Here is a 143,731-nt window from a genome sequence, read left to right as displayed (position 1 = left end):
TCGTCTCTCACTAATAAACATTTTTGTTATGTTTAAAATTATTTTCAAAAGTTTCAGATTGAAATTTATTGAAAAAGTTGTTACTAAAACTGGACAATTGAAAATATATGAACTAAGGTGAGATAAGTGGGAGTAAAAAGACATAAAAGACTAATTGACAACTTGGATTGTTTGAGAGAGTAGAATTAACTGGTAAAAAAATTATACACTGTGAGTTTAGGAGATAAATATGAATGAATTGATATCACAACTGAACCGATATCCCAATTCAATGAGAGAGATCATGAGGACACGAAAATAAGATTAAGAAATACTTAATTAAGAGTTACTACTTATACCAACAATGTGCAATTTTCTTTTTGGTGACTCGATCATAGAAACTTCAAATTTAAGCGTGTTTAGCTTAGAACAATTCTGCATGTTTAGCTTAAAACAATTATATGTTGGATAATCTTCTAGAATATATATGAGTGGGGACAAAACATCGTGTTGATTTATATATAAGTGACGCTAAAAGAATTTGTGTTGGTCTGTCGATACCAACTTTCATTCTAATAAATTTTTAAGACAAAAAAAATATATGTTGGTAGATAGCTGGGGAAACATCATAAGTGGAATTTGGAATCTTGGTCTAGAAAGAAAAGAAGTCCCATTTCCAACCTATTTGATAATTACTAACTAAACTAAATTTTCTTTTTATCTCTAACTAACAACGCCTCGAAAATGATAATTTAAACCAACGTCTTTATTTTGATAATTTTTTTAAAAAAGCAGAAAATAAAAATCCACGTCAGCAGGAAGTGGATGAGCCAAAAAAAACCAACCAAGAGAAAGCAAGCTGAATACTACCACTGGTACAGAGTCTCTCACACAACGACCCTTCTTCTTCTTTCCTCCCCTCTCTCTCTCTATCCTCAATTCAATTCAACCATTCCCATTTCTCTAACTCCTTCTCTTTCTCTCTCTCTGTTCCACTCTTCCATGGAGGTTTTCTTCCCTTCCAACCCTCAATCCCTCACCTTCAATCCATGTCTTCCTCTCAATTCTCCTTCCTCCTTCTCCTACTCTCGCCTCCGCTTCGTCCGCCGTCAATTCCTTGGCTCTTCTCACAATCTCCGCCCTCCCGATGCCCTGCGCTCTCGTCGAAGGTGCCGGAACCTTGGCCTCTTTGTTCAATCTCCCAGGTGCATTCTCCGAGCTACCTTCAGTTCCAATCCGGTTCTCATCGTTGTTGCTGTCGTTACTTTCTCTGCTGTCTCCTTCATTTACATGAATTTAAATAGAAGGAAGAAGAATGCGGTTGAGGTATGGTGGAATTATCCGTTTAGAACTTACTCTGTTATTTGGTAAATGCTGCATTAGGAAAATGAATGGATACTGTTAAGTTTTAAGAGAGTGATTCTTGTTTAATTTTTTATTCAACAGTCGCATTGCTTTTTCTTTTTTTTTTTTGTAAATTTTTTTAAAGCTAGGATAGGTATAATTAGGATAATTGAGTTGATTGTGAGATACATTGATGTAATAGCTGCACTCCTGGTTGTGCAGTTGAAAATTTAAAGAGGATTATTTCGAACTCGAAGCAGCATTTCGATTGGAAGCTAATTTCTATTGTTGTTTGATGAAGTTAACAGCACATTGCTGTTCCTAATATTTGTTAATTGAGTTATATCTTTATTATTGAATCCTTAATTTCACTTTTGGAAGTTGCTTTTACTTGTGTCATGGATTTTTTTTATAATATTTAGTTAATTAGTTTTGGAGCACATCAAAGTTTCGAAGTGTCTTGCATAAAATATGGATGTAAATCGTCGTCTGTGATTTTCATGGACTCAACAATTTAGTTCGTTTGATTGATTTATCTGTTATTGTATTGTGGAGATAACATGTTCTCTGGATCTTGTACAAATCACAGCGTTCCCGATCTCCAAAGCTTGCATTATCCCAACTAGGTAGAGGCATCAACTGGTCTGTTGATGGTCATATGATGGGCTTTAGGGATCACCATGGCGACTTTTTGGAGCAGAACATTGCCGTAAAGGATAGAACTGAGGAGAAGAGTTATTCTGGGGAAGAAGAGACTGTTCTACAGCTTCAAAAATCTGGCCTGTCACATGAGGCCAGCGTCACTGAGACATTGCCGCCTTCTGTTTCTGAGGTTACTACTTCTAAGGATAGTGATTCTCTGTTTTCAGATGAAAGTGAAGCAACAGATCCTTCTCTTCTTTCTGCTATATTTGAATCTGGTGTCTTGCAGCCTCTTATTTTCGCCAATGACATGACTGACTTACGACTGAATGGATCTCATGTCAAATCCCACTCTGAATTGCCTGTTGTGGTTGATACAACTGAGCTTCCACCTGTAACTGGTCCTTTATATAGTGTGTATGATCAAGTTACTCAACATTTAAAAGAAGATGGTGAGCTTCTAAAAGAGGAAAAATTCAATAGTTCCAACTTTCAAATTGAAGAACCGGCTAGAGAAGATATTTACATGTTCTATGAAGATACAAAGTCAAGTAATCAAACAGAAACTTCTTCTCGTACTTCTCATCTATACAACCAAAAATTTTCTTCATTGATGGTTAATGGTGTCTCCAGAGTGGCAGAATTAGTGTTAGAGGATTCTCTTCCAGTTGCAGGTAGTTGATTTAATAGGATCATGATGGTTCTTACCTTGTTTCTTTGAATAGGCAGCAAATATGATTTTCTTTTTTGTATGCCAACATTATTTCCTTAAAAATCTTTGCATCTCCCTATTCCATATTCCAATTCATTAGCAAATGTTTTTACAACTCAGGGTATGTTCAAAGAGAAGTACCTGATGTTAGATATAAGGAAGGTTCTTCAGGAAACAGAAAAAAATCTGGTGGCAACAATATTTCAAGACATGGGGAAAGAAAAGAACCCAGTCTGCATAAAGGAAAAGTTGTGAATGGGTTACCCCATCCAAACGGGAAGCATGTTCATTACAAAAATCTTGATGTAGATCAATATAAATCATATAATCAATGTCTGAAAGGTGGAAGGTAAGTTTGTTTCTCATTTTCATGTATTGTGCAGTCAATATTTCTCCTCGGCTGTATCATGTCATGTGGTTGATGATTTATGTTAAAGTTATTTTTAAATGAATGAAAATTGGAAAAATAAAAAAATCTCCAGGACACTCCTCACTCACCAATCATAGTAGAAGTCTGAATTGATTTGTGTTAAACTATATCTGAAACTCTTTGTAACTTATTCCTTATTTGTGGTTTCTCAGGCTGCACGACTGCATCAGAATACTTCAAGATATGGAAAAAGAAGGGATATTGGATATGAATAAGGTAAAATGTGACCATTTTTATCATCTATTTCTTATGACTTATCTGAATTACAACTAATTTGTCGAGTTTTTCGGCTGTAGATTTATCATGGGAAGTTTTTCAATATTTGCAAGAGTAAAAAGGCTGTTCAGGAAGCTTTTCAGTACACCGCACTTATTCAAAACCCCACATTGAGTACATTCAATATGCTCATGTCTGTATGTGCAAGTTCTCAAGATTCTGAAAGTAAGTTAATGTATTATTTACTATCTTTTAACTCCTTCAGTGTGGAAACAATCTCAGTCTTTTACTATTTACAACCATCATTCTTTTAGGGTGCATAATTTATGCATTGTAAATTTAGGAGCTTTCCAAGTTGTGCGGCTTGTCCAGGAGGCTGGAATGAAAGCAGATTGCAAACTGTACACTACTTTAATCTCAACATGTGGCAAAAGTGGAAAAGTGGATGCAATGTTTGAAGTATGGTTTCTTTCATTTTGGTTACCTGTTCTTAGGTCTCACTAATGCTTAGACTATCTCACTGGGGGGTTTTCTTAATGGACTTTCAATACACCTTTCTTACATGTAATGAAGCTTCTATTGATTTATTGATATCTCATCTTGAACTATTGAATTTGGTAAAATTATTTTACCTCCTGTCATTTATATTTAACTTAATTCTACTTGGAAAGAAAACATGCCGAGTTTTCCAGTACTTTTAACTACAAAAGTTGAAGCATCAGTTGTCTTTCCTGTCAGTCTGAAATTATGATAGCAGTGAATTTGAATCTCACACATTTTTTAATTGGTCCATCTGACATTTAACTACTTCCTCTAGTACCTAACAAGAATGTATTATTTATTTTTTACTTTTCCTTCTTAAAAACTTCGGAACATGCTTTGAAATTGTTCCTCCATTTTAATTTGTCGAAAACTTGTATGAAAGGTTTTTATTTTTCAAGATGAGTTTCCTGTTATCATTGCATTGTCTGAGCTTTTTGCTTCTAGGTATTCCACCGAATGGTTAATGCTGGTGTGGAACCTAACGTTCACACATATGGGGCACTTATTGATGGTTGTGCAAGAGCAGCTCAAGTCGCAAAGGCATTTGGCGTGTATGGGATAATGAGGTCAAAGGTATGACCACAGATCTTAACGTTCCTTTTTTCTCATTTTATCTGGGCCTATTTGTTACTTTATTTGTATATATGGACGTGCAAACAAGGGCATGCTACATATTCTGTCTAAACGCTGAATATTCAACTTGTATTCTAACAAAAATAAGAATTCTTGCTGATAAGATATTCTGTGCAGTAGAACGTGAAGCCAGACAGAGTTGTATTCAATGCACTTATCACTGCATGTGGTCAGTCAGGCGCAGTGGATCGTGCTTTTGACGTGCTTGCAGAAATGGGGGCTGAGTTACATCCTATAGAGCCGGATCATATTACAATTGGTGCTTTGATGAAGGCATGTGCAAATGCTGGTCAGGTATGTTTTTATTAAATCTAAGGGGGTGTTTGGGCCAATGAGTTGTGGTAGTAGGAGTAGTGAACTCCACTACTTGATTGACCCAAAGAGTTTGTGCCTTGTGAGTCCCACTACTAAAAACATCGATTTTATACCTTATCAACTATTTACACTATTAGCTTTAGAAGTTCACAATTCCCCATCCTTTACCCAAACACCCCCTAAAGGTTTCTTGCTACCATTCAATTCTCCTCTCTCTCTCTCCAGTTAGGTTGTCGGTGTTGGTTTTAAGAGCAGAAAAATCATGCATTTCCTATAGGTTGATCGAGCAAGAGAAGTGTACAAGATGATCCATGATTATAAGATTAAGGGCACACCAGAGGTTTACACCATTGCTGTTAATTGTTGCAGTCAATCTTGTGATTGGGACTTTGCATCCAATATATATCAAGATATGACCAGGAAAGGAGTGCAACCTGATGAGGTATGTTATATTGATGGAGTTATGCACATCTTGCTTGGATCATGATTCATGGATGATTCAGAATCGAGAAAATAAGTTAGGGTTTGGGTATTTCTTTCTTTTTGAATGTTTATTAAGAGTGGTTCCGGATTATTACAAAACTTGATTCGACTATAACATGTGGGTAATTTAGTTGGAAGAAAGAATTTTTTTCAAGTTTTTGGACAGTCTTCTGTGTGTGCTGTTCAGCTGCCTTTTGTTTCATCCATGGGGGTGCTAATTCTCATATTTAATATCTCATGCAGATTTTTCTCAGTGCATTAATAGATGTTGCAGGCCATGCTGGTAAGCTGGATGCTGCCTTTGAAGTCTTAGGAGAAGCCAAGACACTAGGGATACGTGTTGGCATTGTGTCATATAGTTCTTTGATGGGTGCCTGTAGCAATGTGCGTAAAAATGCGAACTTTTTATTTTTTGTTCATTATTGACAAGCATGCTGGAAACTTTTAGATTCATCTCAAAAGGTCTGACTTTATGCATTTCACTTGAGTTCTATTTTCTGCTTGCATTTGTTCTCTCTCTCTCTCTCTCTCTCTCTCTCTCTCTCTCTCCCTCTCCTGGAATTGCTTAGTTCTTTGTTTTGTTGTTAGATAGTCTATTATTTTCATTTCTTTCAATTATTTATCTATTATTTTTTAAATTTCTTTGAAGTATTATATATTACGAGCTCTATCTTGACTTCAAAAACTTCATTTTTAGGTTCTTATAATAAATTTTTCCACGTCTGATACTGATTAGTGATATGATTCATATAAATGTTCAGAGTGTATTTTGACGGAGTATGACTCATCATCTTTAACTGTTTTTTTGAGGTTAGATTAGAAGAATAGAGAATACTCATAATCTTTATAAAATACGCGAGTTACTGATCTAGTTATCAATTGACTTTGAAATAGAACTCCATGATTATCTAATATGTTATAAGAGTCCATGAAACTGAAACAAGCAATGACGGACCTGGGTTTAGAGAAATAGAGAACTGAGATCCTATCCAAAAATGGTGAGCACAAAGAGGCAGGCAATGGGGCGTGTTGGAGATTTCATATTAGAGAAATAGAGAAACTCACCATCTTTATAAGATACATGGAGTTACTTTTTTCATTGCCGATTAGTTTTGAGATGGAAGTTCATGTTTATTTAAAATTTCTATCTATGGAGGCATCTATGCTGTCTTGGTCCAACATATTTTTACTTGAGGATCTTACATTTTACTATGGAGTAAAAAAAAATTGAGTACGAATTTTTTTTTGTTACCAAATTATCTGTGACAATAAAAAAACACTTTCCGATCATTGTTTCAGGCTAAAAACTGGCAGAAGGCCTTGGCACTGTATGAGGATCTCAAGTCTATGAAATTGAGGCTAACTGTATCAACTGTAAACGCACTAATAACTGCACTGTGTATGTCCCTTTTTTGCTACCTTCTATGCTCAATATTCTGATTGAAGTTATTCCACCAACATTTCTCACAAATTGAGAAATATCCACTTTAACTAATTACAACTAACATTTGCCGTATACTTTTAGAATAATGTGCGTTGCTTCTATAAGATAACATTAGAATGTCACCTACAGCTGATGGGGAACAACTACAAATGGCTATGGATATTCTAACTGAAATGAAGGAATTAGGACTCTCCCCAAACAATATTACATACTCCATACTTACGGCAGCGAGTGACAGGTAAATACAATTGGCCAAGTTTTGTATCAACGACATTAATTTAATCCTTATTCTCACTAGCATCTTTTTCTCAACTGTTTATAGGAATAATGATTTAGAAATTGCCCTGATGCTTCTCTCTCAAGCCAAAGAGGATGGGATTGTGCCAACCTTAACCATGTATAGGTGCATAATTGGTAAGTTTATCGAATTCAATTGTCTACACATGTTTTTTTATCATAAGAAACTACACGTCTTTTTTGTTTTACAATTTCCTAGTTGTTATATATTGTCTGCTGACCCACTGTTTACAAATAACAATGTATTTTTCTTTCAGATGGATTTTTCTGGTTTGAAAAAAGAAAAAAAAAAAGGAATTGAAAGAACACACATCTTTCAACTTATCATGAATTTTAACTTCTTTTGTCTCTGATTCTGGCGCTCTACATTTCTTGGTTTCAAGAATATTTTCTGGCTTATATCTTCCAAAAATTTACTTTGAATTGGTTATTTCTTTGCGTTTTTAACTTATCTTTAGTCTGATATTTTCAAAGGCATGTCTGTACTTAATAGAAACGTTCCTTTTCCTCTTGATAGATTACTATTATCCTGAGTTAATTGGTTAGCCTTTTTATACTTTTGACTAATCTGTAGTCTGATCTTTTCAAAGGCATGTGCTTACGAAGAATTGCAGATCCATCCTCCCTTGATAGACCACTCATGTCACTGGACTCTACACTGCCTCAAGTCGATAGTAAGTGGTATGAGTCGTCGACTTTTGAAATTTCTATTTATTAAGTTTTTTTTAGTATGCTGAAAATATTATGTTGGCTTCTTATTTAATCATTAGTACTTGAATATTAACAATCATCAACCACCACCTATGATACTATAGTGTAACTTCTGAGATTATTCACTATTCAAAATATCTTTCCTCAGGACAGCACAGGCCTTAAAGGTGTACCGGGAAATAATTGAAGCCGGAATTGTTCCTAGCATTGACGTTTTATCTCAAGTTTTGGGGTGCTTGCAGATTCCTCATGATCCCGCTTTAAAAAGTAGACTCATAGAAAACATAGGAGTAAGTGCTGACTCATCAAGATCTTCAAGTCTCTGCTCCTTGATAGATGGCTTTGGTGAATATGACCCTCGTGCATTTTCACTGTTTGAGGTCTGTGCAAAAATGAGGCTGTTCCCATATCTTAATGAAAATTTTCAAATTCTTAAATCGTTTGAAAGATCTGATTTTCTTTCTATATTTACCCCAACAAAATGTAGGAAGCTGCTTCACTTGGAGTAGCTCCATTTGTATCCTTAAAAGGAAATCCTATTGTTGTAGATGCCAAGGAGTTGCAGATTCATACAGCTGAGGTAAGAATTTTTTCTTCATCTTGAAAAATTGGAGCTAACAGACTAACAGTTATTATTTAATTGAGAGATAATCGTACTTCATGTACTGTACAAAGTAGATGAAATTACTACCAAAGTGCATGTGTTCTGAAATTACTAAACCTTTTGGAATTGTTACTGGCTAGATATAATTATACTTAGCTGTATTTAACTTTGTGTTAGGACTTAGGAATCACAACTAGTTTTCGAGTAGTAAGAAGTAACATTTTAACTTTGAAATTTTAAAATAGTTCCGTTTATAAACAAAAGACTTATAGATCGTGTAATTGACTTTGAGTAATTGTCAGTTACGAAGTAGATTGTATGGTATCCCTTACTACTGTATGATACGATATCGGCGAAATGGCCCAAAGGCAGGAAAAAGATCCTTGCCCTTCCTTCTCTCTCTCTCTCCCTCCCTTCCTCCCTCCCACTGAATCAGCATTTCCAGCACTTACTTCCCCGCACCTAACCATCTACGATGACTTTTTTGCCCCTTCTTTGGTATTGCAATAGAACGAGGGTGGTCTAGCATATATTTTCCACTGTCATTCCAAATTAATTCTTTTAACATAGGAACCAAACATAAATTAACACAAAGTGTAGGATATAAAAATATGACCTGTCATTAATGATTTATTGCTTGGTAGCATAGTCAATTTTCCATTCTTTTGCTTGCTTTACTTTGTGTGGATTCAAGTTGGTCTTTTTCTGTTTGCAAAAAATAAATTATTTTGTGCCTAACAAAGTAAGGTTTCTAACTAGGTATGCTCTATTGATGATATTGATGATCCACGGAGTTTTATCTTTCCATTTACTTCCTATAGTCACAATCAACACGAACTTTTGAGTAGAATATGTTCAACAGGTGTCACACCTAGTCTCATATGTGACTGAAATTTTTATTCAAATCTTGCCAGGTTTACCTCTTGACAGTTTTGAAAGGTCTCAAACATCGTCTTGCCGCTGGTAAATGGCATATACATTTTTAGTCTTTTATCTTTTAATTACTGATGCTCACAATTATTGTTTAAAACTAGAACTCATTCATATTGTTTTCAACCTCTTGATCAGACTTACAAAATTAAATGAATTTTAACTACTTTGATTCTTCCTAGTATTACTGGCCATCAAATGAAAAAAAATTCATGACGTTGAGGCTAAATTTTAAGACATTCTTCAAGGATTCCCTTCCTCTCTCCAAGAATATTCTTTTAGGGAAAATATCAATTTAATCTTGAACTTTGAGATTTGTATTAATTTAAACCTCAAACTAATAATTGTATCAATTTAAACGTTGAACTTTTATAAGTGTATCAATTTAAACCCTCAATTATGTCTTTTAGGGAAAATATCAATTTAATCTTGAACTTTGAGATTTGTATTAATTTAAATCTCAAACTAATAATTGTATCAATTTAAATGTTGAACTTTTATAAGTGTATCAATTTAAACGCTCAATTATGTATTATTTGGATACACTTATGAAAGTTAAGGGTATGAATTGATATATTCGTGAAAGTTTATGGTTTAAATTGATACAACTATTAGTTTAAAATTTAAATTGATACAAACCTAAAGTTCAGTGTTTAAATTAATTCGATTATTAGTTTAGAGTCTGAATTGATACAACTCCATAGTTCTGGGTATAAAATGATATTTGCCATTTTTTTGGACTTGTCCAACTTCTCTTATATAACTATTTTAATTCTCATCTCTACAACTACATTTTTTGGGACCACGATGATTTATTCTGTTGAAATCAGTCGATCCCTATTCACTAAATGAGATCTTGTCAAATGGAAATTTATTAGGATCATTATTATTAGTATAATGGAAAAGAAGATTCTTAGCACTTCTTGGTGATGAGGGAGTCAAATAATTTTGTATTCTGATTAAATTTCTCTTGTTCAGGTTCAAGGTTACCGAACATAATGATCTTACTGTCGAATGAGACAACGGAAATTCTCTTTTCAAAGGGGGAGAGAACCATTAATCTTTCGGGAAGGTGAAACGATTGAAACTTATGAAATCATACTTGGTTTCTTTGCTTCCTTATTTTGCACTGTGATAGCATTTTTCCACACGTTGAAATGATCATATTATTGATCTATTTATTTTCCCTCCAAGTTGATGTCTTGGCCTTCATGTTTTGTGGACAGCTTCTCTTGTTTTTCTGAATTTTAGCCTAATTGATGTTTTTCTAAAAACTTTCGATGTAATTGTTTACCATCTGTATGGTCTACGGTCAATCTTGGCTTATATTCGTCTAAAGGAAAGATATTCTTTAGTTTTTACTTATTTTTATGGATATGACGAGAACGTTAAGGGGTATCAACCTAGTTGAGATGTTTGGGAGTGTCTCCTGATCCTCATCTTTCTTTCTTATTGCTTATTGTATAATCCTCTTGTGTAATAGTGTCTTTGTTTCCTCTTCAAAAAAAGAAAAAGAAAAAGAAAGAAATCTAAATACTTTTAAGGGGTACTCTATACATTATTGAAGAGGAATTGGGAGAGTTCCATAGTTCCATTTTGATGCTATGCTGTGTTTAGTTTCTTCCTCATTTTCAATTTTTTTTCTTTTTACTTGGCCTATTTGTAATTTGGAGCATTAGCCTCTTTTCATTTCTTTATTGAAAAGTTTCGTATTCTTTCCAAAAAGAAAAAGGAAAAAATTAACCCAAATGCAATGGTTTTACAGGGTTGGACAAGCAGTTGCGGCATTGTTGAGAAGACTTGGGCTTCCTTACCAGGGGAATGAATCAAGTGGAAAAATCAGAATCAATGGTTTGGCCTTGAGAAGATGGTTACAACCGAAACTTTCCGATTCTCTAAGTGGAAAACCAGGAGAGTTCGGCACGTTTCAGTCACGTCTAAGAAAAGGAATAAGCCACCAGCAGCGTGATATTCGCATTGGGAACCTATCTTTGGATTAAAGAGGTATGCAAAAACATTAAGACAATTTAGGAATGTCTCATGCATTTTGCTACCATAAGCAGATGACTGATCAACACTGTTGAAACCATTGACCTTCCACACCACTTTCATCCAACACGCTGCGTTTTTAGAATTTCCTCGTAAATGTTAGAATAAGTAGGCTATTGGTTCTCTCAATGGCAATGCCAGTTGAGGGGGGGACGTATGGTATGATGCGGTATAGAGCTTTCGGTTTCGTGGCAAATTCATGGGAAAAGAGGAACAATTTGCAGAGCTGTCGTGAATCGATCCTTTACTAGAAATTATTTCTAGTCAAGAAATTCATGATCACCAAACTTGGTCTTCCTATATGTGAATTGATCTTCCCCCTGCTGCCCTTTACTGAGGTAATAATTTATGTTATATAATACGAAATGGTTGTCAAATTTTGTAATGCAACAACATATGACGACTTTATAAATTCATCTTTTTTTCCTTCTATTTTTGGAATGAGATGTAAAAATGTAAACTATTACCAAAAATTTATTGATCCATGAGTTTGTTCACTCAAACTGCTGAATCCAGAGAAGATATCCGGGTACGTTCCTTGCATATTTTACATAATTATTTATTAGTTCGATGAGTAAATCTAAACCTATTATCTACTCATCAACGGATCGGTCAAATTGGATGAACATTGTTTATTTTCTTGTTGCTGTCAAATTATATTCTCTTGGATTAAGTTTAGATAATTTACAATGTCTTGTTCTTTCTTTTAATGAGTTTAGGTTCAGCACACTAGAAGTTTGAATTGAGTTTGAGTTTGAGTTTGGGTTTGGGTTTGGGTTTGGGTTTGGGTTTGTGTAGAGAGTTGAAAACCCTAAATTTATATAGCATGTGGTTGAATGGATGAAATGAATGAATTCACAAACCTAAATTTATGTAGTTTGTGTTTAGTCAATTAGTATCCAATTTATTTATAAATAAATAAATATTTTGGTATGGTTTGGAAGTGATTCTAAAATGTTTGGTTAAAATCACTCTCATTTTAAAAGTTACTTGTTTTTAATAATGTTTTTTCTTTCAAAATTATTTTAGTAAGAAAAGAAACTCAGAAAATGATTGAAATGAAGATATAGAAGTAATATATAGACTTAGTTTTCAAAAGCAAAAAATCAAGTAATATATAGACTTAGTTTTCAAAAGCAAAAAAATCAAATAATTATCATATGAGTTGTAAATTACCTTCTATTCCATGAAGGATAGATTTTAGGTTAATGATTTTAAACCGCTACATCACGCCAATGAGATAGTATATTCGTACATACAAATATATGTACACACATTCTTATGTTGTCTAGATTTTTCTTTTCATGACATCCAATTTATTCTTATGCTCCAACTATGTTTAGAAAAACATATATTTGCAAGTTAGCTTTTTAATTACATCGAAATAGATATGAGTAATTCTCAAATAGTTAAAATCGTTTTTGACATTTTTAAAATAACCCAAAATCATAAACATTCAAAATCAATTTTGATATAAAAATTGTCAAATTAAATGTTAAAGTTTAATTTTAAGTGATAATTTTGGATATGCCAAAAGTGATTTTAATAATTTCAAAATCACTTCTAAACATACCTAAAATACATCGTATAGTATAAACTAACGTAGAAACAAAGTTTGAGATCAAATTAGATCAAGGATCACAAGCTAATATATAAACAATACAATAATGAAACATTTATGAAAAGGATTTTTCCCATCACATTCTAACATTTATAGAGATTCTAAATATCTTACTAGGATTTCCTCATGTTCTGTATTGCCTCATCTATAATGAATTAATCCATCCCAACAACATGGACAAAAATATTAGCCCTCAGTTGTCAAGATGAATTAAAATATGAAAAAAGAAAAGAAAAGAAGAAGAAGAAGATATCTACTTAGCTTCATTATGGAAAGAGTTAGGAATGATGTAGAAATCCAGCTGCTCCATTTTGGCCTAATGATTTCAAAATCTCAACTTTCTTGATGCAATATTTCAGTTCTTGTTGGATGGTTAACCTCGAAGGTGATAACACAATGTCTTTCCAAACTGATCCAGATTCACAAGCAGGACTTGGTTTTTTATAAAGTTCATGTATGGAACTTGCATCTTCATTTAAACTACCAACAGTTCTTAGACACTTTATTTCCTCCGGATCAACCAATAATGTCTTGTCTTTGTCTTTCCATCCAATGAACTTCACATGGAGAAAAAGAATTTAAGTCAATAAACACAATATCACATGAACACAACAAGAAGGTTATCAATTTATGCCCATCAACTTTATAGAATGTATCAGTTTAAGCCTTGAATTTTTGTAAGTGTATCGATTTGCAACATTCATTATGTTCGTTTGGGAAAAACTCATGTGAAACTTATTACATCGACTAAACTCTTGAACTTTCCTAAATGAATCAATTTAGACTTTTGGTTATAATTTCCTTTTAGTATCGTCCATGCATTCGTCCATTTTGTAAAATCGGGATTTAAAGAAGTCTACATGTGTTTGGGAATTCATGCCAGAAGAATTTTAAAAAATCCAAAGTAATCATAAGGGTCTAAATTGATTATCTTATGAAAAATTTAGATATGATTAATTCTCAAATCTAGAGAGTATAAATCCATAAATTTATGAGTTTAAATTAATATAATAATTCTTAATTCACAGTGAGTTTAGAGGTGTTAATTGATATTTATATAAAAAAAAAAAACCAAACTTACAACCTGTTTTTTTGATATATTGGAATATTTTGCAAGCACTTGAAAAGTTTATACTCTTGGTTATGAGAAACAATGTTACCTTTGGTGGGCCTTCCAAAGCATTGGTGCAATATAGCCTTGCATTATCAACATATTGGCAATATGTCAAGAACGCATTTGCAAATCTTTTGTGGGATTTCAGTTGAGATTTTACTCTTACAGCTCTTCTACACATGAGAGCTCTCCTGTTTAAAGTCAGACAATGCCACTTTAGACAATAATTTTTATCTCAGGAAGAGAACAGAAGGGAAAAGAAAAACTCATCTACAAGTTCTGATATTGAATGCTCAAAAGTTTTATCCGTACCTTATGCCTCTTATGACAGCTAAATAAGCATCACAAACAACTCCAACAAGTTCAATCCTGTATGGTTTTCTTCTCTTGCCCCCAACTTGGTCTGGTTCTTGATCTTCTATTCGTTCCCAATAGTTTTCAGTTACCGTGCCATCGTCGCCAACCTTATAGCCAGCTCCCATTCGATAACGTCGACGATGGACATTCCGAGCCATCGTAATGGTTTGAACTACGAATGGTACCCACGACAATGTTCCATCCATGATTACGTCTCGTCCTTCATTCAATGCTGTCACTAGAAGCGATGAAGCTGCATCTGTGGATGATTGGTGCACCTGTTTGAAACACCAAAAGGTGTAAACAAGTGCAGCAAGGATCACAAGTGAAGTGTAAGAATATCTGCTCATAGCAGATTTCAAGATCTAATCCCATGGCCTAAAAAACAAGAGGTTCATAAAAATACCTTTTGCCTTCATAATGAAAATAATGGAAAAGAAATATCAGTAGGCTTTTTTTGTTCTTTTATTTGTTATTATTATCTTTTATACCTCTCGAGCGTTCATGTCATCTTTCATGCATGCATTTCATCTAATCTTACGAAACAGCCTGCTTGATCCTACAACTCTTAGGAGTGAAAAAACTTGTAGAATATTAAATCTTAGGTAATAGCATGGATTAAACCCTTTTCTACTTAAATCTTTTATTAAACCCAACAGACTACATAGTTGCATAATCGAACTCCACATCATAGTGAGGTAAGACAAACACTCAGCCACTGCACTAGGTGGTGTTTGATTCTTCATGTTAGTTATATATTGGAGACCACGGAACTATTTGAAATGATTTTCAAGTACTCAAAAAAGTAATTTCAAACAGGTCTTACGAATACTTAGTCTTAACGAAGTCACAAAAAACCATTATCATACAAACTTAAAGCCACAGACAACATGCATGGTAAGAAGTTTTTATAGATAATCTCAAAGCATGGAATGATTTTGAAGGAAGACTTTTAAAGCTGAAATGATACCAGTTCAGCAGTTTGGAGCATGTCATGATGGTGACCAGTCGAGTTAAGAGCTCTATAAATGACATCTGATTCTTTAAAAGCATCTGCTTCAATTACAACTGCATTAGGTCCTGCTCCCACCCAGAATGGCCTAAACACATTTTATCCAAAAGAATGAATCAGATCAATCTCTTGTGCTAATTATATTTTGCTTTCACCTGTTAGGACACCACCTAGCAAGGAAATACTCAAGAACAACGTAGAAGATTTAGGAAGATTGAAATTTGGAAATATATAAAACATGCTGTAATATTATAAGAAAAGTAATAAGATAGCCTAGCCTTTCGAGAGAGGGCTAGTCTCTCCCAAATTCCCCAAAGAAAATGCCACGAAATTCCTCACACTTTCCTCCCAACCCCACTCTCTCTATTTATAACTGAAGCTCTAGCAAATTTACTAGCTATTTACTAATCCACCCCTTATATAATAATCATACTAATATTCTACTAATAATCCTCCTATATCTCTAAGTAGGGCTTTGAGTCTTTGACATCACCATCATCCTATATGTGATTTATATATTCTTAATATATTTGTTATTTTACTTACTCTTTGAGAATGTCCTTAAGCACAGTACTCTTCCCCGCCCCCATACCGCCCCCCATGAACAAGAGCATCGGACTTCTATCAGCATGAGCCATTGGAACCATCACCTCTGTGCATTGAGAGTCGTCCGTGGATGCGAGTCCCATTGCTTTCATCTCCTCAACCAAAGTTGTAAAGACTCTTGCAACTTTCAGGTTCTTTGTTACCCTCTCAAACCTCTGTTCCCTAACAACATCACAAAAATGATATGGATTTAAGTGTAGGATGTTCTTGGATGAGTTAAAAAATCAAGTTTTGTTTGATAATCAATTGGTTGTTAAAAAATGTGACATCTCTAATGATTTTCATCTTTCCTGAACAAACTTTGAGATGAGCCAAATTTTAAAAATAAAAACATACTTTAGAAAAACTGTTTTCTTCTAGTTTTCAGACCTTGACTAGAATACTTTGAAAGCAATAACAAACCAAAGAAACCTGTTTTCTTCTAGTTTTCAGACCTTGACTAGAATACTTTGAAAGCAATAACAAACCAAAGAAACCATACTGTGTTTATAAGCTCGGAGTCTTACAGCTAGAGATTCTATGCATGGTAGTGATACAATCTCGAGAAATAATTGGACACCTTATTTCAAATTCTACAATTAATGTCACTTTGATCCTACTTTGATATATTAAATTACTATTCAACTCAAAAAACTTATGGTTTACGTCAGATACTTCAACCATAATCAAGGCTGATCAAGAGATGCCCACCTGGTTGCAGCCATAACAATGCTTCTAAGCTTCTTTTTTGGCTCCTGGTGGTCAGAACTCAAAATCTAAACAAAGACAAAAAGAGATACAATACACAAATTATACAAACAAGAAACTTCATTTGGACAAGTTCAATGTAACATCGGATCAAACACCTTCCAGTCTAAACTAAACTTTACCTGACTAATCATAATATCTGTTTGGTTCCAATGGAAAGCAAAATAACTGAGAATGCATCTCTCAAACTCTTCCACCAGTTTGACAAAAAGTGAATCTGCATGGAGCTCACTTGAGAAAAATGAATAGATATCATCTTCACATTCTTCTGATTTAGCTATGTACTCCGAAGCCAACTTGCAAAGGTGTGGGCACTCATGTATATCTTTAAATCCCATTTGCCTTGCTGATGATTGAGAATACAAAGTACACAAATTGTTAAAACTGAAAAAACCATAGAGATTATTGATAGAATGTTAAATCCCTGATTGACAAAAAAAAAAAAAAAAGAAAAACATAAACTTGTGAATGTAAATTTAATATTAAAATTGCGTACAAGGCTCAAAATCAATATTAAGTGAGGATGAAGTAAGAACCACCACCACCCTCATACAAAATTTTATCAATTAAAAGCTTCTAAATTTTATTCCGAGCTCAACAATATTATAAGGTGGTAAATTTAATATACTAATCAAGCTAGAGTTAACTCAATTAAACTTGATATGATTGTAATGGTCTTTAATTTGCAAACAAAGCTTATAGTAATTTATATCTCCTCTAGGTTTGTTTCCTTTGTAATCTATTTTCAAGAAATATTTTTAAAATAAAGTAAGCTTTCAAAACTTTAAAAAAAATAAAAGGCAAGAAAAAGAATTTTAAATTGGAAAAGTGCTAAACTTAAAATATATATATACAAATTTAGCAAAATTTCACTCGGTGATATAATTTATCAGTGTCTATCAATATCTACATGATAGACGATAATGATAATAATTTATCACTATCGATCAATATCTATCTCCAGTATTTTACAATATTTATAAATATGTTGGTTCATTTTAATATATTGAAAAACAACTTAAATTTTAGAACTTCTTTTTATTTTCAAATTCAATTGAGGATTAAAATGACCTTATTTTTTTTATCACTGGTTTTGTTAACGAAAATAGGAAGATAGTTTCTGCAATGTAATACAATTTAAAAAAACACAAGATTAAGCCCAATTTCAAAACAATAGACCTTTTGAGAATCGTTTCGTTTTTTGCTTTTGTTTTTTAAAATTAAGTTTGTTATTTCTACTAGAATTCTTAACCAACTTAAAGAAAAACAACTTTCTAATTTTTTTAATTTTAATTTTAAATTTTACTTTGATTTTTTAAATCACCACCAGTTAAAGTATAGATGGAGGATAAGTATTAGTGTAAGCTCCTCAACAAAGAAAAAACCAAAATGGTTAGTTGGCTCTATTTTACATTCATTTGATTTAGAACTTTATAGATAATGATCATAGGGAGTAATTAGAATCATTAGAATAATGTAAGATTATGAAAAGAACGTAAAGTATATAATCTTTACCTACATAATGGGGAAAGCTCTCAAGCTTTTCAACGCGGCCCGTATCCGAAACTTTCAAACGAGGGATGATCCTTTGAACTCGTAGCTTCCGAATCCGATAATGCATTGCTGCAACAATGATCAATCCAATCGAAGAAGCCCAAACAATCTGCCCTAAACTGGGTTTGCTGCCACTTTCTGAACAAAACCAAACCAAATCAAATCGAGTCCAGACCTGAAAAATGGGGGAAAAAAGAGGTAAATCCATCAATTTTGTCATTTTTTTTTACCTTTCTGCATCATTTTGAATTCAAAGAATTGGCTGCAGTTTCAAATTTGTTCTTTCTAATTCTAAAATAAGAGTACATTCTGTTTAATTCCTTTGAAATGTTCTTGCGGTTGCATGTTAGCTCTGTGTTAAATTGATAGTGAGATTATAGCTGTAGGATCAGTTAATTTGGGTTTAATGGGAGAACTTTTCTCTCTTTTTCTTCAGTTTGAGATTTTCAAATGGGTGGAACTGCCATTTGCTATTTTGGGACATTTTTTGGTAGCATTTGAAGAAAATAAAAGAGTAGGAAATGTTTTGTGATCCAAAATTGTTTATTTATAGTCAACATTGGTTTTGTGGTGTATGTTGTTTTATCCTTATCAACCACTTGTTTGTATGTGGTTATATGATTACTGGTAAACTTTTTGCTGTTTTTATTATCAATTTTCTAGGTTCTTTTCATTTAATTCAATAAAAAGTTGTTTCTAATGGAAGGAATATATATTAATTACCATTGAACTAAGATTTACTTTATAAATACAAGTTGAATAGGTTAGTTCAGCAGTTTCTACTTTGAAGATGAGAAAGTGCATGAAATTTGAAACTAGATTCTCATCTTGACTTGATAGTTGATATGATAGCTTTCTTCATAGTAATCTCTTGAATAAGGAATTTTATATATAGAAAAAGTGACGTCCTATATAGTACATGTGGAGTTTACATTTTGAATACCAAAATGGGTTTTTTGACTTGAGTTATTTTCTTAAGAAAATTTATATATGACTACGGAGTGAAGAAATTTTGAAGGGAAAAATGAGAATGAGATATAAATTTATTTTTGGTCCATCTAGTTTTAGAAAATAACAATTTAATGAACTTTAGTTTGCGACTATTTAGTCTTTATATGTTAAATTTTGTAAAAAATAGTCCATCAACTCTAATATTATGCAACAATTTAATTCATCGTCTTTATATTACTTTTTAACTTAAAAATTTGTAATGATTCAATGTCTATTGTGAAAAATATTACAAAAAAGTTTAATGGAATCTTTTAACCAGTAAATAGATTAGGGACCAAATGTTTTCCAACTACAAAAGTTAAGTTGTTAGAAAATAAAAAATGACACTTATATTGGAAATTTTCAGGTTAAGAATTAGACTACTACAATTGTGAAAGTTCATAGACTTAGTTTATTACAAATCAAATATTATAGGCCAAATTATTACAAATTAAAATATCATAGCAAGGTTTTCTCACTCTTTGGAGAGGAATGTTTCATAACTCTTAAGCGGGTCGAGGTGGAACACTCACAAGCTTATTTGCTTTGGATAACACAGTCAAGGCGATTCTTCTGATCTCTGGATGGAAAGAAATCAGCTTATTTTCCATGATTCACCAAGTTCTAATGCTCCCTTTGATGCAACTTGTTTAAAGGCTTCTTTTTGGTGTTCTTTCTCCAAATCTTTTGACGGGTTTTCAATTCAAGACATTTCTTGTTGCTGGGATACATTTATAGTCTTCTCAAGTTGCTGTTTTTTTCTTTTATGTTTTCTTTGTTATGTTCGTGTCATGTTTTGGGGTTTTTTATGCTTCTAAGTCCGCTGTTATTTATTTATTTTTTTCTTATAGTTCATTAATCTCTTTTTTTCCGTCAATGGAAAGTCTTGTATCTTTTTCACCAAAAGATTACAAGGTAATTATCCTATTTCAGTAACACGAATTAATTTTGTTTCTTAGAGCCCGGTTTAGTAAGTAGAAACCATGCATGACATATGAGAGCGTAACTCTTTAAATTAGGTATTTCATGAATAACATATTCTGACCTAACTTTATGACAAAATATTTCTAAGTCAAATTAAGTATAATGTGTCACAAATTATACCATTCTTTACCTAAACCTGCTTTTCTGTTCAACATATTTAAATGAAACATGGTTGAATATATAATCATTAAAATCAACATTAACAATGACATTCATGTTAACAAAATAACAGCAAACAAATTAACAATAATGTACTTTATTTGTAACTCAATTAGTTTAAAATACTTTTTATGAACTTTACTTCTTTGTTTTGCCTTCCGATATTACTCCTTTGTTATGGGTTTTAGCTTGGTTGGATATGATGAAGGTGCTATGGGGTGTCAACCTAATTAAGATGTTCAGGTTGCACCTGATCCATGGTTACATGGTCATTGTATACTTTTCTTGTACTATGAGCTTTTGTCTCATTATTATTATTTTAGTATTAATAAAGAGGCTGTCTTCTTAAAAAAAAAAACCTTTTATGAACAACTTTTACTTGGTTCTTGACTCGAACTTAAATAAGTTAGTTGACTTATGGTAAATTACAAGTTTAATCTTTAAATTTGCAATTCAAGCACGTTTTGTTGATTATTTCATCTAAGATCTTTATTATAATTAGAATGCTTTTTTCATTGTAATTCAATCTTGTTTTCATGGGTATTGTAACTTTGGACATTAGTCGTTGTTTCCTTTTTAGGCAAATATGGTCCATGAAAATTGGTTAGTTAGTCTAAAGAAAGGTTACAAATTATCTAATAAATCTCCAAAAATTTTCGATTTCTTATCTAATAAGTTCATGAACTTTCATTTTTATTTCCAAGTGAATAGATCATGGATCTATTTGACATTGACAAACGATTTGATGCAGAATTGAAAAATTAAGCCTCCTTTGATCAACATTTGATTTTTAAAAATCAACCTTATAAATATTACTTTCTTATGAATCCTCAGGACTCGAGCAGTGAAAGAAAAACAAAGTAATTGATAAAAATTGAAATTCATGAGCTGAAGAGAAACGTTTTTGTAAGAGAAGAATATAACTATCATTGCTCAAACAACTGAGTAACTGTACAGTATTATCCTACTCTACTTCCTAAAGTTAGAGATGACAAAACTGTGATTAATAACATTTTCTTTTTGTTCTTTCTATTTTCATGATGTGTGCAGCCTAGCAGTGAGATTTATGAAAGCATCCTCTCGGCATGGAATCGTCAAGCCACCCCTTGGGTGGCAAAATCCAAATTCTTCTTCTGATCTATTGAGTAGATCTACAAAAGAAGGATGCTTCAAGTATGATATAGGGACAACAAATCTCTTCCTTTGAATCTCACCCACATAAACTGCAATATGGCCTTTGGGAACATCAAATTGATTTCTGGCTGACATAGCTTGCATTTTCAAAATCTGCTTGGCGTTGAGAAGAATCGATGGCAGACGGATTCCCATATCGAAAATTTACTTGAAACAAGAGAAGAGTGAGTGAGTTTGAGCGGTGTTTTGCTTGATATGGATCTTGATTTAGAAAATAGAGTACTCGTTGGATGAGAATGGCTTCATTCTTATGTGTATTTATAGCAGATATGAAGAAACTACTTCTTCAAAGGCTCACATGGGTTTGCTCTATCCATTAAAATTTCATTTGCTTTCTAACTGGTCCCACTTTCTCTAATAAAGAGAGGCCAAGAAAATTTCACCAAATGTGTCAAATGAGTAGGAACATACCATGTGATACTCTCCAAATCTCATGAAGTACTCCATCAGTGGACCTAACAAATCTGCGAATCAGATGAAATATGGTGATATGATATGATCTAATGCATCGGTTTGTGTGAAGTCGCTTCCCTTACCTAGAAGCTGGGTCCAATGATGAAGCAATTTCCTCTTGCTAGGAGGTCCGATCACAAGGATATGTCGGCTTGTTTTTACAATCCATCTGTTTTGATGTGTTATTCCACTGGAACAAGCACAGTTGTGGGCAACATATCCAACACACATGGGGCCAAGAGAAAGGATGAGTGGGAATGGAAAATTCTTGTGAGCTGACAAAGTCATGGTAAGTGGGTCTTCTAAGTTGTCTAGGGGAGCCCGCTTTTAAATGCCCATTAGCAGTGCTCAGTCAACATTTTTCCAAACGATTCTATAAATACAGATCGTAGATGACTTTCAAATACCTGAAATTTCGCAATTCTACATCCAATTACATCGACACCGACCAAGGTCAAAGTTGAGATCCGTTTATGGCTTTTAGACTGTTGCATATAGACTTGACAATGGGGATTCGTTTACCATCATTTCTGATTTCTTGTGCACAATGAACTGTCAAGATGCTAGTGGGTTTTAACATGAAGCATCGGATGTTCCTAGAGGTTATTTTGTAGTATATCTGGGAAATATTCAAGCGAAGCTGTTTGTAGTTCCTATTTCATTCCTAAAACTTTTTCTAACAACTACTTAACCAGAGTAGAAGAAGGTTTCAGTTTCCATCATTAACAAGAATGTCTTACAATTCCTTGCAAGGACCGCTTCATTGATCCCGCTTCTCGATTAAAACACTCAAAGCATGAACATGACAAAATAACTGTTAATAAATTCTTGACATATTCTTTCTTCTAAGTTCCTAACTTGTTTTCTTTCTATTTCCTGCTTGAATGTTGTGTATACATACAATTTCAAACCTTAAGGAATTCAGATGAGTTTTTTTGTTATTATTTACTTGCCAAAGCATCATCAATATCATTTCCTGTTTCCTTTGCATATTCTTTGATACTCGTCTGTTCATTGCTATCAAAATTGCAGGTGGAGTTATCAACCATATTCTGTTCATTGAACAAAATGCAGGTGGAGTTTACAATAACTGAATCTTGGATTGAGTGGTACTACAAACGGAGAATGAGTTCATACCCTTTGTCACAGTCATTATGAGACCTTCAAGAAAATTGCTCCAACTGCTGATAAGTTATATGCGACAATTGCTGCTTTCTTTCGTTCGTTTGTTTTTCCAGATGAATAAGCTGAAATTATCAGCGACCATGAGTCCATGACCATAATTGTACATTTCTTCCATCTCTCTCAACACGAGCATCAGAACTTATTTATGAACTGGCTTTCTTGACCTATGCCGCTTTTTTTTTTCCTTCTTGATAATTTCTTGGACACAGAGCTTTATGTCTAAATATCTCAACATCGATCCTATTGTGCATGTAGATTTTTATGTTTCTGTTATTAAATGTCATTGTAGAAAAAGAAATACATTTATCTATAGCTGTTGCTTCAAGACAAATCATTTCTAGTATTTCTCGGGTTTATGAAGAATAAAATATTTATCTTCCACAATAGGATAACATGTTAACTTATAAATGTAACACTCCAACCATAAGAATAAATGACCTCAATAGTATTAATAATCTTAAGAAAAAGGTTTTGAAGCAAAAGATATGCTCGGAATTTTTTGAAACATCCTTTGGAGCCTCATTTGTCTGGACTAGAGTAATAATCTAGATTCCTTCAGTACAAATCCCCTCCCCTTATTTGTAATATAATACTAAAAACAAAGTTCAAAGAAGCATTTGACATCCATCTAACAAGGAATCATATCTTTCACATTGCATTTGACATGCTACCTCCTCTTTTTCATTGCAGCTTTTGCAAAGAAGGGAAATCTTTTTTGTTGTAGGAACGATGAGCATCACAACCCAACTCAGAAGTTCTTGGTCAGATTTTGTTATAAGTGAATTATTTTGAAGGTTTGTGATAAAGCACTGGCAGGAATAAAAATGTTAACTGGTGATATAGCACCCAGAGAAAAAGAAGTAATCAGCAAAAAAACAAAATTCATGAGCTGAAGAGGAAAACTTTTCATATGAGAAGAATGTAATTTCCATTGCTCAAACAACGAAGTTACTGTACAGTATTATCCTACTACTTCCTAAAATTATAGGCGACAAAACTGTGATCAAGAACATTTCTTTTCTTTTTTGTTCTCTTTCATGACGTGTGCAGCCTGGCAGTGAGATTTATGAAAGCATCCTCTCGGCATGGAATCGTCAAGCCGCCCATTGGGTGGCAAAATCCAAATTCTTCTTCTGATCTATTGAGCAGATCTACAAAAGAAGGATTCTTCAAGTATGATATAGGGACGACAAATCTCTTCCTTTGAATCTCTCCCACGTAAACTGCAATATGGCCTTTGGGAACATCAGATTGATTTCTGGCTGACATAGCTTGCATTTTCAAAATCTGCTTGGCGTTGAGAAGAATCGATTGTAGACGAATTCCCATATCGAAAATTTACTCGAAACAAGAGAAAAGTGATTGAGTTTGAGCGGTGTCTTGCTTGATATGGAACTTGATTTAGAAAATAGAGTACTCGTTGGATGAGAATGGCTTCGTTCTTATGTGTATTTATAGCAGATATGAAGGAACTACTTCTTGAAAGGCTCACATGGGTTTGCTCTATCCATTGAAATTTCATTTGCTTCCTAACTGGTCCCACTTTTTCTAGTGAAGAGAGGCCAAGAAAACCAAATGTGTCAAATGAGTAGGAACATACCATGTGATACTCTCCAAATCTCATGAAGTGCTCCACCAGTGGACCTAACTAATCTGCGAATCAGATGAAATATGGTGATATGATATGATCTAATGCATTGGTTCGTGTGAAGTCGCTTTCCTTACCTAGAAGCTGGGTCCAATGATGAAGCAATTTCCTCTTGCTAGGAGGTCCGATCACAAGGATATGTCGGCTTGTTTTTACAATCCATCTGTTTTGATCTATTATTCCACAGGAACAAGCATAGTTATGAGCATACATATCCAACACACAAGGGGCCAAGAGAAAGGATGAGTGGGAATGGAAAATTCTTGTGAGCTGACAAAGTCATGGTAAGTGGGTCTTCTAAGTTGTCTAGGGAGCCCGCTTTTAAAAGCACATTAGCAGTGCTCAGTCAACATTTTTCCTCACAATTCTATAAATATAGATCGTAGATGAGTTTCTAATACCTGAAATTTCGCAATTCTACATCCAACTACATCGACACCGACCTAGATCAAAGTTGAGATCCGTTTGTTGCTTTTCGACTGTTGCATATGGACTTGAGAATGGGGATTCGTTTACCATCATTCTTGATTTCTTGTGCAAAATAGATTGTCAAGATGCTAATGGGTTTTAACATGAAGCATCAGATGTTCCTAGAGGTTATTTTGTAGTATATCTGGGAAATCTTCAAGCGAAGCTGTTTGTAGTTCCCATTTCATTCCTAGACCTTTTTCTAACAATTACTCAACCAGAGTAGAAGAAGGTTTCAGTTTCCATCATTAACAAGAATGTCTTACAATTCCTTGCAAGGACTGCTTCATTGATCCCGCTTCTCGATTAAAACACTCAAAGGATGAACATGACAAAATAACCGTTAATGAATTCTTGACATATTCTTTCTTCTATGTTCCTATCTTGTTTTCTTTCTATTTCCTGCTTGAATGTTGTGTATACATACAATTTCAAGCCTTAAGGAATTCAGATGAGTTTCTTTGTTAGTAAATTTCTTTCCAAAGCATCATACAATAGATTTTCGGTATCATTTCCTGTTTCCTTTGCATGTTCTTTGATACTCGTCTGTTCATTGCTATCAAAATTGCAGAAGTGGATATTTGTTGTACATATTTTAAAAATGAACTGATAGACTACCTTCACAATATAAAAAGGTCAAAATTCAAATAAGACAACCATATTCTGTTCATTGAACAAAATGCAGGTGGAGTTTACAAGAACTGAATCTTGGATTGAGTGATTCTACAATTGGAGAATGAGTTCATACTATTTGTTCATAGTCATGAGACCTTCCAGAAAATTGCTCCAACTGCTGATAAGTTATATGGGACAATTGCTGCTTGCTGCTTTTCGCTCGTTCTTTGTTTTTCAGATGAATAAGCTGAAATCATCAGCGACCATGAGTCCATGACCATAATTGTACGTTTCTTCCATCTCTCTCAACACAAGCATCAGAACTTCTTTATGAACTCTCTTTCTTGACCTATGCCGCTTGTTTTTTCCTTGATAATTTCTTGGGTACAGAGTTTTATGTCTAAATATCTCAACACTGATCCTATTGTGCATGTAGATTTTTATGTTTCTGTTATTAAATGCCATTGTAGAAAAAGAAATACATTTATCTATAGCTGTTGCTTCAAGACAAATCATTCCTAGTATTTCTCGGGTTTATGAAGAATAAAATATTTATCCTCCACAATAGGATAACATGTTAACTTATAAATGTAACACTCCAACCATAAGAATAAATGACCTCAATAGTATTAATAATCTTAAGAAAAAGGTTTTGAAGCAAATGATATGCTCGGAATTTTTTGAAACATCCTTTGGAGCCTCATTTGTCTGGACTAGAGAAATAATCTAGATTCCTTCAGTACAAATCCCCTTCCCTCATTTGTAATATAATACTAAAAACAAAGTTCAAAGAAGCATTTGACATCCATCTAACAAGAAATCATATCTTTCACATTGCATTTGACATGCTACCTCCTCTTTTTCATTGCAGCTTTTGCAAAGAAGGGAAATCTTTTTTGTTGTAGGAACGATGAGCATCACAACCCAACTCAGAAGTTCTTGGTCAGATTTTGTTATAAGTGAATTATTTTGAAGGTTTGTGATAAAGTACTGGCAGGAATAAAAAGATTAACTGATGATATAGCACCCAGAGAAAAAGAAGTAATCAGCAAAAAACGCCAAATTCATGAGCTGAAGAGAAATTTTTCATATGAGAAGAATGTAATTTCCATTGCTCAAACAACGAAGTTACTGTACAGTATCCTACTCTACTTCCTAAAATTATAGGTGACAAAACTGTGATCAAGAACATTTCTTTTTTGTTCTCTTTTATGACGTGTGCAGCCTGGCAGTGAGATTTATGAAAGCATCCTCTCGGCATGGAATCGTCAAGCCGCCCATTGGGTGGCAAAATCCAAATTCTTCTTCTGATCTATTGAGCAGATCTACAAAAGAAGGATGCTTCAAGTATGATATAGGGACGACAAATCTCTTCCTTTGAATCTCTCCCACGTAAACTGCAATATGGCCTTTGGGAACATCAGATTGATTTCTGGCAGACATAGCTTGCATTTTCAGGACCTGCTTGGCATTAAGAAGAATAGATGGCAAACGAATTCCCATGTCAAATATTTATTCTAAACAAGAGAAGGGTGAGTGAGTTTGAATGGTGTTCTGCTTGATATGCAATTTAATTTAGGAAATTGAGTATTTGTTGGATGAGAATGGCTTTACTTCATATGTAGTATTTATAAACTAGAAACCGGAGAGGAGAACAAAAAGATTATACCAGATAGGAGCCTTTGAGGACCCACTTCTTCAATGGCTCACATGGGATTGCTCTATCCATTATAATTTCAGTCACTTTCTCACTGGCCCAACTTTTCCAATAACAAAGAGGCGAAGAAAATTTCACCAAGCAACATGCCATGTGATACTCTCCAATCGACAATATAAGTCCGCTATTAGTGGATATATTGCAGTGGCTGAGACTGAGAGTACACTGGTGGACAGGATACGCATTAACTCAACAAACCAAGCTGTGAATCAAATGAAAGCTGAGATATTGATGGGATATGATTTAATGCATTTGGTACATGTGAAGTCATTTCTCTCACCCGGAAGCTTTGTCCATTGATGAAGCAATTTTCTCTTGCAAGGAGGTCCAATCACAAGGATATGTTGGCTTGTTTTCCGTTTCCTTACAAATCCATCTGTTCTGATGTGATATTCCAACGGAACAAGCATGGTGTTGTTTGGAAATAGAATTGCAAATTGGCCTATAATTTAGATGTTATACCATACATATCAAACACACATGGGAGGCAAGAAAAAGGATGAGATGAAAATAGAAAATTCTTTTGAGCTGACATGGTCATGGTATGCGGGTCCTCTAAACAGTAAGCTCGTGGCAACTTTTTTCCTCTTTAACTTTATAAATATTGATGCTAAATGAGTTTCGAGTACTATTTTGAACTCTAATATATCATGATTCTACTTCCAACTTCAAATTCAATCAAGGATATACTCCATGTTTAGTTATAGTCCCTTGATCATTGCAAATAGATTTAACAATGGAGAGTCCTTCATCCCTGCAGTATATGTGGGAGATACACACAAGAAGTGAGATACCCATAAGAAGTAATTTGTGGTTCCTGTTTCATACTTGAATCATCCTTCATTCTAACAACTACTCAACCGAGTAGAAGAGTTCGGTTACCATCATCCACATGAAGGTCTAACGATTCCATGGAAAGAGGGCGCCTTCATCAATCTGGACATGAACTTTGGTTAAACTGCAACAGTCTTGAAGGATGAAGATAATGGAATGGGCATCAACCAATTTCTTACGCATTTTTTCCTTCTGTTCCTAACTCCTGTTTGAATGTTGTATAGACATATAATCTCAAGCCTTCTGGAATGTAAATGAGTTTCTTCATTGGTGAATTTCCTACCAAAGCATAACACAAATAGACTTTTCAGTATCATTTCATATTTCTCTATTCGATATTCTGTCTGTTCGTTGCTCTCTTAGGTGTACATATTTAAAATTAAACAGAAAGACAACCTTTACATACAACAAGGTCAAAGTTCCTTTAACACGACCACATTCTGTTCATAGAAGAAAATGCAGGTGTTGTATAGAGTAAATCCTTGACCCTGTTGTACAAATGGAGCTCTTTCTCGCATAGCCGTTGGGAGGCCCTCCACAAATATATGCCAACTGTGATCTCCATACTGATCGGTAAAAGCACCAACAAGATGACATCCATTTAACAATCAGAACAAACTATTATGAACCTTGCTTATGTTACTTCTTCTTATTAAAAACCAGAAGCGCAGCTCTTTCTCTTTCAAGAAGTTTGAGACTGAGATTCTGAACGAGTAGGATGAAATACGGATGAAATAGGAGGCACAAAGGTCAACTACCTTGCTTATTTCAACAGAATAGTTAAGCAGTGTACTTCAGAAGAAAGATCAAGAGGGGAATCCTACTAAAAGGCGAATTTGTTGCACCATTGATTTCGACGTCCAGATCAATAGTAAAGTACATGTACTACTAAAACATCATGTACATATTGGTGTGGTAAAAAAGGTTGGACAATTATGTCACTTAAGTTCACCATTTTCTTTGAGTCATTGAGATGAGCAAAAGAGCTTGTATTAAGATGGGATTAGTTCTAGTTCTCTAACTTGGCTAATTACAGTTTTTGTCAACATTAGATGGAAAAAGAAAGCTCACTTCTTCATTTTGGTAATAAATGCTCTTTGCTTGAGTTTTGTCAAATGTCTTGTAAAAGAAAATGAGAAAATACAAATAACATATGTATCATAGTTCATGAGTTTTGGGATAAAGTTTATCTGTAAACAAGTGTAATTTTCTATTACTCCTGTTGTAACCGTGTCGATACAACTTTATACACATTACGAAGATCAGGAAGAAAGGCAAATTAACAACCTTTTCTATCCCCTAATTTACAAAAAAAAGAAAGAAAAAAACTGTTCAGCGGCCTTCTACTTTGTCTAACTCAAAATAAACAAAACTATATTTGGCAAAACTTGGGAGGTTGAGGAAGGGATTTCATTTGAACAAAAATCTTTCAAGAACTATGTAGCCTTGAAGTAAGATCCATGAAAGCATCTTCTCTGCAGGGAATTGTCAAACCTCCCATTGGATGATTGTATCCAAACTCTTCTTCAGCTCTCTTAAGTAAAGCCATGAATGTAGGATGGTTCAAGTAGGATATCGGAACTAAAAACCGCTTCCTTTGGATATCTCCAACATAAACTGCTATATGACCTTTTGGAACATCAAATTGAACATGCTTTTTGAGAATTTGCTTGGCATTGAGGAGTAGCGAAGGCAATCGGATTCCCATGTCTAAAATTGGTTCAAGGGAGAGAACTATAAGAATCAATGGGAAATTGGAGTGATTGAAAGAAGAACTTGTAAGAGAGATTTAAGTTGGGTACTGGTAACTTCTTTGACATGTGTATTTATAGAGTTAAAGAGGGAAGCAAGTGGAGAGTGGATAGCAGCTTGGTGTGTTAGGGGGCCAGTTCTATTTAAAGCTCACATGGATATGTTCAGTTGATTGTTATACACTCACTTCCTCATGTGTCTCAATTCTTAGTTAGATTTGGTCCACATTTTCAAATAAAGAAATTATATGGTTGAAATGAAAGAGAGCAGAAAAGGAAAAATAAGCGGAAGCATATCCATGTGATAAGTTATAATTATCTACTAGTTGCATTGGCAATGTTATGAAACACAAAGCAGTTGCAGAAAAGTTGTTCAATCCAAAAAGAAAAATCAGAATTCAAACTTTTCTTTAAAATTAGATTCTCTCTCTTTTTCAAAGTAACGTTTTAATTCTTCATAAACACCCAACATCAAGAAGTGTAAATGTTATTTATTTGTTGGCCTCCAAGACAAATCTCAAATACTGAATCATATTTTACAGTAAATATATATCATAAGTAATTTCTCACTATGTCTTCTATAAGACAGCTCTCCCAATCTCAGCCATCAATACTACATAATTAACTGGAGTGGCGCATATGATGGATAAGGACCTTTTTTATTAGATCAAACCAAGAGTAAACTTTCAATCGAAAATTTTAAATTGGCACATAAGAATCAAGTTTGCTTCGGATATGTTAAACTTTGAAGTTTGAATCTTCAAGATGGTACCCAGTTTCTTTAGTGATATATCAAATTTTCTTAGTTCCCTGGATTGCAAGTTAACCATTACAAATAAAGCAGCAAGAAAAGACTATAAAGAAATTGAGGGTAAATTTGTGTATCCTTTTAATTAATTTCTGTTGGTAAATGCACCGTATGGCATTCATTTACAGGCAATAAGGGCATTCCATTCTACAAAATTCTATTACGAGTCAAAAAAACAAAAAGAGTCAGAAACAACCAGAAAAGGTTGTAAAAAAATGGCAATTTGTGCTCTGCTGTTCATCCTTCAAGATACTTGCAATTTAGAAGTGAGATCAACGAAGGCATCTTCTTTGCAAGGGATTGTTAGGCCCCCTTGAGGATGATGGAATCCAAACTCTTCCTCTGCGTAGCTGAGCAGTTGCTGGAACGACAGATCGTTTAGGTAAGATATTGGAACCACGAACCGCTTCATTTGAATCTCTCCCACATAAACGGCAACATGGCCTTTTGGAACACCCAACTGTTTTTTGGTTAAACCTGACTGCATCTTCAGAATTTGCTTGACATGAGGAACCAAAGATAGAAAACGAATCCCCATTTTCTTGAGATGAAAGGCTGTCAAAAAGATCTAAAGTTCTGATCTGATTGGTAAGAGCAATCTAGAAGAGGAAATAGTACTTAAAATGAGTTGAATTTTCTGCTTGAAGACTCATTTTGATGTTTATATTTATAAAGTTTCTGAAGGAAGTGCTATGCTGGTGACTGTGGCCTTTCTAGTGGCTAGTTGGGGTATTGATGCCTGGTGGTTGGGTATATTTGAGTATACCAGTTCACATGGCTTTGCCCAACTCTTGAAAGGGCCACAAATTTTCTTATCCCACTCATTCATATTCTCTGTACTCTATACCACAATTCAGGTTCATTCGTCAGTTTTTTCCATATATCACAAGTCAAGTCATGGATACTTCAAGACAAAGTCCATTCCATTGGAAATAGAAAATGCTGATTCTTGGAGTTGAAGAGAAAATATACATGTTTTTTGTTATATGGTGGTTTGAAAATGAATTCAAAGAAAACTTCAGATCAAATAAAACTCAACAATATAATTCCATATTTATGAAAGTAAAAGTTGAGTTATGTTCTTGCAATATAACAAGTTGTGTAGTTTTTGTTGTCAAAATATACCATTTTCCTCCTTCTCTTTTTATGTAATCATGTTTCTAATTTTTTTAGATGAATACTATTCAAGTTCAAGTGTCTAGAACATGTTTGGTAAGTATCAAAATAGTGTTGGAAAAAGATATACCACTTTAAAAATTGTTTATGCGAGTCAGATTGAGCATTTCAGCAGAGGACGATAAATATGTCCAATGTGATTGCCAATTGTTGCACCTTGATATGCAAGTTAAAGGAGTTCATCTATCTCATTGCTAATAAATCACCTTACTTTGCCAACAAAATATCTTGTTAAAAAATACATAATCTTCATCAAAGTGTGACATTTGACGATTTTCAAGGAGAAAACATTGCTATTGATGTTTCAAATGACGTTCCAAGTACTTTTAAGTGAAAAACGTGTTTTTAAGCACTTGGTCATTCCAAATAGAACTTTACTTGCATTTGTCAAATAATCAAAGTTAGTTGTTGACACCATCATCATTACCAAGAAGATGCATTATTTACACTCAAATTTACATTGCCTAGTTTGAACACGGGACATCCAGTCCACTCCTCTTGAAAGGTTTTCAAGTCCATGAATGAGGATGGGTTAAAGTTAATGAGATAACAAACTATCAATCTCCTAATCTCCTTATGCCATAGAATAGTTTGCTCTTAAATCTTCTTACTTCACAATGCATATCTTTGTGAAATGTATGATCTCTTCGTCCAAAACCTTTTGATAGAAATCATTTATGAACCTTTTGGCTTAATTTTCAACATTTCTGTAGGATGCACAATCCCCTTAATCATTTACCACTACCCAGTCTGATCTTTGGTCAATGGCTTGCTTAAACTCGAGCTCTTGTAAAGAAGACTAAATAGAGTAAACACCATTTTTAAACCGATCATTAGGACCAGCAAATGGGAACTATTTGACAAACGGGAAAACTTGTTCCTACCTTAGCTTTTTCCTTGACTTAAGAATTGAGATAGGTAAGCTTTTTCCTACTTTACCTATCTCGTATACAATTCTTCAGCTTTTCCCTTCAACTTTGAATACTTGCCAGCTCTCAACAATTTGAGAGAATTTGGACAAAATATAAGTAGCTACTCCGTTTTCAAGCAAATCTAACAAAAAGTTAATAACTCTTTTTCTGAACTCGAATAATGATTCTACCTATGGAATGCAGGACGTCCCTGACACGATCAATCTAAATCCATGGCATCACAATGCAACATCTTTTTACTATGTTGATTCTCAGTTGAAAGTACGAGATTGCCGCTCTTTGATTTTCCAATTCATTCCATTTCTCAGCCAAATTCCTTTTAGAGAGACCAAATAGCTATCTTTCCAGATACTTTATACAATATCACAAGGGGATAAGACAAGAAACAGACGAGAATTCTCAAGAAATGAAGCATGAAAGAGAAACTATGCAGCTTGTAAATCTGATCTTTCAACGACGCTATATATAATATCAACATGAGATGCCATTAACATATCAGGAAAGCGAAATGAGTGGAGAGAACTGACATGGATATACCGATCTAGACAGAGATGGCTGATGAAAGTAGAAAAGTCAGACCTACAGAGAAACATTATGCATACCCCTTATTATAGACAAGCAAACACATATTAAACAATCCTGAATGATGAACCTCTAAGATTATAGCATACCTGAGACAATTATTTTCATTATGTCCGGAAAAATGGTTTACAAATGAACTGGCATTTCATTTAATGTTTGATTAGTTTTTATCCAGATGACTTCATTTCAGTTTTAGTACCCACTGTGTATGTTTTATCTCTGCATTAGATTAGAGAGTTAGGACAAGACCTATAATAAAACCTTCTCACATGGGTCTGTCATCAGTTGATCTTCGCATGGCGTTTGGTTTTGAAGTTTTCTTGACCTCTTATTTTGGACGATAACTTCACCTCCTTTGAACGAGTGGGACTGCTCACCAGTAGGTAGGGTACATGAGGAAGTGAATGTATTCAAAGCCAAAAAGCAACCCATGTGAGCATTCATGAAGTAGGCCCTCTTAAACACCTACCTGACACTATTTTCCTCTCTCCACTTCTGTATTCCTGTATTTATAAATACAGATGAAATAAACTTCAATCTTCAACTCAAATTTCAAACACATCCTCATTTCAAGTACAACATCTCCCAACTTCTAATCTCCATTCCAGCAGAAAGCCTTTCAAAATTCGTCATGGGAATCAGACTACCTTCACTTCTCCTCAATGCCAAGCAAGTTTTCAAAATGCATACTGTTTCTTCTAGAAACCAATGTGGTGTTCCCAAAGGCCATATCGCAGTTTATGTGGGAGATATTGAAAGAAAGCGGTTTGTGGTTCCACTATCATACTTGAACCATCCTTCTTTTTCAGCTTTGCTCAAGAGTGCAGAAGAAGAATTTGGATTTAAACATCCAACTGGAGGTTTGACAATTCCTTGCAGAGAAGATGTCTTCATCAATCTCACATCCAGGCTGCAAATATCCTGAAAGGGAGAAGAAAAACCTTTGTCCACACAATTTTGTCAGATTCCCTCCATTTTTTCCCCTTAGTTGAGAGTAGAAATCATTAATCAATGTATAGTTAGCTTCAAAGTGTTAATGATCGGGTAGCTGAAAGGTGATAGCACATTGCCCATCTACCTGAACATCATTTACACAACTTACAATTCAAATCTGTAAACATGGAAACAGAAATACAGAGTCATATTATCTTACTAAAGGACTTCCCTTCTTGGTGAATTCTTCAACATTCATAAATTTTTAAGTTTTTCCATTCAATTCCCATGAAAAGTTATTTGGATATATCATATTACAAATCATTTTCCCTGATGGCACTCGTAAGATGTATAGTAATCAGAAAATTAAAAATGTTCTCATTGAAAGGACACCATTGTCATTAAGAATTATCCGATACTGAGAGCCGAGAAGGATGAATGTTTATCGTTAAACTCAAAATTCCCTTACATAAGAAGCATGAAAACTCAAAATTTTCATAATTCAAACCCAAAGCCATAACCATATGTACCCATTTGATATTTATTGATAAGATACATAGTCAGTCTTCTCCCATTTATCAATGAAGTTGTTTCTCTCTAAAAAAAGATCACAGTTTTCTTGCTTCATACAAATATAAATGAAAATTATGTCCTTTATTAATTTTACTCTTGTGGATCCAGTTGATTGAAGAAAGAATCCTATAATCAGAGGGAGAGAGGCGCAAGTATAATGGGAAAGTAGGTTAGAATAGTATGGACTATTCGTTTTCTTGAAACGGAAACAAGACTTTCTACTGATATAATTAAATGAGAATAGTGCTCAAATTACAACTATTTTGTTGAATACACTTGTTAAAACTATTTTAATGCAATTCTTTCTTGAACATCCTCTGCTTTCTGCCAAGAAGTCAGATATCAATTGCTAGAAAATGTTTAGGGCCAAGAGATACAGTTAGTTAACCGTCCTTCAAAGCAGGAGTCGCATATAGGACAAGAATAAGTTACAAGCACACATCATGAATTATAAATATCTGCATTTTAATTAATCATATATTACTTAAAATCTCGTGACAATGCCATTCATTCACATTCTGGAAGGCATGGACTTCCTAAAACATTTTAGTATTAGTTTACAAATGAGTCAAGGAACAAAAAGAATGTCAAAACTCAATAAGTTTCCCTTTCGCTCTTCATTGTCTAAGAAACTTGCAATCTAGACGTGAGATCAATGAAGGTATCCTCCTTGCAAGGAATTGTAAGACCCCCTTGAGGATGTTGGAAGCCAAACTCTTCTTCAGCGTATTTAAGCAGTTGTTGGAATGAAGGGTGATTCAAATATGATATCGGAACAACAAATCGTTTCTTTTGCATCTCTCCCACGTAAACTACTACATGACCTTTTGGGACAGATAACTGGTTTTTGGTGAAACCTGATGGCACTTTTAAAATTTGCTTGACAAAAAGAATTCTGAATGGCAAATAAATCCCCATTGGAAAGCTTGCTTGTTCTATTGGTGTAGAGAACCAAAATTAAAAGTGAAACTAGGGAATGAATGTGTTTTAAGCTCAGTTTGTTGTTTGTTCTTTATTTATAGTATTAGAGAAAATAGTTTTGTTGGTGACTGGTGCTTTTCTAATGGCCACTTAAAGACAGGTGGTTAGGTATCTAAGAGAGCTATTTTAGAGATCTGCTCAACTTAGAAATGATTTTCACATCTCTCTTAGTTGTATCAAATGTCAGCCCAGTTGTTTGGTTCAAGTGATTGTCCATTCCAGCAACCAAACTTGGTTCGGTGAATTGAACGCTTAAACAAAGAGTGTGTTAGGTAAAAGAAACACGGCATCAAGTTACAGAGACAAGATCACCTTTCATAGTAAGAGAAATGGTTACATCATTGGTACAATATCCTAATTTAATTTGGAAAAGAGACACCAAATGGATCATATTAGAGGTACCGAATGCATCATATTGTAAACCAGAGGCTGAAGCCAAGTACACGTACGCCTAATACATAAAGACAAACCATTTAATAAGCATCTAATCATGTCTTTATTTGTTAAATCTAATAGTTTCATCCACTTAAAACAAATTTTATAGCTGGAAGCAGCTGCATATTAATGAGGGAATGATGATGGATGGAATTCTGATGTTAATACTACTACTTTCTTTGAATCGTCATTTGTCTATTTTCTTACACCTTCGTGTGTCAAATCCTGTTTGATCTTGCGGATATAGTTACTGTTGTAGGAATTTCAAGGAAGCTTCTGCACACCATTTTCAATGGGATATCTACAAATCTCACTTTTCCTGAACGATAGGTAGAAGGTGCAATCTTGCTTCTTTCACGTCAGTTTATTCGTAGGACCAAAAGAAACTAATAAGTGAAGGAAAATTTAATACCTAACTCTTCCCTTCACTTGTGAGCTTGAAATATGAACCCAACAAAAAGTGGGAGTCAATATTAATTGGGAAGGATAACATAGCAGGGGTTTGAACATGGAACCTTCCTAGATCACTTACTTTGATACCACCGAGACTTGAAAGGAATAGAATATTTTGCATTCCGATGATTCAATTGCAAGATACATAGCCTTATATAGGAGAAAGACTCATTACATAAAAGCTGATTTAATGAGAATAAAATGAAATCATTGAAGATTTTACAGCTGATTATCTTATTTACGACCTACACTTATTTAATTACATGATAACAAAGCATAGGGAAACTAGATATCCCAAAATCCATGATCGGAACAAACTTCATTTATGATAAAGTTTAACTTTTATTACGATGTAAAGTCCAGTTAAAACAACCTAGACATTATCTTGCGTAAGCTGACTGACTAACTAACCATATTCTACTCTGACTTACTAAAACTGGGTGAGAAAGTAGCTAAGGGAATTCTCTTCTTCATAATCTTTCAAGAACTGTGCAGCCTTGAAGTAAGATCAAAGCAAATCCTCTGCTAGGAACTATCAAAGCGCCCACGGACTGGTCATATCTACACTCCTCAACATTAATAATATTTGATTACGTATGTTGGATAATTCATTCAAATATTATAAGGGAACCAAAATGCACTTCCTTTGAATTTCTCCAGCACAAATTGCAATGTGAGCGTTGGGGACATGAGCTTTATTTTTAGTTGTAACAACCTGCACTATGAGAATTTGATTGGCATTGAGGACAGCTGAAGGCGAACAGACTCCCAGATAGGTTCAGCTTAATATGGATATAGAATCGGAAAAATGGAGTCATCGAAAGAAGATTTTGTCACAATTTCCTCTTTACAATTTGATCAAAATCATGAAGCTTAAAGCATAATGTAATCTGTTAAATCTAAGAATTGCTGAAGATCTAAGAACCGATAAAGCTAATTTTCCTCATAGGGTAAAGTCGAATGTTTCTTTCACCATATTTGGTGTTTATTAAACCAACTAAGAGTAGTATTGTTCACATATTAGCATTACAATCAAATTTTCTTGGATTTGGTTAGTTTGAAGTTTAGTTAGGCTATTCATAACAAATAAATAAAAAAAAACAAAATTTCCCACAGCTTGGACTCTCCATCACAGGTAGAGCACCAGTGAATAAGCTATACAAAAATTGGAGCTCAACTGGTCTATTTTTCATTATAATCCCGTTGGTAAAAGCACCTTTACAATGGAACTCATTTACAGGTAGTCTGCTCTACAACATTCTAGCATATGTCAAAAAAACTCACGAGTTGAAAAAAGGTTGTAAAAAAGTGGAAGCTTGCCCTTTGCTCTTCATCCGTCAAGATATTTGCAATCTAGAAGTGAGATCAATGAAGGCATCCTCTTTACAAGGAATTGTTAAAGCCCCTTGTGGATGATGGAAGCCAAACTCTTCCTCTGAATGGTTAAGAAGTTGTTGGAATGATGGATGGTTTAGGTAAGATATCGGAACCACAAACCGCTTCCTTTGGATCTCTCCTACATAAATAGCTACATGGCCTTTTGGCACGTCCAATTGACCTTTGATAAATCCTGACTGAATCTTTAATATCTGCTTGCCATACGGAACCAAGGATAGCAATCGAATCCCCATTGCTTGAGAAGAAAGGCTCTCCCAGTGGTCTAAAGCTTCGATCTGATTGGTATAGGGCTGGAAGAGAAATCAAGACTTGAGCTAAGTTTGAATTTGGTGTTTGAAGGCTCAATTGATGTCCATATTTATATAGTTTTGTAATTAAGAGATTCGTTGGCGAAGATGGTATTCAAATGCCCAAGTGGGGTATTGAAGTCAGGTGGTTGGGTATTTGAATAGGCCACTTCACATGGTTTTGTTCAACTTGGAAAAGCACTAATTTCTTTCTATCATCCACCAGATTCTTAGAAGCTTACACCATAAATTTCCATTTTCATTGGCTAAGTTGTTCAGTTATGTACAGCCAAATCACTGTCCAAGCTTCACTATGAATTAAATGCTAACAGATAGCGCATTATATAGAAAATGGAAGGATAGAACATCCATGTGATTGCCTTTCCACGAAAGCGCAGTCAGCTACATTGTTGGACTCGATGTCTTGGTCAAAGGACTCCAAAGGCTCACGTCTTCCAAATTGCAGACCAGGACTAAAGTTCCCAGTCAAAGTACATAACCGAGTCAAAAATGTCAATTCTTAGAGGCATGTTCATAAAGTTCTATGGACGTTGAGAGTTGCCAAGTCAAGCAGAGGAAAGTTTCTCATATGGCCACCTAACAGGGTGGCATTATAAATAGCAAAACAGAAATGGGATTGGGAAAAAACACTTTTAGTGATTTCGGAAATTCAGCCTCAATTTTAAAAACATTTTTAAATTTTGGAAACAAAAAATAGAAATTATCAAACAAGTTTGTTTCTTATAAAATGAGAAACATGAATAAGAAACCGGAACATTCTCAAACAGGACCTTAGTGATCTCACGCTTAGCAAACTTCAAAAAGTTCTCGAGAGCTAGAACATATAAAGAAAGTAAAAAGTTGAGACATCAATAGCAGAATGACCAGAGGTCCCATCACTATATTATGCAATTACAATTGGTCATGCTATAAGGCGGCCCAAAAAAGGGCTATTCTTCATTGGAAAGAAGTCTCAATAAGGATTGAGAGGGGGAATATCCCAATTAGTACGAAAGAACTTGGACTCAAACACCAAGCATGGAGCTAAAGATAGATGGTTAATGACTTTGACGCTATCTTAAAGGCTTCTTGAAGATCCTTTTTATATCACAAAAGCACTCACCTTTGAATGATTGCTGCAATCCATACAAAGAACTCTTTGGTCAACATGGTGTCATGGCACAGTCGCAAAAAACCCCACAGCTTTTTCTGTCATTTTCACAGTGGATATAAATTAAATTTATGACTGGCATTGGGATTTTAATGAACAAAGAACCTCAACTTTTCTTTCTTCAGATACCAGAGCTTACCTTTGACATCACCCGATCCCCAGGTAGACGCATCTTTTCAGCTCCATGGTCACTTATCTTGTTTATTGCGAGCATAAGCCGAACATCCAAATTCTGTCAGATATAATATATCACGTTTTACACCAGACAACATATCTTGTGAAGTTTTTGAACCTACGGATGGGAATGGACAAGAAGATATTAGATAACAAATTGGTCATTTTCATATGCGATCAGTAGTTTGCTCTTGTTTCTTCTTAATAAGCAACTGCATTGAATTATGTTCCGTTCCTTTGAGAATTGTATAATATAATATCAAGATCACATTCCTTTTTAGATAGAAAATTATTTTGATGCTTCATCTAGAATCCTACAATCATTTGCCACAACTTAATCTTGCCTTTTTGTCACTGAATTTGTTGAAATCAAGCTCTTGCGATAAAGATTTCCTAGTAGTGTTTGCTACTATTTAAGACTTGAGAATGCTCAGTAAACATGTCCTCCATACTGATCGTTAGGAGCTCAAAATGAAAACCATCCAACTTCAGTTTTTTCTCAATTCAAGAATGTCTACCTATCTCGCATACAGTTTTTCGGCTTTATCCATCAACTATGAATACTGACCTCTGAACAAATTGACAAAATCTCAGAAAAAGCATATGTAACTTTTCAGCGTTAAAGCAAATAAAACAGTAAGCCGATCTCTGTTTCCCTGGACCCAAGTAATTGTGTCAACCTTCAAGAGCAGGTCACTGTCAAAATCAACCTTAATCCATGGTAGAATCATGCTCCACTTTCAAGTCTGTTGTTCCTAGTTTGAAACTTTGAGATTCCTGCTATGTAAATTTCTAAATCATTCCATATCTTGGCTTAATTCCTGAATGAGCGACCATATCCTAAAAGAGCAGCTGGTTCAAGAATGAAAAACTGCCTCCCATCTTCCCCAACAACTCTTGCTCACTTCCATAGACTTGAAGCACTACTCCTTCTGAAGAATGGAAGTCGCATTTAAAGTCTGCATTCAAAGTAACATAAACTGGAGAAGCCACCCGATCTTCTGGTATGCCATTAGGAGGAAAAACGTAAAATACAAGAATTTATCAGAAAATATGCAGCTTGCATATAAAATCTTATTGGCTCTTTATATAGTATCAGCACAAGTGCTTCTAACAAAAGATATCAAGAAAACGAAATGAGTGGAGAAAAGGGACATGCATAGACCAATTTAGACAAAGATAGTTAATGAGTAAGGAAAGGAATTTGACTGCATGTAATAGACGCGTCAGACCTATGGACAAACATTACACGCATCTCATATCACACATAAGCGAAAATGTATTAGACAATCCTAAATGGTAAACATCTAAGATTATAGCATGCTGGAGACCAATATTATTCTTGTCTGAAAGAAAATTTTACAAGTGAGCTGGAATCCATTTATTGATTAGTCTTTTTCAACGATAATTTATTCCAGTTTGGTACCCTCCAGTATACAATTCTTCTCCAGTCAGATTAGAAATGCAGGCAGGGACGGATGATGGAAGTTTGTCACATGACTTTGTCATCAGTTGATCTTCCACGACATCAAATTTGGTTTAGAAGTTTTATTGGCCTCTTATCTTGGCCTATAACTGTACAAAATTGGAACGAATGGACTGCTCACCAGTAGTTAGAGCACATGATGAAGTGTGTGTATTCAAACCGAATAAGCATCCCATGTGAGCATTGATGAAGTAGGCCCTCTTAGACACCCAATTACACTGTTTTCTTCCCATCACTTCTCAATTCTGAACCCATAAATACAGATCCAATAAACTTCAATCTCCAACTCAAATTTCAAACACATCCTCATTCAAGCACAACACTTCCCAACTACTAGATCTGCATCAAGGAGAAACCCTTTCAAAAGAAATCATGGGAATCAGACTACCTTCACTTCTCCTCAACGCTAAGCAATTTGTCAAAATGCATAATGTTTCTTCTAGAAATCAATGTGGTGTTCCCAAAGGCCATATTGCAGTCTATGTGGGAGATATTGAAAGAAAACGGTTTGTGGTTCCAATATCATACTTAAACCATCCTTCCTTTTCAGCTTTGCTCAAGAGTGCTGAAGAAGAATTTGGATTTAAACATCCAACTGGAGGTTTGACAATTCCTTGTAGAGAAGATGTCTTCATCAATCTCACATCCTGGCTGCAAACTTCCTGAAAGAGAAGAAAAGAGCAAGCTTCCACACAGTTTTGCCAGAGTACATTTTTCTGCCATAGTTGAGACTTGAGAGTAGAGCATCAATGTAGAGTAGTTTCTCCATGTAAATTGTTAGTGGAAAGGAGATACGTAGAGCTGTAATCATAAAATAGAAATAGACAGTCCATGGTCTTGTAAGAACACTGTGCCACTTCTTGAATTTAAATTCACCAAAATTCCTTGGGGTTATCATTTACGTTCTCATTCAAAGTTACATGAATATATCTGAGCACCACACCTTTCATCAGTAAATCATTCAAACACAGTACAGCTTGAAACATCATTTCAGAAAACAGTTATCATAAATCATATCTTTGAATAAATTTCAAGGATTAGTTAAATAAAAGTTAAAATTTTAATATATGTTCTAACCAATTAAATAGATTTTTTTCATGTAATTAAATGAACTAGCCTTTCATCCCATCCACGTCAACACACAGCTTCTTGGTGGAGTACGAATTACACCAAACACTTGTGTAATTATAGCCTTTCTATGATTTTCAACAATTGGAAGGCTATCATTTCTTAGTTCCCTAGCTTCTTCCGGGGAGGGCCCTCTTGTCCCTCGCCCTTAGACTGTTCTGTTTTGTTATATGAATATACTTGTCTCTTATCAAAAAAAAAAAAAAGTTAACTCAGCAAACGTGGGAACCGAAGTGTCTGTTTTGAAACTAACTTTACCACCACTCGTTAGCTTATAATCATATTCTTAGGTCTCTCTTGATTATCAAAGGTGGTTGATATGATATTTCATTACTAAGGTTATGAATGCAAAAAGAAGACTTTACTTCCATTGTAAACACAGATTTCTTCTTTTCCCTGTCCAGATATTTACCTGGATGGTTCCGATTAGTTAACTTAAATCTCGTTATTTTCATAGCTTATCATTTAACATATGAAAATTGGTGCCCACATTGCAAGAAAAAAATTGTAACCTTGCTAATTAAATTATCAGAAAAACACAAGGCAAAGAAACACAAGTTTTTTGTGGACAAAGAATTTAACTTCATTGCAACTCATGTGTGTCAAAGTTTCCATTTACAGTGGTATTCACTTTTATCTTCTATAAACAAAATTGAGAGAATATTCTCTATGGTCTCAATCCTTCATGAAATATGCAATCTAGAAGTGACATCAATGAAGGCTTCTTCTTTGCAGGGAATGGTCAAACCTCCTGTTGGATGGCTGAATCCAAACTCTTCTTCAGCTCTACTAAGTAAATTCACAAATGAAGGATGATTCAAGTAAGAAATCGGAACAAAAAACCGCTTTCTCTGGTTTTCTCCAACATACACCGGAATGTGGCCTTTGGGAACATCAGACTGACATCTTATAGAAACAGATTTCATCTTGAGAATCTGCTTGGCACTGAGGAGGACCGAAGGAAAACGGATTCCCATCTCTGAATTTGATTGAGATAAAATGTGCTTGTACTTAAAAGAGAATATGTGAGAGATTTGGGTTGGAGATCAGCTGTTTGTTTTTGGAGTGTATATATAGAAGGAGAAAGGAGAGAAGATAAGAATAAAAGATAGCAGATATAGGTTAGAGCTAACCTACTTCATCAAATACTCACATGGGTTGCTTTTAGTGGTTGAAGTACAATCGCTTTCAAATTTGATCCAATTTCTGTTACTGTGGACCCTCTTGTCCCAATAAATGAAGTCCTATTGAAACATATCCAACTGGCAGAAAAATACTAGTTGGTATTGGATGCATACCACAAAATATGTGGTGCGTAAAAATGATGCATATTGTAATATCACAAGAAGCAGAGGACTTGAATGCCTAAAAGGATGCTTGGGATCTGAGGCTTGTCATTAAGGAAGATCACATGTATGTTTGCTGCTGCATAATACTAAGTGGTAGAAATGGTTTCCAGCATACCAAAATCGTTTACAACAATAACTGGCTTATCAAGCTGTCTTGCTGAAGTTTGATTTGAAAGGAATCAGAGTGTTTTTTATGATAGATCAGCACTTTGAATGAATTGATTTGGAGTTATTCAGATTAATCATTCGTCTTCATGTTGCTCCCTTTCCAATTTTTCAACAGACTTCTCCATTCAAAACTTATGCTTAAATTGGAATGCTTGTATTTTTCTTGCTTAGTATTTATGTTGTATTTGTTATAGTACTTTATTTTATTATTTATTCATTTCTTGTTTCATTTTATTTTGATCCTTAGTCTCTTTTCCTTTCCTTTGAAAATATTTGTACTAAAAGCAATTCGAGGTTTACATATTTTCTTCACACTAGATATGCAAAAGTAGAGCTCTCTGCTTTTAGTAAGTTATAATTGAGATTTATTGGAAGTTGAACTTGATTCTATTGCAATAATTTGGATTTGATGCACTTACAAAAGTTCAATGTATAAATTGATATAATTATTAATTCAAACTTTTAATTCATAAAATTTCATATGAAAAAAGGGAAACATTAGGAGCCACACAAATTAGCTGAAGTAGATTCTTTTAAGTTTTTTTTGTTATTATCAGAACTATAAACTCTCTGCTGTTATAATGAAGTCTTCTTCACTATGAAGGCAGCAAATCCATTTGTCATTTCAATTAAATTTGAACATTTTTCTACCACTCTCTCTATCAAGAGAACTCTAAATATATCAGAGTGAAAAATAAAATCTTTAAACATGAAACATTTCTAGGGATACAATATAATCAGAAATTCCATCTTCTGTAGAAATTCGCACATGAAATGAATGATGAACCATGTCCAAATTATGAGACAAATAATTAGAAGTTCAGTAGAGCATACTCTAACTCATATGGAGAGACAACCGGTTGAACAATAACCAAAGCACTTAGAATCTCCACTAAACAAAGCATATTTAGTAGTATCGTTTAAAAAAACATCATATGGGACCTATAATTGTATCAACGAAATCCCTCAACTTTTATAGGTTAGCCACTTTAAACCCTTAGTATTTTCTTTTAAAATTGTCTATACATCAACTCAGTTAGAGTTTTCATTTGGCAGAGTAAAAGTCAGAATTTATAGTGAACAAAAATAAATCACATAGAAGTTGATGCTGAATTGTTTCTGTATAAACTTTTTCATAATCACAATTTCTGTAAGTAATTTCTCTTTACAATGCCACTCACATACAAGTAAGGAGGCACTCTAATCTAATACATTCTCTTGCAAGTCAAAAAGCAAGTGAATGGAGAAAAAAGAATAGAAAAATATTGTCATAAATGACAGATTGCCCTTTACTCTTCATCCTTCAAGCTACTTTCAATCTAGAAGTGAGATCAACAAAGGCATCTTCTTTGCAAGGAATTGTTAGACCCCCATGGGGATGGTGGAAGCCAAACTCTTCCTCTGCACGGCTGAGCAGTTGTTGGAACGATGGATCGTTTAAGTAAGATACCGGAACCACGAACCGTTTCCTTTGAATCTCTCCCACGTAAACCGCCACATGGCCTTTTGGAACATCCAGTTGGTTTTTGGTAAAACTTGACTGCATCTTCAAGATTTTCTTTGCATGAGGAACCAAACATAGTAATGGAACCCCCATTTGTGTTATGATGAAAGACTAAGAAAGATTTGAAGTTTTGTTCAGATTGGTACAGAAGCAAGTAGAAGAGGAAGTTAACAGTTGAATTTGGTGTTTCAGCCTCATAGTATGTTTATATTTATAGAGATATGAAGAAAGAGCTTTGAAAGCATTGGTGCTTATCTAATTTCAAAGTGTGGTATTGGAGTTTGGTGGTTGGGTATTTGAGTGGACACTTCCACATGGCTTTGCCTAACTAATCAAAACCGATCCTGTGATCCTATTATCCTTCTCTCTCCGCAGATATTCTATGGCTTATGTTTGTTTTTATATAAGATTTTCTTGTTTTGTTGGCCAAATTGTTCCATTCATCACAAGCCACTGTCCAAGCACCTTAGTTGTTACACCAAATTAAATGATTCAATATAGAGTGAAAGACAATGAAAATGGAAGAATAGAATATTCTTGTATCTGAATTGGAATGGATGACCCCATTAATGGTTGTAATTTGCTAAAATGTCTCCGATTTGTTATCTGATGCTTAAAGTGTCCATGAACAAGGATCTCACGTCAGGATTCAAGGATGACACGCTCTTATAGGATGTCAAGGACAACAAACCGAAACCTAAGTTGTATATGCATTTTGTTATTTATGTGTTTAGCCCTAAGATTTAAAAAAGGTGATAGATATAAACCCTCTAATATTAGAGACGACTCTACAATTTTTGTTATCTTATATTTCTTGTTAATAATAAATTGATCTCTTCTTTTATCTATGGACGTAGTTAACACACTTATTGACCCACGTAAATCTTCATGTTGATCTTTGTTGTCTATGTTTCTCCCTTTCTTTATTTATCAACTTTGTAACAAATTTGATGTTCGGTTGAGAAATAACCAAAAAAGGCATAAGCATCAAATTATATATTAAAGAATATGTTTGCTCTCATTAACAGATTTAGCAGTCCTTGTCTAGTAGATTGAGTGCCGTGAACCATGCGAGTTGGAATGAGATTTTAATCAATGCGAATTGCAGTGAGGAGGTCAGTTACATTGCATAGACCTCAAAAGTGCACCAAATGTATTTGTATTAAATTATTGAGTGACTTAAAAGTTTAAGCAAATGGATCATGGATAAATTTAATATTTATATCAACGTTCTAACATTCCTCTCATATGTGGCTAGAAAATTTTTAAATCACTTTCAAACATGCACTTCATTACTCATGAGCAGGATCACAACTCGAATTTGTGTAATAATATTGTTAAGTTCTATCTCGGAAGTTGATATGATAATTCATCACTAAGGTTTTGAATGCAAAAATAAGACTTTACTTCCATTGTAGCCGATGTTTGTCATTGTTTTACTTTACTGCATCAGAGATTTTCGGAGAGATTTATTCGAATGTTTTCGAAAAGTTTACTTAAATCTTGTAATGTTAACAACTCATAACTTAACATATGAAAATTGGTGCTCCACATTTCAAGAAAACATGTTGTAACCTTGATTACGTTATCAGAAAAACTTAACGCAAGAGAAGAAACACAAGTTTTTGTGGACAAAAGAATTCAACTCCATTGCAACTCATGTGTGTCACTTTACACATTGAAGTTCCCTTTACAGTGATATTCAACTCTATCTCCTATAGACAAAAAATGAAAAGAAAAGTTGTCAAAACTGTCGAGAGTATATTCTCTGTGTTCTCAATCCTTCATGAAATATGCAATCTCGAAGTGACATCAATGAAGGCTTCTTCTTTGCATGGAATGGTCAAACCTCCTGTTGGATGGCTGAATCCAAACTCTTCTTCAGCTCTACTAAGCAAATTCACAAATGAAGGATGATTCAAGTAAGAAATGGGAACCAAAAACCTCTTTCTTTGGTTTTCGCCAACATATACCGGAATATGGCCTTTGGGAACATCAGACTGACATCTCGTAGAAACAGTTTTCATCTTGAGAATTTGCTTGGCGCTGAGGAGGACTGAAGGCAAACGAATTCCCATGTCTAAATTTGATTGAGCTCTTGATATGAATCTGGAAATGGTAAAATGTGCTTGTACTTGAAAGAGAATATGTGAAAGATTTGAGTTGGAGATCAGCTGGTTGTTTTGAGTGTATATATAGAAGGAGAAAGAAGAGGAGATAAGAACAAAAGATAGGAGACAGATGTTAAAGCTAAACCACTTCACCAAATACTCACATGGGTTGCTTTTAGTGGTTGAAGTACAATCACTTTCAAATTTGATCCAATTTCTGTTACTGTGGACCCTCTTGTCTCAATAAATGAAGTCATATTCAAACATATTCATCTGGCTGAAAAATACTAGTAGGTATTGGATGCATATTGCAAAATATGTGGTGTGTAAAATGATGCATGTTGTAATATCACAAGAAGCAGAGGACTTGAATGCCTAAAAGGATGCTTGGGATCTGAGGCATGTCATTAAGGAAGATCACATGTATGTTTGCTGCTGCATTATACTAAGTGGTAGAAATGGTTTCCAGCATACCAAAATCGTTTACAACAATAACTGGCTTATCAAGCTGTCTTGCTGAAGTTTGATTTGAAAGGAATCAGAGTGTTTTTTTGATAGATCACCACTTTGGATGGATTGTTTGGAGTTGTTCAGATTAATCATTCGTCTTCCTGTTGCTCTCTTTCCAAGTTTTTCACAGACTTCTCCATTCAAAACTTATGCTTAAATTGGAATGCTTTTATTTTTCTTACTTAGTATTTATGTTGTATTTATTACAGTACTTTATATTTTTTCTTTCATTGTATTTTGATCATTAGTCTCGTTCCATACCTCAATAAAAATATCTGTTTCTTTTTAAAAAATACAAGTAAATAAAAATGGGCTTATCAGGTGATCTTAATTCTCACTTACTACAAAGTTTTAATTGATACAACTTCCAAATGGAAAAGGAAAAGAAAAAGTAGTAGGATTTACGAAAATGAGTCGAAGCGGTGTCGGTAAATTTATTGTTAATGTCAGAACCAACTCTGTCCGTTAGAACGAAGTCTTCTTCAATATAGGAAGGTAGCAAATCTTTGACACTCAAATCAAGTTTTGACATGGACATTAATCTCCCTTCCACTTTTCTCACTGTCAAGCAAATTCTAGATATATCAGAATCAATATTTTTTTTTCTTTAACAAGAAATAACTTCTAATTATATGATTATCAAAGTTTGATAAAAAATAGAGAGTTGAGAATTATATTGTTGTCAACATTACAATGAAAAGAGAATTAATAGAGAAACCCTAACAATGCCCAATGGAATTGACATCTGAAGTAAACTAATACAAAATTAACCATACATTTAATGTCCTAACAGTAAGGAAAATGAATAAATCTTCAAGAGATGCATTATAATCAGAATTTTCATCTTCAATGGAATTTCGCACACGAAACGAATAATGAACAATGCCAAGATATTGAGATAACTAATTAGAAGCTCAGTAGAACATACTCTAACTCACATGGGAGAGACAACCAGTTGAACAATAACCAAAGCACTTGCATCTCCACTAAACAAGGCATATTTACTAGTTCCACTTAAAATAAATATCGGGTGAGACTTAACTGTATCAGTGAAACCTCATTACTTTCACAGGTCAGCCAATTTAAACACATAATTAGAATTTTCTTTGAGAATTGTCCTTGCATCAACTCTCAAATTAGAGTTTGCGTTTGAGAGGTAGAGTAAGAGTTAGGATTTATGGTGAACAAAAGAAGTGACATAGAAGTTGATGCTGAATTGTTTCTGTATTAATTATCACAATTTCTGTAAGTAATTTTCCTTTACAATGATGCTCATATACAAGTAAGAAGGCACTCTAATTTATACAATCTCCTGCAAGTCAAAAAGCAAGTGAATGGAGAAAAAGAACAGACAAAAACTGTCATAAATGACAGATTGCTCTTTACTCTTCATCCTTCAAGCTACTTGCAATCTAGAAGTGAGATCAACAAAGGCATCTTCTTTGCAAGGAATAGTTAGACCCCCATGAGGATGATGAAAGCCAAACTCTTCCTCTGCATGGCTGAGCAGTTGCTGGAACGATGGATCGTTTAAGTAAGATATCGGAACCACAAAGCGCTTCCTTTGAATCTCTCCCACATAAACGGCAACATGGCCTTTTGGAACATTCAGTTGGTTTTTGGTAAACCCTGACTGCATCTTCAAGATTTGCTTGGCATGAGGAACCAAAGATAGCAATCTAAACCCCATTTGTGTTAAGATGAAAGGTTGAGAAATATTTTAAGTTTTGATCAGATTGGTACAGAACCAAGTAGCAGAGGAAGTTAACAATTGAATTTGGTTGTTTGAGCCTCATAGTATGTTTATATTTATAGAGTCATGATGAAAGAGCTATGAAAGTTATTGGTGCTTATCCAGTTGCTAAGTGGGGTATTGGAGTTTGGTGGTTGGGTGTTTGAGTAGACCCTTCCACATGGCTTTGCCTAACTAATCAAAGCTGATTCTATTATATCTTCCTCTCTCCACAGATATTATATGGTTTATATTTGTTTGTAGAAATTTTTCTTGCTTTGTTGCCCAAGTTGTTCCATTCATCACAAGCCACTGTCCTAGCACCTTAGTTGTTACACCAAATTAAATGGCTCAAGATGGAGTGAACAGAACAATAAAATTGGATAAAAAGAATATTAGTGTGACTGGATTGCCTTGCAATGGATGACCCATTCATTTTTGTACTTTGTTAGAATACCTTGACCATGTGTATTTGACGTTTCAAATAACCAAATATAGGGGTTTCGAATCCGAGTCCAGGACAAGCACTCCAAATAATAATATAATTTGTTTTATTTTTTAAACTTTTAAATGTTTTAATAGCATATAAGTTACAATAAATTTGATATGTCGATTGTATAATGAATATACTTCATATTCATATTTTGTATATCAATACCAAATTTATAGAGAGAAAAATACATATAAAAAACGTTATCATGTATCAAATATGAAATATATCATTCGAATAATATACTTCAAGTGTAGCATTGATACTTCAATTGCATATCAATACTAATTCAAAATGCATTTCAAGTATATCATTTATATATCAATAGTATATCAGTTCATAGTGTAATAGCCACTTTCATTAGATTAACTTCTTTAAACTTATATCACATGAAATTGTTTTTCTTTAAATGTAAACATATGGATTAGTTATTGTCTTATTGTTTTTTTATACATGCATCTCACAACATACAATGGAAGAATTGTTGCACCAATTTGTGCAAAACCCTTCTCCACCCTAAATAGATGCATTCAATTGGCGTCAATTGATCTATAGGACCTCCTACTTTAATACCATGTTAAATTACCAATTGACTCAAAAGTTTAAGTTGATCGATAAAGATACATTTAATATTATATATCAACACTTTAATATGTTAATGTTTTTTATAAATAAAATACTTTGATATGATCAATCACTAATTGACCCAAAAGCTTAAATTGGTAAATGATGATAAATTTAATTATATTAACACTTTAACACTCTTTCTATATACTAAAAAAGTCTTCCCATCTCGCATGAGAGATTGAAAATTTATAGAAGATCCAATAAGTAAAAATCAATGTTTAGTGAAAAGAAATGACATTTATCGGGTTCAAAGACAAAGCCTTCTACTATGATATTACGTTAAATCACCTATCAACTCAAAACGTTAAGTTGATGACCAAACAATCAACAGTGCAATCTCCTAAAAAGATAGACTCAGAGGCCATTGGTCCATCTTTGGATTTAGGAGGTTGTTAACTGCTTATTAAAGTTGTGCTTAGAGAATAAAGCAATGTTTCATATTCACTTTGGTGGATTGAAATTTTTGCATTGGAACAAGATTTGTCCCTCTGTTCCATTTGAAAGCTAAGTGATCACTGCAAGATTGCTACTTTTGGAGAAGATATTGAGTACTCCATCACTCTTCATCAATGAAGATAAGTTCATTGTAGCTTGCTAGTCATAAAGAATATTGAAACACTATTTTCTTGAAGTGTTTTGCAATCTTTTAAGAAAATATTGTATTCATTGTTGTGGGTGCAATATTTAGCAATTCACCAATGTCTGATGTCTCAAACAATGCCAAATCTCCAGTTTCTAATAACAAAATTCCCATTTAATAAAATCTATTTGTTTACTTTATGAAAAGTCTCATTTCTTGTTAAAATTGGAAAAAGAAAGCTTTCCCTCAAACCCAAATCCTTCATTAACAAATTGGAGTCTCCATGTAATTATTTGGTCTTGCTTCTCACTTTCCACAAAAGGATCAGTGTTTTTTGCTGAATAAAATTGTTTCTTTTTCTTTACTCTTTCCTTGTATGACAAAAATGGTCTTTCCTCCTTCCCAATGAATGTTCATAACCTATTGATTTTAATATTCAGTGCTGAAAAAACCACATCCCCTAATGTAATATTAAATTTGTTATAACCCATTAGATCAAACTCTTGGATTCTTTTATCATATGTGATTGGTCCTTGTCATGACTTTCCATAATAGAAAATCGATTATCATATAAGAGCTCAAAGATATAACTCTAATTCCTTGATGGCCTAGGCAACTCTCGGTATAACATTAACAGAGAACCTCTAAATCAAGCACTTGTTTTATTATTTTCCTTTTTCATACTTAAAAGTGAGCTTAACTCACGATAGTTGCTGAAAGTATTATATTCCATATTTGGCTTAGTTACAGTTTTAGCTCTTTTTTTAATATCAGAGGACATTGAAATGATATTTCAAAAGTGAGGCCTTTTTCTTTTTTGCAAAATGATCTTATTTTCACTGCAATTAATAACTTTTTATTGATGTTCAAGTGGCTTTGTAATTCTCCACCTTTTCATTTCTAATTGCATTTATATATACAAAATTTACTTCATAGTAACATTTAACTCATCTCCGACAGAAAAAAAAAATGAAAAAAATGGTCAAAACTGCAAGCAGGATTGCTCTTTGTTGTCAACTTTCATGAAGTGTGCAATCTAGAAGTGACATCAATGAAGGCTTCTTCTTTGCAGGGAATGGTCAACCCTCCTGTTGGGTGGTTGAATCCAAACTCTTCTTCAGCCCTCCTTAGCAAGTCTAAAAATGAAGGATGGTTCAAGTAAGATATCGGAACCAAAAATCGCTTCTTCTGAATTTCTCCCACGTATACTGCGATGTGACCTTTAGGAACACTGGATTGACATCTCCCAGAAATGGACTGTGCTTTGAGAATTTGCTTGGCACTAAAGAGAATCGACGGTAAACGAAATCCCATGTTTAAATTGGATTGAATTGAGGGATCAATGAAGAACTTTGAATGGTAAATTGAACTGCTTGAATGAGAATGTGTGAGAAGATTTGAGTTCGAGATAAGTTGCATATTTGATATGTATATATAGGAGGAGATATGAACAGAGAATGAAGATAGGTGTCTAGGACAACCTGCTATATCAAATATTCACATGGGTTGTTTGAGTGATTGAAGTACACTCAATTTCAAATTTGATCCAAATTCTGCTACTCTGGACCTACTTGTCCCAATAAATGAAGTCATATTCAAACATTTTCATCTGGCTGAAAAATATTAGTAGGTATTGAGTATAGGACAATTGAGCTGGAATTAAGTTGAACTATTGAACACTTCAAAAATATGTGGTGTATATCAGGATGGATATTGCATCATCAGCGGAAAATGACATATATGTCTGAAGGATGTTTATAATCTGAAAGTTTTGTCATTTAGTTGGTTTAATTTGTTATGGAATTGACAAATAAAGAAAACAACAAACGTAAAGCAATAGAGAATCTGACACACAAATTTACTTAGTTCTGTATTTGTTGCTTCCACGGGCAGATGGAACAACAATTTTATTAGAGAGAAAACTTATAATACAAATGTGATGTGCCTCTAGGAGTTAGAGAGTTTATATAATGCACTCCTCTAAATCCTAAGATCAAAATAACAAACAACACAGATATAGCAAATATGAATTCAACCCAGGTGCCGGGCAAAATGGAACATACAAAAGCTCCACTCATCTCATCTCAATCCAAGAGTCACTGCTCATTAGAATTACTTCACATAAGGCATCAAAAGAAGCGCAGAAGGACCCAGCACCAGTGACCCATTAGCCAAATCCATGTGTGGTTTTAGAGACTTTCAGTTGGCTTATAGAATTCTATGTTCTAGTCACCTTAGCTTAGCTTAGCAGACTAAAACGCTTCTTCTTCATAACAATTATGTGTTTGTTCTATATGAAGCCCAAACAATTCCAGCAAGATTGGCATCTTTTCAGCTTAGAAGCCAATGTAGAAGATATCAAGTACCTCATCGATCTCTATTAATTGCCTATTAATTTTTCCCATTCGTAGAAAGCCTTCAAAGGCTCTTGTTTTCAAGTTGTTAAAATATATGTTACAATGACTTGAATAAGTTATTTGTTGAGTTTTATAAGCATTGGGCCTAGGGTTTAATGTAGTGTTATATATGAACCCTATAACTCCATTGACAACTCTATATCTTATGATCTGATTTCTGATATCCTCCTCTAGTCTCATTGGCATCTTTATTTTTCTACTATTTCACTTTCTCAACAATATGAAAGAAAGACAGATCTTATGTGATGAAAGTAAAATTTTGATGATCTATAGAGTATAGACAAGAATAAGCTACATGGGAATTGATTCTGAATTGTTGCTGTATGTGCATACATCTACTTTTGTTGGTAAACAGTACTTTACAATGCTACTCATTTATAGGCTATGGCTAACAATGGAGTATATTCTCTTGCAAGTCAAAAGGCAAGTGAATAGAGAAAATTTTGAAAAACAAATGGTCAAAAAATGAAATATTGCCATTTTTTCTTCATCCTTCAAGATGCTTGCAATTTAGAAGTGATTTCAGTAAAGGCATCTTCTTTGCAAGGAATTGTTAGGCCCCCTTGAGGATGATGGAAACCGAACTCTTCTTCTGCGTGGCAGAGCAGTTGTTTGAATGACGGATGGTTTAAGTAAGATATTGGAACCACGAACCGTTTCCTTTGAATCTCTCCCACATAAACTGCTACATGCCCTTTTGGAACATCCAACTGGTTTTTGGTAAGTCCTGACTGAATCTTCAGGATTTGCTTGGCATGGGGAACCAAAGATAGCAAGCGAATCCCCATTTGTTTAAGATGAAAGACTATGAAAATATCTTAGATTTCGATTGGATTGGTTCCAAACCAACTAGAAGAGAAAGTCAAGTGAAAATGGTATTTGAATTCTCATATGATGTTAATATTTATAAAGTTTTGAAGAAAGCTCTAGCAGGTGAATGGTGCTTATCAGTAAGGTGTTGGAGTTTGGTGGTTGGGTATTTGAGTGAAACCTTCCACATGGTTTTGCCAAACTAATAAAAATTTATCCAAATAAAGCTAAGGAAGACATTTGAGTGGACCCTTCCACATGACTTTGTCCTTCAGTTTATGTCTTAAGCCACGCTATATTTTGTAGTATACTTTTGTATCTCAGAGCATTAGTCTATTTACATTCATTTAATGAAAAGTTTCGTCTTTTTCTAAAGAAAAAAAAACATTGCTTTGTCTATTCTACACTCCACACATATTCTGTGGTTTATATTTGTTTGTATCACAAGATTCTGTTCTGCTGGCCTAGTTGTTCCATTCATCACAAACAACATTGTGCAAGTAAAGTTGTAGCAGCAGATTAAATGAATCAAGATAGAATGTATCAAATTGAAAACAGAAGTACAAAATATCCATGTTTGGCAACCTGTATGGAGGAGCCAATTAGTGCTATCATTGAAGTAGTGGTGGAATGACTTGAACTTGTTATCTGACACTTTGAATAACCAAGTATACATTAAAATGTCTAAGTTATTTACATTTAATTTTTTGTCCTAGAGTTTAGAGCAGAGGCGCTTCTATTTTGTATTATGAATTTCTCTCTAGTAAAAATGTTTTCCCTTTATCTCGTGGATATAGTTAATGAACCACGCAAATCAGTAAACTCTTCCATCTTATATAGGTGCCTTTATTTTGTATTATGAATTTCTCTCTAGTAAAAATGTTTTCCCTTTACCTCGTGGATATAGCTAATACTTTGTCAGTGAACCACGTAAATCTGTGTGTCAATTTATTAATTTGATAGTTATGCTATCAACAAAAGCTTTTTGGGTTAACCGATGATTTAGATCAAATTATGTCTATATAATTAAATGTTAATACTAATTATTAAAATTCCTTGGTCCTTGCCTAATACATTGAGCATTGATTAACAGTGAAGCCTACAAACTGGAACGAGATTTGCTTCATAGAAGATGATACACTCTTCAGCTCGGGCACTTCCTGACCCTTGCCGTGGGTCCACGTAGCTCCATATCGTAGGACTTTTGTCATAGCATTCGATCACTGAGCACTTCATTAATGCAAATCAAGATCGTTTTTTTCGAAGTACAAACAGAAGTGAGAATTTTAACTCGAGATCTTTTGATTTTCAAGTATATACAAATACTAGTTGAGCTAAACTCTTTCATGACAGTTCACTATTTCACGTAAAAGTATGTTAGATTTGCGGTCGCAGCTGCAAAGCCATTTTCTTCTAAAAGACACCCAAAAACAGCATCTGATTCTAAGGTAAAACTTTTACTTGGTTCAATATGAATAAATACAAAGGGAATGTTCACATGTGTATAAGGACTTAATTGCATACAGATCAAATATAACTTCCAGTAGATTTTATCTCAGAAAAGAATCAGAAGACAATTAGTAATGAATAAGGCTTTGTTAGCAAGAAATGTTTCATTGCAACTGATATTTGTCATTGATGTACAAATGGCTTTGTAACTCTCCAGTTTTTCTAATCTAACCATTTACATACGAAGTAGTACACTAAAATGAACAGAGAAAAAAATTGTCAAAACTGTGAGGAGAATTGCTCCTTGTTCTCAAATCATTCATGAACTTTGCAATTTAGAAGTAACATCAATGAAGGCTTCTTCCTTGCAGGGAATTCTCAAACCTCCAGTTGGGTGGCTGAATCCAAACTCTTCTTCAGCCTTGTTGAGCAACTCTACGAATGAAGGATGACTCAAGTACGATATCGGAACGAAAAACCGCTTTCTGTCGGTTTCTCCCACGTACACTGGAATGTGACCTTTGGGAACAATGGACTGAGATCTTGCTGAGACAGACTGCATCTTGAGAACTTGCTTGGCAGCTGCAAGAACTGAAGGCAAACGAATTCCCATGGCTATAATGGGATTGAAACTTTTTGGAAGTGGTAAACTTCAATGTTTGAATGAGAATATGTGAAAGAATTTAAGTTGGAGATTAGTTGTTTGTTTAGCGTATATATATAGAATGAGAAAAGAGAAGATATTATAGCATATGAATAGAAGATAGGAAACCAAGAAAGTTGGCTTCATCAATGGCTCACATGGGTTGCTTCATTGGTTAAGGTACATTCATTTTCTCATTTGCACCAATTTCTGGTAAGATGGCCCCATCTGTCATAATACGTGAAGTCATGTTGATCTAAACAAAATGAGACACCAAAATTTGTAGCTATTTCAATTAGCATTAAAATCATGTCAAGAAAACTAGATTACTTCAACAATCCATCTAAAGTGGGACTTTGTATTATGTTAGATATATTAGTTAATGATGTAATATTAGTTTCATATCATATAAAAGTAGGATTTTTTTTTAATAACATTATTTTAAAAAATAGTGTAAAAAATAGGTTATGAGAAATACTATTACAAAAACGTTAAGTTGTGTACCTAGTCTACGACCTTAATGCAATTGTAAAATGTGAAATTTTTTTAATTTATTCTTAACAAATGGTTGTTGAGATGCTTTTCTTTTGACAAACCTAAATTTTAGGTAAATATATATAAATATCTTGTGTACTTTCTCATTACCTAAAAGAATATATGGTATATAATTATATATTTAATGGATTCAATTTGAAGTATATTTAAAAATTAAAGATTAAAATTATAATTTTTGAAATAATTTATTTATTTTTAAACACAATTTTTTTAATAATATTAAATTTAGTGCTATCTACTTTCTACTTTTTAAATAATAATAAATAATGTTGTGAAGGAAAAAACCGAACCAACCGAACAGCGTAAGATCACCAATTCAGAAGTAGGGTTTTTCCATCGGCACATAAAAACCCTTCACTTCTTCTTCATAAAACCCCCGCTTCTTCTTGACCTAATTTCGCGCCGTTGATCTCCGGTTCGATCGGTTTCTACGCTGTAATCTCAAGCCATCTCCTACCCTTATCCTTCCCTCTCCTTTTCTTCTTCTTCTTCGTATATGCATATCTTCAAATTTGCTGCTATTTTTGTCTGATTATTCATCTGGGTTTGTTTGCAACAGGAAGGAGAAAGAATTTCAAATCAAGAAGGAAATGTCAGCGTGAGTGGAATTCTGTTTATTATGCGAGCTTCTAGCTTCCCTTTCAATTCATATGGTTGCTTTTATTTCTTTAAGCTGTTAAATGCTCGCCCTTTTATTCTTTTGTTTTTTGTTTGTTTTGTTTGTATATTTGTAGTCATCAGCGGTGCCTTGTGTTTTATGAACTGGAATCTGCAGGTTGTAATCAATTATTTGAATGCCCACTTGTTTGGACTATGAATATGAAAAAAGTGATGGATGGTAACTTGATTGGTGAAGGCGGAGGAATAAATGTAATGCCTTGAGATGAATATTGTTTGTTATGGACTTAGTACATATTGAATATTGAACTTTGAACTGAAATATGTGATTTGTGTGTGGATTTGTTACAATACTTTGCTGGGGATTGATATATATTGTCTTAGGAGTCATTTCTAATGAACTACTATTTAGCATCCTTTTGCTATTGGCTCAGTTTTTGTTGCAAGTAGCTATATATTGCCTTCTATTGCTTGATTGCAGTATTGTGCAGTAGGTATATTATGATCCCTTATAATTAGATTTCTTATGCAGTGATGAAGGTGCAGTTGTTGCCGAGGCTCCGGCCCCAGCTCTTGGTGAGCCAATGGACATTGAGACTGCATTGCAACTTGTTCTTAGAAAATCATTAGCTCATGGTGGGCTTGTTCGTGGTCTACATGAAAGTGCTAAAGCAATTGAGAAACATGCTGCTCAGCTCTGCGTCTTGGGAGAAGACTGCAACCAGCCAGATTACGTTAAACTTGTTAAGGCACTCTGTGCTGAGCACAATGTAAACCTGATGACAGTTCCAAGTGCTAAGACTCTTGGCGAATGGGCTGGCGTAAGTATTTAATCTGTTTAGCCATCGAGATGAAAATGTTTTAGTTTTGGTAGTTTTTTTTTTTGTTTTTTTGCTATCTCTCCCATCAGGTATTGTAATTGATAATTGTTCTACTATGATTGAACCTGTACCTGCACTGCTTAGCTAGATGTTTTTACCTGTTGATACTTAGCTTCATGTATCACGATGTGTTTTTACCTGCTTGCCTTGATTCAGCTCGTCTCTTACTTCTTGCTTCTTCTTGGTGTTCTCTTTGAAAGGCTAATTATTCTATTCACGATATCAGCTTGTATTGGAGTACTCTATTTTTTTTTTTTTGTTTTGTCTTGTGAAATTCCTTCAGTTACTGTTTCTTGTATTTTCGATCATCTTTTTTCATTATTCAATGAAAGGCTCTTCTCCTTTTATGTAATCCATGCAAAATACACAGAACCTTTTCTCACTAACATTTCCATTGGGAAAATTCGTTTTTGCTTGTGATATTTGCACTCTACATCATATATTTTATTTTGGTTTCAAGATGTGATTAATATGCGCATATTAGCACTCAGATCAAAAATTTTCATCTTATCTGAGTTCTGGATAATGAGTTATTTTCTTAATGTTTGGTCTAATGCAGCTTTGCAAGATTGATTCCGAAGGAAAGGCTAGGAAGGTCGTCGGGTGCTCTTGTGTTGTAGTTAAGGTACGTCATGTGTTCATCACCTGTGGAGAAAATGTTCTATCCCCTGTTTTCTTTTGTTCTCAAAACAGTTTTTGTTTACTTCAATTTTGAATTTCCATCGCCAGGACTTTGGGGAGGATCACGAAGCACTTCACATTGTCCAGAAGCACGTGAGTTCAAATTGATTATCTGGATGGTGGTGTTTATTGGTATCACTAAGAAAGTTTTTGATCTTTAGTTTTGTTTAGGTTGGTTCCCTGTTGCTGCTGAACACGTTTTTACCCTATAATGTTTTTCTTTGTTTATTATTGATTGGTGGAAAAATTTTCGGCAAACAGAAACACAATTTACTTATCAAGAGTCTCCTTGCCAAGGGTATAAGGGAATTTAATTTTATCATCTACTAACAAGTTTTAGGATTTACCTATTCCCTTTCTTTTTGGAGGTTAATCCAACAATCTTCCTGAGTTCTTTTACCTATAAACTTAACATGTGAGCATGGTTGATCATGGTTGTGTGGGTTATTTCTAATTTTTATTTAGTTACAAAATGTAAGCATATCCATATAGGAATCCTAATGGATAGGAAGAAAATGGTTTATTATACATATTGGTGGGTGAGGATGGATGATTTTAGTTTGGGCTAAATTATTAAAAGGAAAGTGTTCCTGTGCTCTGGCGTAAAATGTTGTAATATTATCTCATGATATTTAAGGGTAGATGGTCAGAATTACTTTTTGTATTTCTAAGATCTCTTACAAAGGATGGTTTTGACACATTTAAAATATATATATATATATATATGATATATATAATATATATATAATTGTTTCAAATTAATTTGGGAGTAATTGGATAAGAGGTGAATTTTTTTTAGATATTGATTGGGAGTTACTTTCAAAATAATTTAGTTTTTGTAAAAAATGTTTTTCGACATAGGTTGTCCGCCATTAAATGTTTTTAATAAATTGTTACCAAAACAAACCATTATATATTTTTTGAATTTTCTTTTAATATCTATCTATATAAACATGTGTACATGCATATAAATATTTTTTTGAACTCATCTCTCGTTCTTTGGTATAAGAATTTAACAATACTAGGTAGAAATACATCTTTATCATAACATAATTAATTCTTGAATAGAAGATACAATTATTAATTGGATAATTACAAATTAACTTTTTGAAATCGATCATAATTACTAAAAATCAAAATTTTAAATTTGTTCTAAATGTCTTTTTCAATTCTTGAGCTTAAAATAGAAGTACTTGTATTCGGCTTTTGAAATTAATGACTAAGGTTTTGAGCATATGTTTTAACATGATTTGAAGTCAAAAATAAGTTAAACATCTAAAAACATTGTAAAAAATGGATTCAATTAGAGTAGCGTGACAAGGTTTAGGTATTGAAATATATTTTTTAATAGTTTAAAGATAAAACAAAAATGAATTTAAAAGTTAAACAACCAAGCTAAGGATGGAGTCAACGAGGACAAGCTAAAATTGATAGTAGTGAGAGCGAGGATCAAGTCAACAATGCCAAGTAAGTGAGAAGCGAGAGTGAGAAAAGAGAGCAATAGTGAGTAGTGAGATCCGACGTTAGACTAACACATATAGAAGTTAAAAAAAATTTATGTTTTTAAAAGTGCGATTTATTCATTTTAACCTCAAAAAATAAACTCTACGGTAGATAACTTAGACAAGACAAAAAAGAGAAAGAGAAACAAAAACAAAAAGAACAAAACAACAAAAAGGAGATTTGGGGAATTAAGTTCACACTATATGATGGCTTAATATACTAAAGAGTTTCTTAGATTTATGCACAAGTTTTTTTTCCTTCTCCATCTAGAAGAGAAATTATTAGAAAGGTTTGAAGTCTTGATCTGGTGGTCAAAAGAATCATCTGCCTTTTGACTCTACTTAGTTGTTTGAAGACTTGTCAACTGGTTAACTCAAAGAGTACTGATGTTCCAATGGCCAAGTGGGACTTCGGAGACTGTTAGCTTCGCTGAGTGTTTGAGTAGAATTCTTCACATGGCTTTGCTGAATTCAGAAACATAACTGATGTGATAACTCCAACCCACCTTATAGTCCAAGCTGTTGTAGTGAATTGAATGCTTTAAGACTGCATTAACTACATTGATGTTGAAAAATAAAATGAAATCTTCATGTGATCTGCTTATAATAAAAGAGCCTATTGTTGCATCCATGGCCCCCGATGTCTGATTTGGTACTACGACGGTATCTTGGACCGTCTTTTACTCACGTAATGCTGCAGCATTGTCAATTCGATTGGATTAGTTACTTTCTCTATTACGATATCATAACTATTACTCTATTACGATATCATAACTATTACTAGTACATCTAGTTGCCTTATGAGATTGGTCAAATTACGTGTAAATTAGTTGTTTGAATGAATGCATGAATTTGTTAGTTGTATTCGTGTTTATGTTATTTATGATTTAGTCCAAGGGTTTAGTGGGGTGTGCTAGATGAATTCTCTAACTCCATGAACACCGATGTAAATTATAATACGATATTTCTTACTATTAATAAAAAGTTATCATTTCTCTTCCTGAACGTAGCTAATACACTGTCAGTGAACCATGTAAATCTTTGTCTAGATATCTCTAATGTTTACATTTTCTGTTTTTTTTTTTTTATATATATTATTGTTGTCAATTTTATAACACATATCAATATTGGGTGAAAATATGACAACTTATCAGAGGTTAGTTCATACATGGACACAGGAAAGAAAGAACACTAAATCATCATGGAGCCTGAGCTGATTTTGTATGAATTTGTTGTTTGTTTGTATTTGCTCTAATATTTATACAGAAAATCAATATACAATGGTATTCTACTTTGATTCTCTTTAAACAAGAATGAAAAGAGAAGTTGGTAAAATTGTTCCACTCTTTTGGTTGGAAATTGTAGCTTTTGTTTGTTCTACTTTTCAAGAGGTATGCAATTTTGAAGTGAGATCAATGAAGGCATCTTCTTTGCAGGGAATTGTCAAACCCCCACTTGGATGGTTGAATCCAAACTCTTCTTCAGCTCTGTTGAGCAAACTTAGAAATGTAGGATGGTTCAAGTATGATACCGGCACCACAAATCGCTTCCGTTCAATCTCGCCCACGTAAACTGCAATGTGACCTTTGGGAATGTTGGAATGACATCTTGTTGAAACAGATTGCATTCTGAATATTTGCTTGGCATTAAGGAGAAGCGAAGGCATACGAATTCCCATTTCTGTATTTGATTTAAGTGATAGAAAGAGCCAAAGAGGAGTGAGTTTGAATGGTTATCTCTAACAAATTGATGAGAAGTTTCACAGCTTGAATGAGAATTTGTTGATGTTTGGAGTGGATTTATAATGCTAATGAAGAGGAGATGAGCACCAAAGATTAGGAAATAGGTGACAAAGAGGACCCCCTCCATCAAATGCTCACATGGGATTGCTCTATTGGTTGAAGCACTCTCATTTTTAAATAGCTATAACAGTTCATTTTGTCGAGTTTTGACAAAATATTACAAGTCTAGCTTTCAAATTATCCCAATTTCAAATTACTTTAAGCTTGGTATATACTAACTCAATTATGTGAGAGATATAGTGCTTTGAGATAGTGCTATTGTAATTGAGAATGGGTAGAGATCTTTGTGTGATTCTAACAATGTTTCACACAGTGAAAATTTTTAGTTGGGTTTTTTCTTTAGTTGTTTTTTCAGTGGGAAAATTCCCATGTTTATTCTTGTGTTCTATTGCTTTGGTTTAATTTCTTTGTAGAGGTAGGTTTTTTCCTCCACACATTTCTGTATGCCCCATGTTTTGGTGGTAGACCCCCTTTTGGTCCAAGAAAAGGAATCATAGTCCAAACAAGTGACCAAGCAAATTTCAAATCTAAATGGCAGATCTGTTTGACAAGATTTCTAATCCTCAACAACTTAGTGTTTCAATGGACCCATTGTAATAGCTGAAAATAGACTAGAGAACAGTGAGATAAGGCCTAAATCTCGATCAAAATATCAGACAGTGCCACAAGACCTCACCATGGAAGTCATAAAAGATGTTGCAATTTCCATTAGCATAGGGAGCATAGTGTCTGAAAGATGTTTATATTTGAAAACTTTGACATACAAAGTTTTTTATTATCTATGTCGTATAGACTATTGAAAATCAGCACGATCTCGTGATTGATCTCCTTGACTCCTTTATGATGATTAAGAAAACAGACCATGGCCCTCTTCACTATCTGGTCAGTATGCTAATTCTCTTTCAGTTCTTAACATCTTATTGCTTTAAGGAGCTATAAGATTCAGTCATTGAGTTCTTACTATCAAGCAATGGTTTCTTGGCAGCAGCCTAATTTGGAAAAACCAGAAATGGTGGTTTATGAATCCAATAACAAACACAATCAGTATTAATTCCAAGAGTTTCTAAGTAGTTCCAAGACCAACCGGAACGGAAACGTAAGTTATATGCAATCTTCTTCGTTTCATGGCTTCTGTTCTATTACATGAGTCTAAAAACTCTTATCCAGGTTTTTAATTTATGGATTCATGAATTGTCCATTTTAAATTTGTTCCAAAACCCTTTTGTTGTTGTGGAATAAAGAGCCGTCATATTTTATGCATGTATTTAGTTTATTCGAAGAATTAATCCTTGCTTATACATGAGCTTCTCCGGAACAAAGCAGAAGTGAGAATCTCGGATTTTCGGAGGGTGAGTCAATGCCTAAGGATCAGACTGAAAGGCATAATCGATGGACAACAATGATCCTTCTTTTGTAAGTGAACTAGAAAGTTCTTTCTACAGTTTTCAAGTTTATGTCTCTTGAGCAACATTACATTTGGGAATAGAGATGAAAATATAAAGTTTATATATGGAGTAAAAGGTTAAGTTCACTGTGAAAAGAGGTGTGTCAAAGTAGATTTATTCTTTTGCTGATGCTTCATAGCTTGACTGACTGGTCATTTTTTAATAAAATTGAGGAAGTGTATTAGTGGATAATGTTTTTTGCTTGAATTTCTCAGTTATGCCTCAACTGTGGCCATGTGTAGTTATGTTTTTTTCTCAACTCTAACAGCATAAATGAATCTCAACTAGTTTTTTGGTATACCCTTCTGAGGATAGGTTGTAACTATAATGTTTCTCTGCTTTGACCTCTAACTTAACCTTCTGTGTATACATATTTTGGTTTGTTAATAAAAAAACATTTCAATATTTTCCAGCTTATGAAATCTCTAACATTAAGAGCATGTTTGGAGTGTTTTGCTAAATGTTTAGAAACATTTTTTTACATTTCAAATTACTTTTTTAAGCACTTAGAAAGTCATTTCAGACTTACTCTAGATAATTCTTACTGGACTTACTCTAGATAATTTGATTATGAAGATAGAATGATAGGATTCGAAAGTTCCATTTACATCTCTCACGATAGAGTTTAAATACCGATTGAAGTTACAAGTATTAAGCCATCCTTCACTAAGCAACACTTCAAACAACTCAAATGGTCCATTCTGTTGGGTGGTTGGTTTGAGAAAGCAAGTGATTCTATCTTTCAACAAAACTCAGCCTTGAAATAGGTTTGCAGTTTTTTAAACACAGAAGATCTAAGTAAAAAGTTGAATAAATTTCTTTGATATGACAAACTTGTAAAACACTCAACAGAAATACAAAAATCCTCAGAAATGGCACAAACTACGAGTTGCTTGACTTCGACCCAACAAATCCTTAAAACAAAGTTTCCATACAATAGCTCATTAAAGAACTACAATAACCAAAAACATTTTGTTCTTATTGAAGAGGCAGGGTGGCTTGATACCTAAACCTCTTACTAGGTTCCATCCAAAAATATCTCACCTCTTATTTTGCACTGGATAGTGGATACCACTATCCGCTTGATCAAACCTCACGTTAGCAAAGGAAGAGAAGAATTATAGGCATATATGCGAGGGGCTACAACTCCATTCATATGAGACATGTTGGGTGAAACAAAAACTAAAAGTATGGGAATTTATACGTAAAGTGGACAATAGAATACAATTATTGAAATATGTGAAGTTTTGTTGTTTCTAACATATGTAATGATAAGATATTCATCGATCTGACAATTGTTCTAACAAGTCAAAAGAAAAGTATTGTTGATTAGATGTTAACTTTTTCTTGTAAATTATTTTGATGAAAACTCTTTAATACTTTGAAATTAGAATGAGAAGATAGGAGATCGAATAATCTTTGAACTTGGGACTCTTCTTTAATGTCCCTTGTTTTCCTTTTAGTCTTAGTTATTTAAAGTTCATCAGCTATACCACTCGAGTGTCAAATCCATTTCATTTTAAATGTTTTGACTTTTTCTTTAGTTGCAACTTCCTCTTTTATAATTCTTATTAGTCACCCAAAAGTTCCCAATTCTCTCAATCAATCTGTTTGTTAAGCTAGCTCCTCGTCTCCCATCTACCCAAAGAATCAATTTAATACCCTTTTGTTGCTCTCACTTAGAGATGTCCACAGGGCGGGGCTTGGGATGCCACTCTCCATCTCTTATCTCATTTCCTATCCCCACAAATTTAACTGCGGGGAAATATTCCCACTTTTTCTTTCGAGGTGGGGTTGGGGTTAGGGAATGTCAATTGAGAAAAAAATTACTCTCCACTCCCTCCCCATTTCCCGTGTACTCGGGGATTCACCGCCTCGTTTGAGGCGAGTCTCTGCGGGTTAAATGGACATCTCTACTCTCACTGGTGAGTCTTTGTATGATATAGTCGTTTCGATTTTTCCTTTTATTAAAGTATTGATATAGTATTAATTTAACTTCATCCATTAGCTTATACGTTCCGATCAAAACATGGTATTAGAGTAAAAGGTTATGATCTTATTTCCTTCTCGGTCACTTGTTGGGTCTTCTACAAATTTGATATAATATTAAATTTACTTTCACCCCTTAAAAGTTTTTTTGGTTATTGGTGTTTAGCACTTCAATCCTTCCTTTCTTCACCATCCTAATTTTACAACTGTCTTCAAATTGAAAGAACTTGTAGTTAGGTTGGCTCTCAAAAATATCCACAAACCCACCCTCCACCCAACGCAAATTGATAGGAAATTAAAGAGAATCTTCTTTATTTTTTCACATTGATCTCATTTACCATTAGAACCAGTCACTAATCTAATGAAAAAGCACTTGTTTTCTACTCCACTGATTGAATTCCATGGAACCTTTCATCCTTATACCATTCTTGAGGAGAAAATTGAAACCACCCCAAGTGAAAGAAAAGTCTTTCAATCCAAATATTTTGATAAGAAACCAAGCTTTCATTGGAAAAAAAATTCATAGAAGCCCAACAGAAAACAAAAGGCAACAGAGAGCCCAAAAGAACTGCAAAAAGGGGCTCCAATCCAACAAAGTCAGATCAATATCATAATGGAGCATAAACTTAGCCCCCTCACTTGATTTCTCATTCTCTCTAAGACTGTTGTTCTTTCTATCAGAGTTATTTAGTAGTTAGTACCCTTGGTATAGATAGAGTCCATTTTTTATACATCAGACTCAAAAATTTCAAACTCTCAAAATTTTGTTGGATCATTTTCCTGCTACGAAGACAACAATATAATTTATATAATGATGTCAATAATGTAGGTAGAATATGAGTCATTATACATTTACAAAAAATAAATTTAACCAAGTTGTCATGGTTTATTGATGCTCTTGGACGAAATTCTTAGATCTTTGTTTACAACACAACTCCCAAAACGAGCAATGGAGAGTAAAGAAAGCCTCTTCTACATTTACTTGTTTGCCGTGTATTCTCGCTACATGATATTGCAACTTAATGGTTGATATAGATAGCATATGGTTTCTTTGTCCCCGAAAAAGTGCAGTCACTAGTAAACTAATTAAAACCAAACAAGAGAATAAAACAACTGATGGAGAATTGCTTTGTTTGTATTATGATTTGGTGGGAAATTCACCAAGGAAATGGTATTAAACATGAAGCAACATGGTATAACTTTCCTTCATACAACATTTGAATGAATCAAAACACCAACAAATGGTGAAAAAAAATGTTGTAAAAAAATTTGGTGGACAGCCTTTGTTGTTCTTCCTTTTAGGAGTGTTGAAATCTAGAAGTAAGATCTACAAAGGCATCTTCTTTGCAAGGAATAGTTAAACCTCCATGGGGATGATGAAATCCAAACTCTTCCTCAACATGACTGAGAAGTTGTTTAAATGAAGGATGGTTTAGGAATGATATTGGAACCACGAAACGTTTTCTTTGAATATCGATCTCGCCCACATAAACAGCAATATGACCTCTTGGTACATTTGACTGGTTTCTCATTTTAAGAATTTGCTTAGCATGATGAATCAAAGATGATGGCAAACGAATTCCCATTGCTAAATTGTGTTATCGGCTGAAGAACACGTACAAAGAGGAGGCGAACACCCTCTAAAAACTTTCTTTGGTTGATGGATATGTTTGAAGCCTCGTTTGAAGTTTGTATATATAGACTTTTTTAAAAAAAAAAAGGAAAAAATAATAGCTGTTTTTCTGATTGCTGATCTGTTCTTGCTGCATTACTAATAGATGTGGGGTATTAAAGACTGTTGTTGGGAAGACCCTTTCACATGGCTTTGATCAACATATAAAAGAACTCTACATTCAAAACAAAGACTGTACAAGGAAATTGCATATCCACGTGATTGACTTTCTGGGAAAGTGCCAATGGTTACATCATTGAACCTAATTTTCAGGTTGAATGAAGGAAGGGATGGATAATGTATTCCTCAAATCGAAAATTATATCATGTTTTGGTACGACTTAGTCCTTCAAAAAGACCAGCTGGTTGCGTTTTTAAGACAGACATTGGAACAAGGATGAGTTATGCTTTTCACTGTCTAAGGGAGTTGAGTATGTAGTTGTGTCTATTCGAGTAGTTGGCATAGCTGGATTTTCACAGCTTTAATTACTATGAGATGGATTGAATCTTATTATACATTGTGGTTCGTGGGTCTCTTAAAACAGTAGTGTGTCGAAGTTTCGTTTCGTTTAGTTACTTCATGAATCAAATCGCGTAGGAGATGACTATTTTGACAGACTGATCTAAAAGTTATGTCTACTAAAGTTTGATATGGTTTTTCAAAACAAGTTTTTCTAACTATTTTCAAACTTCTTTTTTACTCTCATCCGCTTGCTTTCTCCTCCTCGCCTTCCGTTTCTTGTGCACAACCTCAATTCTCCTTTGGTCATCCATCTCCCTATCAAGTGTTTTACCACCACTCTGAAATCTAGTCTCCTTCCCTTGGTGAGGGTGGTTTTCACCTCTGCTTTGCCAGCAGCGACTGTGCCGGTGAGCAAAGCGTTAACCTCTCTCTCAAGGGATGTTTCACTTATCAACTTTATAAAGTCGTCCTTAAATAATTCACCTTCACCAACTTTAATAGTGCTCATTATTAAACTTTGTACATTTATCGATAAACTTAATCTTCTCCTCTCTAATGTTTCCTATTTTCAAACTCCAGATACGTAACTCTATATCCTAAACACCGATTTTTCAACTCTAACATTAGTTAAGACTTAAAAACTAAACGTAGTGCTGCAAAGACACTCTCAAAAACTTATAGACGCATGGCCAAAGCCAAATGAAACCACGTTTTATCACATAACAATGATAGACAGTTTGGTAACCATTTCATTTTTTGTTTTTGAAAACTAAGCCTACAACTAATAAACCAAAGTAGTGTTTGTAGACTCAAACTTCAGAAACAAGAACCTAAAAATCAAATTGTTTACCAAACAAGAACTTAATATTTAGTCGGCAATCGGTCACCATGTCTATCCAATCCTTTAAATAAGGAGCAACATCTCCATGTGAGAAGGTTTCTGCTTTAGACAAGAGGACCCAGTAATACAATGGCGAATGGTTAAAAATGGAGTTGTGCTATTGAAAACAGGCCTAAAAATATGCTACTGTACCTCAAAACTGTACCATAACATTCAACTATGAATGAGTATGGTATAGAATTATAACTTTTTATATTTATTCAAGAAGGCAGTTGGGTTTAAATGTACCACAGTTGGAAAGGTCTTTTTAATATATAAAGCACTTGGAGTTCTAATGTTCTTGCTCTTACTGTACATTTAGAAAAATTTAATTGGTTCTTTGAAGGCACTATTCATAAACATTTCGAAAGTATTATACAGTATAGGATCGTTTTAGTGGACAACATAAGTTTAGGCCATAAATAATGAGACACGTACATACAATTATAGTTGAGAGTCTTGAGAATATCACACCGTCAAAATTAACGGATAGTTCTAAATATTAAGAAGATTAAGAGTAATATATTAAGTTTTGAAAGAAGTATATAAATCTTTCCAAATCTATTTTTTTATCTTTTCAAAAAAATTATTTGGATTTTCCCAAATCTTATCCTAAAGTTTTAACTATTTTTTTATCCTTTCAAAAAAATTATGGATCTCCGTTCATCCAGACAAAATGGATCTTTGTTCATCCCTAAGTTAAGTTTTGATTATACTCTTTGTTGTTAGTTAGTAACAAATTAGTTCTTGTAATTGCAAATTTGTAAAATAATCTTTCACTTTTATTAAGCAACCATTTATACCCTACACAATTTATTTGTAAATTTTTTGTTTAAATTTAATGAAAGTTCTTACATTAGATTAATAAATTGATCAACAACCAATATTTTGTAAGAAGAAAGTTTGTGTTTGTCATATAATTTTGAAGATATTTTTCATAGTAAAGACAACTAAGTGTCGTTGCATTGAAAAAAGTTACAAATTATATTTGTTCTTTAGTATGAACTAAATTTTGAAAAATCACATTTTAAACAACAATTTAAGTGGAGATTCAATCCCTCATTCGGAGTTGTTATTACTCAAAAAGAAAAGAAAAATTGAATCCAAATTGCTAACTAAATAGTTCAAACACATTGTGATAGTTTGGATCCAACAGTTAAGTTTTTTGAAGTATAATCCAAATTCATCAAAGCATAAACAGGAGAAAATGATACAGAAAAAGAAAAAAGTTGTATTTGCATTACAATTTCTGGTGAAAAAAAATTCACCAATCCATTCCAACACCACTCATTACAATTGACAACACCCAAAAGCATTGTATTGTAATTGGGTTCCATCAACATTCTAACATCAGTCAGAATGCAAAAATAATCAACAACACATGAACATCTCCATTCCCAAAAGGAAAAAGGAAAAAGAAAGAAAGAAGAAGAAGAAGAAGAAGCCAAAGGCAAAAATCGAGATCCTTCCTTCCTAGTTCTTCATGGATTTAACAAGCTTGCAATCTTGAAGTAAGGTCGATAAATGCATCTTCACCACAAGGAATCGTCAAACCACCTTCTGGATGATCAAATCCAAACTCTTCCTCCGCTCGACTCAACAATTGTTGAAACGAAAAATGATTCAAATACGAAATCGGAATCACAAATCGCTTCCTCTGAAACTCTCCGACGTACACTGCTACATGACCTTTCGGAACCGCCGATGGATTACCGGAGCTTCTCCTCAGCAAATGCTTGGCCTGAGGAATCAAAGACGATGGAAGACGAAACCCCATTGAGGAGAAAAAAAAATGGAGAAATGGATGAAACTGATTGAAGAGGAAAATGAAAAAAAAAGAAGGAAAATGTGATTTGGGAATTGGGGAGATTAGGGTTTTGAATTTATAGGAAGGGATTGGTTGTAGAATGGTAGTTGGCTATTGATGGGTCCTTGAGGAAGTTAATTTAATATATGATTGTACTATATCCACTTCATTATTCATTATTAAAGTGATTTTGAAGTTTGATACGACACACCGCGTTACGATAGTCTGTCAACTTTAATAAAATAATATTTTGAATCAAATATTATTGTTGATGAGCTCGAGTTAGATCCAAAAGTTAAGTGAGGTTGAAAACATAATTACCGTTTTCTATGTACATACACTGTGTATGATAGCTTATGTTGTCAACTCTAATGAATGACATTTTTTGAATGAAATGCATCCTCGTGATTGAACTTGAGTTAGATACAAAAATATAGTTAGGTTGAGAAGTGTGATTATATTTTGGTACGACATATACTATGATGTGAGACATTGTCAAGCTCCTAGAATAATATGAATCAAATACATTGTTAGTGAACACATACTAGTTTTTAAAAAATGAGGTGAGTTAAGAAGTATGATTACATCTTGGTATAACACATGTATGTACTAGAATAACATGTCTAATAATACATATTAAATAAATTTTCCAATTTAGCTTCCAAAATCAAATGATAATTACATTATGGTATGATTAGGATGCTAAAATAAGTCAAGTCCATTGAATAAATGCAGTGTCCATTATCAAAAGTTAGTTTAAGAAGTCATGTGAGAATGAGAAGTATAATTATGCCCTTGAATAACGATCCAAGCCAAATGTATTCTCAATTTAATTTCAAAAATCAAGTTAGCTTTGGAAAGTCTAATTAATTATATTGTGATACAACACACTATATTGTATTAAAATACATTTGTCAACTCCGTTGAATAATTTTCCAAATCAAAGGCACCGACTATGCACTAGGTTGAAAAGTATAATTGCGTTTTGATACGACGTATTATGTATTAGAATAAGCTGTCAATCCCATATTTAAATATTTTTTTAGCAAAAACGTATTGTCTGTCAACTCGAGTTAGTTTAAAATATAAAATATCAAGTTAGGTTGAGAAGTATGATTACGTTTTAGACTCAGTCGTGTTTTGTCTTGAAGTGCAATGAACGTTAAATATTAAAATGAAACTAATTAGAGATTATTGATATTGTGTCATATTTTATAGATAATACTTGCCAGGTATCTTTTTAAAAATGGTAAAGCATATAGATTATTGCACATGGTATGCTAATAAACCTTTTTTTTAATAGACTTTGAATAATATATATATATATATATATATATATATATATAGTTAATAATTATGAGTATTTTGGGAAATTATCAGTTTTTTTTTTACTACTAATAATGATTAGTTAATGGGAATATTTTAATTTTAAGACTGACACAAAGTATTAATGGTAATGTTATTAATTAGTAATGCTAAAGCATATACTTTGAATGTGAACAAATCACATGGCTCCAACTGCCCAATTTGGAGATGAAGGATTAAACAAATATTTTAATTTGATTTTTGAAGTTTTTAAATCTTTTATTTAATTAAAGGAAATATTGGTTTGAATAATGTAATGTGGATGTGACATTTTAAAATATTATTTTATCTAGCTATCATCAAATAATATTAAAATAAATTTGCTTACCTATACTTTAATTAGCTATGGTACCATAATTTTGCACTAGAAGATAGTTGTTTGAATTCTAACGTTCATATGAATCAAGTTTGTTTGAATTGTATTTTCAAATACCTAAAAATAATTTGAAAAGAAAGGTTCTTCTTACAAGTTTAGTTTTAAAATTATTGTAAACAATAGTACTGATGAAAATGTTTACAAAATAGTAAATAGTGATAGATATTGAAAGAATTATATCAAAATTTATAAGTACATCGATAGATATTGATAAAAGTCTATCAATGTGTCTATATGTGTCTTTTAGTGATAAAATATAAAATTTTATTATATTTTTTTTTATATTTTAGTTTATTAAACTATATTTAAATTTTGTTTTTATCTATAATGAGATTTAAAAATATGTTAATGTCAAATTTATTTATCAATTGAAAGTTAACCTCAAACACTTATGTAATCATTAGTGAAGTTCCACGTTTAGATAGGTAAAAAATCTCATAACTTATCAAATGTAATTTGATTTTTATATAACATTTAAAAATTAAATTAGGATAAAAAGTATATCCCATCAAATATAGTTTAACTGACATAAATTTGTATTATATGAATTTATTTATTTAACATTGAAATTTAAGACGAATTCCAAAATTTTCTAATTGTATAAATCATCAACTAATGACATTGATAAAACGATCAATTTTGATTATAATTCAATTAATGACGATCATAAGTAGAAAAATCACATTCTTCGCCTATTAATAAACAATCTATTAAACAATATTCAACCGTGTTAATTATAACTATAAAATATACATATTTCGAAATCAATATTGTAAACAAAAAATCATTCCTTTCAAATATTTGTTTCCAATTTTCAATCAACACTCTTCTATTTATACTTTAATACCTCGAGCTCACACTTCACATATCGTAAACGAAAATGAAATAAATAAAGGAATAATTGCAAATTTAACAATTAAATTCAAAATGATTAAGTATATAGCAACATTTGAAAAAATTTGCAAAATATAGCAAAATTTATCAAATTCTATCAATGATAGAGTCTATCACTGATAGTACATATTGTAAAAATTGGTCTATCACCGATAGATCATACGATTCTATCAGTGATATAAATCTATCAATTATAGTTTTGCTATTTTGTAGGTTTTTTTAAATATTGCAATATTCTTAATTATTATTCCTCAAATGAGCATTCATTACAATTACCCATAAATAAACTTCTAAATAGTTTGAACTCTCTTCAATTTTAGTTATTATAGTTTAAATGTACAATTTTATTACGTGTATTTAAAAAAACTTTAAATTTATTCACTATTGCTTCTTTATCATTTATTTTCATTTTATGTTTTTTCATGGATGTTTTGACTTTGTAATTTTTTTTTAAAACAATCATATATGGATTGTTTTTTTCGGCAAATTGTTATTTACATTTTATATTCAAACGAAGCACATACTAATTTTGTCTTTTAACAATTTTTTTGTTGAGATAGTTGTAAATTTAGCAATTTGATTCAAAATAATTAAGTATATACATTTTAAAAAATGTACAAATATAGCAAAATTTGTCAACTTCTATCAATAATAGAAGTCTATACTGATAGACTATGTTGTAAATATTGTTATATTCTTTCAAATATTAGCAAAATGCTATATTTGTAATTTTTTTAAAATGTTGTCATATCCTTGATTATTATTTCTAAAATGGCTATCAACTACAATTATCCATTTGAACCAAAATACTTACAAATATAACAAAATATTATCCATAGATGACGATAAATATCAATAAATTATTATTGTTTATTGATGAACATCTACCCCGTCTATTATTGATAGATTATGAAATTTTCATATATTTGTAAATATTTTCAGTTTTGTTATTAAAAATAATTATTTTTCTATATATATATATACATACACACAAAAACTATTATTATTATTCTTCAACTAATTTCAGTATATAAACTTCAAAAATGATATTCAAGCTATATTGTGAGGTGGTTGAAATACCTTCCATTCATTTGACCAATTGAATTCTAGCTGCTCTACTTAATTAAAAAAACTCAAGATTTTGGTATTGGAATCTTCAAGGAAATTGACAAAATGCTTTCTTTCACAATATCAACAACAACAAGAAAAAAAAACACCCTCCCCTCCAAATTCTATGAAAATGATATCATATAACAAAATAATAATAATAATAACAATAACAATGATTAATGATTACAGTATTATTATCTGTTGAACATAATTTAATAGGCATATAAAAAGATAGGTAGTTCGGACGTCTCTAACTTCACTTATGTTAACAAAAATTTATGTAGTATGACTTAATATTTGCGATGAATTTTTATTTTTTAAGAAAGAAAAGGTAGTTGTTTTGAAATTTTAAATCATTCAAATTAATACTTAATTATTTTTACCTTTTCTAAACAATTCTTTTCATTCTTTAAATAAAGTCTATTCATATATATTCTTACGACACATTTAGTACAACGTTCAAACCTCCTAAACGACGTTGCTATGAGTTTCTCTCGAGCCTCCTTCTTTATTGTAGAGATTAAGGAAAGAGCAAACATTTATCTTTCTCCATTTTTCTCATATTTATCATAATTAGAATACTCTAATGTATTATATATACGTAAGACTTTGAGAGATCGTGAGTATTCAATTATTTATACTCGGCCTCTGTCTTTTTGGTTCTCATCCTAGAAAAAGATATTTTGTTGCAAAATACAAAATCTTTACATATATGAATTTGATGAGTATTGATAATGAAATGAAATGGGCATTATTTTGTTGTTGTTATGAGATATCCGTTTATTAAAATATGATATCAACGTCAGAGGATTATATACCAATATTTTAAATCATTAGATATCGCAAATTATCGTATAATCCAAATTCAAACAGCTAGAACTCGACGTAAATCGTATGCCCAAAATCATAATCCATATCTGTTCAAATTCGATTCGATCCAATTCAATTGAATTCAATACTTGGCAACAAACTCACATGCAATAATCTGTTCAATACAGTTCGAATTTATCATCAATTTGTACGTCTAGAGTCTGCCACGACGCCATTGTCTTCCAGATTCGACAAGACATTAATCTACAATAACTTCCCGCGTCATTTGGTAGAATTGTACTGATCTCTCTGAAGTAAAGGTACGAAAAATGTTCATACAACGATTGTAATTAATGAAATCCAAAATCGGTGCATAATTTCCCATGTGTTAAGGTTCAATACTTGATAGATAGATACCTAAGATACAAACAATATTTTTATTTTCAGTTTTCTTTACCGATACATTTTGGGGATCGATATCTGGTTGAAGCAAGAGAAGGAAAAAATACATTACTCTGATGAGTCTACATTGAGTGAGTATTGCTAATCTGTATTGTGAAATGATTGAAGTTTTGATTTATTGATTGGATGTAGAGTAGTAGACGGCTAATTTGTATTGTGAAATGATTGCGTATGATTATTTTATTTTGTTTTTGTTGGTGATAAGATTTAAGTTTAGACTTCTTGATTAGATGTGGTTGAATCTACTTTGGGCATCTGCCATACCAGATGATATGGTTGGAGTCGAGTGTTTTTTTTAAGGGAAATGTGTTGGATATGATAGAAACTGTGATAGTGATGGAATTCATTTTCCTTCCTACACTTGTAAGAAAAGAGAAATGTGTCTGTCGCAACAGTGACAAACTTCATTATGATGCAGATCGATTTGATTTCCCTCGCACAAGTTGTGTGCGGGACTTGCAGAATTATAGCGTGAAAAAAGGAAGAAAACTTGTTTGGTTATGTTAGATTAGATAGCATGTAGGCACACAGAGAGTTTATTGTTTGAAGTCGACAAGTTAAGTTGATAAACCTTGGTTTCTGATCTAGGTTGTTATGGTTTTCTATCTCTAACTTAGCTAATATAATTTTTTGCCTCTCCCTCTTGAACATCAGTGGACGAAATCCACATTTTCTTTGATAATCTCTTGCTGAAACAGCATTTTTCCATGTCAGTACTCAATATTGCACAATAGAGGAAATTTTTTTGACAAGGACTTTGATGGTATCCTGAGAAGGAATATAGAAATGTACGGAATTCATGAGTTGAAGGGGGGAAGTTTTCTCTAGGAAAAATGTTATATTGTTGCTCTCTAACTGCAACTTATATGTGTTGTAGGCATTTCAGGTAGAACAACACACACACACACATTAATACTACTTTCACTGAGAAAAAAAGAGTATGAAAGAGGACAAGGCCATTCACAAAAAATCAAGTTCACAAAATTTACTTCCTTCCCAATCCCAATACTTTGGAATCCTACTCTGATTTCTAGAAACAAAAAATTAAAGTTGGAATAACTGCGTGGAGGGGTGGATCTTTTACTTTTTCTCTTCATCTCATGATATATTCAACTAAGAAGTAATATCAATGCTCGGAGATTTGTTGCACCATAAATTGGATGGTTTAATCCAAAATCTTCCTCAGCCCTTACTTAATAAATGATTTGGCGTGGGAGTAAGTTACTAGAACTGGATATGACCTTTGGGGTTCTGAGTACAAGCATTGTGCAGGTTGAGAATTGTTTGGTGTTAAGAAGAATTGTACGAAAACATATTCGATCTTCAAACTTGCTTGAATTGAGAGCAGACCAAGCACATCTAGGTGATAGCGTTCTTGATATTGATTTGAATTAGAAAACTTAAGTACTTCGATAGAATTTTCTCTCTGGTAGCAAAGACCCACTTGTTTGAATGGAATATAATATAGTTGAAAACAAATGGTCAAGGAAAATGGAAAACCAAATGTTGTGGCCAAGAAAATAGATAGACCAAAATGAAGACCACTTGATGAGAAACTTTTGATCACTTGTTCTGCATCATTGGTCCAATGCAATAGCTAAGAAATTAGACCACCAAAGTATTTTGGTATGTACATTGATACTCGACTATGTGTCAAATTTTCTTGGTTCTCATTTAGGGACTTCAAAGCATTCCTAATTGACTGTTTCATAATTTCATTATAATATCACCGCACAACTTTACTTGTTTGTTTTCCTTAATGCACCATCAAACAGGAATTTGCGAATTTTATATGAATTTTCTACCATAAACAACAGCCGTATCTTGATGTAGAAAACACTGTATTCAACCTCCTCAAGGGTTATTGAAGCGTGCACCTTTTCGATGTTTTCACATTAGTAGGATTAAAATAATCCAGAACTCGAGAATGGTAATTTTTCAAAAAGCATTAGTCATGGAAAAGGGCATTCTGCATATTATTTAATTGCTGAAGAAGTGCTTGATTCCTACACAGTTTTTTATTCTTCTTAAAAGAATCTAATTTATGGAAACATTGTAGGTCAGCTTTCAAGTGAACTTCACATAGGCTTGCTCCAAATATTATATATATATATATATATATATATATATATATATTATAACATAACAAGGAACAATTCCACATTCTACATCATGTAAATTTTTCTCTACTTAAGAGTACAATCTTATCTCTTTCGCGGTGTTTGAAAGCAAATAGTTTATTATTATAGTTCTAAGTTATTATAACCGGAGTACACTATTGGGGTTGTAGATTATTTTAGTTTGTGTTGGGGTTGTAGATTATTTTAGTATGAGTTATAATAGTATGTGTTTGAGATGTAAACTATTTTAGTTTAAGAAGGGAAATAGTAAATACCGTAGCAAATAATAAAAAAGATGAAATTAAAATAGTAAAAATTGTAGCAAATATAAATACGGTAGCAAATAAGAGTTTTGAAATAGTGTTCACCGTAGCTAATTGGAGGCTTTTAAATAGTATTTACTATAGCAAGAGGAAGTTAATCTTAGTATTTTATATTAATTCAATTTGTTTTGGGACTCCAATAGCTGCATTGATGTGTTGCCACTAAGACTTGCCTGCCAAGTTTGATTTTGTTCATGTACTTAGCCAGATGGTTTAAATTTTTTAATTAGATAAATTTTCAATTCCTTTTAGACAGAAAAATATATAGTGTTTAATGAGTCTGCTTCCCTGTTATATGTTGGCATAGCACAAAGTGAGGGGAGTGATATACATGTCTCAGGCATGTCTCTAACAAAAGTGATGGCTATTGCCTAAGTTATGTGATTAACATAACAAACGAAGTTTCACTAAGCCACAATTTTCCATGCAAATGGGTCCTCTATGGGCTAGTTTTGCCAAAAAGTTCGGTGATTTGATTTCCCAGTATTATTTCCTCAGTAGGTGAAGATTAATATCTGCAACACAGGATAATACAATACAGTAGAGTTCACAAGCACTTGCCTACTAGTTGGCCCCATTCAAACACATCCTACCCAGATCACCCTTTTTCATCTATATATAGACACGGTTTTAATTCCCAAGCAACCCAGATCTCAAACTTTCAACCACCTGCCACGCATTCTCACTCTAGCTCTTGTGCGACTTCAAGTTTCTTCGACTAAATATTCTTTGACTTCCTTTTGTGAAGAATAAAACTACAGGTTTTTATTTGGTGAATATTGTAAATTGCTGTGCGAAGTCTTTGGCTATCTTCACAAACAACAAACCAGAGTCACAGATTTTCATTAGTTTGCAAAGATAACTTTTCAGGAGTACAGTGTCTTTTCTTACATGAAAATTATTAATATTATTTGACCAATTTCGATAAAAGTTAAGTTTAAAGTTTGAAGGACTAAATTTAAGATTTATTAAAAATACAGAGACTAAAATTAGACAATTGAAAGTACATGGACCAAAATTGAGAGAAACTCAAAGCACAGGGTCGATTGTATTTGAATCTGTTTTCATTGATCTCATCCCCCAATCGAAAGAGTTTTGAAGATATATGTGGTTGACACAAACTTTGTAGACTACTGATACCATTCTTATATACACTTTGGAGGGAGTGATAAAAAATGACATCCCAAATGATGTATACAGAACTAGATAATTCATTCCATGCAAGTTTTTGTCTTGTTTTTCTTCTTTTGCATGTTTTTCTGTTAACATAAAAGTATAGCCATTATACTTACATCGTGTTATTTTGAAAAATAGAAGCATCGATGATCTTCATTTTTAAAGTGACACCTGAATGGCCTATAAGACACTAGACATTGCCTAAGGTTCGGTCGGACGAACCTAGTAAATCTTTCATTAACATTAACCTTTTCCATATAAACTTTTCTTTTGACATTGATCTTTTTTTTAATCACTCATAAAAGATTCAGGATTTATGACGCATAAATTGCCAAATTCAAGTACATAGAAGTGCTAAATTTTATTAAAAAATGATTGTATAGTCATTTTTATAGTTCTAACTTCTAGGATTGCCTGGAAGGTATTACTATTCAAGTAAAAGACAATGAAAGAGTTTGGAAGATTGATCCTTTTGCTTTCCGTCAAGTGCTTGGCCAAGGAGATTAGTACGCTTATTTGGATTTTTCTAGACAAAGGTCTAAATACAGCAGAAAAACTCAAACAGAAAATTGGCTGCTTTGCAACCTTTGATTTGCTTCTTGTTAGACATCCAACCCGTAATCGCAACGACCCAATTGCAAGAGCGTTTGAATGGAAATGAGGTTCAAAATCATATCTTTTATCAGTGTCTTTATGAGAAAGAGAAGACGAGCATGTGTATATGGTCTTCGACTTCATGCCTGCCAATGGAGAGCAACTGCTGGGCTTACCTTTTGGGGATAGGCAAAATTTTTGCTGATTATTGGGTCCTGTTTCTTCCCTGAACCATTGCCGCCAAAGCTTTGTTCGAAACTGTGGATTGGAAGACTTTATTGAGTTCCTCTGAGCAAAGGTTTGCATTGGCAAGATAGTCTTGAAGTAGCTGGTTGCCTCTTCTTGGTGTTCGCTTTCTCCTTTCATTTTGAAGATTTTGGTGTGCAAGACTTCAGTTTCAAGTGGGCTCTTTTTGAGAAAGCGTTTAAGTTTTTCTTTGTATCTAGCTTTCTTCGAATTTCGTTTGCTTTGATTAACTCATTGTTTTTATGCTTGAGATTGTTATTTTTGTTCTAGCTAGTTATTTTTCCGTAGTCTTTTTTGTTCTTAGTATAATACTCTAGCATTAGTCTCTATTATTATTATTAATAAAGAGGGTCGTTTCCGTTTAAAGAAAAAGAAAGTGAGGATTAGCGAAGGAATATCAATATAGGAGTTCGAGGGAACCTACTTGATTAAAGGATCACATGGGGTTGCCAAACTGGTTGTAACATACTCGTTTTTCTCAGCCCAACTTCTGATCGGATAAGCCCTGCTTGGTTCAATTGAAGGACGGACATTAGAGTTGACCAAGTGTTCAAGGAGAACCGAAAACCAAATACTGTGACCGAGAAAATAGACCAAAGGAAATAACTACCATGTGATGAGATACCTCCAAACACAGGTTAATGCATAATTGATTCAGTGAAATAACTACCAAAAAAACTGAATTTCGGTTCGGGCATAATGTACTCGACAACGTACAACAAATTGTTCTAGGTCGTAAAGGCATTTCAAATCCTCATTGATTTTTCCATTAGTAACATTATCACCGCTTTACTGGTTCGTATCTATTGATGCTCCACGAGACAGGAAGTTATGTCTTCTACACAAACTGTCTACCATAAAGCAACAATTTATCTTTGGTTTATCAAGACTGTACCAAACCCTGAGAGCTAAACCTCGAGAGTTATCTAGCACTATGTTGATGTAATTATATTGTTAAGTTAGTCCAGAGCTGGTGAATGGTATGGTATTCTTTCAAAAAGCATTAGTCTTGTAAATTAGTAGTCTGCATCTTAGTTAATTGTTGAAGAAAAGATGTTTCATTCCTACGTAGATGCTTAATTGATTCTAAAAGTATCTTGTATAATATGCCAATAGGCAATATGGGCTCATTTTGAGAAAACAATGTAGGTCACCTTTCACGTGAACTTCACAGACTTGTTTGGAACACACTATAAATAAACAAACAAAAAAAAAAAAAGAAGGGGAAAAAAGGAGGTAGGATCTCACAATTTGGATCAAGAACAGTTGATTTTTCTCTATTTATGACTGTGATCTCACCTTATTGTCTCATTTAGGTTCATCATTTGTGGGACTCCAATAGCTGTACTGATATATATATATATTATCACAAAGGCTTAGCTGCCAAGTTTGGTCTTGTCTATTTTTACCCAGATGGTTTAGGTTCTTAAATTAGATTGATATTCAATACATTCAGTCAGAAAAAATCTATGCCATTAAATGGCGTGTTCATGTTGTATGTTGACTCGGTAAAAAATAAGGGGAAGCGTTTAGATGTTTTAGGCATGTCTCTAACAAAAGTGATCAACTACTTGCTTATGCTCTGTGCTTAGCAAGATTAAAAAGTTTTTAACTGGCCACAATTTTCAGCTCAAATGGGTGGCTGATTTTCCCAAAGAGTTAGGTGACTTTGTTTACCCAATACTATATCCCGAGTATCTGAAGATTATGGTCTAGGAGACAGGACCATGTGAAACAGTAGACATCACTAGCAACTGCTTTCTAGTAGGACCCATCCAGAGATTTCTATCCACCTATTTCTTAGAGAACTATTGGCTACATCATCACTTTTCTTCTATATATACATAATTACATACTTGTTTCAAGTCCCAAGCAACTCGGATCTCAAAAATTCAGCCACCCGCCAAGCTTTCTCATTCTCTCAATTGCAACTGTAGGACTTCAAGTTTCTTCAGTTCTTAATTTATTGATTTCTTGTTCTCAATTTCAAAACCATGGGTTTTCGTGTCGCAAAAATTGTAAATGCTGTGCATAATATAGGTCTTTCTTCTCTTGCAACAAACCAAGAACCATCAATTGTTCGCAAAGGTTATTGTGCCGTTTATGTTGGAGAGAGCCAAAGGAAGCGGTTTGTGATTCCAATATCTTACTTGAATCGGCCATTTTTCAAAGATTTGCTCTGTCAAGCTGAAGAAGAATTTGGTTACAATCACCCCACGGGAGGTCTCACCATTCCCTGCAGTGATGATACATTCATCGGTCTCATCTCTCATTTGCATTAGTTGCGAAGCAAATACTATTTTTGTTAGCCCACAATCTTGTAGATCAGATTGTATCACTTTTATGTACATTTTTTTGAGGGAGAGCTAAATTGCCTCCCCAAATGATGTATACTAGATTAGATACACAAATGTTTTTCGTTCTTTTGAACTCCTCTGCATATATATATATTTTTCTGAAAGGAAATATATATTTTTTATAGATGGAATGAGAAGAGATAAAGCTCAAAAGGTACCTGAGGTTGAAAAGCATAAAGCTGGTATAACCAAATTACAAAGGCAGAATGAAAACCTTTTAATTAAGGCCTAGAACTTGGAACGAATAACCTGGATAATATATAGAAAGTGAGCAAAAATCTTTTGTACTCCCTACATAGGTCCCTTTGTATCTTTTTTTCTTTTGCTATTGATTCTTTTAATTGTCTTTGTCAGAAAAACTTCAGTTTCATAATTCTTCAAATCACCAACATCAAGTAGTCAAATAACTATCTATAAGACTGGTATCTTTATATTTGTTTGTAAATGTAATTAAATCTATTTTGAGCAACCACCATGCCAGTGGAAATGGATGGAGCTGCAATACATTTTTTTTAAGTGAAATGAGTTGGATGGAAGGGTAATGATAATATATCCTGTTTCTCTTGAACTCTTGTACCAAAAGATATATAAACGCACACATATATGTATATCAAACATATATGCATGTACATACATGTGTGTGTGTTTCTATATGTATTACAATTTCATGGAGAATACTGCAAAGCACATTAATAATGGAGATCAATTGACTTTCCTCACATAAACATACACAAGATTTTCACAGTTTGTATGTCAGAAAAATCCTATTTGGTTAGATCCTATAACAGATTAGATACAATGCCTGCACATAAAGAGAGTTAAGTGCTTTAAGATAAAAAAATTTAGTCAATAAGCTTTAGTTTCTGGGGAGGGACACTTTAAAGTTCTATTTCTATTTGATAAGAGAGGCTAGCTCTCACCCTTCTTGAATACCAGAGGGCAACACTAGCCTCTCTCTTTTTTTCCCTCCTTTACACTAAATATCTTCTTTTCGATCGATTCATTCTGAAATTCCTATCCTACTCAAGATTCATTCGCGTAATTGCATGCAAAAAAGAAAGTGAAAATTTTGATGGGGCGCAGTTTTCTCTTAGAAATAACTAGTCATTTTACTGATCAGTGTCCACTCTTCCTGTACAGTCATTTTTATGTACTTCCTATACATATGCATTGATATTCTACTACAACTAGGAGAAACTGAAAAAGAATAACAAAATTGGCAAAACTGTGTGGAGATGGTTGATCTTTTATCTCTCTCATGATGTATGCAACCTAGACGTGAGATCAATGAAGGTCTCTTCTCTGCAGGGAATTGTCAGGCCACCCATTGGATGGTTGAATCCAAACTCCTCCTCGGCCCTTTTCAGTAGGTTTAGAAAAGAAGGATGGTTTAAGAATGAAATTGGAACCACAAATCTCTTTGTTTGGATTTCCCCTACATAGACTGCAATATGTCCTTTGGGAATATCAGATTTAACTTTAGTAGAAACACCCTGTATTTTGAGAATTTGTTTAGTGTGAAGAAGAATTGAAGGCAAACGGATTCCCATCTTTAAATCTTCCTGAAGTGAAAGAAGAGCAAGCAACTGTTGGTCGTTGTGCCCTCAGTGTCGATCTTGAAGTAGAAATCTGCAATACTTGGATGAAATCTCTCTGCAGTTTGAGTTGGAAGATAGTTGTTCATTTAATTTGAATGTATATATAGGTGAGGAAAAGGAGGTGTGAACAAAAGAATTTAGATGTAGGTGTCTGCATGGTCCTACATCATCAAGGCTCACATGGGGTTGCAAAATTGGTTGAAACAGACTCGTTTTCTCATCTGGCCCAACTTCTGATGGTACACATTCACTTGTTTCAGTGGGAAGATATTAAAGAAGAAAACAAGTGGTCAAGGAAAACCAAAAATCAAATGCTGTGACCAGGAAAATAAATAGACCAAACGTATTCAATGTAATGAGAAACTTCCAATCACAAGTTGCTGTATTGTTTGCCCAATGCAATAGTAACTAAGAAATAAGACAACCACAAAGTACACTTCATATTGTACACAAGGTACTCACAATTGGACAATAAATTGCTTTGGCTCTTGTATAGGCACGTAGGTAGGTTCCTCCTTGTTAACTTCTTCTTTAGTGCTATTATGGTAACTTTTCTGGTTTGTTGTATCCATCAATGCCCCCGAGTAACAGGAAACTGAATTTTTCCACATGATCTACAAACACTGTCTTCATCCTCAAGAGTTATTGGAGTAAGCCTGCAGCATGTTTTATGTTTTCATATTGTTTAGTTAGTCCAGAACTTAAGAATGATAATCTTTTGAAAAGTACTAGTTTATGAAATGGGTAACCTATATTTTTAGTTATCAACTAAAAGTTACTTATTTTTTCCTTATAAGGATCTCATTAAATGTTCCGAACTCCACATCCACTCATTGTGAGAGAACGTTGTTGGTCAGCTTTCATGTGAACTTTCACATAGGCTAGTTTGGAATCCAAAATGAAAAATTTAAGAAAAAAAGGCTAACCTCTCAATCTGCATCAGGTAAATTCTCTCCATATCTAGCTATTTTATAACCATCTTAAGTCTCATCATATTTTTGGCTTGTTGATTGGTTTGTGAGACTCCAAGAGCTGTAATAATGTCATCAGAGGTTAGCTGCCAACTTTGGTTTTGTTCATATCTTTGAGTCACTTGGTTTAGATTTTTTAATTAGATAGGCTTTCCTTCTGTTTAGACATAAAAATGTATTCCATTAAATGAATGTTTCCCTGCTATAAGTTGGCATGTCAAAGAATTAGGGGAACGGTTTGGATGTCTGATGCATTTCTCTAACAAATGTAAATGACCGATTCCTTGTGCAACCTGCTTAACAAAACTAATGAGTTTTCACTAAGTCACACTTTTCAGCTCAGATGGGTCCTCTATTGGCTGGGTTTCCCAAGTAGTTAGGTGACTTTGTTTTCCCGATATTATTTTCCAAGTAGTTGAAGATTATTATCTAGAGTACACTACCATGTGATACAGTATACTTCACAAGTACATGTCTCCTAATTGAGCCCATTCATAGATGTCTCACCTGCCACCACTCATTTCTTAGATCAAGCTAGTGGCCACGTCTGCTTTTTAATCTATATATACATGCTTATTCAATTTCCAAGCTACTCAAATCTCAAACTTCCAATTCACCACCAAATATTTTCCTCTGTTTCTCTCAAGCGATATTGTGCAACTTCTAGATTCTAAAATTCAAGACTCCAACTTCTTCTTGAGAGGGAAAAAAAACCATGGGTTTCCGTTTGGGAAGAATGGTAAATGTCATGCAAAATATTAGACTTTCTTCCCTAACAACACATCATGGATCGTCGGCAATCCGCAAAGGTTATTGTGCAGTCTATGTAGGGGAAAACCAGAAGAAGCGGTTTGTGATTCCTATCGCTTACTTGAACGAGCCATTTTTCAAGGACCTGCTAAGTCAAGTTGGAGAAGAATTTGGTTACAATCATCCCATGGGAGGTCTCACTATTCCTTGCAGCAATGATACATTCATGGATCTCATCTCTCGTCTGAATGAGTCATAAAAGAAAATTTATTTGTTAGATTAGTCTCTTGTAGATCAGACATTGTCATTCCATTGTACACTTTTTTGAGGGAGAGTCGAACTGCCTCCCCAGATGATGTACACAAAATTAAACAAGTTAATGCTAGAAAAAGAAGAGATTATTTCCTTGCAAATTTTTCTCTTTTCTTGTTTTTTCATTTTATGGATAATTATGCTCTTCCTGCCACATTGCTTAGTATTTACCAAGCTTCAGAGTATATGTACAAATAATAACTTACTTTATGTCATTCATTATGAGGAAAGAATGCTACTCCAAGTTTTCTGTCAATTTTTTCTATTTTCATGTTATATTTGACGATGTAGTTTAGTGAATGGTTTATTTCCAGTTCTTACTCTTCATCCACTCATTATTTTTTCTAAATATTTGAATCTGTAACAGAGATTTTGAGCAATCAAGAACCATTAAGTACTAGTTCCAATTTTTACATGGACTTTATTAGTTCCAGAGAATTATTGATCGCATCCCAAGTTTGATCATTTAACTGACACTATTCTTCCTCCCACACACCATTTGTTAAATTGGTGACATAATTATATGTACCATAACTCATCAAGTTAAGTTTTTGGGTCAATTAGAGCAAGGTCTTGTGTTGGAACGCTTGAAATCTCGTATACTCTTCAATTAATGTTGATTTCGATTTGTTGTGTCTTCAAAATTTCAATCCCACAAGTATGAGAGAGTGTTAAAGTGTTGATAAAATTAAATTTACCATAATCTATTCACTTAAGCTTTTGGATTAATTGGTCATTTAACACTTGACTCTATGATGATTGTCAAATACCGGATTATATCTAGAGTCAAGATCTAGAATAATCTAAATAGATTTTGAGCTAATTCTCATTTAATTATATATATTGATGAAAATATCTTGTATTAATTTAGTATTATAGTCAAGTCTAACATTGGAGGATAGCATGGTGGGACAAGATCCTGTGGCTGCAGTCACTTTGATTTTCTCTTTCATTTAATCACCCCTTTGTAGTTTGTACTAAGAGATACATTCATTATCATCGGAACCTTCCTTTGTCATTCAAGTAAACATGATTACATTAGTGGACAGGAATTTTAATTTTGGAGCTTTCAAGGATGTAAAAGCTATAAAGATCTTGTTGGACGCGGTAAAGGTAGGTAGAGGAGGTAGAGACACTGAAAAGAGTTCTGATAAAGAGCTTTGCCTTCAGCTGTTTGTTTTTGTTCCATCTATTGAAATGATTTATGGAGCACAAGACTTCATCAAAACGTGACATTTCTATCTAATCTTTCAAGCTTGTGAGGAACACAAGTTTATTACATGCATCTTCTGCTCAACTTCGAGAACATATTTCTCTTCACGAATTACTACATTTGAAAAGGGTAATATTCTCTCTGTAATACATATATGATGTCTAGCCCTTTGTTGATATATATCTCCTGGCCCAAGTAAGCTAAAATGTGTATCTTCATTTTCATGCTAAGCAGTTTTTTGTGGAAACATACTCGTATGATTCTGGAGGGCACTTGCAACGTGTTGTACTAACAGTTGAGTTTGCTATTAAATTAGTTCTAATTTTAAAACATCTTTTTAAGACCAAATTGTTTCTTGCAAGAATAGTTATAGATGTCTGAAGGCTTATCCACTATTCCAATGTTCATACATTTTATGATCAACAAAGGAGCCTTTCTATAAAGCGTTTGGTAAGTACCATTTTTTTATGCCCATGAGTGTTCAAGTCATCTTTTGTGCATCTTGACTAATCTCATAGGACAACATGCAAACTCACAAGATATTAAATCCTACATGGCTCTTTAGGCTCTTTAAACTAAATATGCATCACATCATTCCCAATCTTAATTAGCACGTTTAACAACATTTCAGTTTTTAGTCAATATCAGGAGCTATTCCTACCATTCCTTGTCTTAAATATCTTCATTTGAGCATAATTCCTAATCATTCTGAAAATTCTCTTCTTGGACTGACAACCATGGCTATTTTATTTCCTAAGCACATTCCCTATGAATCAGGAAATCCCCAAAGCCCACTTGTCAGTCTATGCAGGGTAGAAAGAAGATTTTTCAAATTCCTACACTAACCAGTAACCACCAATGCGAGTTCCTGTGGTCCTGATTTTCTGCATTTATTGTATTTCTGCTTCTTCTGCTTCTTTATTTAAGGTAGGAAAAAACAAAGAATGCGTGAGAGCTTTGTATATGTTTCAATCAACAGTAAAAAGAGTCGAAATCATCTAGCATTCATTTATGTTGTAATTTTCTTTCAAACCCACATGAGAGGGAATCTGCTTTCTGTTGGTTTTGTATGTAAATGTTATCCCATAGAATTGTCTCTTTTGCTTTCTTTGAATTTGCACCCACTCCGTCCTAGTTGCTTTCTTTGGACAACATTCACATATTTGGTCTCTCCCCACCCTCCCTAAGAGTCACCTAACTGTGCCTCTAAATTTAAGGTTCTCACCCTTCCAGCCGTCCCTTTCCAATCTTCTGCTGGTCCTCAAATTGGGTTATGGTTGATTCTGTAGGACATTTGTTTAGGACCAAACTGTGACAGTGTAACTTTCTTAGCCCTGAACCCAAACTGCAAGTTGGAAGACAGACCCATGTGAAGCCCTTGTGAACTATGCTAACCTGCCTCCTGCCTCTTCCTCTCTCCATTGCCTCAGAACTTTTATGATATTATTACACCATACTTGTCTTAAAACTTATTCTAAGATTGAAGACTATCCTCACAAATGAACAAGCACCACTTGACTTTGAAATTCTTATGAGGTGCACTTTATTGATATATGAAGTAAATTTTTATTTTTTTAAGCTTTTCTTAACCATACTTTTATATTCTCGTGATTTCTTTTATTTAGATGGGATATCGGTTCATTTTTGTACCATTCCTAAACTAATACAAACGTAAACTTAGTCTGCAGTTTCATTTAATTGTTACGAAAAATCCAACGTGGGAATCCACTTACAAAGTGCTATTCTCACCTAGGAAGTTCTTAAATGGTGCGTTTTGAGTGAAAGAAGGGGAATCTCAACATCATTGAAGGTTCCAAAAGGCTTCTTTGCAGGTAATGTGGTTTCAATATCATACTTAAAACAGCCTTCATTTTAGGATTTGCAAAACAGAGCTGAAGAAAAATTTGGCTTTGGTCATCCAATGGGGAGCCTAACTAATCCATGTAGAGAAGATATTTCCATTGAAATCACTTTTAGGCTTGGGAAGTAGAGTTTTTTAGCATTTGAAAATGAATGTAAACATGATTTTTTTTGTATAGTGGTGGACAATCTCTCCCTTCCCATTTTTGAGGCTTTTCTTTCATCTTTTAATCATCGTCTGAGGCAATAACTCTATGAGAGGGAAGTATACAATGATTTCTGGTTGGATTGGCTAAAAAAGATATTTTTCATAAAGTCGTTGTCATTAAACATTTTTAATAAAAACTATTTAAAATAAAGATACGTGTGTTTTTTATAATTTCTTTCTTAAATGTGTGTTTATATATACAAGTTTCTTTTGTTTGTTATATGATAAGAATGTTCTTATTAATGTTAAAGTACTATAAAGAGCAACTACAAAATACTTTGAATTAATAATTTAAAATAATAGTCACTAAAGTTGGTTGATTACAAAAAAAAAAAGTGAGGGTGGTCAATGGTGGTGGTGGTTAGAGTTTCTGGTGATGGTAGTTGAACGTGGTTGGGGACGATGGTGGTCACGCAATAGTAGAGAGCAATGGTAGCCAACAACATAATAGAACTGAGGTAGATGACTTTTGAGACGTTTTGGTAATTTTAAGGACTATTCAAATTAGGGAGAGATTAACTTCTAAACATTTAAAAATAGTTTTTTCTAAAAGTTGATTTCAAGTGTATCATAAACCAACTTATTATACAAACTCATTTTTCTAAAGTTCTATTTTTGAGTTGTTGAACACTTCAAAATTTTCTAAAATGACTTTTCATGTATTTTTCATTTAACATTAAACACTTGAAAAGTATGCCAAGCACTTTTACTGGAAAAATATGTTTTACTTTGTTTAGAGTTTTGTTTTTATTTGATATTTAAGTTTTAAAATGTTACACTCTTGGTCATTAGGTTAAATTTGGCTTCAATTTAGTCCATGAGTTTTAAAATGTTATAATTTTGTTATTTATACTTAGTTTTGTTTCAAGTCGGCCTCTACGTTTCGATGTTTATTTTTTTAACCTAGTTTTTTTTACTAAATACTAACACTTGCTTTAGTTTTAAATAATTATATAGTGATTTTTTTTTTTTTGAAACTGCACGAGTCTTACCCTATTTGTTTCTTTAGTCAAACAATTAAAATGATGAAAAACCAAACCATTTGACATAATAACACGAATCTTATCTACTTTTTAAAATCACAAGTATAATTTGAGATCGAGAAATTCATTGTAGGCTATAGACCTTAAATTTAAGCCAACTATATTTGGTTTTGTTAAGTGCAATTTAATTGTTAAAAAATCATAGTATTTTAATATATTTCAAAATAATGTCGTCATCTGCCACAAGGATTTTAAAATTTTCAAAACCATTCTCAATAGTTCAAATAATAATATGAATAACAGGATTCCATTTGGATTTGGAGATCTAATTAATACTCTCAAGCTTATACCATCTTTTTCTTTAGGAAAAACCAATTACTTCTTAAATTTTGTCTCCAGTTTCTATTATAATGTATATATTTCGAAACATTATATTTTAGCTTTAAGTTTTAAGTTTGTTCTCAACAAAGTTCTTAGAATTTAAAGTTTGAGATATAAATTTTGTCTCTATTTGATCTTGAGGTTCTTCAATCTCTGACCAAATACTCATTTTTCTTCGTTCCTTAACTAAAATTAATTATAAAGTAAAATTATAAAGTTAATTTTAATAATAATGAAAAAAAATAGTAAATATCTAATTATATATAATTCTTTTAAATTAATTAATAGATTCATTATTTTTTTTGTAATTTGATGTTTTTCAAATATTAAAAATTGATGCTTATTCCAAAAAAATTATTTCCACTAAATTTAGGGGCAAAAGAAAATCAATAAACTTAAGTACTTTGAAACCTGAATTTGTCGTTATTTCTTTAACTGTGGCTTCTCAACTGTCACAACGATATCGACCAAATGACGAAAGTACCCCTGAAATATGAAAGTAAAAAAGACTTCCAAATGCTCTTTCCTTCTGTTGCTTCATCCATTCTTTTGTTTGATGTCTATACGAAGTCTTGATTCCTTCGCCAGTTTCTTCCACCATTCTTCTCAATTCAAAAATCTCAAAACCATTAAGAAGATTCACGCTCATTTGCTTAGAACCCACTTCCAATTTTTCTCCCCGAATCTTCACTCTAAGCTTATACTATCCTACTCCCAAATCATCCCCAATTTTGATGCGAAAAGCTTAAACGGCATCTTCCAATGCATCATCCCCAGAACTTCTTTAACCTTTAATGTAATGATTTCTGACTTTTCTCGACATGGGTTTCAAGATTTTGCGTTAATGGGGTTCTCTTTCATGCATTCTAATGGGGTTCCTATTGACACGTATGCCCTTTGCAGCTCTTTGAATGGTTGTTCTTTTGTTCAGAATGTGGTGTATGGAAAACAAATTCACGCATTCGTGGGGAAATCAGGTTGGTTGTGTAGTGTTTTTGTTGGGAGTGCGATTGTTGATATGTATGCAAAAAATTCTTTGATTTATGATGCCGTTGAAGTGTTTGATGAAATGCCCATGAAGAATACTGTGTGCGCAAATGCATTGCTGGCTGGGTATGGCGAGGCTAGGATGTGGGTTGAAGGACTTGAATTGCTACGGAAGATGCAGGGTCTGGATTTGAAGTATGACCAGTTCACTCTGTCTGCTTCTTTACGAGCATGCACTGGTTTATCTGCAATTGCACTAGGTAAGCAAGTGCATGCTTATATACTGCGAACGGTTTATGATATTACAAGTGATGTTCATTTGCAAAGCACATTAGTTGAAATGTATGGGAAGAATGGGATGGTGGAAAAAGCATGGAATGTATTCAAGTTTGCAGGACTTGGACGCCAAGAAGATGGGAAAAGGGATATTATAATGTGGACTTCTATGCTTAGTGTATATGGTAGAAATGGGTGTTACAAAAGAGTAATTGAACTGTACAACCAGATGTTGATGGAAGGGATCAAACCAGATAGGGTGGCTTTTGTGACAGTCATATCAGCTTGTGGTCATACTGGCGAGGTGAATCTTGGAGTCCAGTATTTTGACTCCATGCAGAGTGATTTTGGGTTGGAACCTGGTCAAGAGCACTACAGTTGTTTGGCTGACTTGCTCTGTAGAGCTGGGGAATTGGAAAAGGCATGGAAGCTCGTAAATGATATCAAAAGTCGGGATTACAATGTTTCCCTGTGGGGAGCTTTACTCCGTGCTTGCTTGGAACAGGGAAATATTAAGTTGGGCAATTTGGCAGCTCGTAGGGCACTTGAATTGGATCCTCAGAATACTGGGATATTAGTTATGCTATCGAATCTATATGCTGGTTTTGGCTTGTGGAACGAGATAGAGCATTTGAGGGAATCTGTGAGAAAGGAAGGGCTGTATAAAGATGTTGCATGTAGCTGGATAGAGATCACAAGTTGAGCACTACTCAAATAACCTTGTGTAAAAGTTAAACGGCTCAAGTTGACATTTACGAGGAAATTGTTTATTTTGAGGTGCTATGATGAAATGGTTTCATTGATCATAAGAGCGTAGTTTGTATCATAGTTATATCCAGTATTACTACTCAGTTTTATGTAAATCACATAAAGGCAGTTCTAAACATCAATGAACAAAATAAGAAGGTGAAAGTACAAGTCCTCAGATTATCCGTGAGGTCTAGGGATCTTCCTCTACTTAGTTCAGTACTTGTATAGCTCTTCCCACCGCTTACATCATCTACTTTATACTTTTTTGTAACTACCTTAATCGATGAGTCCTACTTTTTTTATGCACAAAGGTGCCTTTTCTCAGTTATTTTAACTGACTAGTCAAACACATTCCCTCCTTTTTTCCTCCTAAAGTACGTATTTTTGTGGGTGGTTAGCCAATTCGAGCATCAAGTTACCTGCTTCCATCGCTTTCCTCTTCCCCATCCTTGCACATCTTGCTATCTGTAGTTTTGCGTTTTAACTTTTACCAGGCAACAAGGCAAATAATGAGACTGTTATAACAATTTTGGCTCGGTTAGAAGATGATGTGAAAACAACAAAAGATCATTGCCAACAAAGATTATATCCCAGGCGAGGTACAGGTACTCGTGAATTTCTTTTTAGATAATTCATACAGCTTGCAGCATTGACAATAGGACAGGTTGAATTTTTCCCTTTCATTAATAGCAGTTGTATTTTTCCACTTTGAGATCCTAATGACATGCACTCCTAACAAATGTTTGTACGGATTCATTTCGGCTGAGCAAATGGCTGGTTCCTTCAGTCTAATCCCCTTCTCAGTTCTCATCCATTGATATCACTGCCAAAACCTTTCCTCATCAAGATGATGTCTGCTTGAAAGAGCTTCACATCTTTGTTGACGTTTTCCTTTGAACAAACATTTGAATAATCCATATATTTTTAGTTTCACCTGATGCTCTTCAGGAATTGTATTCATTCATTTACTTATTTAGATTTTTTGCGTCATTGATCAGACTCAATTTGTCTCAGTTTCTTCTGTTGACAGAGGATAAAACGTTAGAACTTGTCATTGAATTTATTTTTCATTTTAAGTTCTCTATCTCACTAGTTTACCAAATGGCTGAATAAATCTTATCGGCTAGGATATTCTTAAGATGATGTGATACTTGATGCTTCTAACGTTCTAAAACCCTATTTCTAAGATGGTCTCCTCGTCAAAGCTATACTTTATAGATTCAAGTTGCTTCGTGCATTCTCAGCCTTAACAGAGGTCTTCCCTTCCAACATCCACAAGTTTCACTTCACAGATTAAAGAAAGTATTGGCCTATTCATTTTCCGTGGCAGTTTGATGAGCCTGTTAACCATTCATATGTAATTTTAAGGTTGAAGAAATCAAGTGCTGAGATATTATGTGGGACTTGATAGGTTTTTGGTTTCTATAGATTAGAAAGCCATAGGAGAGAGACATATATATGTCCAGGCATCGTATAGTGCTGTTAACTTCCTGCCTTGCCCATCTTTCTCCTGAGACACTCGGCACTCTGAATCCAGAGGATGATAGCCATGCACATAGACACATATTGGCAACAATTTTAAGAAATGAATATATGAAATACAATGTCATTGGTGACAGTTTTCAACTTGTTTTGGTAGGATGTATGTATGAGTTGACAAGCCAGTGGTTACCCCTTCTTTAAAAAATAATATTATTTAATAAAAGCCAGTGGCTACTTGGCTCTATATTCAAATAACATGAATATCCGCGTGGATCTCATGGAGAAACCACGTGAGAAGCCATCCAACCCCATTTAGTGGAAAGTTGAACCAAAATGCTCAACGTGTTGCAGTATACAAGACCCTAGTTGTGCATTATTAAGGAATAAGAACTCACTCAACAATATAATAGCGTCAATGTAGTAAAGAATTACTGCAATCGAGATTGCTAGAACTAGATTTCCATTTGCCACCAGAATTGGATAAGATTGCGCATTTTAGGTCTCACTCCTGCCAAGTGATTCCTTCTTAATGTTTCAGTTAAATTTCTTGGGATATCATGTGAAATTAATTAAGAAACCACGAGAGAATGTGACCTTCAATTGGTGGTACTTCAAGTGCCCATTTTTTTAGAGCTTCATTGAGATTATTCCCTACAAACTAGGCGTCTAGGAGCAACATTAACCACTATGTTTTCATCATTTATTTATCTATGGTTTGAAATCTTGCCGTACTTCCCGATGAGCTGCCAAGCTTTGTAAATGCTGTGTATCTTCGCATGACCATTGAGTTGTTTTTCTAAACTAAGTTGAGAATGAATTCCACCTACTTTTCCGTTAGTTTAACTACTGTTGAATGGAATTACTTGTTGGTGAAAGTGTTGTTTGCACTAGGACCTTTGTGATGGGCATTACTTGATCTTAACTCTCTACCTTCCATTGTAAAGGCAAGGACCACTCTGTTATTATTTCTCTGTTGCTTTCATGGGTTCGATTTGTTTTGATCTGTTGGACAAGGAACTCTAGGCTTCTTTGTGGGTTCTATATGCTCTTAAAGTGCTATCTGAAAATAGGTAGATAATGTAGCACTAGGATGTCTTTCGTGTTAAAATACATTATTGTCCTTCCATTACATAGAGCTGGTGCTGCAATAATTAGATCCTTTCTAAAGAATTTTGATTTCTCCAGTTTACTCATTTACCATTAAATTTGGAGCTTACATAGCTAGCTTAGATGTCTTTGACTTTTTGGCTTCTCCAAGTTTCTTTTAGCCTTTTGGCTATATTGTGTACTTTTGTAGTTGAAGATTCTCTATTGCGTTTTCTTTTAAGATTTTGACATTTGGTTTTGTCATATGAAATTATACTCTTTAGAGGTCCCTTTAAATATGTATACGATTTTGTTCTTTTTCTATTCCTTAATCAGGCAAGATTAAAGGATTGTGTCAAAAATTGGGGTTCTTTTTTAAAGGATAAATTGGATTTTGATCTTTCTTGTTTGGTTTGAACAAATTTAGAATCTTTTCCATTCCTAAATTTAGCGACTTTTTATGTTCATCAGAAAGAAGTGCTTTAGGTTTCCAATGGAATGTTATTTTGAATAAAACTCTCATGTTGCTGTTTCATAAGTTCATTGTGAGTTGTAAAATATTATTATCAAAGACTTAGACAACTCAAGCCTGGACTAGTAGTGTTCTAAAGGGAACTTACATAATTTTCAAGGGAAAATTATGGAAGGTTGTATCATTCATTCCATCATTCTAAGTCTTAACAGTATTATGAAACTTATCAATTGATCAAGCAGACATGAAATGTAAGCAATGTTCAATACATTTAACTTGCAAATAGAAACTTTAATAGGGTACCTTTTGTTTTCTTGTTCGAAGGCCTAACAACTAAGGTGGCTTTTCGTCGGCCAGATCTAAAAGTAACATTTGAATGTTATAATAGAGCAGTGTCTTAACCCTGCTTCAGTGAAGTGATATTATCTTCAATTTTACTCTGTTTTCACAGTCATTGCTATGCATTCTTCTTTCTGAAGCAAAGGGAGATTGCATATTAATTTTTTTTTCAGAGCAAAGTTCTTAGGATGTCGCAGAATACCCATGATCAGATCATTCACAAACCTTTCTCTAGTACATGACATTTAATGGGGATGGGACCCTACGGCCCTGCTTTTGGTTTGGACCTGCATGTGCAGTCATGTTCATTGTGACATGATTTTGTATCAATCTCGCCCTTGTTTCGCACATTTGCTTACGAGGTACAGCGCAATCCTATCCTCAAATTTTATTTTTGCTCCATCAGTGTCTAAATGGGTCCAATTGTTCAATTCCCATCCCAATCAATCGTTCTTTCATTATGTATATCTTTCTAATCCAGGTTTCTTATACTCTAGACCCTCATTAGTCATATTTTCCTTGGTTAATTTTTCAACTATCTCAACTGTATACATAATGTGGTTTGAATGTTGAATTCCTACGTATCACAACTAAACTTCCAACCAGAAAACTAAGGTGACGGCCTGCTGTAACCACACTTTTATCCTACACATATATATTTTTTAAAATATTAATATTAGTAATAATTGCTAAATTATTTATTTATTTTTCTTAAAAAGGTAAAAAAATTAATAATAATATAATATTTTTCAATATTTCATTTTTATCATTTTAGAAAACAAAAATAAATCCAACTTATTTTTTAAAAATCTTTTAATATCATATTCGTTCTGTTTTAGGAAAAAAAAGAAATGAATTTGTTTTAAATAAAGTCTTCTAATATCAATTTTGACTTACTAAATCATTTTAAGAAAAAAGAAAATCAATTTTAAATAAAAGTATTTTAATATTCATTTGATGTATTAATTTATTTTTCACAAAATCTCAAAATATCTCATTTAATTTATTTTAGGAAAATGAAAATTTTGTTATTAAAAATGAAACTAAATGAGATATTGATTAAAATGTAAAAATAAATGTAACAAAATATAATCGACCAAGATTCGATTCCCAATATTTTTTTTAAAAAAATAAAATCTTATGTTACTTGCTTAATTTAGGGTATATTATATTTATTTTCTATTGACTTAATTTTAAAGATCTTTCTCAAATTTCTTTTTTTAACTATTTAGAAATTTTTACTTTACAACTATTCCTTTTAATTTTTTTTAAAAAATGTTTAAAATATAAATCTATATTTCATATGTTTTCCTTAATCAACTTTTTAATAACTCACTTCTATTTCGCTAAAAATATTCCTATGATGGAATCTAGGAAATTTGGGAGTCCGATTTTCTAGAATTCTTAAGGTAAGGGATCACATCTTTGGAAGTCTGAGATTTGATCCCAAGAAAAAATGAATTTAATCAATGTTTTTTTTTAAAAAAACTTTATTCAAAGACTAGCCTATGATAGATTTTGAGAAATTGTTATAATTTCTCATTTTCTTAAGGTGAGAAACTTTCCTTCAATATATAGTCTAATTAATGGAATATAATTCCACTTATTCTATGAGATCATTACTTCAAATATTGGAGTAATGATGGATGAAATAAAACATTAGTTTTAAAATAAATTTAAAAATATTTTCAATTCAAGATTTAAAATTTGGCCACCGTTTTTCTAAATGGGTGTTGTGGGGTGCTAATACCTTCCCCACACACAAATGACTTCCGAACTCAATTCTATTTTTCGCAGATTATTTTTTTTAAAAATTGTTTATTTTATTTCGGTGTCCAATCACATCGTAAAAAAGATTGGTGACGACTCGTATTTTATTTTAAAACTAGCTCTTTTGAGGACGTCGGTCGCTCCGCGTCGTCTCAGGCACTTGGCGACACCTACTGCTGTCTACATTTTCAACACACCCACGAAACCGATCATCCTTACGACAACATCCCACATGGGGTTAACCTTTTCTAGCCAGATTGCTATAGTCGAAATGTTTGTTTTGGGGTTTGGACATTTCATACGACAGCTTACAATGCAATATTGTAAGTAAGGTTTAAAAGTTAGATTAGAAGTAGCAAGGCAATGAGGAAGGCAGTGAGAGGGGAATGTGGTTGTAGTTGTGGTAAAAAGTAAAAAGTGGCAGTTTTGAAGTAGTTGAGGTTGATCTGCTTTACTATGTTGTCTTCTTCATAAGAAGACTTGGGGACAAGAGTAACATGGCCTTCCATGTGCCAAACACAAGGAATAGTCTCTATCAAACTCTCAAAAGAATATCCCTTTTACCCCATTGGTTCACCGGGTCACCGCATTTGGATGTGAACCATGGACCCTTTGCTTTTCACTCTCTCTCTGCCTCTGATTTTTCTTCTGTTTTTTCCACCATTCAATTTTCTTTTTCTTGCAACATGAAGGAGTCCCTTTTAGGACAGTGACTCGATTTCTCTTTTCGTCCTATCTATCTTACCCTTTCATTATTTCTGTAGTTTAACATGGTATCATAACAAAATAGAGTAGGAGGTTTATCAAGTTTATCAAAACTTGGTTTCTTTTTCTACTGATTATACTAGTTCATACATTGGATACCGTGCACTCGAATCAATATTCGAGCCACCATGTTTATAGAGCTTTAAATTTTTGGATCTAATATTAGTTTTCTTTCTTTCTTTTCTTTATTTTATTATTATTTTTTTGCCCCTCTTGAAAAACAAACCATTTCTTTTATTTTTTGTTTAGGTTATTTTACCAACTGATTGTCCTAAAAAGTACAAAAGATTCCCTTTTCTACCTATGGAACTATGGCCGTTATTCACGCAATCAACTGTCGATAAGATGTTTGAAAAAAGCTTCTAAAGTTGCTTTTAAGGACCCTAATTTTGAAGAGTTGTGCCTTTTTATGAGGGCTACCCTTTTTTTTTCTCTTTTGCTATGATTTTGATTGCTTCCAATCAAACATAATCATAGTCCTTTAGCATAAATAATCAATAAAAATGAAACTACACTGTCCATTATACATAAATGTTTAATAAATATGAAGAAATGTCCTATATACACATACATATATACATATATACACATACATACACATACAAATATACATATATACACATACAAATATACACATATACATACAGGTACATATTTATATGGAGAGAGAAAAAAAAGAGGGATAGATGCACAGTCTACGGAGAAATCGAAGTTTTTGGTAATATAGAAAGCGGGGATATATGTCTTATTGTATTGTAGGCACTTCTGACTTAGTGGCTGTGATGTTATAAGGACCACTCCAAAAAAATAAAAATAAAATAAAAAATAAAACAACAAATTAATAAATACGTAAATTAATTAGAATAAAATAAAAAAGAATTTCTGATACACTTCATTTTATCACCAGACATTGCTCTTCTTAATAATAAATGCGTAGGACATACCATCACTATTGTCTTTCTTCTTTAATAAATAACAACAAATTTAAAACAAATAAATAATAAATAAGTTATATATTTTCTACAAATTCATTTCTTTTAAGTAAATGAATTATATATATATATATATATGTACGTATATAATTAGATATGACCTCATAAAATATCCTCTCCAAAAGGGGCCCACATTGTTATAAAAAGAGAGTAAAATTAATTGTGGGTTATTACTTGAGATATTATTATTACTTGAAATTGTCACATTTCTGATTAAGTATAAGGGATATGTACCATACTAATCAAATAAAAGTACTTGGAAAGTGATTGTACTTTTAAATAACAAATTAGATTGTGACTATTATTATTTAATACCCCAATTGGTAGAGTTTGGTTGTTATATATTGAAGCTTTTTAGTTTGAATGTATTTTTGTACCAAATGTTCGCCTTTTAACTTTCTCACATGCTTTCACGTGCCCTAACCCTATTTCATATTTGCCTTCTTCAAAATGGTAAGATTTTGGTATAATGACAAGTTTAACAAAATTCACAATATTAAATACATTTTGCTATATTTGTAACTTTTTAAAATATTATTTCATATATACACTTAATTATTAATCCTAAACTAAAAATGTTATCCATTACAATTAACTAAAATATACATACGAAGGATTAGGTATAGAATTTACATGAGCGTAATTTTAGGATATTAGATCAAAATCATGAGTACCCAAATGTTTATTAAATAGAGGTCGTAGTTGTAATCTAACAAAACGGCTTATATTAAGAGTTGTTAGTATTTAGTTTCTTCTTGAGTTTGTAGCGAATATAATTGTATTAATAAAAATTCATGTTACATATTAATCTTCTTTTAAAATGAACAATCAAACTTCTAGTTTCAGAAGATTACGTGACCCTTAAACTAAGCTTACTATTGGAATATGCCAAATTTATTTGATGTCATACTTTTTTAACCTTAAAAACCTAAAAAGTAAATATGTATTATATACAAAAAGTTGAGAGTCAAAGTTGTTTTTATTTTAATAGTTAAAGTTAAATTGTACTTTGGGAAAAGAGAGAGAGAGAGAGTAATTATGGTAATTCCAATGCATGTTCATTGAAATAATATTGAGTAAATTTGAGAGAAACAAATGGGAAGAAATGAGTAAAAAAGCATAGAGAGATCACATGGGTTTACATAATTGTAAAGAGAAAATGTAAAAGAAAAATAAGAATCCAACGTCCAAACAAACACTAAAATTCAAAACTTCCAACAGAATTTGTACTCAAACAGTACACTTCCATTGTTAGTCCGTGAGTTCAGGTAGACACCCCAAATGGATCCTTTTTTATTTTTATATTTATACATCATTTCTTTCATTCACATTATAATATAAACCTTTAAAGACTTTCAACTTCACTCCCTAGGTATCCAAATTCATAGATAGTCTCAAAACAAATCATAATTCAAATAAATATTTTGAGAGTCTTCCACTTCATAAACTTTATCTTTTCATATTTCTCTCATCCTTCCTTCGTCCGTTGTTACCCATGACCAACTTCAATAAGATAACAATTATCTTTAGTAGTATGCTTTCACGACCACTTTGAAACCTAACTCTAACTCTAGCTACAACGATCGTTGGCGGCATACTTTGATGACCACCTCTTGTGGCCAAACTTCAAGAGGTGGTTGTTGGAGTTGATTATCATAGATTTACCTCTCATATCCAACTCCATGCAACTACCATCTTTAGTGATCTATTTCGACTATCACCTTTTGTGGCCAACTCTATGATCATCTTCCATGAACAAATATGAGGACCAACTTAACAATATCATATACTTCAAAAAAAAAAAAAAAAAAACTTGGGGGCCAATAAAAATGTATTTAAACAAAAAATGAATATTATTAGTTCATGATATTTAATAGTCGTCTTAAATAGTACTACTTTTTTTAGAAAATAAACATTAAACAATTTCATCGACAACAAAGTCAAACCAACCTTCACCAATAAATTAACAAATTTAACTTTGGAAAGTCATTCCACCAATAGAAAAAAAAACATTCTCCTTTTCAGTCTAAATACTATTCCATCAACGACCACCAAGTTTTGAAAACACTAAATATGTCGAAATTGGAATTTCCTATTATATGCTTTCATGGATATAGAATATCTTCTACCACATATTTCACGAGGAATAACACCTCATTATTCTCACATTTCAACAACTTTATTGTCGTCACGCGTTCAAGCCGAACACAACCTAACATGCCGCCTAGATGTGCATGCATCTTTGCCTTTTCAAGTCAAGAGTAGTTAAGTTCGTTTGTGATCATATTGCATTTGCAGTCTACTTCGGTAATAACATTTAGCCACATGGATCGAATTCAATTCCTATTTAACTTTGTTAGAGAATCACCTTCAAGAGACTAACCAATCAAACACATAAATCTATAGCTAATTCAAACTTGAATAGTTGTTAGGCATACAACCAAATGCTATATCCTATGGTCGTAAACATTACCCTCTTTTTAAGAGTCAAACGAAACCCTACACTTAGATTTTTCTCCAATATTGCAATTACTTAACTCTATGGATAATTTACTCAATATAATATGTCAACTTAGGCGATCAATCTAAGTTAACAATTACACATAAAGTCAATACCAAGGAAACATATAGACTAAATGTAGATCAACATAAAACTGGACAAATATGAAGCCATCGTCATTGCATGCTTGGAGTATCCACACATTTTTGAATCCCAAAAGAATACAAAATGTAAATAATTGAAGAACCCTCGCATGTTATTAATGGGTAAACATGAATACAAATTTTGAAAGTATAAATTGGTGCTTGCTTCTGAAGAACAAGAACAAGAGGTGAATAGTTCTTGTGTCTTCATTTGATTTTATTGTAAAATTAAGTTTAATTCGCTGAAATTTGGTATTCAATTTTTCTAAATGTAGATTTGATATGATTTTTGGGTCCAATTTGAGAAGAATCTAAATCTCAAAACATCTAAAAAAAATCACAAACTAGGCTAATTTTAACTCTTCCATTTATTTTACTCAATATGGCCTTAAACACCTACTTTTTACCTGTTTTTTAACGCTAAATAACTTTAAAATATTCTATCACTGGTTTCCATTTGTTAGATGTCAATATTTGGTATCAACGGTACTTTACACCTTAAGAAATAGAAAATATTTGTCGCGGTGTGGTGCTTGGCCACCGACACTCCAACAATCAAGTCAATTATTGTTTAGAAAGAGAGCTAAAGGATGGAAGCTTGGGCAATGTATTTTTGCTTACCCTAAATGTCAATAAGCCCTCTTAATTGTATAGAAATAGGTTTCATTACTGTTTTTTGCATAATTAAATCCTTACGTAATTAATTAAGTCTTTACCAATCGTTGTGAATCTTTGTTCACTAGTGACCCAAATATGTGAAAAGGTGCAATAAGCCACAATCTTTACTATCATAAAGGATCGACCTCTATACTTAGGTAACGTGGCTTGTTGTGGGTCATTCTCAATAATTCTAATAATAAATATATATGGCTAGATGGTCAACCCCGAGTTGACCTCTATATTTAGCCAAATAACTCTAATTCTAGACGGTCGATTTTATGGGTTGGTCTCCATACTTAATTAAAAAATAAGTATTCATTTTCTCTTCCACAACATATTATTTATTAAATATTTGATAGACCTAGATCTACTATCCATATGAATTTATAAATACACTTGATTTATGGAAGAAAGAATTTAATAAGGAAAAATACAAATTCATATTATTGAACTCGTTTTCTTTTTATTTTTTCATATTTTTTTAATAAAAAAGTTTTTATGATCTCACATTAAAACCCCACAACCATGAGAATTTAGATGGAATGTTACTTTATATATTTATCAAATGTGTTAAGCCAATCCCAAAATCTTTTTTCTAAAAAAACTATGGCCCCTCTCCCCCTCAAGAACGACTAGGGGCCACTCTCACTCTCAACTCTCACTCTCACTCTCCTTCAAAACAAACCCTTTCAATATGGCCGCCATGTAATGCAACTAACTCTTGATGATAATTATGGTTTTGGTGCAAGATCAAAATCTATCCATTTCTTCACTTTAATAAAAATTCAAAAAGTATAAAATATCAATCTCATGTGATATACGTTGGAATGTCTTTAAATCTGTTGGATGGCTCTTCGAACGACCAAAATAAAATTCATATTTGACTATTTATAGCTATCTACGGTTATGACTCTAGGGCTAAGAGAAGTACTATACTATATAAGTTGATCTCTAACCCTAAAGGCACCACTATTTAGTATTCTTTAACATTCTCTTTAATAAAATTATTCTCTTTGTTTTATGGATGTAGTTAATACGTTACTAATCAACCACATAAATATCAAATGTGTGTGTTGATTCTTCTCTTTTTTATAACTAAACATTATTTGAATAATTGAATCAAATTTCAAAAACAATATAGTAATTAGTTGATGAGTTTTAATTTAAAAATTACTTTCATTTTCGACTTTAAAATCTTGATTAAGTTTTTAGAATAGCTCTCCAAGTTGTGTTTATAAACTTGAAAATTAAATGGGTCAATTCAATTGTTTGATTAGGAAAGACGTAGGCTATGATAAATAACGATTAAGAAAACAAACCTAATTTTCAAGACTAAAAACCAAAATGCTAAATTTAGTTTTGTAGGTCAATATATATACAAGCCACACTGATCCAAGTCTTCAATTATATTACTAACTTTCCCTCTACCTAGCTCTCTTATATATTTGGTTTAATTGATAAAATATTTAAAAAGTTGGCAGTGATAAAAATTATAAAAGAAAACATTTACTCTTGATTAATTTCAAATCGTCTTAATTAGAAACACGTTTAATTAGTTTGATAAGTGTACCAACTCTAAGTAATTTTTTTTTATATCCTCTAATATTTACGAGTGGAGAAAAAAGTGTGAGTGATACAAATATCTTTCACGAGTGTTTTCGAAATTGGAATTCGATAAGAAAATTTTGTATGATAGTAACAATTTAGATCAAAGTTAATTTCTTTCTAGCTAGGTAGCGATTTTTATTTTCCATGTTTGCAATTTTTCATACTTGAAGAAAATTCATGAAAACCATTGATGCAGAGATCAAAATCTATTCTACCTATAGTAACCCCCCCCTCTCTCTCTCAATGGGTCCAAGTTGCCATTGGGATAGCCAACAAACAAAGCAAAAGTAGACCCATTTGGTTTTTGCCCCTCCTCTCTCTCTCTCTCTCTCTCTCTCTCCCTAAGGACACATTACCCAACACTCTCATGGCTTGTCCTTCACTCCTTTCTCTTCTCCATATATCATTCTCAATCTCACCCCCTTTCTTCTTAAATACCCCTTTCTCCTCCCCTTCATATCCATACCCTCCTTTTTTTTTCTCCTCTAATCTTCAAGCTGCCCTAAGAGGAGATTTATTCCATTCCCTATTTCCCACAGATCTCTTTCAAATTACCACAAAAACACTTATACATTCTTCACAAATGGCCATCCTCAAGGGAAACAAACTCCCACAATCTACCGTCCTCAAACAAATCCTCAAACGTTGCTCTAGCCTTGGCAAAAAGTCCAACAATGGCGCCTACGATGCCGATGAAGAACTCCCTCTTGATGTCCCCAAGGGCCACTTCGCCGTCTATGTCGGCGAGAACAGAAGTCGTTTCATCGTTCCGATCTCGTTCTTAACACACCCGGAATTCCAATGCTTACTTCGTCAAGCGGAAGAAGAATTTGGATTTGATCATTACATGGGGCTCACTATTCCTTGCCAAGAGCATGTCTTCAGATCCTTAACCTCCTCCATGCTTAGATGAAATTATTGCCAACCAAAAAACACTATATTATTTTTCAACTTTTCCTTCATTTGATGGGGATTTTTCATGAACCAGAATTCACAAGAATTTGAAGATGGGACAAAGAAGAGAGATTATCGATCACATCATTATCTCTCTTTTTTTTTTTTTTAACCATCTTCTTTTTCACTTTCTTTTTCATGGATTTCACCATCTATCTTCTTCTTCTTCTTTTCTTCTTTTTGGAAACCCTTTAATGGGTTTTTTGTGCTTAATGACTTGATCTCTAACTTAGTTTTGAATTTCCAAACCCCTCTCTTAAAAAAAAGATCTCAAAAGGGGTTGGAAGAAGAAAAAAAAAAAAAAAAACAAAGAATGTATTCTCTCTTTGTAAAAATAGTCCAATGTTTCCCTCATTGAGGTGGATTATACTTTACACCCTTTGAGTGGTTTCTCTTCTAATGGAAAAAATGCATGGATATTATTATAATCACAATTATTATTCTCAATTTTCTTCCCTATCTTTATTTTTATTAATCCCAATAAAAAAATAATAAATCCAAATAAAATACTTACAAATATACCAAAATTTTTCCCTCTACAAGAATTTATAAACAATCTTAATTCATAAGAATCTATCAACTTGTCTATATTTATAAATATTTTGATTCACTTTTCTATATTTAAATATAAATGTCATCACTAATTCTACATGTTTTCTAAAAGAAATATATATAAACAGATAGATAGAATATGTTAAAAGAGGTTCGTCAGAGAATGTGTGTGTAGGTACGTTTTTTTAAGTGCTTTGTGTACGGAACCTTTGAGATCATTATTGGATTCTTAATCTTAGAAACATATATTGTCATTTAATAAAAGTTATTGTGTCCTTTTTTTATCATATAAATTTTCTTCTCTCCTTTTCTATCTCATAAGAAAAAGAAAACAAACTCTCTTTATTATTATATTATTTTGTTCGAGTTAAAAAATTATTTAATAACTCGATATACTTTTTACTTTTTTAATTTTGCAATAATCCATCACTTAAAATAGATAACAAACTACACCTTAGAATTTGTAGTAAATTTACTTTTCTTCTATCGGGATATAATAAAATTTCTTAAAAGTTGATTATTGTGTCGAGAATTAAAAGTGTTGAAAGATTATTGTTAGTATATGGACTAAATTATTATAAATAAAAATTTTAGACTAAAAGTGATTTTTATTTTTTATATAGATTATGAACAAAAATATATATTGTGCATGTGACAGCAAAGATTCCTAAGTTTTTTTTCTCATTTTTCATGGCATTTGTGATTGTTTCACTCTTAATTATTTGGGTCAGAGGTTTTATATATAGATGTCATAAAATAAGAATGATTAAACTACTATTTTGATTATATTCGTTTATATTTTAACAAATATTCTAATTTTGTCTAACATAAAAATAGTTGTCGTGATTAATTTTATTGTTTTTCCAAAATCATACTTTAAATTATTCTTCCCACTATAAATTGTTTAAACTATATTCTATAGAAGTCTTTATTATATTTAATCAAGAGATTAAAAACGTTATTTTCAAACATAGAAAAATTTAACTAAAATATAGCAAATATATATATAAATAAACGTAAAAAATTGTACAATGTGGAAAATAAAATATAAAAAAAGATTAAGAAATTTTTTGTAGCCGTTGGATGATATAAACGTTTGCATGTGACATGAATGTGTTAGGTCATATTCACTAAATAACATACAAAAACCTTTTTGTTAGTTTTCATTTATTTAATTTTTCTTGGTTTTTCTTTTTGTAGTAACTTAGTTGACTTTAATTTGAACGATCATAATCCAATCAAATACTTTATGAAATGATTGATTATTCAAAAAATTTAATAGATTTAAACCCATTTTTTAATCAAAATTAGTATGCATGGTATGGGAGATTAATTAAAGGGTTATTGAAGTTTATTATTATTACTCTTATGTAAGAAAAAATAGCAAAAACTATAACTAAGTTATGATAATAGTTGTAATTATGTCATGACAAAACTAAACTCTCACATTTATCAAATTTTTATAATTGAACTCAATACTTACATAATTATATAAGTTATATGGATAATATGAAAGTTTGAGAATTTAATTCTTTTTATCATTTGTTGGTCGATCTACTTTTTACCATTATTGAACTTTTTGAAAATGTATCTCAACTTTGTAAAATTATTTAAAATCATATGTAAAAAGAAAAACTACTCCAACAGCCATTAAAACACATTTTTTTTAAAAATGAAATTGATTGATGATAGACACTAATGATTACTAATAATAATGACTAATAATGACTAATAGATGTAAAATTTTACTATACTTTTATTATTTTTTAAAATGCCATCCATAGATTTGAAGGTAATAAGGATATAAAACGAAAAAAAAGTAAAGGTTTATATTGTTTTTAACGGTTGTGAATTTCTCTATTTTTTTAACCTACTTTTAATAAATAAAAAAAGAATAAAAGAAAAGGAAAAGGAAAATGGAAAATTATACATAAATGATGAAATTAATTAATGATATGATGGTGGGTATTTATGCAAAGTGATAAAGTTTTTGTTTATTTATTAAATAGAATTTTTGGTTTAAATATTATCACATGAACGATCGTTTTCCAAAGTATGGCTAACCATATAGTTTCACTCTCTATCATTATCCATCCTCTAAGCATTAAGTTTCTAATGATGAAAGGCTACATATCTTTTAATGCAAAACCAAACTATCTCTATTTTCTTTAATTCCACCACATATCTTACCTAAAAAATTTAACATTTCTCTTTTTCTTTTTTTATTGTGAAATATTACTATTGTATAATTTAGTTTAATAAATAATCTCTTCATTATTATTTAAGTAAATAAATAGAAATCCAAATCAATATTTTCAACGGTTTTATCGTACACGAGATGTATATATAATTATGGTTACCTAGGATCTCTCATTTGTGAGTTCGAAAATATTTATTATTAATCATTTTCATGTAAGTGGATGGGTGACCATATATATATTTTCTTTTTCTACTTTCCAAGCAATCAGTTGCATGTGAATTTGACAATCCCAAACTTTTTTAGCTTCTTAAGATTAGAGTGTGGAATTTAAGGGATTGGATTTGAATCATTGTGTATTGGAGATCTAGTAGTGATGGGTTTTCCTAGAAGAAAAAAAATGGTTAAAATCATTATTAAATCCAAAAACTTGTGAAATTGTCGTCAACATATATCAATATTGAATGAATTTAATTTCTTTAAATAGTTTATTCATATTTTTTTAAGTTAATCTAAGTTTAATGAAGCATAAGCATGTGGTTGTGTTGTAGAGGAAAGGTTAAATAATTAGTAATATCAATATATAATAGAATTTATTTGTAAATCTGAAATATTGTGTCGAGATATTGATAAATCTTTAATATCGATGTTGAACTCTCCAATTTACAAATATATCAAACGTGTATTCATATATATAATGTATGAACGAATATTTCGATCTAAATCAGTTGAAAATACGTAAAACTTAACTTATAGACAAGTCAAATGGCACATTTCAATTATTATAAGATATGTAGGTCCAAAAAGTGGCATAATTCTCAAGCACAATTTGGCCAAACACAAACCCTAGAAGTACTTAGAACCCTTTTTCCTTGAGATGAGAAAAAGGGCCAATACAAATAAGCTGAAAAGTGGTATTATTGTTGCTCTTTTTACCTTTCTTTTCCTTCCCCCTAAGTCCCTCTCTCTTCTACCCTTTTCTCCACCATTCTATCTCCCTCCCTCATTGTGTATGTGTGGTTTGTTAGGGGAAACTTTTTAATGCAATATGTCTAATATGTTACACGTTAACGACTTTTGAAAATAGGGTGGGACCAACTGACATTAATGTGTAGTGTCCACTAGTATTTATAAAGACAAATCTATAGTATGATCGAACAAAGAAATTAAAGTAAAATACCTCGAAAAACGAAAAAAATTCCGATTGTTTGTTGCCTAACTAAATTGGATTAAGAAACGCGTTGGATAAAGCAAATGGTTATTTGTGATATAATACATAGTATTCTATGTTTTAATTGTCAACACATCGTGGTTGAATCTAACTGTCTAGAAGTTGTTAGTCTACATAATTATCGAACCAAATCTTAGGATATTACTGAAATTTCTTTGTTCAGTACTAATGAGGCATTATTATTCTCTTTAATATTATATTTTCTCACATTATCCAGGGTTGATGTTAACGATGTGCAGGTATACTCGTATGTATCTAAGACGATGCTGAAATGGAGTTCATTTTTCTTTCTCATTTTTTTTCTTATTTTATCTTGAGTTGTTTGCCTTTGTTAGGGTTTCTTGATGCACTTCTATACCATGTTGGATTATCATGGCTTTCAAAAGAAGAAGAAAAAAGAAAATGGAACAAAAAAAAAAAAAAAAGAGAGAGAGAAGATAATGAAGGAGAATGGTCCCTTTTTCTAGCTAGTAAATGCATCTTTTTGCATTGTTTTGGTTGTAGCCACAAAACTACAATGATATTACTGACCTGATCTTTCCATAACTTCCTCCCATTCTCAATCTCTCCATTTATCTTTTTAAAACTATTCAATTTTCTTCCCCAACACTAAAAATCTCTTTTCTTTACTTTTTAAATAAATTTACTCCAAATGTTTTTCAACTCTAAGGTTGGTTTCAATTATGAACAACAAATCTGACAACTATATCAATAACTACTAAGGTAAGATATGTTCATCTTTTACACATCCCATACTTCAATCATTGTATTAAAGGCTATTCTTACTTTCCATTTTTTTTCAATATCTGACATTATAGATAAGATATATGTTCATATGATATATGATATATCTACTTAAATAACCTCTTTTTATAATTTAGTATTCATGTTAATTAATTTTTGTTGAGACGTTGAGATATATTCCTACATTGAAAAAGTCAAAGAGACTCGCATTCTTATAAATTAGAATGGACTACTCCTTTTACTGTCCATTGGTTTTGAGATAGAATCTCATACTAGCTAGTACTATCAAATATGGTATGAAAAGTCTATTAAGCCTAAACGGGTATTCGGTCCAAGATACGTGAACTCAAAGAGACACTATCTTGAGGAGGTATGTTGAGATATTAAGTGTCCCAGGTTGTGATGAAACCTCATACACTATCAAACATTATGTAAACTTATTTCTAATATTATATTTGAATCGTGGTAGGAAGAACTTTTTAGACATTATAGGGTTACAACGAGGCTAACGTAGATAATAGTGTGTGTGCAATGGGGTTAATCTTCACTTTTGGAAGTCGTAGTTTAAGACAATTAGATCATAATAGTTTGGTTGGATCATATAGGAGATGCAGAAGAATGTCAGAGTCATCAAGTGTCAAATATAGATTTCAAATCTTAAATCTCTTAAGGGCATTGATTACGTTTCAGTTTTTAGGAACATCACGTAGAGAACTAAAACAAAAAAGAAGTATATATCACACCGGATGAAATGTAAAGAATTTTAAATTTGTGTTTTCTAGACACATTAATATGAAATCTTTCTCTCTCTTTTATATTTTTGAAAGTCACTGTTTTACTTATAAGAGACAAACCGCTTTGACGTACGACAACAATTAGTTGTCATCTTAAATATTTTATAACACGATAGGTAGTCACATCCTCTCGTCATGGAATGAAGGGTTTATTTCAAAAGTCTTTTGAAACTTTTTTGTTCACATGTCGTAACAACCTCAAGTTAGGGGACTTTTTAAACCAAATTTATTTAAAAAGAAAAAGAAAAAGAGATAGACCAAAGTTTATTAATCTTTTAATTCCAAACATTAATTATAGTAAGGTAACATACGGATGAAGTCCTTTGAAGACAAGCTAGAGAGATGATCGATTGAGCCAGCTCAACTAAATAGTACATTGTCTCTAAATCTAAATCTATCAAATTCATTTTCATTTTTTCAAAACAAAAATAGCAATTAATTAATTATTCATTTTCATAGGTAATAATATTGATTTATTTCATGCCCCTATGAAATTAAAAAGAAAAATAGAGCCCACAGTTTTAGGGAAAAACACAGTGGACTACGAATTGAAATCCAACAACACAATATTTGAACAATTAAATTCTTGGTTGGATTAATTATTGGAAAAAACAAAGTCCTTATCTTTCAATCAATTTCAAGAAAAAGAGCAATAAAAGAAAATGTCACGGATCAATTTTGCTAAGTATTTCAAGTGGTAGTTGGCGAAGAAACTAATTAATTTTTATATGAAAATTATCTAATCCAATTTAATTTGTTTGGATCTATTATTATATTGTTGGATCAACCCTTGATTGATGTTCATTATGTTAATAATAATGTTATTGTTGGTGATATGTTCACATGACACTATGACAATTAGTACACCATTTCAACTCAAACTTACAGAAACCAAACAATTGTACCATACCACGTGTTGAAATATCACAACGGTGTTAAGGAGAAGTGTTGGTGCTATTATCTTGATGGAGTAAAATGCACATTTATGTGACAATCACGATAAACTTATAATTTATAGAAGAATGTGATTTGCAAGATGGAAAGAGCTACACGTTCATGTGGTGTTTGCTATACATAGACTCTAATATACTTAAAGTTAGAATAAATATAATTGTATATCAAGTAGAAAGTTTAAATATTTGAATGGATCGAACTTGCTTACTCTCAAGTCATATATAATGTATTTATGGTAAAATTCTGATCAAGAACGTCTATATTAGAGTTTTTGAGTCATATTAATTAAGTTAATTCTAGATTGAATCAAATCGCTGGTTAGGGCATGCATTTCTCATATGCCTCATTCGTCAAATTTGGAGGTTTGACCTCAACCTTATCCTTTGATAAAGTGGTTGGTTTGGGGCTTTGACCCAAACTATCCTCTTCTCGGGGCTCATATTAAGTCATAGTATATGCTTCAATCATCAAAAAGGGAGGAAATTAGCCTCGACCTCATTCTTGATTGAGGTCAAGGCTGATGATCAGTAGGTCATTTTGGGCTTTGGCTCAAACCCTTGCTCTTCTCATGCTTAATTGAGCTCAACAATATTGTTTTCTAGTTCGAGTTTTTCCATTTTCTTGATTGGAAATTGTGACCTTCATAAAATTGATTGTCTTTTAACCAAATATCACTCACTACAACATTCATGACAACAACAAATGTAAATTTGTAGTTTAGAAAAATAAAAACATCACTAGCAAAATAGAAAGATAAAAATATGACTTATGAAATAGAAAGATCAACAAACTGGTGTAGTGTTTGTTATGCATATGCTCTGATGCTGAAGTAAAAAAAACGATTGAGCTGAGGGGTTTGAGTGTTAGGATGGACGTTTTACTTCTTTAGAGCTATCATGTTCTATTTATATTCATAGTTTGATCTTACTCTAATTTCCAATAGAGTTTCAAAGTTACATTGGAATTATCCTTTAACTTTATTAGGTCAGGACATGTGCACCCCTATTTTACATTGTTTTACTAAGGTTAATTCGAACCGAGGTTGAGACACCGAGCTCTTTCCATTAGGTCCATTTTGGTCCTTGGCCAATCCTTCGTGTCAAGATAAGTGTGGGGTAATGTTGGCAAGTCAACCATCTTTAATTTCTTAGACCCATTTTGGTTTTAGGGGTGCCACACTTTCAATTTGAATTTTATTAATTTTCTTGACTTAATTGTTATTCTTATCTTTGGTTGACGTCAATATTTATGTGTTCTAGTCTAACATCATCCCTTAACAACAAATATCAAATAAAAACATATAATTAATTTCTAAGTTTTTATAGAGATGCTCCAACCGAAAGCTTTCTAACCGTTCAAAAATTAAAAATTAAAAAATATCAAATCTCAATGGAATATAGGATCTTCAATTTAGAATCACACCTTCCCACCATCTTTTTTTTAGATACCAACACGAAAACTATATCTCGAACATAAATTTAGGTTGAGGAAGAATGAGAAATATATTGATAAACAAAAACTCCCTTAGAGTAGGGATTTTCTTTGTCCCTCTAAAGAACAAAATCCCCACCAAACACCCACATTCCAAGAAATTTCCATGAAGATTAAAGAACTTAATGTGTGTGCCCTTTCAAAAGAATTGCTTGGTGAACTAAAAGCTAATTTTAGGTATCCACAACATGTAGTTAATGCATATGTCTCTCTTGTGGGGTAATATTAATTATATGTTTGGAGTTAATAGTATGAAAAAAAAAAAAAAAAACTATTTGCAAATTGCAATTCTCACCCTCTTCTTGGGACTCAAATTAAAGGCATGATGTTTGATAGCTTTATTCTTTTTTAAATTTTAACCTATTTTAATTTGTTAAAAATTTAATTATACATGTTGAAATAACTTAAATACAATGACACACTACATAAAAACTAAGCTAAAGTAATTAGTTTGTTTTATGCATGGCATTTACTTAACATTATTAATAGATTTAACTCATAAACATCACTTCCTTGATGGGTCAAAATATATGTACTAATGATACTTAACACCTATCTTATGCTAATAACAATAAAAAAGTTTATTTTTCTATTTTTCTAAAAAATGGTAGAAATTTTAACAAAGGGAAAAAAAGGTCAAAACTATACCTACATTAACAGCAAAAAACAATTGATGTTGAGTATGAAGAAAAAGTATTATATTATCTTGAAGAGCAAGAACTAAAAAGTACATAGGAGCATAGATAATTTATATAAAACACTTGTTCGTACATATAATGAGAGTGGATGTGTAGATATAGAAAGGGAATAAAAGGAAAAAGTGAAAGATAGTTTCTAAATAATGAAGGGTATAGTTTTTGAAAATTATAATATATATTTTAAAATAATAATGAGTAATTTATATAATTGAAAAATATTCCATAGTAAGAAAACGCGTGGAAAGGCAAAGGAATGGGAGCAGTGAGGGATATCTACGGTGGGGGACGACATGTCGGAATCAAATCTATGAAGAAAATATTATTTTGAACTTTGAAGTAAGCCTTTGTCGGATTTTATTATTTCTTTCTTTCTTTCATTTTCAAACTTTTTCATTCTCTTTTTCCAACCTCATATTCTTAATTACAAACACAAAATTTCAATCAGGAATAATAAACCAATAAAGAAAAATACCCATAATTTCCTTTTTCCTATATCATGAACTACTTGTACCTTTTTGTCATTTTCAAATTTATTTTTGTGAATATCAATTATCTATTTATTATCCTTACTTTGTTTTCATATATATATATTGCTTACATCATAAATCCATATCACTTTTATCCGATGTCAGAAAATATTTAGTGGCAACGGCTATATAATAGATTTTCTTTTCTTTTCTTTTTCAAGTTTGAAGATTTTAAATAGAATTATTTTCAAAATATCAAAATTAACTCAAATATACTAAATAATTTATCAATAAACACTCATTTCTATTGGTGTCTATCAATATGATTGCTAGCGATAGACATCAAGTCTCATTATTTGTACGAAGCAGTGTGTTATATACAAATTATTTATGTTCATATTTTTATATTATGTAGTACTTCATTGTTGTTGTTCCTTCCGATAATAAAATAGTTTTTCTTTGTATTTGTTGATGTCTATATCTATCAATAATAGAAATTGATAGAAGTTTATAAATGATACTATGAGTAAAAAGATTGATAAACGTTCCTAAACTTTAAGAAGTCTATTAGGGCGATAGATTTTAAAATTTTGCTATCGATAAATATTTTTTAATGTGTAGTTTTATCATTCACGATTACTTCACTTCTAAGTAGGTATCATATTTGAATCAAATAAATATAAAAGTTGTCAAGTGAAAAAAATATAATGTATAAAAAGTAGAAAAACTTGACCATTTTGGTAATGTATTTTTTTTTTCTTTTTTAGGTTTATGAAATAATTATAGTACTTCTTTAATTTTACTATATTGTATTTTGTTAAAAGTTATAACATTTTTAAATATGTTTATTGTATTAAAAAATGAAAAATAAAAGCTAGAATGAAACTATTTGCTTTTATAACATTCACATGTGAATGTCACATACAAAATATCATATGTTTTTTTTAGTAAATTGGATAGGAAAAAGATTTTAAAACAAAATATCTCTTTATAGTTAATATCTAACTTTAGTTATGCAAAATATTATTAGTACAAAAATTCAAAAAAAAAAAATGACTGTTTATAAAATATATGAAATATTATCATATGATAATTGAAAGAAATTGAGAAAATAAAATAGTAACAAGTTTTAGAATTCATTAAAGAAAACTTTGTAACTTTGAGGTAAGTAAAAATATGTTTTCTTTATTTTAGCTTTTTATGAATTTTTACCGATTAAACTTAAAGTATTTGCAGAATACTGAATATAGAAAATTTAGATTTAGTTTATAAAGTCTATAGACGATAAAATATAATAATAAAAGTCTATTATTTATGATTTTTTTATATTTACAAATTTTTTAAAATGTCTCTATATAATTATTTTTCTTAAAACAAAAGTGTCACCTATTTTAATTACTTAATCAATAATTAATAAAATATTAAAATTATATGTTTAGGTTTCAAATTTTGAATTTTGATGTTTTTTTTATCTATTTGGCACCCAAAGTTGAAAAGTAATTCATTTTAATTTTGTGATGTTCTATATTTAACTATAAAATGTTAAATTTCTAAATTTTGAAAGGATATAATAAATTATTATTTACAATTTTTTATCTAATAAGTTTTTGTTATTACACATAAAAATAAATTTTATATCTATTAAATTGTATATATACTTTGAAGATTAATTAAGGTTTTAAAATCTTGATGGCATTGAAAATTTGAAGTTTGGGGTTTTTGAAAAATATTATTGAAGTATGGATAGATATTTTTGTAAGTTATAAAACAAGAAATTAAAGTAAAAACAAAAACATTGTATTGTAGGCTTTTTAATCAAATAAAAATGGTTATTATTTATATTGTATTAAAAAAAAATTAAATAGAGATGGTAATTAAAAAAAAAAAAAGGTGGAATTTGGTAAGGTGGGAAGTGGGGAAAAGCAAAGATTAGTTTGAGTTTGAGATGGATACCCAATATTGGTTTCCGTCTTTTTCCCTTTTTGTGTGAAGAGTGAGTTACGATATGTGTACTCTTATACGACGCCGTCCCCACTTACCCATTTCATCATAAGCTCTACGGTTGTTTACTTTCTTCATCTCAACCCTTTCTTTGGGCTTGGGCCTTTTTTTTTCTATCTGGGCCCTGCCTTCATTTCTTACGCCATATGCCCCTATTCCACATTAACGAATAAATTGTTTTTTTTTTTAACTTTGTTATTAGGAAAGGGTTACATCCAAAATCGAATCTGTTTGTACTTTGTATTCCGGTAACTCAACGTAGGATTGACTCAACTTTAGGGTTTCTATAATCGAGTCACTGAAAAGGAAGATACACCTTGTTGGTGTAGGTAGTAATTTTTCTAAGTCTTTCTTAACGTTACTTTTATGTTCTCTGGATCCCTCTCATTTAGATGTGATACTAGTTCATTCGTGTCAAACTCATGATGTTATAATGGTCATCTGCGTTTTCTTATGGGCCACCTAAGCTTTCAAGGTCCTGTTGGACTTTTATATTGTCATATAAACTCTCTCATAGATTATTCGAGCTCCATATGGGTTCTACTAAGCTCCCCCATCGATCCCAGCCAATCCGCTTGAATCGATCTACTACAAAGGGTAAGTGACTATTAATTGAACATTGGTTCCACTAGCCTTGGTTGGATTTTGGCCTTTTATTTCCCTAATTGATATGTATTTCTTCTCCAAAGATGAAGGTTTAATTTCTTTTTATAATCTTGTTACTTTTATCTTTAGTCTTTAGAGAATATATGATATAAGCTATGTTTCTTTTTTCCGTACAACCATTTATAATTTTTTATTTCTTTATTAAAAGTGTAGTTTATACATTAGTTCATTGGCTATTTATATTTATCTTTTAAATGTTGAGAACCCTTTTAATCTTTTAATTTCTAAACATCACTTAAATGAGAAGAAATTTTTGGTGATTTTATTTTCTACTCCCCAATTAATATTTTGTTTTAATTTTGATACTTAAAAAATATTTTCTTTTGATGAACATAATAGTTCTCAATTAAATTTACAAAATTGATTTAAAATTATATAGATTATTCAAACATATTCAATTACCTTTATATTTCTCTTTTAATTATATTTTAGAAATATTATTAAAACATAGGTTTACTTGTAAAAACGTGTTTGAATAAAATAATTTTGTTTAAGCTTATTATAAATAGCAATAACTACCGAAAATAGTTTCAAAATATAACAAAATTTTAAATTCTATCACAATTGGTACGTTAGTTTTTACCCCTTTCAACAATAGGCAATCTTAAAATTTGCTATATTTTGTAAACATTTTTTTTATTTCACTATATTTAAAATCTCTTTAATTTTTTAAGCTTTACATGGTGAATGATTATTGTTTCAAACATAAAATAGTACATGGATGGCATTTTTTTAGTCAAGTTTTTTTGGTTTTACATATACTAAAAGTGCTCTTATTAATGTCAAATTTACTATAAAAAATATGAGTATGAAATAGTTTGAACTCATAATTTAAATAATGGTTATTGGCGAAGTCTAAGGTGAAGTTGCTGGAATTGATCGTAGGTGGTGGTGGAAAAGAGAGGTTGCCAACGATGGTGATAGCCAAAGTTGGTCGACACAAGTGGCGGTGGTAGCCATGATAACATTGTGAATTTAAGTGAAGTAGATGATTTGTAGAATATTTCGTTATAATTTGAAGAATTATACAATAGAGAGAGTAGGCCATTTTAAATAATGTTGATTTCAAGTGCTTATACTAACTCATTTATTTCATAAACTCGCCTTTTAAATTCTATTTCAAATGAATTTTTTGAAAAATAAATGAATGAACAAGCACTTGAAATGGTAATCTCAATACCTCTTTGGAGATATATACATCATTTAATTCAAAAGTTAGTGTTCGAACTCAATCGAAAAAATATTCTTAAAAACAAAATACTATAATATAGTGGATATAACTAAACTAACCATATTCATAGATTGTCTCGGTGGTCAACAATAGTTATGAGTTTAATATAAAACGAAGATGAAATGAGCGTGTTGGTGTCTACATTTCGTACGTGAAAATATTGTAAAATCAAGTAGTTAAATCATTTCGTACATTTAGTTGAGATAGCACACAAAACAAATATTTCTACATCATCATTTTAATTTCATATTGCTCGTTTACTTTCACACACATAGAGTCGTTTACATATCCTTTGCAACTTGTGGATATTCACTTGCCTCTTTATGTGTAACATCTAATATTCCTTATAGCAAGTGGTGTGTGTGTGTAAAACAGCAAACTATAATTAACTTTAAATGGGGTGCCTCTCATGTTCCATTATTGTTATTGGTTGTTAGATCAAATATTCTTTTTCTAAAAATAAAAAAATTGAGATCAAAAAATAACTACATACTGACTACAAATTCTCGCTTCTTGAATATAATGAATAATGACAATATCAACTTTTATGCACTAAGACTTTTGGATATAGTCGAAAAATAAAATCATAGATTTTAAAGAATTTTTATTTTACTTAAAAGAAACATTTTGGAGATATGAGCGAATATAATTGGCATCTAAATTTTGTAAGAAGTAGAGAAAGCCTAAGATATTTATTAGTAAAAACAATATATATATATATATATATATATATGTAAGAGGTTGAAACTAAAACCCTAGATTTCCTTTGGATACTTTTCAATTATTGGTTGTGGATGATCATCAATCACTACTTTTCTTTGATCAAACTATATAATATAAAGGATTGTAATATCAATTAGATTTGATATATTTAACTTGTTGGAGTTATTGACTATATCACTTCCTAAATCATAGGTTATGTATAGAGAGGTTAAAAATATGGAAGCTTCAATTTTCTTCTAATGAATTAATCCATATAAAATTAACAACTAATAAACTATAAAATTAGCGGATCATGTAATATTTAATTACCCTCTCTATCTATTTATTTCTAATATGAAATTGATTAAAGATATTCATACGAGTTTCATATATATATATATATACATCAAAACTATACATTAAAATGTATAAATATATACTGCAAGAATATTAATTTGTATAAAATATAAGTATATAATTGTATCATAGAATAGACTATCATTATGAATTAAAAAGAAGAAAAATGAAACAAGGTCTATTCCTTCAAATCCAATTGGCTTGATGGTAAAGCCCTCTTTTGGATAAAAAGTTCGAGACTTTTTTTAGACAAATCACTCTCAATTTTTCTCTTTTTTTTTTTGACAGAAACTCCGAATTAGTGGGTCTCCTTGGCCATCATCACAATTTATCTTCAATTATCAAAAATGATATCATAGTTGGTAAAATTCACACAGGTAACCATTGAGATTTGGACAAGAATGGTGAACTTAACCCTAAAATAAGCATTATCATATTGAGAATATCATACTATTAATTAAATAGTAAACGGTTTAAAATATTAAAAGAGGATGAAAAGAATAGTATTATCTTATATTCCGAGACTAGAAGTACCGTAGTAGTACATGATTTAGAAGACATATTCAAATACCAAAAAATAACACTACAAGAATTTTGGTCTTTGTCGACGCTGAAAAACGTAGACAGAGTTTTTGTCGATATTTTTTTTTTTGCATGGACATGTTTCATGGCCAAAACCCTATCATCTTTTTCTTTGCCCACGTTATTGACATTATGTCGGTAAATGCGCCCATGCAAATTTAAAACTGTGGACAAAAAAGACATTTCTTCCTACGAAAAGAAAACATCGGTAGAAAGGTCTTTTTACCCACGATCATCATTACATTGGCAAAAATAAATTTTCTGGCTACGTGTGTTTCACTAGGCAGAACTATTTCTGCCAAAGAAAAGAATTTTTTGTGCATAAAGAAAATTTCTCCCCATGCCAAATTTTTCGGCAAGAGTATATATATGTATTTGTCAAATACATTTCTTAGATAGAAATTTGATTGTTGGCCACAAATTAAATGATGCATCGGTAGATAATATTTGTTTATTTTATTCCCATGCACAAAGTGTTTCTAGAGCTTCGTGACTGTCAACATATTTCTAGCCAGACAAAAACAATTTTAATTCTTTTTACATTGATTATTAATATTGTATGCGCTCTAGATTAATTTTCAAATATATAATGAATTTTCTAACTATAACAAATTATTTGAAACATTCCAACAAAAAATTTAAAAATGAAAATATTTCCAACCATCAATATTTTGTCAAAAAATATGACCGACTATAATTCTCTAGTGCATGAGCTATTATTAAATTTTATTTTAGTATACTAAAATAAACAAAAAAAAGAAATATTAAATACACAAAAAAATGTTCGAACATCGTAACTATCACGGTAGGGTAAAATGACAATGACACCCATGAAAAGTCCTAGCCAAGAGCATGCATGTGGTAATTAATATAAAATTGAAGCCCTAAAAAGTAAATTTCAATGTGTAGAGGTCCTCACCAACAAAATTGTAAAAGTGTCAACATTTGAGCCATTTCAAGTGGAATACACATAGAGCATATCAATACTTATGCCTATGAAGCTTTATTGTCTATCTAACATCGATTAACTCAATTTATGTAAAAGGGCCTAGTTGTGAGATATTGTTCAAATACAAGGACAGGAATAAAAATAATTATAAAGGTACTATGTAAAGTACAAATGTGACATTGGTGGTAAAGTCGTAATTTACTTTTTCTCTCCAATTTTATATTTTTCCCTTCGTGTCAAATAACTCTTTTTTTTTTTTTTAATTTTCAAGATTTTATATACAATAGATTTTTTTTAAGTTTTTAGAAAAATGTATAATAGGTCGGAATTACAGTATTGATGTCAATATTGTTAATATTAGGGTTTTGATTTTGAGAATATGTTAGATAGATAATTTTTTAATTAAAAAATTATAGAAATTATTTAAATTTATAGTCACTTTATTTTTATTTTTTTATTAATATAATTATTATTCTATATTAGCCTTGGGTTTGGCCGTGATTTAAGGCCTAAAAGGTCTAATAGATTATGTTTAGGAAAAATAAATTTACCTAATTTCATCTGCCACTCACTCTACGCCTTTTTTTGTTTTCTTTTTTTAATTTTACCACATTCACACATTATGATATTAAATTTTTCTCAAACATATCCACATTTTCATCAAGATTTATATTTAATATTTCCATGGGTCGGACAGATTTTTTAAATGAGAAAATGTTATTGTGAACATAATATATTTTTAAATTTTTTGTTTCTATCATTTTTCATAAATATTTATTGCTATAAATATTTTATTAATATTTTTATTGGTTAATTGGTGAATTAACATGACGGTTGCATTTTTGGCTTTAAAATTTTAGTTAATGATGTAATTTTGAAAAGGTAATTTCTACTTAAGTAAAGAAAAGAAAAGAAAAGAAAAGGGAGTGTATGATTAATCAAAATATATATTATATCCTAAGGTGGGTGTGTGGAGCCATTTGGATTCGATCAATAAATATATTATGATAAATCTCTTTTTACCCTTCTAACCAACCTTTGATGTGATTTTACCCAATTATAAATATATATATATATATTTAGAGACCATTTGAATGAAAGGAATTGGGATAAAAATAAGATTGTTCGTAAATAAAAATGCATGAAAATAATAAGTTTAAAAATAAGATGTGATTAGTTGTGCATGAAAATCTATATAAGAATAATAATAAAAAATTAATTCATTTATAAAATTAATCATAAATTTTTAATATATTAATCGATAAATATGAAACGTAATTCAAATCTTTTAGAAGTATTAATTATTAACAATCAAATAATATTATTAATTACTAATATTTATAAAAGGAGTAATTGGATTTTATAAAATGAGCAATTGGATAGAATAAAGGTATATAATTATGATGTATTGATTAAAAGAATAATAAATAAATTTTAATTAATCGATGATGAACTAATTGTAAAATTATTAGGAAATAAATTTGTATTATAGTAATCATAATGATCATTAACTAATTAAAAATATAATTAATTAATTAATAGTTTTATTGCATCAATTTTTTTACCATTTATTTATAAATAAGGATGAGTATATATATGGGTATATAAACTAATTTATTAATATTAAAATAAAAAAGTATGTATTAATTTATTAAATTAGGTACTTTGCTATCATTTAAATTTTAATGTCATTTTAAAAACTTTGCTATCATTTAAATTTTAATGTCATTTTAAAAACCACAAATTTAATTTTCTTGTAATTAATTTAAATGAATTAATTTTAATAAATATATAAAATAATAAAATAATAAATTTTATTTTTAAAAAATGAGGAGATGGACAAAGAAGAAAACTCATCATTTTTAATGTCATATTTATTTCACATGCACCTTATCACCCTTATTCTCTTTTTATATACCAAACGATCTCTGGTTTTATCGTATAATTAATATTTGTACTTATGAGCATCATCTATATATACTTTTAAACTGGAATTTATGAATTTTGGTGATGACTTAAAACTTTTTTTATATTACAAATTTAATCTCTATGGTTTGAAAAAAAAAACTTAGTCTCGTTATCATTCGGTGAAATCGTCATAATTAGAATTGAAAGTTTTCATGGCTTGATGGGGATATTTTTTGTGGTTTGATTTTGAATAATTTTTTACATTTCTTTATGTGATTTGTCGATTAATTCGTGAGATATTTGTTAATTTAATTTGAAGTAAGATTAATTTCACTATGTATTCAGCTTCGTAAAGTTGTTTGTTGAGTCAAGTACTATACAGAAACACTTATTAATGGTTTTATATATATAAAAGCCACCTAAATACGTATACAGATGAGTATTGGATATTCAACCTCGAAGAAAATGTCAACCTCGAAGGAAACGTCATGTCAATCATTATTAAGCTAAAGTTTATTTTGAAAAAAAGTTGTAAACAATAAATTACTTTTAACGTATTCAACCCATTAAACTTGAATTCAAATCGTAAAAGTTAACAAGTAAACTAACATATTTATAACACAATAATTTTGGTTAGGACAACTAAAAGTAGCCTTAGCCCTACAAAGTTCGAGGATAAAAAGAGATAAAAATTAATAGATGATGTTGATTGATCAGCTAGTGAAGTTGATGATTATCGCAAGAAAAAATAATACTTACTACCTCTTAAACTACACCCGTCTTTCCGTTGTTCATTGAGTCATCCACCTACATTTTCTTAATCAATCTCTTTTTTTCTTCTCCTTTTAGTTATAGCTAAAATAAAATGATTGGTTCGTAGTAAAGTTAAATTAAAAAAAGAAATTGCGATTATTATGGTATTTGAGACCTTGAATAATCTTTTTTTTTTTAAGGTTGCTAATGTAAGCATATAGAAATGCTTTACTTTACTTTACTTTTACACACTTTTTTTTTCCAATATTTTTTTTAAATGGAAAAAAGAAAGTAAGCCTTTTGTTGACTTTAATACCCACTTGTCTCATCTTATTTAAATCACTTTAATCACATACTAATACTAATTATTGTTAATATCATTGCATAATTTTTCTTCTAATTCACTGGTCAAATTAAATCTATAAAAAATGTATTAAAACTTAAATAAATTATTTTAAATATAACAAAATCAACCAAAAATATATAGATAAAATGTCACAATTAACTAATACTATATCTACCACGTATAAATTGTGATATTTTCTACTCAAATTTAGGTGGTTCAGGAGAGAAAATGAATTGTGTATTTGAAAATATTTTTAAAAAATTGAACTTTGGAATATTTTGAATGCTCAAACTTATTAAGTATCATCTTAAAAATCGAAATTATGAACTATGGTATGAAGGAAGATTTGATGTATAATTTTCTTCAATTAATTTCTACTAAGAAAAGTTAATGGAAGCCTCTCATTAGGGCATTTACAAGCTATGAAAGAAAAGAGGAATTTAAAAAAAAAAAACGAACCTCCGATTCCACGCCGACAGACTTGCCGTTAATGGCCGTCTCTCCGGCCAAATCTGACCGAAGGAGGACCCGTAGCTTCAATATAAACCGATAATTTTACGGCTATGATATTTGTTAGCACATAAAGTAAAAGAGAAGAGGTTTATCCACTCAGCGCAACTCGATTCATCGATCCTCCGAGTCGACTCGGCGGCAACTCACCTCAACAACTCTTCAACAAACGGATTTATTATCGGAAAATCCATAGAGTAAAGGTCTCGATTCGCCTAAGAACTCGAGGTTTTTACTTCTAACATCTTCATCGCATCGCCTTGTTAAATCCTTAAGATTGGAAGTTCGCGATGAGTTACTCAACTCAGAGTGAGCGACGACTCGGAGAACCTCTTCAAAGACCGATTCGTCACAGGGAAGAGCCAGAGGACCTCGGGTTTCGAAGCCGTATTCTTCTTCCGCTTGTGAGAGTAACTTAAGGAAGATCGGATGGTTAAGGAAGGTTGTGCGGACGATGAATCGACGACAGCCGGTGCCGACGCAGACGGCGATGTGACCGGCGGGAACGTCGGATGGCGGTGCTGTACAAGCAGCTGCACGTGCTTTCTTGCGCCAGTGTTGAAGCATTTGACGGAGGCGGACAATGCGACGGATCTTGTGGCTTTTTGAGGTCTCCGGTGACATATTGGTTTTCTCCGGTGAAGGTGATTGCAAAAAGGAGAAACGATAAAAGCGCTTTTTCTTGTAGTGCGTTTGCGGGGTTGTTTCGTTTTGGGGATTTGAAGGAGCCTTAATAAGTACAACTGTACCAAATTGCCCTTCATATTCAACATATTTACTTTCTTTGTTTTTTCTTTTGGTTGATATCTCAATTTTACGATAATATATCATATTTCTAAATTTCAAATTCTATCAAAAAAAAAAAATATATCTCTTCATATCTATAATTCATATAATCATTTCGATTTATAGACTCTAATGTTTATTTTATTATATTCTATTCAAATTAGAAAGACTAAATGATTTTTTAAAGTGTTATATTTACATTAGTAACTTTTTATTGTTTATGTCTTATGTTTCACAATTCTTTTACAACATAATAGAAAGGTAGATATACTAATAAAAAATTAAGAACCAAATGGTATTTTAACATAAGGATTGTTTTAAAATTTTAAATTTTTTGTTAAATAGGTTAGAAATTTCATTTTTTTTTCTTTGAGTATATCTTTACAAGAGTTGACGGATTTTTTTGTAATATATGATCTAATTTAAAATTTTGAAAAACCAAAAACTTTAAAGTTTTAGATGTTTTTTTAAAAATTCTTAGAGTTGTTTTAAAAATAAAAATTCAATTACCTATCAAACGTGGTTAAAAGCTTGAAAAGATAAACGACTAAGGTTGTGATTGATTTTTTTATTAAATTAAATTTTTAGTGTCTTAGTTTTAGAATTGGATCAAATAGATTCTTATTAAATTAGTATAATTAAATCACAAACGTTAAATGCTCAACTCGTTAAATTTTTTAAATTTGTCAAATCTAACATCTAAAAGAATTAAAAATTTATTATACACTCTTGCAATATATTTTTGTACTTGCCTACTACCCTAGATATTAAAAAATGTCAAAAAAAATTAATCCAAAGGCATCATCACAATGCAATTAGTAGCTAGTTATGTATTATTCGAAAAACGAAAGAAAAAAAAATGTAACAATATCTCAAATTTGTATTGAATAGTAATTAAGATTCATGCATGTTACGGAATCTACCTCCAACAAATATTACGAGACAATTACAATGTGTAAAACTTTATTGTAATATAATTTTTCTAATGGTTAAAATTGTGCAAAACTCCATCGTATAATTTTTCTTCTAGTAAAAGTTTTATTTTATTACAACACTCGAGTTCTAATGTGATAATACTACATCAAATTATTTATCACCAACGACTATCTCTTTGTGTTTTGTTGTTTGCGTTTTTAATCCTATTTCAAAAGTCCTTCCAAAGTTTTGAAAATTATATGTACGTATAAAGTATAGTTAATAAAAAGATGAAAATTAGAATCATAAAAAATGTGTAAACAAAATAACTATCAAACTGATAAATAAATATTGAAGCGAATAAGTTCTTTCATGTGGGTTTCCAAGTAGTTCATGCTGGCATATTATATTTTTTGTATTATTTAAATTATAAACATGTAGTTTAATGTCACATTATTAAGCATGCTTTTATTTTTATTTTCCCTATTATAAAATATGAATTAAATAATATTACACATTTTATATCTTAAATTAAAAGTTGTCTAGAAGACGTTAAAATAGAAAGATCAAACATTTCATCTCAATCATAAAATTAAAGTCCATGTCGATTACAATTAATCTATATAAACTTTGACTCTGACATGTGATGTTACGAAAGTTCATAAGATATTAAATCATAATTAGGTAGTCATTATTATAGATTGATCGACTTATTTCATCTTGACTTATTTATATTAAAGAAAATGTTGATAAAAGTATTCTTGTTTATCCTTAACAAATATAAAACACATTACTTTGAAATTAATAAAAGTTGTTTTTGAATAATAAAACAATATATAAGAGCGAGATTGTTGAAATTAGTAAGTTTTGAAAGATACTAAACATTAAGTAAACTGGTTTAGTATAAAGCTAGATGTGATGAAGAAATTAAAAACTTAATTATAACTCTTTGTGTAAATATGTTAAGAAAGCTGGAAAGATATTAAATTTTTGATAAGTAATTAAAAGAAAAAGAGGAAAATTTTAAACTTTATATTAATACTCATTTCATTCAACATTTGAGACGTCATACAGTTACTACTTAAATTTTCCTTTTACGAAAATCAAAACGAAGATACTAAAAATTTCTCGTGTCATTTCGTAATCTCATTAGCTTACTACTTCTATCCTCACAATTCCCAAGAAAACTATCAACCGTTTACTGTTTCATTATTAAAGTCCATCACCGTATACTTATTTCTCAATCATCCTTTCTATTTTTATGAGCCATCACTATCAAAAGTTAATAGCTTAGTTTTAGTTCAAATAAATCTTAAATTTAGTCTCATAATTAGTTTATTTTTAAAATTTTTGTTTGGTTATCTTAGCACTTTTTAATATAAATTTTGTAACATATTCATATATTGTATTTTATTATCATTAGAGTTGCTTTGTATATAACAAAAGTATTCTCGATAAAGTTAAATATAAAAGATTACGTGATTATAATAATTAAAATCGAACAAACTCTAATATAATATACTAAAATTATATTTTAAGCAAATAAATATACAAATGTTATTTATTTATTTTCTTTCAAAGATTCATGATTCAAAGCAAAAGATGAAAAATTAGTGGCATAATTAGGATTCTTTTAAAACCTTTATGTTGGAAAAAAAAATCATTTTTTCCCTTAAACCCATCATCCTTTGTCTGCCAAATTCCCCTTTTTTTTAATCATAAAAAAATTTTCATTTTGTTTTCCTTTACTTAAAATATAGATGGTAATATTTACTAAAATGGAAATTGGTTGAAATTTTACCAAATATGTATTATTTTGTTTCTCTTAATTTGGTTAGTGTGATTAAACTGCCTAATTTAGACCCAACAATAATTTTTTGTTGTCATTTTCATTCATTTCATTCTGTTTACTCCATAAAGTTTTAAAATATAATAATATAAATTAATTGTTTTATTTATTTATTTGAATTTGTTGAAATTTTGAATCTTTCACCAATTTTTAGACGAGAGTATATAATTAAATCACTTAAACTATGTTTAATTTTGTCACACAATATCATATTATTCTAATATGACAAGTGGTTTGTCTAGTAATTTGAAACCACTAAATTTAGTGGAATTTGTTTATTTTTCTTTTACATAAAAAGTGATACATTTTTTCCTTAATTCATGCAACATATGGTTTGTTTGTCCCCTCTTGTAATGCAACATTTTCATTTTCATACAATTTATTTGCACATTGTAAAGTTAAATTTTTTTATATAATTTTTTAAAAGTGAAAATTGAATTGCATTGAGCATTAATAAAAAAAGGTGACTTAGCCCTAAAAGAAATGAGTTTTTGTTAGTTCTGAATTGCTTGCAATTTATTACATAAAATGGGCATTGAAGATAGGCCCTAATGCCTACGTTTCATGGCCCAAATTCCTTTGTTATACTATGTCCTATCAACCCACCTTCATCCCAACCAACAAATGTTTTGAATCAATTATGAACCTTTTCTTGATTGACTACGAAACATAAATGGATTTTCGAAACTTCATTTTTTTTATTAAACATGATGAATTAATAATTTAAGATTTACTCGAGGTTCATTTCTATTTTTATTAGCTTGTGATTAGAGTTGGTTATTGAAGATAATTGATGCGTTTGGTCCTAGCGTATGTGATCCATGTCGAAGGGGCCATTGGAGTTGGGCTTGAGAAGTAGTTGCTTGTTAAAGTTGGTGGTGCTAGTCATTGGGGGTGGTTGCATGTAGGAGGTAATTATAGTGTCGTTCATCAAAGATGATTGTTAAGTAGATGGTTGTCACTTGGTAAGGGTGCTAAGAGTTGAGGACAACCACCATCTGATTTAGTATAGACCTAGTGTCCCTCAACTTTATGCTCTTTATTTATATATACATATATATAATTCCAATATCAATAGTTAGTTTAATGGTAAAATTGTCATTCAACTACTTTTAAACGTAAGTTATTCATTCTTCACTCCTTACATTTTTTGGATCTATCGGAGGACAACCATGGTGAACATGCCATAGAATGGCTACTAAGAATATTTTGATGATGTTACTGTTCACACGAGATTTTCAAAGAAATTTAATTTGTGGAGTTGAACTTGTGTTGATGTTGTGTTTGTGTTGATTTGATGTGATGTGATGTGATTCGATCTCTTGTATTTCATACCGTAATTCTCTCTCAGTTGAATATTTATGCTTGATTTGAGGAATTGATGTGATGTTATTGGTGTTTGAGTTTTTTGAAAGAATATTTGTATTTGCAAAGAAGTACTTGAGCTTCAAATAGTGGTTTAGAAGTTAGAGATTCTCCTTATTGTTTGGGAGAATTCTCTTTAGGCCTCTCTTGAGTGAATGACCATGTTTGATTTCAGGATGCGAAATACGTGATGTTCTTGAAATTAGAGTCTTAGAAAAAAGCTTGTATCTATAAAGAAACTTCAATCTTCAAGGGTGATCAGCTTTAGGAGTTCGAAGTTTGGAAATCTTTTGGGTTTTTTAGAGAATTCTCTCTAGATCTTCTACGGTCAAGAATTTTTGTCTCTACAAATTAAGAAGACTTCTCTAATTATAGAGTTCTTTAGTGGGTTTTATAGACTTGGATATGATTGGTCTATATATCAAACTCATGGGCTAAATTTTGGTTCAAATTTAAAACATGTTGCATCATCAAAATTTGTAGATTTATGTTTTCAATTTCAATTTGAAAATGCATTTAAACTTTGAATTAGTTCTAAATTCAATTATGTATATTTTTTGTCATTAATTTGATAAATGACGTAACAATTTGTGACTGGTCCAAAATTTCACATTCAACTATCATACATCACTTAAAGAGAGATCGTCAATTAAATTGTTTTTGCTCACTTGTTGCATAAACTCATTTTTTTCAAAAATTATTTTGAATGTGTTGGCTTTTTGGCCCTTAATCTCAAATTAATTTATTTTAATTATTCAGTTAATTTATGTTTTGATGATAACAAATCTGATTTTTTTTTTATTGAAAATTTTATTAATTTGAATAGACCATATCGTAGAGCTTGGAAAAATGATTCTAACGCCTCTTGAATCACCCAAATCGAAGTTCAAATGAAGAAAATATTGCTAAAAGAAGCTTAACGTAAAAAATATCCCAGATGGTGACGTGGCGACCAAGCATTCAATTTGAACCAATTAGAGAAAGCCACCTCGAGTATGAAGGAGTAACAAATGTGGCTTTTTGTTATGTTTTATTGGCTTTTATAAAGAAAATGAATTTAAAAAGAAAATGACTTTAATATTATTATTTTTCTTTGTGTCTAACGGTAGTTTTTTTAAAAGATGGTGAGGTTGCTTCATTGGTTTCTTTTTAAACAAAATATTTTGAAAAGACATATTATTATATTATTATTTGTATGGTGTTTTACGGCTAATTAAGTTTAAATCTCAACCATTCATTTTTTTTTCCTCTCTTTTTAAATACTTCACTTTTTCCAAATTTTAAAAGACAAGATCATTAAATCTTTACAATCCTCAAGCAAAAAGCCAACATTATTATTCTCTCTAAAGCTTCCAATTTTTATTCTTTTCATCTTACTCTTGAGAGCTTCTTATTGTATTGTGAGGATTAAATTTGTGAGCTTCAAATTGTATACTCATTCTTTTAGAGAGCTTTCTTTTGTGTGATTTAAAAACTTCAACATATTGTAACGGTTGGATCCTAACCCGTGGAAATGATCGAGTTTACTCTTGAAACCGAAAAAGGAGCAAGAATCGGTTCGGCTCAAATCCGTGGAAAGAGTCCAAAGAAGATTTTCAATCAAAATCCCAAGAGGTGCTTGGAAAAGTGGATGTAAGTTGAGTTTAACCGAACCACTGTAAAATTACGGTGTCTTCTTCTCTAACTCTTTTCTAATTATTTTTTAATTTAATTTTAGTTACATATTCTTATTGGTTGAGTTTGATTGCATACTTCCATTCATATATTTTTATCAATCTTATTATTTAACAAAGTTTACAAAGTTCTTTATTTAAATTTAAAAAGTATCTAATTAGTTGATTTTACTTTTTATTTGTCAAAAAGTTTATTTAAACCCTATTCATCCCCTCTAGGGTTGCCATACCGATCCAACCGAATGTTCGTCAAAATAATTTTTTTTTCCAAAAGAGAGTAATAATAATAATAATAATCATCATCGTAGTAGTAGCAATAAAAAAATTATATTTTATGTATAACCAAAATTAAGTTTTTACTTTAGTATTTAATATAACACATCTCCAATTTTTAATAATGTACCTACTAAGTTCTCATATACACACATAAGTGTGAAAACTATTTCAATTTATTTAATGTCAATGTTTCTATTTAATTTACATTAATATTTGCATTTACAAAAGTTACTTGAAAGTTATGATAAACGCTACAAAGGTACAAATAATTCTTACCAAAGTTGAAATCTTTGAGTTTATTTTTTATTTTTTATTATTGTTAATTAATTTTGTGCAAAAGTTTATTTACAATTGAAGTTTCTATTGCATGTTTTTTTTTATTTAAAAAAAAAAAGAGGTGAATAAGCAAAATAGAAAAATGGATAAAATATCTACTACTAAGTGTAGAGTCTAATTTAGTAAAAGAAAAAGTTAATTGTGAAAATGATTACAACCACACAAATTTAGAGTAAAAATTGAATTTTCCTCCCTACTTGTTCAAGTTGTCACAACCCATATGTGTTTACCTTTCAATTACTATTTCTTTGACTTTTGGTTTTGTAGATAATCAAATTGTCTAAACCATAATTTTCACTTTTTAAGATTGTAATTTAAATGTGTTGTAAAGCCTATAAATTTGCTACCCATCATTCAATTTTGAATGTACTACTTGTGTACCAATTGTGTACCCATTACATTTCTAAAGTGGTTTAATATGTTAATTTAATTAAAGCACTCAACTAATTCAATCGATCACGTTAATACTATTATTTCTTATTTGGGTTTAAGTTCTTTTAATAAAAATTAATTCTATAGGAGTAGTGTTGGAGGAATTTAAACTACACGACCACTAACCACCACTAACTTCCCTTTGGCTCCCCACCATTTTTTTTTCTTCAAATTGGAATCTAGAAGCAAATCGGAATAACAAGTAGGTTTTAAAAAATGAAATAAAATAGAACTGACAATCTCGCAAAATAACCTAGTATTTATAACACATGTATAAAGTAAACTCTACAAAATTGGAGATAAATATTTTTACAATGTATCACAAAACGAAAGAAAGGAAGAATAAAGAATTGAGAGGAAAAGAGAAAAAAAACACGTTAATGAATCAGAAAATATCTCAAATTTGAGGCACTGAAAAATGTGTGTGCACATCTAGCATATGAGTTGAGAGAGTGAAATTAAAATAAGGTGTGAACTTTTTGAATTTTTTGATAAAACATTAATTAACTATCCAACTTTTTTAAAATTAAAACCCTAAATTATAAAAAATGATTATCTTATTTAGCAAAACCTAGTCATCTAAACATAGAAGCCAACTCATTCTTTCGATTTTATTCAATTTAGGGACGAAAATAAGATTTAAACAAAAAAGACCATTAAGAGGTGTTTTGCAACTCGAGTAATTTGGGAGAGTTGGGTTAGGTGTAGGTAAAAGAAAACCATCTCATGTTTATACCTTATCATTCACGTGAGCTCATTCTTATTCATGTCAACTTCCTAAAAATGTTCCCTATAATTTTTATCAATTCAACTTAGAGTTTTTATCGCTAGTCAAACATCTACTAAGACGACTCTTCTCTCTATCATTTTGTCAGCATCTAAATTGCATAAGAAAAAAAAAATTGAAAGATTTAGACAAAAGACTTAAATTTACTACGAAATTTCACAAACGTTCTAAATTAAAATTTATTTTATTTATTAAAATTTAGTATATTTTTAGGATAATTATAACTTTTTTCATAATTATTAATTATATATGATTTTTAAAATTAAATTCAAATTATTTCTTCGTTACCTTCCATTTATTAGGTAAATGATAATTTCCTTACCTAGGCTACTAATTAATGTATAACTTTATTATGGTAATAATTTGAAAATAGTTTGTTAATTAAATCTAAAATAAAATATTTTCTAATATGAAATAATTTAATAATTAAGTATAACAGTATTTCATTATTTTCATTATCACGTTAAGAACGTGACAACTTTCATCCGGCATCGGCAACGACTTAACCGTTTACTTTATCTTTCAATTTTCGTCTTTTCTTCCATCAATTCAGGTGTCTTCAATATCGTTCTTCATCGTTTCCTATTTGGTCTTCAATTTATTTCATCATTTCCTTCTATTAAAAAAATTGGTACGATCATTAAAAAAAAATCCTTTTGTGGGAAACCATTTATTAAAAAAAATAAATAAGCTTAACACAAAGGGAGAAAAAGAAATAATAGTAACTTGGTCCCGAGCATCTACCATTATACCAACAATGATTGGGCATACTATTGCTGTTCATAATGGAAAGGACCATTTGCCTGTTTATATAACGGATCGCATGGTAGGTCATAAATTGGGAGAATTTGCACCCACTCGCAATTTCCGGGGGCATGTGAAAAATGATAATAGATCTCGTCGTTAATAATTAATATTATGAAAAAAAAAGTGAATCGATTAGTTGTCTTTCCTCAATTCATCGTAATATTCCTCAATCCATTACGTGTTAACTTTTTATTCAATTATATTGCTTACACATATATACCACTTCATATATATAATTATATATAGTAAGACGTTCGAATTTTTTTCCTTTGGTGTTTTTTTTTTATTTTGTTATTTTGTTTATCATATAGTAATATTAAGTTGTTAGTCATATAAACATTTATATTTTAAATGTGTACCAATTGTGTCCCCATTACATTTCTAAAGTGGTTTATTACGTTAATTTAATTAAAGCACTCAATTAAGTTCAATCCATCAAGTTAATAATATTATTTCTTATTTGGGTTTAAGTTTTTTTTTAAAAAAATTTAATTCTATAGGAGTGTTGGAGGGATTTAAAAAATTTTAATTCTATAGGAGAAGGAGGGATTTACTTCTCCTTGGCTCCTCACCATTTTTTTCTTCAAACTGGAATCTAGAAGCAAATCAGAATAATAAATAGATTTTTTTTAAAATGAAATAAAATAGAACTGATAGACCTTCCAAAATAAACTAAACTAGAATAATAAAGTATTTACAGTACATGTATAAAATAGACTTTACAAAATTGCAGATAAATATTTCTACAATGTATCACAAAACCAAACAAAGGAAGAATAAAGAATTGGGAGAAGAGAAAAAAACACGTTAATGAACCACAAAATATCTCAAATTTGAGACATTGAAAAATGTGTGTGTGCATCTAGCATATGAGTTGAGAGAGTGAAATTAGAATAACAATGTGCGACAATCGAAATCTTGAAATCAATGTGACTTTTTGAATTTTTCGATAAAACATCAATTAACCATTAAATCTTTAATTAAAAATTAAAACCCTAAATTATCAAGAGTGATTTAGGTGGGTTAAAAAAAAACATTCCCCATTTGGTTCACTAATAATTAAAGAGTTTATACCTTATTATTCACATCAAATCACATTTTTCTCATCCTTATTCTCAACTTCCTCAAAAACCTTTCACTTACATCAGAGGCTCACTTCTAGCGTTCACATTCACATCGGGTTAGGGATGACATATCCAAGTCAACGAGTTTCTCTAGTTTAAAAGTAAACATTGGATGAATATCTTTCAGACCACATTAAGAAAGCAAACCCTAGATTGGATGACTTTTCCAAAGCCTTGCCCTGATTTTAAAAGTAAAAGTGTGACGAAGAACGTTCTAGCCCAATGGTGAATTGTATTTGACCCTCAGATACATTAAAATCTATAAAAAGAACATTAAAAGTGTTTGGGACAATGAGCAAATTATTATAGTCTTAGGTTATTGAAGTTTAATTATAATAGTTAGCGTTTGAGGTATAGTTTGTTTTTGTTTGGATATTTCATAAATCCAAGAATTTCACCTCTGACTATGAAATGAGAATGCCCTCGACTGTCCCTGTTAATCATTACTCTGATCCCGAAGGCCAACAGAATAGGATTGACATCCTATGCGTTATCCCATGCTAATGTATACAGCGTAGGCTTGCTTTGAGCACTCTAATTTCTTCAAAGTAACAGCGCCGGAGGCACAACTCGACTAGTTAAGGCCAGGAGCGCATCGCCGGCAAAAGGGACGAGCCGACCGGTGCTCACCATAGGCGGACCGATCGACCCAACCCAAGGTCCAACTACGAGCTTTTTAACTGCAACAACTTAAATATACGCTATTGGAGCTGGAATTACCGCGGCTGCTGGCACCAGACTTGCCCTCCAATTGATCCTCGTTAAGGGATTTAGATTGTACTCATTCCAATTATCAGACTCGAAGAGCCCGGTATTGTTATTTATTGTCACTACCTCCTCGTGTCAGGATTGGGTAATTTGCGCGCCTGCTGCCTTCCTTGGATGTGGTAGCCGTTTCTCAGGCACCCTCTCCGGAATCGAACCATGTCTAACAAGGTCCGGTTTCTTCTTTCTGATACACCGTTCTGTTGAGGTGTACTAGGTGCAGAGAGTTGTGACTGGATTCCATTTTCTATTAAATAGTCTCGGAATCGTAAGTCCATATACTCTTCACCTCGATCTGATCGAAGTATTTTTATTGTTTTACCTAATTCGTTTTCTACTTCAGCCTTATATTCTTTGAACTTTTCAAGACTATTAGACTTATGATGTATTAGGTAAATATGACCATACCTTGAATAATCATCAATGAAGCTAATGAAATATTCATATCCACCTCGAGCTTTGACATTCATTGGTCCATAAAGGTCTGAATGTACGAGCTCTAAGGGTCCTTTGGCTCTTAGACCTTTTCCAGTAAAAGATCTCTTGGTCATTTTTCCTTCAAGACAAGATTCACAAGGAGGTAAAGTATTATTTTCTAACTGACTTAGAAGCCCACTTTTAACTAATCTCCCAATCCTATTGAGATTTATGTGACCAAGTCTTAAGTGCCATAAATAGGCATTAGAAGAAACTTTTTGTCTTTTATTCTGAGTTTCAGATGTTTTGAATATTTCAGTATTTAAGACAAAATTTGCTCTGGTTGGTCTTAACTTATATAAGTTGTCTTCAAGTATAGCAGAACAAACTAGAATACCTTTATAGAAAACAAACGCTTCATTAATTTCAAAAGATATTCTATACATTTGTTCCAAAATACAAGAGATAGATATTAAATTTCTTTTCATTTGAGGTACATATAAGACATTCTTAAGTATGACATATCTATCTCTAAAAAACAACTTTAAATCTCCCACTGCTGAAGTTGAGACCATCTCTCCTGTTCCAACCTTGAGAGTGATCTCGCCTTATGAAAGCTTTTTCCAAGAACTATTTTCCTGAAATGAGAAGCAAATATGGTTAGTGGCTCCTGAATCTAGTATCCAGGTACAATTTTCATATTCCACTAAACATGTTTCTACAACTAGTAAATCATATTTACCTTGGGTTTCCTTCTCTGCCTTTTTTTCTGCAAGGTATTTTGGGCAGTTTCTTAACCAGTGCCCGTTTTGGCCACAATGGTAACACTTACCTTTTTCTGCACCTTTCTTACCCTTGTTCTGTTTGGGAGTCTTTCCCTTTCCCTTCTTTTTTATTTGAGCATTAGGTTTTGAGGGTCTAGCTTTGGTTTTAGAGGACGATCCTCTTATAAATTTTCTTTTTGTAGTAGCAACATTTGCTTCCACTTGTTTTCCTTTACCCATAGTAAGGTTTTGGAATCGCTGGAGTTCATTCAGAAGGGTTGTCAAGTTAAATTCTTTCTTGTTCAAAGACGCATTCGTTTGGAATGGAATAAAGCTCTTCGGAAGAGACTCTAAGATAAAACTAACTTGATTAACCTCTTCGATGGGACCACCATTCATACGCTTAGTGTAAATGTATTTGACTGCCTCGTGTCTTAAGGACCATTCTTGTTGCCCAAACATTCCCCATAATGAATCCATAATCTCTTTAGTCGTGGCTAAGGATTCATGTTTCTTTGCCAATACATCAGACATGCTGGCAAGAATGTAGACACTGGCTTTTTCATTAGCTTTTATCCATCGATCATATGCATCCCTACTAGTTCGGTTAGCATTAGAGGCAGGGTTTTGAGGACATTCCTCAGTTAAGACAAATCTCAAAATCGTCAACCACTAGTATTGTGTTAAGATTTGATTTCCAAGCTGCATAATTATCGCCATTAAGTTTTTCGGAAGCTAAAAGTTGAACTATTGAGCTATTCATGCTGAAAAACAAACATATTCTTTTTAGAAAAAAACTATAATCATAAAAATATCCAATCTAATTTAGCAATTACTAATAATGTACCCTTTCATTATTTGTATTTTGCAACAATATTTCAAAGGTTTAGAACAACCTTCTCCGAAGGGTAGTTGATTATTCCTCCTTTGAACCAAGACAATCTTGACTAGATGCTATCTCTAGAATAACTGCTTATTCTTTATAGCACTTAGTTATCGCTACTTTAGTCAAGAATATACTAACAACTTAGTAATTCTTGTAAGTGTTACCCACCATTTTCAGATTTCATAGATTAGAATCATTTATGAAAACTAATCTAAGAAAACCTATCCAGATTTGGAGTTCGCGGTGTTCCGAATCCTATAATACAACCCTCCGAAGGGAACGTCGCTCCAAGGCAGACAAGTAGGCATATTATAGAAATCTCACGGTGCGACCTAATGGAAGAGACCGTGGGATGTGCTGCCACAAATCCCTCACCCACTTACTATGAACTACTTCCCCTATTCACCTTGATTTTGATCCATGCAAACACTCTCCGAAGGGAGGCCGCTCCTATGCACGGCACAAAGCCCTGCATGGACCTCACGGTGTGAACTCTTAGGGACACTAGAGCTAAAATACATTATTTTTCTCTAGTTGAAGTGTTCTAAAGAAAAAAAATAGGGTAATCCAAGCTTCAAGATTTATATTTAGGCTAACTTAAACAAATCTTAAGTCTAGATAAAACATCCAAGTATAACCATTATACAGGATTTTAACCTATGATGTCTAGGTGATAAACCATTTTTATTACCTCACACCTCTCACGAATGCTCATAAAACTAGGTTAACTAGGCTCAAGAACTGATTACGATCTCCAGGTAGGAGGTGTTCCGTAAACCGTCAACTTAAGAACCTCCAACCTTAGTCATCTTATCTGACTTGTTGACAAGATTGAACCAGGTGAGCCTTTTGTAACCAGTTTTACAAGATATCGACCTATTTCTATGAAAAATGGAAGATATGTTTAACCTAAGTGAGCATGCATTTAATCTTTGTTATTGATTTTAAAAGTCTAATTTATTTTATAACACTTATAAAAACTTTTAAACTTAATCAATCATTTTATCAATATATAACCTTATAAAAACAATCAATTAATATGGATTTTAATTTATTTAACTTTAATTAAATCATATTTAATTTAATTAAATTAAATCAAACAATAATTAATTAATTTGATTAAATCATATTTAATCAAGAATAACTTAATTAATTAAATAATTAATTAATCATATTAATTAATTTCCATATTAATCAATTAACATGCATACAATACAATATAACCTTTATATCATACATTTTAATGCATGAACATGTTAACCTATGGTGGGATTTTAAATCTATATGACATTCAAAATGCACATACAAATTTAAAGTAATTTAATCATACATCACATGCATAAATAAAAAAAAACACCCTAAAATGGACTGATTTTTGGCTCCTAAATTAAGCTAAGTACTAAATTATTACATAATTAATTTAGTAGAGAACCACTCCCAAAAACTTCGAACCGGCTGAAAAACCAACAGAAACCAGCTTGAACCGGCCCAAAAACCAAATTTATTGGGCTTGAACCGGCCCAACTAAACAGGCCCAGGCGCACAGGTCGGGCGCAGGGCAGGCGGCGGGGGCAGGCAGGCGCGCGGGCGCGGCGGTGCGTCGCGAAGCGGGTCAAGGCCGGGTTTTCGGGTCTGTGACCTTTTTCTTCATTTTTTTCAATTCTCTCACCCGGTTGAACCAATTACAGCCTAACTTCAACTCTAATGACTTTTTTTATTTTTAAAAAAATTACAAACACTTTGCAACAATAAAAATAAGCCATTAACAAGGCTAATTACAATAATTAGAACAAAAACACTTAATCTAGAGCCAAAATCATAATATATCCATTTTAGTTCAAACCAAAATTTATCTAATAAATATGAACCCACCACATGCAATTGGGTAAAAATGAAGCATGCTCTGATACCACATGATAGAACTAAGTCATGCACAGCGGAAAAAGAATCGAATTTCTACCCTAATTGCCACAATTAACATGTAACCATAAACTAATCAAATTAGGGTTTTAAGAAATATTACCTTTGAAGCTTTCAAAAGGTTTGATATCTTCTTACCAATTCTAACCGAGACCACCACTAGTACTCAACTGCTATCCTCTAGACAAAGAACCGGGTTGTGGGACCCAATTTTGGTGTAGAAAGTAATGGAGATAAAATGAGATTGGAAGTATATTTTTTTCTTTTGTTGAGATGATGAAAATGATAAAAGAGGCAAAAGTCTTCAACATTTGAAAACTCCCCTATTTATAACATAATTACATGCAAAAATGCATATAATTAATTTGTCAAATCTCAACACCTAATGTTCCACTAACAATTAGTGGAACTTAGTGGGCTAGGTGTCTACATCTCATATAGCCACATATCCCACTAAGAGTTAGTGGGATTATCCAACAAAATGTTGGATTTTCCCACTAACTTAGTCCAAGGGTAAAATGGTCATTAGATATTTCTAGTCAAAAGTCAAACTTTGACTTTTCTTAGTCAAAAGTCAATATTTTGACTTTTTACCATTTTGTCCGTCTTGACTAATTCCAACCTCCCGAGCATGAATCCGCATTCATTTTTCCAAAATTCAAATCACATTTGAATATAAGGCCGGTCAAAGTTTGACTTTTCAAAGTCAAAAGTCAACATTTTGACTTTTTACTATTTTTGACCAATTCCATCAATTCCGAGCTTCTTAGTATGAATCCGCATTCATACTTATAGTATGTAAAACATAAAGCTCTATTTCTAATTAGAAGACCGACGACTATATCACTATATTTGTCGGTTTCTCTTTCTTCTCCCAATTCGAACAATTCGACTTATTTCATCACACTGTTCTAAGTTTAATCCATATGAGCTAGCAGAGGAACCTAATGGACCTATAGATCATGGGCTCCAACGATTCAAGATTAACTAGCTAAACTCTTTTAAACCGAGTTAATCAACATTCGTTAACTAACGGGTCATTCCACTAAAGTCCCGTAGTTGCACTCCCCTCACTATAGATATATTTGTGTCCATTTGATAAAACCATAATCAGTAAGTTAATCCTTCACAGGTTGCTCGTAACCTTGGCTGGGTCAAAATACCGTTTTACCCCCAAGATTTACATCTTGCTCCTTAAGTCCCACTAATCCACTATTGAACAATTGGTTTAAGGTTCAACCTATAAACTTAATCCCTCTTGGGTCAATGAGAGGGTGGGGCCCCTTGTTCAAGACTTGGATTCAGTGCTTAAGAGAACAACCTATCTACTAACCCTAAAGCGGGTAGGAGCGAATTCCATCTTGTACCCTATGTTCCCAACTATCCACCCGATCTTACCCCTGAAATGGGAGGCTTATTGGGCCAACGCTGATGAGCTGCCCTCACCTATGCAGATCTAAGGATAATCTCGTGTGAACATGAGTTCATAGTTAACTTAGGATTAAGATTAAGTTACCTAGGTCATCAATAATCGAGATAGTCAGTTTTAAACAGTAAACGGTGTTATAACGTAAAAAAGACTAATTCATGGTTCAGTCTTATGTAAACACTTTACATAGGATGCTCTCACTTTCATGTCTCTACATGAACGATTCAGAATCACCTCGTTTTGTACTACAAAGTAGGCCGCATCCATAGTTTCTCTAAATAAGGCGCCCAACCTTTATTCATATGCTATAGACTACTTAGGCTATATATACTCGAACTTGATCCACGTTTATGTTTACACATAAAGTTCAAGTTTATTCAAAAAATAGCCTTGGAACTTGATTTATTGAATTTAGGATTATAATATTTAATTTCTCAATAACAATTTTATTGAAACAGAATATGATTACAAACTGCGAGTTTTATGACAAAAAATTCTAACACAATTCAGACCAAGTATCGCATTTCGCTACGTTCTTCATCGATGCGAGAGCCGAGATATCCGTTGCCGAGAGTCGTTGTGAGTAATATGACTAGAATGCTCCGCCCCCCGCACACCGAGGCTAGGACAAGGGGCGGGCGAATTCATTTCAAGTTCCTTGGCGCAACCTACGCTGGGGTTTTGTTTTAGACGCGCCGGGAGGGGGAGGAGGAAGGCAAGCAAAGAGCGTGCTCGCCTCCCCGTCGCCCCCGACGCGGTCGGTTTTTTTTGTAAACGCGTTCGCGGGTCGTTTGATGTTTTAGGCATCAACAATGATCCTTCCGCAGGTTCACCTACGGAAACCTTGTTACGACTTCTCCTTCCTCTAAATGATAAGGTTCAGTGGACTTCTCGCGACGTCGCAGGCATTGAACTTCCCACGTCGCCGCGATCCGAACACTTCACTGGACCATTCAATCGGTAGGAGCGACGGGCGGTGTGTACAAAGGGCAGGGACGTAGTCAACGCGAGCTGATGACTCGCGCTTACTAGGAATTCCTCGTTGAAGACCAACAATTGCAATGATCTATCCCCATCACGATGAAATTTCAAAGATTACCCGGGCCTGTCGACCAAGGCTATAGACTCGTTGAATACATTAGTGTAGTGCCCGTGCGGCCCAGAACATCTAAGGGCATCACAGACTTGTTATTGCCTCAAACTTCCTTGGCCTAAGCGGCCATAGTCCCTCTAAGAAGCTGGTCGCGGAGGGGTACCTCTGCATAGCTAGTTAGCAGGTTGAGGTCTCGTTCGTTAACGGAATTAAACCGACAAATCGCTCCACCAACTAAGAACGGCCATGCACCACCACCCATATAATCAAGAAAGAGCTCTCAATCTGTCAATCCTTACTATGTCTGGACCTGGTAAGTTTCCCCGTGTTGAGTCAAATTAAGCCGCAGGCTCCACTCCTGGTGGTGTCCTTCCGTCAATTCCTTTAAGTTTCAGTCTTGTGACCATACTTCCCCCGGAACCCAAAGATTTTGATTTCTCATAAGGTGCTGGTGGAGTCCTTAAAGCAATATCCGCCAATCCCTGGTCGGCATCGTTTATGGTTGAGACTAGGACGGTATCTGATCGTCTTCGAGCCCC

At 32.2% G+C, this 143,731-nt stretch overlaps 19 protein-coding genes and 3 long non-coding RNA genes across 24 annotated transcripts; 6 read left to right on the top strand and 16 right to left on the bottom strand.

Annotated features, from left to right (window-relative positions):
- Nucleotides 1-860: 860 nt before the first annotated feature.
- On the top strand, nt 861-11,864 carry LOC101204147 (pentatricopeptide repeat-containing protein MRL1, chloroplastic). The gene is made up of 19 exons (XM_004147015.3): nt 861-1,305; nt 1,913-2,639; nt 2,798-3,026; nt 3,260-3,323; nt 3,404-3,548; nt 3,667-3,782; nt 4,311-4,439; nt 4,620-4,793; nt 5,092-5,256; nt 5,541-5,681; nt 6,597-6,696; nt 6,871-6,979; nt 7,064-7,155; nt 7,629-7,719; nt 7,898-8,129; nt 8,237-8,329; nt 9,268-9,316; nt 10,262-10,355; nt 11,049-11,864. The coding sequence occupies exons 1-19, from the start codon at nt 982-984 to the stop codon at nt 11,281-11,283; spliced, it is 3,309 nt and encodes a 1,102-aa protein (XP_004147063.2). The 5' UTR covers nt 861-981; the 3' UTR covers nt 11,284-11,864.
- A 1,082-nt stretch (nt 11,865-12,946) lies between these two features.
- Nucleotides 12,947-19,944, bottom strand: LOC101203899. Its single transcript, XM_011651853.2, has 9 exons — nt 19,867-19,944; nt 18,305-18,518; nt 16,912-17,135; nt 16,733-16,797; nt 15,983-16,204; nt 15,395-15,524; nt 14,380-14,702; nt 14,114-14,258; nt 12,947-13,510 (listed from the first exon to the last, which is right to left on the bottom strand). Exons 1-9 carry the CDS (start codon nt 19,942-19,944, stop codon nt 13,232-13,234), a joined length of 1,680 nt encoding a protein of 559 aa, XP_011650155.2. The 3' UTR covers nt 12,947-13,231.
- Nucleotides 19,945-21,321: 1,377 nt separating this feature from the next.
- Nucleotides 21,322-22,114, bottom strand: LOC101212166 (auxin-responsive protein SAUR21). Its single transcript, XM_031880980.1, has one exon. It carries the CDS (start codon nt 21,803-21,805, stop codon nt 21,512-21,514), a length of 294 nt encoding a protein of 97 aa, XP_031736840.1. The 5' UTR covers nt 21,806-22,114; the 3' UTR covers nt 21,322-21,511.
- Nucleotides 22,115-24,193: 2,079 nt separating this feature from the next.
- Nucleotides 24,194-24,890, bottom strand: LOC116402090 (auxin-responsive protein SAUR21-like). The gene has a single exon (XM_031880979.1). The coding sequence runs from the start codon at nt 24,635-24,637 to the stop codon at nt 24,344-24,346; it is 294 nt and encodes a 97-aa protein (XP_031736839.1). The 5' UTR covers nt 24,638-24,890; the 3' UTR covers nt 24,194-24,343.
- A 2,191-nt stretch (nt 24,891-27,081) lies between these two features.
- Nucleotides 27,082-28,323, bottom strand: LOC105434422 (auxin-responsive protein SAUR21). The gene has a single exon (XM_011650976.2). The coding sequence runs from the start codon at nt 27,540-27,542 to the stop codon at nt 27,249-27,251; it is 294 nt and encodes a 97-aa protein (XP_011649278.1). The 5' UTR covers nt 27,543-28,323; the 3' UTR covers nt 27,082-27,248.
- Nucleotides 28,324-29,775: 1,452 nt separating this feature from the next.
- LOC101212655 (auxin-responsive protein SAUR21) lies at nt 29,776-30,403 on the bottom strand. Its single transcript, XM_004146966.3, has one exon. It carries the CDS (start codon nt 30,296-30,298, stop codon nt 30,020-30,022), a length of 279 nt encoding a protein of 92 aa, XP_004147014.1. The 5' UTR covers nt 30,299-30,403; the 3' UTR covers nt 29,776-30,019.
- A 9,273-nt stretch (nt 30,404-39,676) lies between these two features.
- Nucleotides 39,677-42,104, bottom strand: LOC116402093. The gene is made up of 2 exons (XR_004214498.1): nt 40,210-42,104; nt 39,677-40,108 (listed from the first exon to the last, which is right to left on the bottom strand). It is a non-coding gene; the product is annotated as an uncharacterized LOC116402093 (long non-coding RNA).
- Nucleotides 42,105-43,393: 1,289 nt separating this feature from the next.
- LOC105434610 (auxin-responsive protein SAUR23) lies at nt 43,394-43,962 on the bottom strand. Its single transcript, XM_011650973.2, has one exon. It carries the CDS (start codon nt 43,833-43,835, stop codon nt 43,542-43,544), a length of 294 nt encoding a protein of 97 aa, XP_011649275.1. The 5' UTR covers nt 43,836-43,962; the 3' UTR covers nt 43,394-43,541.
- A 1,515-nt stretch (nt 43,963-45,477) lies between these two features.
- On the bottom strand, nt 45,478-46,086 carry LOC101211923 (auxin-responsive protein SAUR21). Its single transcript, XM_011650971.2, has one exon. The coding sequence runs from the start codon at nt 45,970-45,972 to the stop codon at nt 45,679-45,681; it is 294 nt and encodes a 97-aa protein (XP_011649273.1). The 5' UTR covers nt 45,973-46,086; the 3' UTR covers nt 45,478-45,678.
- A 1,346-nt stretch (nt 46,087-47,432) lies between these two features.
- On the bottom strand, nt 47,433-48,050 carry LOC101203413 (auxin-responsive protein SAUR21). Its single transcript, XM_011650970.2, has one exon. It carries the CDS (start codon nt 47,955-47,957, stop codon nt 47,664-47,666), a length of 294 nt encoding a protein of 97 aa, XP_011649272.1. The 5' UTR covers nt 47,958-48,050; the 3' UTR covers nt 47,433-47,663.
- Nucleotides 48,051-49,705: 1,655 nt separating this feature from the next.
- Nucleotides 49,706-50,277, bottom strand: LOC116402091 (auxin-responsive protein SAUR24-like). The gene has a single exon (XM_031880981.1). The coding sequence runs from the start codon at nt 50,188-50,190 to the stop codon at nt 49,897-49,899; it is 294 nt and encodes a 97-aa protein (XP_031736841.1). The 5' UTR covers nt 50,191-50,277; the 3' UTR covers nt 49,706-49,896.
- Nucleotides 50,278-52,769: 2,492 nt separating this feature from the next.
- LOC101211688 (auxin-responsive protein SAUR23) lies at nt 52,770-53,342 on the bottom strand. Its single transcript, XM_004146962.3, has one exon. The coding sequence runs from the start codon at nt 53,241-53,243 to the stop codon at nt 52,950-52,952; it is 294 nt and encodes a 97-aa protein (XP_004147010.1). The 5' UTR covers nt 53,244-53,342; the 3' UTR covers nt 52,770-52,949.
- A 3,391-nt stretch (nt 53,343-56,733) lies between these two features.
- Nucleotides 56,734-57,417, bottom strand: LOC105434425 (auxin-responsive protein SAUR21). The gene has a single exon (XM_011650969.2). The coding sequence runs from the start codon at nt 57,216-57,218 to the stop codon at nt 56,925-56,927; it is 294 nt and encodes a 97-aa protein (XP_011649271.1). The 5' UTR covers nt 57,219-57,417; the 3' UTR covers nt 56,734-56,924.
- A 655-nt stretch (nt 57,418-58,072) lies between these two features.
- Nucleotides 58,073-60,333, top strand: LOC101211191 (40S ribosomal protein S12). 2 transcript variants are annotated; one of them, XM_004146960.3, is made up of 5 exons: nt 58,073-58,238; nt 58,363-58,401; nt 58,954-59,242; nt 59,862-59,927; nt 60,032-60,333. In XM_004146960.3, the coding sequence occupies exons 2-5, from the start codon at nt 58,394-58,396 to the stop codon at nt 60,089-60,091; spliced, it is 423 nt and encodes a 140-aa protein (XP_004147008.1). In that variant the 5' UTR covers nt 58,073-58,238; nt 58,363-58,393; the 3' UTR covers nt 60,092-60,333. The 2 variants fall into 2 exon arrangements, with proteins under 2 accessions (XP_004147008.1, XP_031736838.1); XM_031880978.1 differs by having other exon boundaries at nt 58,101-58,218.
- Nucleotides 60,334-62,671: 2,338 nt separating this feature from the next.
- On the bottom strand, nt 62,672-63,256 carry LOC101210944 (auxin-responsive protein SAUR24). Its single transcript, XM_011650968.2, has one exon. It carries the CDS (start codon nt 63,161-63,163, stop codon nt 62,870-62,872), a length of 294 nt encoding a protein of 97 aa, XP_011649270.1. The 5' UTR covers nt 63,164-63,256; the 3' UTR covers nt 62,672-62,869.
- A 681-nt stretch (nt 63,257-63,937) lies between these two features.
- On the top strand, nt 63,938-65,030 carry LOC116402092. 2 transcript variants are annotated; one of them, XR_004214495.1, is made up of 2 exons: nt 63,938-64,169; nt 64,273-65,030. It is a non-coding gene; the product is annotated as an uncharacterized LOC116402092 (long non-coding RNA). The 2 variants fall into 2 exon arrangements; XR_004214496.1 differs by having other exon boundaries at nt 63,943-64,169; nt 64,276-65,030.
- Nucleotides 65,031-70,896: 5,866 nt separating this feature from the next.
- Nucleotides 70,897-71,629, bottom strand: LOC101203171 (auxin-responsive protein SAUR24). Its single transcript, XM_011650965.2, has one exon. It carries the CDS (start codon nt 71,510-71,512, stop codon nt 71,225-71,227), a length of 288 nt encoding a protein of 95 aa, XP_011649267.1. The 5' UTR covers nt 71,513-71,629; the 3' UTR covers nt 70,897-71,224.
- A 4,484-nt stretch (nt 71,630-76,113) lies between these two features.
- Nucleotides 76,114-90,438, top strand: LOC105434609. Its single transcript, XR_004214497.1, has 3 exons — nt 76,114-76,417; nt 76,545-76,630; nt 89,901-90,438. It is a non-coding gene; the product is annotated as an uncharacterized LOC105434609 (long non-coding RNA).
- On the bottom strand, nt 84,304-85,123 carry LOC101210699 (auxin-responsive protein SAUR23). Its single transcript, XM_004146958.3, has one exon. The coding sequence runs from the start codon at nt 84,923-84,925 to the stop codon at nt 84,632-84,634; it is 294 nt and encodes a 97-aa protein (XP_004147006.1). The 5' UTR covers nt 84,926-85,123; the 3' UTR covers nt 84,304-84,631.
- A 2,057-nt stretch (nt 90,439-92,495) lies between the features above and the next one.
- LOC101223207 (pentatricopeptide repeat-containing protein At5g04780, mitochondrial) lies at nt 92,496-94,961 on the top strand. Its single transcript, XM_031880858.1, has 3 exons — nt 92,496-93,591; nt 94,159-94,269; nt 94,852-94,961. The coding sequence occupies exons 1-3, from the start codon at nt 92,496-92,498 to the stop codon at nt 94,959-94,961; spliced, it is 1,317 nt and encodes a 438-aa protein (XP_031736718.1).
- Nucleotides 94,962-105,872: 10,911 nt separating this feature from the next.
- LOC101210457 (auxin-responsive protein SAUR50) lies at nt 105,873-106,871 on the top strand. Its single transcript, XM_004146957.3, has one exon. The coding sequence runs from the start codon at nt 106,065-106,067 to the stop codon at nt 106,392-106,394; it is 330 nt and encodes a 109-aa protein (XP_004147005.1). The 5' UTR covers nt 105,873-106,064; the 3' UTR covers nt 106,395-106,871.
- Nucleotides 106,872-125,393: 18,522 nt separating this feature from the next.
- LOC101222974 (auxin-induced protein X10A) lies at nt 125,394-126,291 on the bottom strand. The gene has a single exon (XM_004147008.3). It carries the CDS (start codon nt 126,190-126,192, stop codon nt 125,731-125,733), a length of 462 nt encoding a protein of 153 aa, XP_004147056.1. The 5' UTR covers nt 126,193-126,291; the 3' UTR covers nt 125,394-125,730.
- Nucleotides 126,292-143,731: the final 17,440 nt, after the last annotated feature.

The sequence above is a fragment of the Cucumis sativus genome, chromosome 2, assembly GCF_000004075.3.
Source record: "Cucumis sativus cultivar 9930 chromosome 2, Cucumber_9930_V3, whole genome shotgun sequence".
In the NCBI taxonomy this organism is placed as follows: domain Eukaryota; kingdom Viridiplantae; phylum Streptophyta; class Magnoliopsida; order Cucurbitales; family Cucurbitaceae; genus Cucumis; species Cucumis sativus.
Note: the sequence above shows the minus strand (reverse complement) of the source record. Positions and strands in the feature narration are given on the sequence as shown.

Coding starts and splice junctions, on each gene's coding strand:
- LOC101204147 (XM_004147015.3), top strand. CDS start 982: ATGGAGGTTTTCTTCCCTTCCAACCCTCAATCCCTCACCTTCAATCCA. Junction 2,640..2,797: donor GGATTCTCTTCCAGTTGCAG/GTAGTTGATTTA, acceptor TTTACAACTCAG/GGTATGTTCAAAGAGAAGTA. Junction 5,257..5,540: donor AAGGAGTGCAACCTGATGAG/GTATGTTATATT, acceptor TATCTCATGCAG/ATTTTTCTCAGTGCATTAAT.
- LOC101203899 (XM_011651853.2), bottom strand. CDS start 19,944: ATGGAAAATAAGCTGATTTCTTTCCATCCAGAGATCAGAAGAATCGCC. Junction 16,798..16,911: donor CAGATATTATGATTAGTCAG/GTAAAGTTTAGT, acceptor GTCTTTGTTTAG/ATTTTGAGTTCTGACCACCA. Junction 16,205..16,732: donor ATTGTTATGGCTGCAACCAG/GTGGGCATCTCT, acceptor TGATGTTGTTAG/GGAACAGAGGTTTGAGAGGG.
- LOC101212166 (XM_031880980.1), bottom strand. CDS start 21,805: ATGGGAATCCGTCTGCCATCGATTCTTCTCAACGCCAAGCAGATTTTG.
- LOC116402090 (XM_031880979.1), bottom strand. CDS start 24,637: ATGGGAATTCGTCTACAATCGATTCTTCTCAACGCCAAGCAGATTTTG.
- LOC105434422 (XM_011650976.2), bottom strand. CDS start 27,542: ATGGGAATTCGTTTGCCATCTATTCTTCTTAATGCCAAGCAGGTCCTG.
- LOC101212655 (XM_004146966.3), bottom strand. CDS start 30,298: ATGGGAATCCGATTGCCTTCGCTACTCCTCAATGCCAAGCAAATTCTC.
- LOC105434610 (XM_011650973.2), bottom strand. CDS start 43,835: ATGGGAATCCGTTTTCCTTCGGTCCTCCTCAGTGCCAAGCAGATTCTC.
- LOC101211923 (XM_011650971.2), bottom strand. CDS start 45,972: ATGGGGGTTCCATTACTATGTTTGGTTCCTCATGCAAAGAAAATCTTG.
- LOC101203413 (XM_011650970.2), bottom strand. CDS start 47,957: ATGGGAATTCGTTTGCCTTCAGTCCTCCTCAGCGCCAAGCAAATTCTC.
- LOC116402091 (XM_031880981.1), bottom strand. CDS start 50,190: ATGGGGTTTAGATTGCTATCTTTGGTTCCTCATGCCAAGCAAATCTTG.
- LOC101211688 (XM_004146962.3), bottom strand. CDS start 53,243: ATGGGATTTCGTTTACCGTCGATTCTCTTTAGTGCCAAGCAAATTCTC.
- LOC105434425 (XM_011650969.2), bottom strand. CDS start 57,218: ATGGGAATTCGTTTGCCTTCAGTTCTTGCAGCTGCCAAGCAAGTTCTC.
- LOC101211191 (XM_004146960.3), top strand. Junction 59,243..59,861: donor CTCTTGGCGAATGGGCTGGC/GTAAGTATTTAA, acceptor GGTCTAATGCAG/CTTTGCAAGATTGATTCCGA. Junction 59,928..60,031: donor GCTCTTGTGTTGTAGTTAAG/GTACGTCATGTG, acceptor TTCCATCGCCAG/GACTTTGGGGAGGATCACGA.
- LOC101210944 (XM_011650968.2), bottom strand. CDS start 63,163: ATGGGAATTCGTATGCCTTCGCTTCTCCTTAATGCCAAGCAAATATTC.
- LOC101203171 (XM_011650965.2), bottom strand. CDS start 71,512: ATGGGGTTTCGTCTTCCATCGTCTTTGATTCCTCAGGCCAAGCATTTG.
- LOC101210699 (XM_004146958.3), bottom strand. CDS start 84,925: ATGGGAATCCGTTTGCCTTCAATTCTTCTTCACACTAAACAAATTCTC.
- LOC101223207 (XM_031880858.1), top strand. CDS start 92,496: ATGGGGTTCTCTTTCATGCATTCTAATGGGGTTCCTATTGACACGTAT. Junction 93,592..94,158: donor GCTGTATAAAGATGTTGCAT/GTAGCTGGATAG, acceptor AACTTTTACCAG/GCAACAAGGCAAATAATGAG. Junction 94,270..94,851: donor ATATCCCAGGCGAGGTACAG/GTACTCGTGAAT, acceptor CCTATTTCTAAG/ATGGTCTCCTCGTCAAAGCT.
- LOC101210457 (XM_004146957.3), top strand. CDS start 106,065: ATGGCCATCCTCAAGGGAAACAAACTCCCACAATCTACCGTCCTCAAA.
- LOC101222974 (XM_004147008.3), bottom strand. CDS start 126,192: ATGTCACCGGAGACCTCAAAAAGCCACAAGATCCGTCGCATTGTCCGC.